This window comes from Eublepharis macularius, chromosome 10, assembly GCF_028583425.1.
Source record: "Eublepharis macularius isolate TG4126 chromosome 10, MPM_Emac_v1.0, whole genome shotgun sequence".
NCBI lineage: Eukaryota > Metazoa > Chordata > Lepidosauria > Squamata > Eublepharidae > Eublepharis > Eublepharis macularius.
Window position 1 is genome coordinate 45845534 of NC_072799.1, and position 144179 is coordinate 45989712.

General features: G+C 43.0%; 1 protein-coding gene across 2 annotated transcripts; it reads left to right on the forward strand.

The window, feature by feature from the left end:
* The first annotated feature begins 23678 nt into the window (after positions 1 to 23678).
* On the forward strand, positions 23679 to 72765 carry PCDH10 (protocadherin 10). 2 transcript variants are annotated; one of them, XM_054990182.1, is made up of 5 exons: positions 23679 to 26318; positions 28423 to 28481; positions 29090 to 29196; positions 39249 to 39554; positions 71731 to 72765. In XM_054990182.1, the coding sequence occupies exons 1-5, from the start codon at positions 23679 to 23681 to the stop codon at positions 71748 to 71750; spliced, it is 3132 nt and encodes a 1043-aa protein (XP_054846157.1). In that variant the 3' UTR covers positions 71751 to 72765. The 2 variants fall into 2 exon arrangements, with proteins under 2 accessions (XP_054846157.1, XP_054846156.1); XM_054990181.1 differs by lacking the exon at positions 71731 to 72765 and adding an exon at positions 46560 to 46642.
* The last annotated feature ends 71414 nt before the right edge of the window (positions 72766 to 144179 follow it).

A 144179-nucleotide genomic window follows, 5' to 3' on the forward strand; every position in this document is an offset into this window, starting at 1 on the left:
GTTCCATCTACTGAGTCAAAGGCAACAGTCAGATCCACAAACGCTGTGAACCTAGTCTTGGTGGGGCCCTTAACGTTATGTTGAGCCAGCTGGTAAAGAATCAAGCAGTGATCAATAGTGCCTTCCCTTTTCCTAAACCCTGCCTGCTCAGGAAAGACGATGTTATTATAGATCTCTCGTCTATTCTGTGAATTTCTGGGTTTTTTTGCTTTTTTTGTTGTTTCAAAACTAGAACTATCAGTAGTATTTTGTTTGTTTGTTTTTAAGGGGGGCAGGGTATAATACATGAGGATTCCTGAGTGTTTTTTTGTCCAGCAGTTTTCTCAGGTGTTTAAAATATGGCATTTTTAATATCCTAATAAACTATATATAGAGGCAAGAATGAAACGTAAAAACTCTTCAGAAGTGGAACAGGAAACAGTAAAAGATGCAATATTAAGAAAAAAGGAAGACTGAGAAGGCGCAGCTTTGTTTAGGTTCTATAGCACTTTTAACCCTTTAAAGTAATATTACTTTAAATTCATACATTGGACTCATGAAACAGAATGTGAATCAGCATTACAGGAAATAATAGTGATCACATCTGTGGACAACCAATGCCTTTTGACAATTCTCTTAAAGAAGAAATCTATTAAAATGGGAGGTATGTGGTCTTTTCATTTATCACTATTTTTTCCTTATCTATCACTACTATCACTAACAAAATTTGTGGTAGGGTATGAGCTTTTGTGAGTCAAAACTCACTTATTCTGTTCTTATCTGAAGAAGTGAGCTGTGACTCATGAAAGCTCATACCTTACCACAAATTTTGTTAGTCTTATAGGTGCTACTCTTGCTCTTTTCTACTGCTAAGACAGACTAATATGGCTACTCATCTTGAGCTAACATTTGTACTGTTATCAGAGGTATAACTGTGTATTTTGCCACCCAAAGTGTCCAGGGTTTGCTTATCTTCATTCTGAGAATGATCACTACCATTGTAAAGTTAGCTGATACCACTTCTGGTTCACACTGCATGAACCACAGGTCACCTCAGATCAGATAGATAGGTGAAACAGCAAGGGGGGGGTGTGATATGCCTCCTTCCACTCAGCACATGTAGCATTGCACTCAAGAGAATTCCATCACTGTTTTATGTCTTTGAGGGAGGAGGGAATAGGCACCTTATCAGCAAGTATAAACAGGCAACTACAGAGATGCCAGGGCTGTTCCATGCAGGCACTGGGCTGCGGACTGTTCATCAGTGTTTGGCATGAATGCAGTTCCTTATATTATTGGCCTGTATAGAGTATCACAATGCTGCAGGAGCAGCAACAGAATGTTGTCTCTGGAGCTTGATGCCTGTGTATTCAGGGGCTTCTTCTGTGTCCTCTTTCAGTAACTTGTAGTGGCAGATGGTCTAGCTGAGCAGAGAGAAGTATGAACTGCTACTGGCTGCGTTGACTGGAGCTCCACACTCCCATTCCTGCACAAAGCAGGAAACAGCCATCCTACTCAACTACCTCTAATTACATCGTCCACTGCAATTATCAGTCTTCACTGAGGCTCCATCCAATTGCTTCTCAGGAAAGTACCTCAGAAAACCTGATGCGCCCTGTCCAAACATCATCTTGTAGATCAGATTAGTTCACTGAGCTGAGAGTTAGAGACCTGTTCTTACTGCCTGCTGACTTTCCTTTCCTCGGCCACACCCTTGTGAACACAGGAGCCAGGTCTGGCATATCAATTTAATTAGGCACTAAGGAACAAGCTATAACATGTACTGAGATAGTCTACGTTCAAGTATGATGTGAAAGTGTTTGCAATTACCTGATTAAAATTTTTTTTAAAAAAATAGATTGCAATTATTGGGGCGAAGGTTGTCATTAATAGCCTACTTACTGAATTGGCAGGCAAGGCTCATTAGGGGAAGAAAACAAATTCATTAAACGGTCTTAGATGATGTCAGATTCCTTTATTTCTATTTTTCATTATTAAAACAGACATGTTATATCATCTTCTTAGAGAACAAACTTCCTCACTTTCCTACACGATAAAGGTATTTCCTCGTTCTATACTCTTCCTCCAAACATAAACTCACATATGATAAAAGCACAATCATCATTGTTTGGTGATCCTTCAATATGACAGTTTTGTACACATTTTACCTATCTACAGAGAAAGAGCCAAGACATTTTAATAGTAACATTTAACCACAGTTTCTTAAGTGCATTGTGGGTTTGGGATTTTGAAGAAACATTAACATTCTTACACATGCCAAACTCAAGTGAGGCACTCAAACAATGCAAAAGTTTCACTTTAGAAAACCTTTGTCACCTTGTCAACAGGCATTGTAAAACTGTCACTTGGCAAACCAAAGATATAACCCAGTTCTGTCATTTTTATTCACACTGATACACACATCCTAGAACATTCTTTCATGCCTCCTCCCAACAAATACGGGCAAGAACACATGTGCATGCGTGTATGCACGCACGCATGCACCCCCCCCCCCTACATTGTCCTTCAGATGAAGACAGGTGGAATTAACCCAGTTCTCACGCTTTAATAACTAGGTTGCCCTTTCCTTACTGTCATAGTTGTCTTGTTTCTGGGGGAGGGGGAGGAGGGTTGAAAGAATAGCAGAAGCCTAAATCATCCAATCTTCTTTTGGCCTAGGAGGTTTTTCTGACTGGGTCATGGATGGAAAGGAACATGTATCTCACGAGTTAAACATCGACAAATGTTGTACCTGGGAAAGGCTTGGGGTTTAGAACATTCAGAAGACAGAAGCTGCTTTTTTCTTGAATTAAACAAGCAGGGAACCTTCAAGGGAGGAGGGGATAATTTTCCCCTTCCCCCAAATTTCCTCTTTCCCTTCCCTGAAAAGCCCTTATAACCTCTCTACTTCCCCTTTCCTATCCCACCCACCAGCCAACCTCCCTTATCTGCTCCTAGGGTTGCCATCTATCCTCCCGGTGGGAGGATTGGGACCTGGCACTTACCTTCCTCAGTGCTGGTTTCAATCTTCATTCACACACTCCGGCAGTGCCGTGATGACATAACTTTTGAAAGTGATGTCACCATGCCTGGTGTGCGGCGACATCACTTCCATAAGTGATGTCGTCGTGCTGGCCATGGGAGCGCTCCCACACTCCACACTGCTCCAATTCGGCTGGTTTGGGGCCTAAATTGGCACCAAACGGAGCACGGGGATGCTCCCGTGGCTGGTGCGACGACGTCATTTACGGAAGTGATGCCGCCACGACAGGTGGGAATGCGCGCATGGCGCATGCTCCTGAGGTGCCTGCCAGTGGCGAACAAGCTCTGGGAGTTTGCCCCCTCCCACCAATCGCTGGGCAATCAGTGGATGAGGGGGCCAATCCTTGGGAATTTTCCCGCCACTGGCAGGCACTAGGGAACCCTATCTGCTCCCTAACCCTGTCCCACTTTCCTTCTACCTGGTAGCCTCTACTCAAGAAAACTAGAGCCCAGTTGTGTAGTGCTGGCTGCCAGGTCGGGTCCATTTGTGCAGCATAGAACAACATAGAGCTTGCAGAGGGCACCTCATTTCCTCACAGTATTTCTGCTTTCCCTTTTTCTGGCAATCTTCATATCCTCACCTTTCCCTGCTTCCTTCTCTCCTTCCCAATCACCCACCCACCAGCCTGCCTATCTACCTTTTATATGCCTCCTCCATCTTCAGTTATATATGTTTTCATTTATATTCTACTTTTCTCCATAATGGGGAACCCAAACAGCTTACATCATTCTTCTCACCTCCATTTTGTCCTCAAAGCAACCCTGTGAGCAGGAGCAGACTGGGAGTACAAAATCCTGGAAAAGGCCCCCTCTTCCTTGGCCCCACCTCACCAAAAGAAGGATGAGATAGGAAGAGACAGTATGCCTGACCAGGTGCCCTTTTCTTTGCTTCATACAGGGTTCAGGTGAACTAGGTGCCACTTCCCTCATCTAGGGCAGGCCAGACCCCATTTCTTTTGTCTCACATGAGGCTCAGGGCCAAGCTACAAGTGACGAATGACACTTGAACAGCAAGTGTGTTTCTCCCTGTTCACTTGCCCTCCACTCAATCCACTTGCCATTCAAGTGTCATTTGTCATGTGTAGCTTGGCCCTCAGGCAAACCAGGTGTTGCATTATGCTGCATGAATAGCCCAGCCATGGACAGACCAAGTCAGGTGCTTCTTCCTTCACTTTGTGTGAGACTCAGGTAGGCCATGCCAGGAGTTGCCATCTCCCTCACTTCCCATGTTGCTTGGAAGTGCTGAGCCAGGCACCACCTCTGCCTCCTTGCCCTGAATGGGGCTCAGGTGGGCTGAGCCAGGCATCTCTGCCTTCCTCACCTTGAATAGGGCTCTGATGGCCTAAGCCAGGTGCTGCAGCCTCCCTTGTCTCACCTCACATGGAGCTTGGATAGGCTGAGCCAGAAGTCGCCTTCCTCACCTCGCATGGGCCAAGCCAGGCACCATCTCCCTTGCCTCACATAGGGCACATGTGGGCTGGGCACCACCTCCCCAACCTCACCTTGCGCAGGGCTCATACCTTGCCTGGGTGATACCTCTCCTACCCTGTGCAGGGCTTAGGAAGCTGGAGCTCAGCCCTTCTGTCACAGGGATGATCTGACCCAGGTGAGTGGGGCAGGCACTGGCCACTGGGTGGCAGGCCTGCCTGGCCTCTTGCTATAGTGGAAGAGCTCCGGCTGGCAGCTCTACTTGCCCACCACCACTTGTAGAGGATGGTGGGGTATAATTGATGTAAATTATCATCATACCACACTAGCTTTCATGGGGAGGCTAGTTGTTGAATAGGAGGACGCAGCTGGATAGCTAGTTGCCAGTAGTTGTGGCCTCACTGAGTCCTGAAAAGGGCCCCACTCTGCCTTTTGCTGACAGAAACCAAGTTTGGAAAAATGGAAAAAACTGTTGTGGTTGCCTAATAACAGCCACTAAGGGCGTCCATTTCCTCGAGCTACAGGTGCTCCTTTTATCATGTTTCAGGTTTGTAGAAACATAATAATAATATAATAACATTCAATGTATATACTGCCCTTCAGGACAACTTAACACCCACTCAGAGTGATTTAAAATGTATGCTATTATTATCCCCACAACAAACACCCTGTGAGGTGGGTGGGGATGAGAGAGCTCCTAGAAGCTGTGAGTGACCCAAGGTCACTCACTTGGTTTCAAGTGGAGGAGTGGGGAATCAAACCCAGTTCTCCAGATTAGATCCCTGCGCTCTTAACCACTACACCAAGCTGGCTCTCTCTTGTCTGTTCTCAGCTTCTGTTCCAGATTTATATCCCCAGATGTTGAGAATTAGCAATATTGATTGATGGTGATGATAGTGATGCTGCAGGATCACAAGAAACTCTGCATAAGCCAAGTTGTGACTGGGAAGAACCTAAAGAATCTCAAAGTAGGACAAGCAATCACAAAACCACAAGCCAAGTGGCCATTTTATCAATGGCATAAAATGTCCCACATACACATCAAAAGAAGGCAGCAGCTAATATGGAAACCTTCAGGAATCACAGAAATGAAATCGGGCATACAGCTTCATAAGGTTATGCATGATGCAGTGAACACGAAAGACTGCAGCAACATCCACTTTGATATATCTTTGGAAGTAGGGAGAATGCCAGGTGCTGAAGAATAGTGATTGTGGTATAGCATATCCCTTAACAAAAATGTTGTCATGGCACTAGATACCCTCAAAGTTAGGGTGAGGACATTAAAAGAGATGTCAGCTTCCTCCCTGCTGTAAAACATCGCAAGACAATGCCATACTCTAGCAGCCCAAACCAACGGCTTTCTCAAAATGCAAAACATCTCTGGCAATAAGTAAAGTTGCCCATTGGGTGGGGGAAGTCCTGTCTAGAGATGGGCACGTACCTAAATACGACCCAAAAAAACCCACGAACCAGGCCAGTTCGCAGTTTGTGAACCAGGGTCCATGGAAGCTCCTTTTTATGGAACTTCCACGAACTGTATACTGGTTCGTAGGGTCGTATCAACAGGGGCAGATTAAATGGCCATTTCCCCAGGAAAATGGCCATTTAAACTGCCCCTTTAAGGGACTTGCAGTTCCCTTTAAACTCCCTTTAAACTGGGCAGTTTAAAGGGCCCTACCACTGGCAGGTCCCTTTAAACTATCAGCTGGCAGGTGGTGAGGGGGGATCCCCCCTGCCGCCTGCAAGGCAGGAAAGGGCCCTTTAAACTGTTAAATGCTCCTTTCCCTGTCACTGTTAAGGTCGGAAAGGGGCATTTAAACCCCATGAACCACGAACTGGTTCATAACTGGTCCAGTTCTGTGGTTCATGAAACCCACGAACCACGAAACTCCTGGTTGGTTTTTTTTTTGTTCCGTGCCCATCTCTAGTCCTGTCCTGTCCCACCCTTTTTTGGAAGTTCAAGCAATATATTAATAGATAGCCTTAATTTTCTCCAGACCGCTGGAAGCAAGGACCTCAAGGACAATGGTTGACAATGACCATCCAACTCTGCACCATGCCTCATCCCCACTGGAGACTGTCCTGTCCCTTTAATGGAGGTTTAATGAGCAGAAATGTACAGATGAAGGACTAAATTCCAAAGTGTGCACAGAATCATAATTATGGGCTTTTTCACATTTCTGTTTTAACCTGGTTGTTATCTGTTGCTGCCCCAACTTTGGGTAAAGTGATGTGGGGACAGCCCTTTCTGGTACCAGAAGGGGCTACTCCTCTTCCCCTGGGCCACCAGGGCATTTAAAAAAGAAAACCAGCATTAAAATATTGCTTTAGCACTACAGCATTGTAATGAGAGGTGTATCAGGTTCTCGGAATTCTCAGCTTTCATTTTTTAAAAAGTCTAGCTCCATATCTCCCTTGCAGATAGTAAGAAAAAGGCAAATCTTCACAAAGGAAGGGACAAGAGACTTTAAAAAAAATAAAAACTGAGAATTCAAAAAATCTGTTGCACCTATTGTTACAATCCCATAGCACCATAGTGCTAATCTATATACGATAAAAAAAGACGTGCTCAAATTGGACAGGAAAATAAAAAGATGACACTGTTGGAAGCACTACAGACATTTCAAACAGTACTCTGCAGGGAATGGGGAGCTCACTGAAAAACTGAGAATGGGAGAAGCAGTTTTAAAAAGCCGGCACTATCCCGCATTGAAAACAGGACCCCATTGGCTTTGTCTGAAAAGGTTAAAAGAAAAATTCTGTTAGCAATCGACAGCCAAACTGGCTGTGTCTCAAATGGCACAAAAATCCACTAGCAACCAGCAGCCAAAACGGATTACAAAGGCTGTGTGAAAAGGGCCTTCATTTTCTTTCTGGTCTCATCAGTTGCCATTTTTTGTACAACCTGAACCGAACATACACAGTACAGCTGAGGGGCAGCTTTTTAGCCCCTCTGCAGAAAAATTAAAGGTTCCTGTACATTTTCCCCAACAAGGATAATAAGTGATTTACAGCAGAAAAGTGGCATGGGTGGAAGGGGTTAAGAATGCCCCATTCATCAGTCTTTGGCAGATGTATTGCATGAAATTTTAAAGTCTCTCTAAAAAATAAGGCAGCTACACATAAAATGTAGGTTTAAGCCAGGGAGGAATCTTTAGGAGAAAAAGTGGCATTGGGGCAATTTACCTCCCTCATCCCACACAACTAACCTTAAAACAGGACTTTTAGAGTATATCCTGATTAATGTGCTATACCTGAAATAAAAGCTTTTGACTTAAGGCCTCATCAGTACACACAGATCTTACCTTTAGACATGAAGGCAACTTTAAAAAAATATGGCAACAGCTTGTTCTCCTTATTTACAATCCTAATCACATCATTGATTCTGGTAATCTTTCCTGCACTAAGAACAGTTATTAATCCTCTGCAAACAGGACTAGGGTGTGTGTGTGTGTGTTTGTTTTCTAAGCCCAGATAATTAAAATTAAGCTGAGGAATGACACCCTTGAGATTTCTCTTAGAACTGTTTAAAAGACCACATACAATTTTAATGGGGAAACTAAACCTATCACAGAATTTCCCAGTGTATCTGATATCATGTGTGCTACTGAAGACTCTTCAATAAGGATCTGTCTTGCTATCTTGCTGTTATGTAGCACCTTCAAAACTGAATTAAATAACTGAATTAAATTATTGAATTAAATGATAATTACTTCTTGACTAGAAAATGTTGTTACTAACCAGCCAGTGGAATACACAGAAAAAGAGATGGAATAAGGCAGAAATGTGGATATACTATCCTGTTATGTAATATCTGTTAGGTTTGGACCATTTCCACATGGGATTTGCCATGGCTCCAATGCTATTGTGGTTTTTCCATGGCTTATCCACAGCATCATAGTGCATTCATGAACCTCTTGGGGTTTTCCGAGTTTTTCTCCAATATTTCTGAAACCTGCTTTGCTTTGATATTTTGGGAAAGATCACAGTGGCCATTTCTGTACGTCCTTAAAGGGACAGCCCACTCACCGAACATGGGTGGTTTTTCCACCTCATTCCAGACGTCTACATTTTCAAAACAGCTGCAGGCTGTTTGGCTTCCATTTTTTGCCACCTTTTCTGACAATGCAGGAAAGTGCAATACCAGAAAAGGCGCCAAAAAAACAGAAGCCAAACAGCTTGCAATCGTTTTGAAAATATAGATGTCTGGAGTGAAGTGGAAAAACCACCCATGTTCAGTGAGTAAAGACTGGATTGCTACCATGTAGGTGGGAAAGTCTGGATTTTCCTTCCCATGTGACAGCCATTTTTTTTGTCAGTCCCCACAGTAGCCATATCCTTCGCCCCACCATCAGGGGTCTTTTTTTGTTTTAAATTTTCAATTGAACATTGTTATAAAGTTATAATAATGTGTGTATCCATTTCTCCGAATTCTAAGAGTTCATTTTTTAAAAAAGTAAGCCTCTAGACCCTTTAATCTCAGAAATATGACTTTCCCCTTATCTCCACAACAGTGAACACTAGGAATTCAGAGCACTTGGTACACACATTGCTATGTTATATCAATATAATGTAGGGTTGCCAGCCTCCAGGCGGTAGCTGGAGATCCCCTGGAATTATAACTGATTTCCAAACAACAGAGATTAGTTGCCCTGGAGATAATGGCTGCTTTGGAGAGTGGGATCTATGCAATTATACTCTGGCTGAGGTCTCTCCCCCTCCCAAGCCACACCCTCTCCAGGCTTCACCCCAAAATAGCCAGGAATTTCCCAACCCAGAGTTGGCAGCCTTAATAGAATGATATTCAATTGCTCTTTTTAAAAGAAAGAAAAAAGAAAAAAAATCTGAAATAGACCTGGTGGCCACTGCAGAGGGACTGGGGCAGTGAAAGTGTTGGAAATCCTGCCATATGGATGCCCTGTTGCTGCTGTAATCTGTAGCTGCAGCAACCATATGGAAATCATACAAGCCTTACACCATTAAGAAATCATCTAACAAAATTTTGGTAGTCTCTATGATGGCATGTGTTCTATCATAAGTCCAAAATGTTCTTTCTTCCAAAAAAATGAATAGGCTGCTTATTTACCAGAAATGTTTTGTTTGTTTGTTTGTTTGGCTTGGAAAGATTTCCAGGCCTTTTATAGCTACATAACAAGCAAAAAATTCTTCATGAGGAGTTTTTTTTTCACCATTGCATCTGCATACTAGGAAAAGTTTAACCTGCAAAATTTCTGCTTGCCAGACCCCTGCAAAAACGCCAAAATTCTGCCAGAAAAGGTGTATTTTTTTTTCATGGGCCTCAACTACGGGTTCAATTGGTAGTGAAAGTTGTTTCCAGAAACACTTAGTGGAATTAAGTAAGGCTCTCAACAGGCTTACACCAAACGATCCTCTTCAGGGAAAATGGCTGAAAGGGGGCTCAGGCCCTCAGGTTTCTCTGAGTTCACTGAATCTCAGGGAACCAGTAAATCACCTTAGATTGCGAAATGACCTCATACAGTAGTCATACAAATTTAACCTTTGAAAACATTACAAATATGTGCAAGTGATACTCATCCTAAAATCTGAAAATCTTCCACATTTTCTCTTGCATATTTCCTGTTGCTTTTACTAGAAGGTAGACTGAGGTCCAACAATGGGCCACTGGCCAAATTTCAATGAATTCTCAAGCAGCAATTGGTTGCTGGGAATCATACAAAGAATGCTTGACTAGCTAGACCCTGGTGATATCCAGAAAAACACTATATTCTTAGGCAGAAGGGTGGACTCAGGATCACCCAAATTAGTTATGCCTGAACTAGGGTTGCCAGTTCTGACTTGGGAAATTCCTGGAGATTTGGGGGGTGGAATCTGGAGAGGGTGGGGTTTGGGGAAAGGAGGGGCTTCAGCAGGGTATAATACCATAGAGTCCACCCTCCAAAGTTGCCATTTTCTCCAGGGAAACTGATCTCTGTTGGCTGGAGATCAGTTGTAATTCTGGGAGATCCCTAGTTGCCACCCAGAGGATGCTAACCCTAGCCTGAACTAAGAGACTCTTTTTTAATGTGGAACTCGCTGCTGTACCATGAGACTTAAAGAAAAATAATTGTATGTGCAAGTCTGAAGTGAACTGTACCCATACCTTTAACATCTGCCTGATGGATTCAACAGATAACACATTTTTTCTGGTTGAATTTGTCTATTCTACTAGAAGGACCAGAAAAAAATATAATCCTAAATAAAATAAGATAGACGCACCCATGTAGATTCTATACCATTTGAATACCATTTGCTTCAACTTGCCATAAATCCCATTTCTTCAGAAGAATTCTTCAAGAAAACTGCTATCTTGCAAATAATACACAGGTGTAAAATCCTATCTGTTTTTTCCCTCCCGTTTGAATAAAATCTATTTAAAGAGATTTGGTAAAGCTTCAGTCTGTTTGTCTCTTAGGAGTGCTGGGATTCTAGTCCTTTAACTAATAGTAGTAAAAATTACTATTGCCTTGTCTTAACTGGGATTACAATATAGATTATTGAATACAAATTAGATTTTCCCATGGCAGGGAGACAGTTTATTATAAGCCCTGCTTTTAACAGTTTTATTTGATTACAACAGTAACATTTTATAGTCAGTTCACACAATCATTTCCTTACCATAAAATTACTCCAATCCAGTTTGCATTGCATATGAGAATAGGTTACTGGCCTTATTTTGACTCAGTCACAAGAACAGGTTTCATACGAACATCCATTAGACGACTTCCAGAGAGTCTTTTTGTTGCTGGGGGGTGGGTGGGGGGAATGGATTAAATTAGTTCTCTCTAATAGCCTGAATTCATATTCTCTTAGTAATAGAAAAGATATACATGGCCCCATAAAAAAAGATTATAGAGCAGAGAATATATTATCCTTCACATATTCGCAAATTCACACAATATCAAGTAAGCAGGCAGCTCTACTCTGTGTAACAGGCAGCTATGAGTTGCAGATTCTCCTCAGTTCCCACATGCGTGGTGCTCAGTTTGGATCAGGGCCACGACATGCTTCAGTCTCTCTCCACACTGTTTTTTCCAGCCTGAAATGGTATGGGGGAGGTGCTCTTGGCCCATTGGGGAGATCCACGTGTTCTCTAGGATTTGGAAAATGCCACTGAGGGGCGGCAGATGTGGGTCTCAGCAGTAATCCAAACTAGGTATTTTGCACAGGGGAACTCAGAAGAACATACAACTCTGTAATGTGTCAATCAGCATGGAAGATTCATGATTTGTATATTCAAGGATATTACCCTGTATCAATGAGACAACTTTGGTTTTAAGCGAGCAAACGAATATAAGAATATTAAAAAATTGTTTGTTTCATTTTTTTAACTTAGAGACCTGTACATAAGACTATGCATGTGAAATCTTTTCCTTTTCCTTTTTTGATTGTTATTGTTTACATAAGCAAAACAGTAAACTAAATACAACTGTATACACAGATTATCACTATTATTTTCGTGTAGTGTGAAATCAGTATGGACATCACATGTGTGCATCATTAAGCATTGCACAAAAAGCATCTTGAAACAGCTGTCATATATGATCACATTAAAATTGCTTTTTTGAAGCATGTTATCAGTGAACACATGCACATTGTTTACACAGAAGGCAAGAAAATTCACTCATGTTAACTGAAGGAAATGGCAGGGCCATTCTAAGCACAGTAGCTCCTACCGATGTCAATGAAGGGTGTAATTCTGCTTATGATGGCCCAATTAATACTGTGGTAAACACCTGGCCCTCCCATTTCAAAACTACTTTTAGAAATATTCCTATATTAAAGAGAATTTTGGAGTAACGGAAGACAGGATGGAGCAAACCTACAGAATGGTAAGGAATGAAACTGGGGACATCTGTTCATCCTTGATTAAGCAGTATCATGTACAGTTTTGTACTTTGAAGAGTGAGAAGTGTGTGAAGGCTTTGGCTGATTATTTTTACTACACCCCCTCCACCTACTCATCCCATTTGAGATCTGGCTGGGTACCGGGGTGGGGTGTAGCTAACTTTATTGTATCGGAGAAGACAGGATTCCCTCAGATCTGCCACCGCTCTGTAAAAGACCTGATTCCCAGACTTGGTTTCACTCACAACCTTCAGCTGGGCCCACAGCTCTCACCCTTAAGAATAGCTTGCCATGGATCATTCTCACCTTTGCTATGTACCACTGTGCCCTTGTCAGTTAACAGGAAGGAGGGAACACTAGGTTTCAGATCAGTAGAAGTTTTGCTTTTTTCATAGCAAACACCTTAGGAAGTTGGATTCAGGTAGGCAGTCAAAATTGAGTGGGTTTCTTTGCTACACCATGAAGGAGGGTCTCCCTAAGTGATCTGGGGGCAAGAGCAGTTAGTCACGCTAGCTTGCAAAGGATGCATTAGCTGAATCACGAAGTTGCTGGTGGAAGCAAGTACCATCTCTTTCAGCCAGCCTTCTTCTCCAGCATCCCTAGCAAGAAGACCACAGGGTAGGATTGGGTTCATGTCAACTGCTGTCCCTACGCCAGTTAATGCAAAAATGTTGCTGGAAGCCGCTGGATGATATTTTGGCCTTGCTTTCATCTAAACCTATGTGTTGTGCCTCATCTTTTCCTGCCTTCTCATGTCTGGGTCCCCAGAGAATAATCACTATGAGTTTATGAAGGAGGGGCATGCAACAAAGAATGAAGATGGTTGTTGTGGATTTTCCAGGCTGTATCGCCGTGGTCTTGGCATTGTATGGCACGGTGATACAGCCCAGAAAATCCACAACAACCATCGTTCTCCATCCGTGAAAGCCTTCTACAAAGAACGTAGATGTTCCAAAAGAAGTTTTGGCAGACACGCAAACAAGAACATAATTAACTATTGCATGTTTCATATTGCATATGACTAAGGGGGCACATGATGGAGGTGTAGAAGGCTACATATGGGGTGAAGAAAGTAGATGGGGAGTTTTTTCCCCTCTCCCCCCCATAATACGCAACGGTACGCAATGAAGTTCATGGATGGTAGATTCAGGACAGAGAAAAGGAACAACTTCTTCATTCGATAATCGGAACAAATTGCAGAATTCACTGACAGTGGAAGCAGAGGGGACCACTCACATAAATGGCTTTGAAAGGGAATTAGAAAAATTCATGGAGGAGAGGTCCATCAGTGGCTACTAGCCAAAAGGGCTAAAGGGAACTTCCCTGTCCAGAAGCGGTATCAGGGAATGCCTGGCCTTTATGGCCTATTTGTGGCTCTCCAAGGCAACTAGTTGGCCACCATGTGAAAGAAGATGCTGGGTCACTAGTCTGCTCCACCAGGGCCCCTCTTAGGATCTTTCAGAAGAAATCCGTTGTTGATTAATACAACATTGAAAACATCTTTTCCTGACCTGAACCCAAATTTGTGTGTGATTCAGGTGTGAGAAAACATTTTCTGGGTGCCAAGAAACAAATGATGATCAAAAATAAAGGACTTTACGGAGGAGGGAGGAGGAATCTGTTGCAAATTTTCTCTTTCAATCTGAAAAGTGGATTTAGCAGCCTGGAACTATTTGTTTGCATTTTTAAGCGGCAGCATGGAGCACAATGTGGCTTCGGAAAAGATTAGTCTTCATTTGTCGAAGTAATTGCTGCCTAAAACGATGACATATGGAAGAGCTGACAGGAACTGTGGCAGTGGGGTCGATTTTTGTCACTTGCTTCAAAAATAAATAAATAAAATAAAATAAAACAGAAAACCTCATTTGGTGTTGGCATCTTTTTAAAAAGGAGGGAAGCATATCTGGTGTAAAACTTAGCCGGCCTTCTTATTAATCAATATGTCCTTTTGAAGAGAGCCATGTATGGCATCACGGCTGCAACAGTATTATTAGAAAATGATATAGTGTGCATTAGGATGTATAATTCATATTGCCTTCATTTGCTCAGACCATCGTGAAAATCCATAAATCATTTTCTTGTTCATGTATTGCCTAAGTGCAATTTGTCATTTTGCATTAGGGGGCTGCTTCAGATCATCAGTGCTTTTAATTCACTATTTAGAGTTTAACAAAATATAGCCCAGCCCTGTCTGACAACTGAGACTGTATGAGAATGAAGGGCGCTCGGAGGGAACGTCAACAAACAGAGACAACAGATAAGGAGGGTGCCCTTAGTGGTTAACAGCATTCTTGTACCGCAAGACCTTGTTTATGCATATTAGCAGCAAAGTTGTTAGGAGAGCCAATTTGGTGTAGTGGTTAAGAGCAGCAAGACTCTAATCTGGAGAGCCAGGTTTGATTCCCCACTCCTCCGCTTGAAGCCAAGCTGGGTGGTCTTGGGTCTGTCACAGCTTCTTGGAGCTTTCTCAGCCCCACCCATCTTACCAGGTGATTGTGATGAGGATAATAACAACACACTTTGTTGCTCTGAGTAGGCATTAAGTTGTTCTGAAGGACAGTATATAAATCAGATGCTGTTGTTATTTGTACTCTATGTTACCACAGGAGAATGGACACAATGACAGGGAATTGTGCAATAGCCATTCGCTGATCAAGAAAGCTTAGAAGAATGTAACTCTACTTAGGCTTGCAGATAAGAAATCTACATTTTGTATTATTTTTAACCCATGATTTTAAACCCAGTTTCCTTTCTGCAAAATTTGGGTACAATCAGTGACATCACATAAGAAACAACAAAATTATTTGCATGAAAGTGCGCATACAGTGGGAAGAAATAGGAGGATAAAATTCCTTAAATGTCCAAGGAAAACATGGAATTCCTGCTTTTTCTCCTTGGCAACATATTGACCAACAACTTTTTAGAATCATTACGACCCCCCCCCCCACACACACACAATAACATAGTAGCTGTTACCTATGCTTGGCTGTTAGGCACTAATAAACAAATGTATGTGTATGGGGGGGGGGGATACTGCAATAATGCTACCACTGCATTAATAATCTGTTGAGATGTTTGGAGACACAAGGTTGCTGTACTCCTCACAGGGCCAGCCAGCACAATACTGAAGTACAGTTTTGCTGATCCGGTAGAGCACAAGGCACAAGGCACCTAAGCTCAGCTTCAGCTGAAGGTCAAGCTGGATATGCAGGTTTTTAAAGAGTTGAGTCCAGATTCCCCAGACCCAACTTGAGTTCCCTGCAGCCACACAGCAGCTGTGATGAATGGCTTTTAAAAAACAAAGGAGAGCCCAAATGGCCTCAGAATGCCGCTGAAGGGGAAGGAAGAGCTCCTGCCTCCCCCAACAAGCTGTTTCCCCATATCAAAACGGCATGAGAGGAGGTTTTTCCAGTTTTACTGCTCCATGTGCACAGAATACTCTATGTGGAGCAGCAACAACTGAGCTAGACACGTTTGACGTTGAGTCTCCATCTCTTCACGTGGCAGTCCACCAGGTCAGAGCTGGGAATGAAAGTATATCCCTTTCTAGGAACGGTTTTCCGCACATCAATCTGTGTGATAAAACAGAGTCTGGAATACTCCCAGAAAGATGTAGAGTTTTCACAGCCAGGTTTTGTGCCTGAAACAGGTGACATCAAATGCTGAATCAAAGGTGGTGTCTGTGAGGGGGGAGAGGTAGCTTTGTGACCCTCAATATGGGGCATATCCCATCACTCACCTGATGAAGGATATACCACCTTTCCTCACATGTGAATGTGCGTAGCAGAGCACACAGTGAAGTCCAGTGAGAAGAAATATAATTTAAGATAAGTTTGTATTGTCGAATGCTTTCACGGCCGGAGAACGATGGTTGTTGTGGGTTTTCCGGGCTGTATTGCCGTGGTCTTGGCATTGTAGTTCCTGACGTTTCGCCAGCAGCTGTGGCTGGCATCTTCAGAGGTGGTGCTACACCTCTGAAGATGCCAGCCACAGCTGCTGGCGAAATGTCAGGAACTACAATGCCAAGACCACGGCAATACAGCCCGGAAAACCCACAACAACCATAAGATAAGTTTGTTTAGTGAAAGAAGAGTTTCATTTAAGATCTATTTACAATAATATATACAACAAAGTGAGAGAAACATTCATAACTCTTATACAGGAGAAAGAGTGAAAGTTTCACCAACAGACATTTTACAACTGACACAGACAGAACAGAATCTTCACTCACAGCAGGGAGGGGCTACTTCAGAAGCTACAGACAAACAAACTATACAAAGTATTAAGCCTTTTACTCTGCAAGCACCCTGCACATTCAAATAAGGCCACAGTACTTTATTCCTACATTGTCTTCCCCATCATTTCATCCCCACCTCATGCAATAACTCAAGAGAATGTGTGCAGCTAACCCATCCCCCTGTCTAGAGCTCCCATTAGTCAAGGGGGCCGGTTCACACACCGCTGCTGACTGCTTCATTATCCAATAAGATGATTTGCAACCGAATGCAGTTTATCTTGGTTGAAAGATGCTATATCTAAGGGCCAAGCTACAAGTGACAAATGACACTTGAACGGCAAGTGGATTGAGTGGAGCACAAGTGAACAGGGAGAAATACACTTGCCGTTCAAGTGCCATTCATCACTTGTAGCTTCGCCCTCAGTTAAGGTGAAGCCACATGGATGATAGTTTGAACTGTGGTGGCCTATCAAGGCAGATAATTCATCACTTAATGCTGCAATCATCAACATGCATATATGAGTCAACCTCGACTGCCCCAACAAAGGGGACACCTGCAATGGAACTCCAACTTCAATGTGCACAAAACTACAGACAGTAGGGAAAGTTCAAACGAACCCACCTGGCCTGAATCCCCCTTTCCGGACAGCAGTGAACTCTGTGTCATCCTCAACTCAAGCCGATTGGAATTGCTGGGAGCCACATTAATCCATAGGGGAAAGAAAGCAAACAACTCAATTAGGACCAACTAAAACCTTAAAACAACACTACTTACTCACACTGAATATTAATATATGTTTTAAAAAGACAGCTATGTCGTCGGGCTTGATTAACACAGTGCACTCCTAAACAAAATTACACGCTTCTGTTTATTGAAGTCAATTGGCTTGAAGGGTAAAATTCACATCCAATAGCACCTTATAGACTAATTATATTTCCAGGGTATGAGCTTTTGAGAGTCAGCTCCCTTTGTTGAAAGCTCATTCCTTGGAAATCTAGTTGGTCTTTAAGGTACTGCTGGACCCAAATCTTGTTCTTCTACTACAGGCCAACAGGGATACTCACCTAAATGGCTTTGAAAGGTGTAACTATATTTAGGATTTCACTGTTTGCCTGCAGATTGTAATAGCCTTGAAATGGAGAAGAGGAAGTGTTTTCCTTACTGATTAGGCCAGACTACACTGGGTCTAACCACACAAACATATAAACCAACAATAACTTGAGCTGTTTCCAGTGCTGGATGGAACATGCCAGTCCTTTTTAAGGCAGACAGAAGAACTATTTTTTAAAAGTAGTTTTCCTATTGGCAAACTGGGATGTTAATTACAGGTGGTGCATTATGTAAATAGTGAATAGAAGCCAAATGGATATTGTACTGCCCAAAGATTAGCACTTCTCTCTCTCTCACCAGCAAAGTCGCCTCATTTGCAGGGAAAATGTCCCATGCTTCCAGATCTAGGGCTCCTGATGGCTAACAGAGCAGTGGGCTTTGCAGGATGCAACACTGCTTAGGTTTTTTACACTGTACATTTGGAATCCTCCACAGCAGACATTTCAAGTCACTCTGTTGCCTCAGAGAAAATATCCAAAATCTGCAGTAGGCCAGTGTTATTTCTGGGATATACTAGAACACACAATGTATGAGCAAGACTTCAAGTTCCCCAGAACTCTTCTCCAGGTTGGATGTGCTTGCTTTTAGACCTCATCTGTAAGGATTGGAAATATGTAGGCCTGGTGCATGCAAACATTGGTGCAGCATCCTTCTCCCTACAAAAGTATCCAAGTTTGTTAATTTTAGGTGGGGAATCTTTTTGAATTATTTGTATATTGTTTGCCAATACCTCATTTTGATTAGGCTAGGTGGATTATCAGTAGAGCCATTTAGCTAGCCTAGTCGCTTTCCCTTCGATGCATTTAACATTCCTTATTTTCTCCATCCCCATAGATTTCCCTAAGAGATGCTTTTGTTTCTCTTGTCTCTTCCTCCCCATTGTTTATTGGTTAATTATCTTAGTTGGGCCATCCTTTTACTTCTGAGGATGGCTTTTTATTAGCCCATCTGGATTTCCCATTTTTCCTCAATTTACTTGAGAGGGAAAACGCCTCTCACCAAGCTCCAAGCATGCCACAATATTAAGAGGATTTAGAAACAGATTGCTTTCAAGTAACGTTAAATCACCACAAGCAGTCATTTATCCAGATGTTAACAAACACCCCCTCCCCTTTCTCCTTCCCGAAGGGTACAGAAGACAGAAAGCCCAGTTTCTCTCTCTCCCTGCCCAATCCAGTTTACTTTGTGGAAACTTAGAAACTAGGGGGGGGGGGGATGTTGGTAATACTTTCCCAAAGAAAAAGCAACACCAAATAGCCCTCTAATCAAACAGCAGCAAAAAGTGATCCGGAACTAATAACACCATTAGCTGCTCTCACCTTTCCCCCAGCCCAAATAAAACCACCACACCTTTGGTGCCTGAGGAGTGGAAGAGAGACTGAGATGGCTTTTGCTGGGTTACACTCCCTTGGCATAGTGACATGGTCGGGTTGCCAACTCATTCTTGGGAATTTCCTGGAGATCTGAGTGGAGCCTGGGAGGGGAGTATTTTGGGGAGAGGCCTTAGCAGGCGATGCCATCCTCCAAATCAGCCATTTTCTCCAGGGAAACTGATTTCTGTATTCTGGAGATCAGTTGTAATTCCGGGAGATCTCCAGGCCGCACCTGGAGGCTGGCAACCCTAGTTCACAGCTGCATTCCAGAGGCACTGCAAAGCTTATGCTGCGCCTTTCCATCATGGTCCTTACAACACCTCAGCCATTTGGTCCATGCAATTCCTTTCCCCGTCAAAACGGCCGAGACGGCGGCTTGAGAAAAACTGAAAAAATATCCAGGGAGCGGGAGACGACGCTGCGCTAGAAGCGCCGGGAGAGGAATGGGAGGAGGCGGGGATCCGGCGCCGGGGAGAGGGGCAAACTCTGATACGGGGAACAGGGCAGGCTTCTCGACACACCAGGCGGTTCTGCGAGGACACGAAGCCAGCTTGCCCAGCACAGCCAGAGCGCCGCCTTTGCTTCTTACAAGAGCTCGAGAAATGCGCGACGGAAGAACCGGACCCGCAAAGGGCTCCCGCGCAAGGGCGTTCGGAGAGGCTCATCTCTGCGCCGCCCGCATCCCCAGCCCAGCCTTTCCTCGGAGGAGGGAGGAAATCCCTCCGACAGCAGCCCGAGGAACTCCTAGCGCCGTGCGAGCGCGCACTCGCCTGTGGCGCCTCCTGCCAAGACCTGCTCTGGCCGCTAGGGGGCGCCTGCGGCTTACATTTGACGAAGCCGGCGCGATCAGCTCCCGCTCTCCGCCGGAGAAAACTGAGCGCTTGTGCTTGCGATGGGATCATTCACTACCGGCGGGGGCCTCGGGTCTATGAAAGCCATCGTGGAGAGTCTCGGTGGACGACGGCCTGGAAGGGTCGCCTCCTTCCCCCACTAGGGCCACCCCACGCCAGGAAAGATCACCCCAGCCCCAAGAGGGAAGCAAGGGATGGGCCACGGCCGTAGCGAGGCCAGAGTGGGCCTCCTGGGCTGCCCCTGCCCGACCATCTTGGCCGGGCAGACGCTCCCTCCCCTCCCTCATTTTTGAGGCGCTTTTCTGGGGCCGTTTCCCTCCCCACCTGCCCCGAGTGCTGGACCGTCCTTTTTTGCCAGCCCCCCCCCCTTTATCGAAGCGCCCCCGTGTTTACTGAAAACTTGACAGCATTTGGATTCCCTTTCAAAGGGGATTCTCGCCCAGGCAATCCGTTTTGCCCTCCCCATTGCATTTCGGAGACGCATCAATCAAACCGGCGGAAAGCTTTGAGCATCCTCCCCCGCCCCCCCCCCCGCCCCCGGTTGGCAAAGCTGTGGAAATGCAGGGTTGGGATATGTGCCTTGCGGGATTTTTAAAAAATAAAAACATAAGCAAGGGTTGTTCCGTGATGCGATGGACAGGTTCGGAACCATCAGCATTCAGCGAGCCACAGGTCCTTTCTCCGGCGCCGCTGCGCTCTTCCGCCCCTTTCCAACCAGCGTGTGACGCTGCGGCGGCAGCGGCTGCTCGGGCTCTGCCTGTCCGCCCGTCACTGCGCTGCAGCTGGGAAAGGACCGGCCATTTCCACCCCCTGTCCCCGTTTACTGGCAGCCCCCGGCTTTTCACTGCTCGGAGACGGGACCTAGTTGCGTGAAAAGAGGCGGCGAGCAGGCTGCAAAGAGCGCATAGAAGTCGGAGGCTACGGGTTTGCTCTGCAAAGGCATTCGGCGCTAAAGAGGAGCCCGGCTCTGGGGGGGGGGGGGGTTTAAACTGGTCCAGGGATCTGCTCCAAACCTTGGGGCTTGCAACAGCGGTAGAAATCTCCCTTCCGGAACCCGCGGTGACGCACCATGGGAGCACGAACAAACGACACGGCAGAATGTCTTTGGAGACCGAACGGGCTCCGTGCCAGGGCTTGATGGGATGCGGCTCGGAGCGCCACCTTCCAGGGCACGCCGTTCCACGGTGGCTTTTCATGCCAACCCCCAAACGACTGCCGCGTACAGGGAAGCGACGTGCAGGAGAGGTCTTTGGGAAGGGCGGGGACCCCAACCCGGCTCACCCGCCGGCCGAGGCAACCCGAGCGCCCATCCCTCTCGACCCCCTCCTCGCTGTGCATTTGCCGCCAAATGTCTGGCTGGCGCGACGAGACCGATCCCCAAGGCTGCCATTTAGGAGCCATTGACTGTAGAGTAACCCTGTAGCAGCCCACTTCATTTGTAGTAACAATTTTCAATACGCTCGGCGTGGATTTGAGAGAAAGGTCTGTGTGCGCGCGCCCACGTCCCCAGAGTAGCTACACTTCCGTGGCAACACATCACCGCTGGTCCCCCCCCCCCAACTCCCGAGTCGAGCCACTGAAATGACACCCTCAGCTCCATCCTGTACCGATGGCGGCTTTTCTCTCCGATGCCATCTTTACGAGAGCTTCCATCTGGCAGATTAGGAGAGAGTCGCCTGGAAGGGGGCGAGTGGGGCATGCGTGTGGGTGTGCTTGATGCGATGGCCCAGGAACGGCAGCCCCTTCGAGCATCAGGCAAGGAGGCCGCATCGCTGCTCTGATCTGCTACGCAGAAAGACAACGGCGGGATAAATATGCAAGGAGTCGCCAGGTAGCGTTTCACCAAGCGCTGCCTTCAGTTACTATAGCACAACTCCTCTGTGTAAAGGAGCCTGAAGTCAGCCCATTAGGGCGGGTGAGCCAACAGTAAACACTATACTGGTTGACTCCTAGTGGTCCAATGAATAATGTAACCAGTTTGCTTTTATACTTGCTGGCAGATCCCTTCCTGTATATGTCCAAAAGCAAGCTCCATTAGACTAAATGAACCTTACTTCTTCTGAGTAAATGTGAGTTGGGGGGGGACGGGAGAGGTCATCAACGAATCTGTGGTTATCCACAACCCAGTTAAGCCACTTCACCCCAGTCAGCTTTGGGTGATCTTCAAAACATAAGTATGTTGCTTTCGGTGGACATCAAATCGCACACCCCTTCCCCAAATATTTATTTGCCTGACTTCCGTTTGCCCTGATGCGCCTTTAGCGAAATTGATTACAGGGTAACTGAGAAGCGCAGACAAGTATTCATAACTAGCAAGCCCCCTAAAGCTCCAGATGCAGGGACTGTCTCCTTTGTGCATTTGTGTACGTTTTCCTTTTTTGGGACGACTGGTATCGGAGAAAGGAAAATCAAACCTCGAGGAAAATAAATAAGGAAAATATCTATCTCAAGTTTCCCTTGTTGTGATGAGGTTTTCTTTTTAAAAAAGAACAGGTCCAGAAATAGGCAAAAGACGAAAGGGAAAGCCACTCGCAGGTGGAAATTCCTCCTCCACGGAGCAGCTTGTTTATTAGCGTCATGGTTTGCATTGATGACGAGAAGGTGATCTCCTTGCTCAGTAACTGCAACAGGGGAATAGTAACTTTCCGAGGCAGAGATTCCCCGGCAAGCGCTTGGGGAGTGGCAGGGTTATTCTCTTTGCCATACGCGCGCACTGAGAATACAGCGCCGGGTTCTCCCCGCTCGCTCGCTCTCCCCCCTTCTTCCAGTACTCCGTGACGGAGCCTGCCGGACGTGCAGCATAGCCAATGAGCCACCGCCCTGAGGCTGGAACGAGGAGGCGATTGGTTGGCAGGAGCAGGTCGCTGCGCAAAAACAGACGAGCCGAGCGCTCGGAGCTCAGAAACTGCCAGCAGAGATCAGAGGAGCCTGAGCCAGGACGGAGGAGAGGAAGCAGCAGCAGCAGCGACTAGGGAGTGAATGTGCTTGGAAGCTAGAGAGAGGCGAGGGGGAAGAAGACTGATCCAGACCCTCGTTAGAGCTGGGAGAAGATGAGGGAGCTCAGGGCGAAGGAAGAAATGGCAAGAGAGATTTAAGAACATCTCAGCGCAAGCCCGGGAAATTCAGGGAATCAAAGTTTGGGGCTGCCCCCTGCCCTATTTTCCTATTGGCATCTTTTGGCCGGTTGTCATCTTTTGGACATTTTTGATTTCTTTTTGAAGATCGGCCTTCCCCTCTTTCCATGTTTTTTCTCCCTTCGTCTCAAGAGGGCATGCCCATCGCTTCCTCCTGCAGCCTTCCCCCCTTCTGCTATTACCGGGAAGCCAAACCGAGAACAATCTCGACAGAGAACAGTTCCTTGGGATTTGCCGTTGCTGCCTCCACCGCCTCTCCGGCTGCCGCGGTGCTGCGCCAGGACTCTGGGAATAAATTAAAGCGGGCTCCCGTGTCCATCTAGCCAGCTACCTATTGCCTCTAGCTGGCCATTTCGGGCAAAGATCACCGATGAGGCAAGCGCTCTGCCCGGTGTCTTCTCAGACCCGTCGCGGGTGATTTTTTTAAAGTGGTAATTTATTGATTTTGTTTTCCCAAAGGAAAGCGATGGGGAAGAGAGGAGAAAATGAAGGAAAAGGAGTGACCATAAATTCTTCTTAAAGCCCCCATCCATCTCTGCCCCTCCACCCCTCCCCCGGCTGGCAGCCGCCGTGTTTCTGGGAGGAGGAGGGGGCTTATTGGAGAAGGAGGAAGCGGTGCGTCGAGGAGGGGGGAATCTCTCCCCCCTTTTGGAGATGGTCGTGCCAGTCCTCTTTGCCTTAATCTGGATGGTGGAGGGAGCCCTGGCGCAGCTTCACTACACCGTGCAAGAGGAGCAAGAGCATGGCACTTTCGTGGGGAATATTGCCGAGGACCTGGGCTTGGACATTACAAAACTTTCGGCTCGCCGCTTCCAGACGGTGCCCAATTCGCGGAGCCCTTACCTGGACCTCAATCTGGAGACCGGGGTGCTGTACGTGAGCGAGAAGATCGACCGCGAGCAGATCTGCAAGCAGAACCCGTCATGCCAGCTGCACCTGGAAGTCTTCCTGGAGAACCCGCTGGAGCTCTTCCGCGTGGAGATCGAGGTGCTGGACATTAACGACAACCCTCCCGCCTTCCCAGAGCCCGACCTGACGGTGGAGATCTCGGAGAGCGCCACGCCGGGCACCCGCTTCCCCCTCGAGAGCGCCTTCGATCCGGACGTGGGCACCAACTCGCTGCGCACCTACGAGATCACCCCCAACAGTTACTTCTCGCTGGACGTGCAGACTCAGCCCGACGGCAACCGCTTTGCCGAGCTGGTGCTCTCCAAGCCGCTGGACCGCGAGCAGCAGGCGGTGCACCGCTACGTGCTGACAGCCGTGGACGGCGGGCAGCCGCAGCAGCGCACCGGCACGGCCCTGCTCACTATCCGCGTGCTGGACTCCAACGACAACGTCCCCGCCTTCGAGCAGCCCGTCTACACCGTCTCCCTGCCCGAGAACTCGCCGCCCGGCACGCTGGTGCTGCAGCTCAATGCCAGCGACCCGGATGAGGGCCAGAATGGCGAGATCATCTACTCGTTCAGCAGCCACATCTCGGCCCGCGCCCGGGAGCTCTTCGGCATCTCGCCGCGGACGGGCCGGCTGGAGGTGAGCGGCGAGCTGGACTACGAGGAGAGCAGCGTCTATCAGGTGTACGTGCAAGCCAAGGACCTGGGGCCCAACGCCGTGCCGGCCCACTGCAAGGTTCTGGTGAGGGTGCTGGACGCCAACGACAACGCGCCCGAGATTAGCTTCTCCACCGTCAAGGAGGCGGTGAGCGAGGCAGCGGCGCCCGGCACGGTGGTGGCCCTCTTCAGCGTCTCGGACCGCGACTCAGAGGAGAACGGGCAGGTGCACTGCGAGCTGCTGCAGGGCGAGGCGCCCTTCCGCCTCAAGAGCTCCTTCAAGAACTACTACACCATCGTCACCGAGGGGCCCCTGGACCGCGAGCAGCCCGGCGGCGACGCCTACACGCTGACGGTGGTGGCGCGGGACCTGGGCGAGCCGGCGCTGAGCACCAGCAAGTCCATCCAGGTGCGCGTCAGCGACGTGAACGACAACGCGCCCCGCTTCTCGCAGCCCGTCTACCAGGTGTACGTGAGCGAGAACAACGTGCCGGGCGCCTACATCTACGCCGTCAGCGCCAGTGACCGCGACCAGGGCGCCAACGCGCAGCTGGCCTACTCCATCCTGGAGAGCCAGATCCAGGGCATGTCGGTCTTCACCTACGTCTCCATCAACTCCGAGAACGGCTTCCTCTACGCGCTGCGCTCCTTCGACTACGAGCAGCTCAAGGAGTTCAGCTTCCAGGTGGAGGCCCGCGACGCCGCCGCCGGCGGCCCCGAGGAGGAGGAGGCGCTGGCCGGCAACGCCACTGTCAACATCGTGGTGGTGGACCAGAATGACAACGCGCCCGCCATCGTCAGCCCGCTGCCCGGCCGCAACGGCACGCCGGCCCGGGAGGTGCTGCCCCGCGGCGCCGAGCCGGGCTACCTGGTGACCCGCGTGGCTGCCGTGGACGCCGACGACGGCGAGAACGCGCGCCTGACCTACAGCATCGTGCGCGGCAACGAGGCCAGCCTCTTCCGCATGGACTGGCGCACCGGCGAGCTGCGCACCGCGCGCAAGGTGCCGGCCAAGCGCGACTCGCAGCGGCCCTTCGAGCTGGTCATCGAGGTGCGCGACCACGGGCAGCCGCCGCTCTCCTCCACCGCCGCGCTGCACGTGTTGCTGGTGGACAGCGCGGTGGAGCGGCAGGGGGCGGGCGCGGGCGGCGGCGGCACGGGCGGCGGCGGGGCGCTGGGCCCCGGCGGGGCAGGCGGGCCCGGCGGCGAGCACCGGCCCAGCCGCTCGGGGGCGGGCGGCGGCGGCGGCGAGAGCTCGCTGGACCTGACGCTGATCCTCATCATCGCGCTGGGCTCGGTCTCCTTCGTCTTCCTGCTGGCCATGATCGTGCTGGCCGTGCGCTGCCAGAAGGAGAAGAAGCTCAGCATCTACACGTGCCTGGCCAGCGACTGCTGCCTGAGCTGCTGCTGCTGCTGCCCCTGCTGCAGCCGCCAGGCGCGGGCCCGCAAGAAGAAGCTCAGCAAGTCCGACATCATGCTGGTGCAGAGCGCCAACGTGCCCAGCAACCCGGCCCAGGGGCCCGCCGAGGAGTCGGCCAGCTTCGGCTCCCACCACCACAACCAGAACTACTGCTACCAGGTCTGCCTCACGCCCGAGTCGGCCAAGACCGACCTGATGTTCCTCAAGCCCTGCAGCCCCTCCCGCAGCACCGACGCCGAGCACAACCCCTGCGGGGCCATCGTCACGGGCTACGCTGACCAGCAGCCCGACATTATCTCCAATGGCAGCATACTATCCAGCGAGGTAAGCCGCTCCTCCCGGCCCAAACCCAGTGGGCTTGCCAGCCTCCAGATCTTCCACAAGTGCAGCTGATTTCCCAGGTACAGAGATCAGTTCCCCTGGAGAAAAGAGTTGCTTTGGAGGGTGGACTCTGTATGGTTATCCTTGCTGAAGTCCCTCCCCCAAACCCTTCTGTCCTCAGGCTCTCCACCCAAATCTCCAGGATTTTCCCAAGACACAGTTGGCAACCCTAAAACGAACAGATGCTTTCTTAAGAGCAAGTCCTGATGGCTTCAGTGGGATTCACTTCTGAGCAAGAGCCTTTGTGGCATCACATGTGGTTCTGTAGCTGCTGTTACTCTGTGCTGTAGATCCAGAGGAGTTAGCCGTGTTAGTCTGTAGTAGCAAAATAGCAAAGAGTCCAGTAGCACCTTTAAGACTAACCAACTTTATTGTAGAATACGCTTTCAAGAGCCACATCAGATGCATCTGACGAAGAGAGCTGTGGCTCTCGAAAGCGTGTGCTACAGTAAAGTTGGTTAGTCTTAAAGGTGCTACTGGACTCTTTACTATTTTACTGTGTGGTAGTAACAGGTAGTAGTGGTTGTGGGTTGTAGGACAGTTTACCTGGGATCTTCCTCTACAAATGCTTCCATGTCTGTAACCTGATTGGGCTTCCATTCATTAAGATTATCCTTTGGCTGTGCCCTGTTCTCTCTTTGGTTTGGCTGGGTTTCAGGTGACTTCTGCTGTCACTTGTGCTGCTGCTTCTGCTGCTGCAAGCAGTAGATGAATAGTTAGTGGACTTCTGTCCTGACTCTTTTTAGCATGACTCTTCCCCCCTCCCAGTACCATTCCTCAGTCTGCAGTGCTTTACCTCCTTCCCCTCTGCCATCCTACCTGTCTTTTGCTTCCTCTTGTAGACAGGATCCTCCTGGGCTCAGTTTCAAAATTTTGGTACTGTCAAACAGGGTAGTTTGACAGCACTGCTATTTTCTGAGGCACTTCTGTTTTTTTCTAAACCCACTCCCCCCCCCCCACATACACACTCTTTTGAAGACAGAAGCATTTGTAGACCAGAGACCAGCTCTTGTATTGTTGCAACCAAACACCCACATCCTATGCATCTGAATGAAGCTAACCAAGCGTCTTGCATTTCTAAATCAAAACAACATAGCCCAAGGTTAGGTACTATTATTTGTTTTCTCTTGGGTGGAATCCGTTAACGTATCTGACTATTGTTCCTTCTCAATATTTAATACAGCAAGGCTTTTTAAAAAAATGTATTCACCCAGGAAGCCTGGTTTTATGATTAAGGATGTGAAAGAATTCCCTTGCGGGGTTTATGAATTACCAGGTTGAATTTTTAATTATTTCAAGAATTAAGACTTAATTTATTAACTTTTCACGATTCTGGAAGAGTCTTCTCTATACTGAAGCATGTTTTTTTGGTAAGGAAAGCATTTTAAAAATGTTTTGAAAGCCTGTTAGAGCTTTACACTCTGCCCCCTTTATGCATGTTTTGTATTATCCTGTTGCATAAAGAATTTCTGTGGATCATATAATCTAGACATAACATTCTTCTACTAAAATTTGGTCTGGTGGGTATTAAACTGAGTGTAAGCTCCATTGCTGGGAGGGGAAAAATGGCTTGAGACTTATAAAACCAATTAAGACCTTTTTAATATTAACATTTGTAAGATTTTAAAATATTAGTCTTTTTCTTGAAAGAACGGATGGGGGGACCAGTTGCTGGCATTGATTTTATTATATTCCATCTGTTCATACGTTAATTGAAACACACACGGGAGTCTGGACTGTGAGTCCAGATTTAATGGTAGCTCTTTTTATACTTTCCATCCATGGTGTACATTGTTGTTTAGCATTGGTAAGGAATTTAAATCCAGTCTTCATCTCTGTAGATTAACCTGAGATCCAATTCTATTGGGTCCTTGCTGTGTGAATAAAGAGGAAAAATGTACAAGATGTGCTAGTATTATTTATTCTTATAGATGTTGAATGGCCTAACTCTGAATATACATATTTCCAATATTACATCTGTAAAATACATAAATTGGTTGCCTGCAAACCACACTGGTAGTTCATTTTTTTCTAATTATTTTTCTAGACTAAACACCAGCGTGCAGAGCTCAGTTATCTAGTTGATAGACCACGGCGGGTAAACAGGTAGGACCTCCTCATTCCTGATTTCCTAAATTATGGCCTTGATTTTACACAACCCGAGAGATAGTTCAGCAAGTACGGATAGCAATGTGGTATATATTTACAGCAGATGTAAAATAATAGCTGAGGAATATAAAAATGAATTTGTCCAGACAGAACCATTAAGCAAAATAAATCGACACTGAACGAGCATCTTTGAATTATGGCTTTGGTGAGTCTCACTGAAATTACCTGAAAAAGAGAGCCAAATCTAATTTTGTGCTTGTCTGAAACGTGCTTCAAATACATATGAGTCCCTCTGTGAGAATTGGCAGATAATATTGACTTCTCTGTGGGCAAATTTAGCTTCCCAGCTTAAGCAAATTCAACCAAATTATTTATAACAACTGTGTATAACACAGGCGGTGTAATAATGGCCACTGTCTGTTCCAGTTGGTTTATTAATGTCTGAAACTGCAAGTTTTTTTGTGATGGACAGAAGAAGTGCTGTGAGTGGGAGGCCTGGCTGCATGCAGCACCACATGTGGCCATGGGATGGCAGAAGAATGTTTTATGAGTTCCCTGTTCCTGGGTGTTCAAATACTAAGACTCTTTTTTCAAAATGTTTCTAGTTCTGCATTCCAGGAAGCAGACATAGTAAGCTCTAAGGACAGTGGTCATGGAGACAGTGAGCAAGGAGACAGCGATCATGACGCCACTAATCGAGGTCAATCCTCTGGTAAGTCTGATAAGGGGAAATCTAAATATTTGATCTTTTTAATAAGAGAGGCAGCAAAGGCAATTACAGATAAATAAATAAATAATAAGCAAGAAGTAATGCGATCAAGAGCGTTTATCATCTTATGCACCTATATAACTGAATGGCCATAAAGTGATCCCTTTCATAATGCACAGAATATGCAAGGAAGGGTTGTTTTTTTAAAAACTCTGGCTCGCTGCGTTAATCCTGCATGGTCAGTCTCCTTGCATGTTGTCAGCTGGTGTAGTAAATTTGATGGGTAAAAGTTTGGTTGCTGGCAAAAAGCTCTTCTGCAAAGTTGTGGTAAAAATATCCAAGTTCTTTGCAAGGACTATGGAGTGATGCGTAGGGGTGTACCCATGGGGATGAATGAGTGTCAGATGAGACCGAGTGACAGTTGGCTGATGAATTTGGGGGCGGGGTGCTTATTTGGTTTGAGGCCAGTAGTATCTCTCACAGAACACTGAAAATATGTAACAGGTTTGCTGGATTCTGGTTCTTTTGGTGGCTTGTTATTTCCTCTTGGTGGCTTGTGTGATCTTTGGTTCAGTAACTGTGTAGTCTGTGATTTTGTCCTTTAAGTGCTGCTGAAGGAAAGTGAACAATTTTTGCCCTTGTATTGCTGCTGCTACACTGGATTGAAATAAGTTCTGGCTCTGATGTTTGCTCATTTGAAATGCACCTTGCAGCTCAGCAGGTGCCAGTTCATCATGATCACCAAAGGTCTTGGAATCCATGATCAGTTGTAAATCACCTTTCTCCCTTCTCAGATCCCTAAAAAGCTCCAGGTTTTAAAACAACATCCTAAAAGAATATGGAAAATGATATTCTAGGAAGGCAGACATTTTCCCTCTCTTTTGTATTGTTCTATAGAACACCAGTGACCCGCAAGTGCCTTGAAACATTAACTGGGTGGAGGCAGTTCCAGCCCTTTGCTCTTCTAATATGTTACTGGGGGAAGCCTGGGCACACAAGGGAAAAGTCCATTCAAGGGCTGCTTTATGTTACTGCAAGTCATTAATATGCAGACCTAATGAGACTTGAGGAGAGCCAAGAGCTTCTGAGCTCACTGCTCTTTGCAAGGTTTCATGCTCAGCGAACAGAGTGTCTCTTTTGTGTCTGGGAACCTGACAACAAACCAGCTCTTGCCAGAAGTTTACATTGGAACAACTGCTTCCTTGCTGGTTTTTGCCCTATATTTGGCATATGATTAATTGTGGCCTGCCCAAATCTGTTTTTTGCTTCTCCCTTCCTCCTTAGCCCCAGTTCCTTCGCTCCAAAGTGGAGGCCGCAGTTTGCCTCATCTCCTCCTTTGCCTTATCTCTCGGTCTGCTTTTCTTTTTAGTCGTCTCCCTTATTAAAACGCGTTTTATTGCAGTACTCATCTCCAAGAACATTTCAGTCAGTTTATTCTCTCAACATAATGAACCATAATATCTGAATAGGAGAAAAAAGAATAAACATCTGCACAAGGAGATGGCATAAGCAGAATGTGGGAATAAAATTGTGATGCACATCAAGCAAAAAGCCATTTTATTTTAGAAGCCTCTGGTAATGTTACTATCCTTAGTTTACTTGTTGTTTTTAAAGGCTTATCTAGCATTAGAGCATTTGCGATGTCTTGAAGCTTGGCACCAATTCTTATCTTGGACCAATTACTGGTACTGTTTTACTTCGCTAAATAGGTACCAAGGTCTGAAGGCATACTTTGTTTTCATCTATTGATGTATTGTTTGAAGACCAAATCAAAGGATCTGAATACTTCCATGTAAGCTGATTAAGATCCAGTGAGTTTAAATCTTTGGTCTTTGGTTTATAGGCCTGCCTGTTAATCTGAATTGCAGGTTTCTACGAGTAGAATTGAGAAGAACAGCTTTGCAGCTTGATTAGAATTACCATTTTGAAGTGAAACCATTACTTAAATCGATGACTACAGAACCAGCTTTAATAAATTATTGGTGAGCATTTATGGTGATCATCATGAGTAAGGATTTTGCAGAGGTGGTATTGAAAATATACATTTTTGTGTGCCCTAGCTCCTGTGATCTGTGGGAGACAAATTTGGTAAAAGTAGAACTCTCCCTGTTTTGATGTTGGCCAAGTTTTCCCTGGCGAGGTATATCCCATCAGTCTCACCATCAGACTTGCTCCTTTCTGTTTCTGGATTCTGTAAAAGAGTGTGGGAGCTAACCTTATCTAAACTTCAGAACCTTGGAACAATGTAAAAGATGTAATATGGTAATATGGAAGAATAGAAATAAGGTAATATGGAAGAAATAAGAAATAAAGTAATATGGAAGAGAGTAATATTTCCCCCATTTAAAAGATCATCTCAAAAGCCCTTAAACAGTGGAGTGTGCAAATAGGTTTGCATCCTGACAAGATGTAATCTCAAACATGCATTTATAAACAAAATATTAATAAAACAGATATGAGCTCAAATTATTTACTTAATTTTTCACCTCTCACGTTAATATAACTCTATGATATAGATGCAAATAATGTCAATTATGTCTTTGAAAAATTTTTTTGTAAGAACTATCTGTGTATATGTGTACTTTTTATCCATAGCAACTGAGTCTCGACAGCACTGTTTGATCTCCCTTCTGCTAGCCCTTCTTCCAAAGTTTGTGCCAACATTATTACTTCCTAGCCTTCCATATTTTCCTCTTTATTGTCCTTCAGCTTGCAAGCTCCCATAATAATGGCACGTCAGTATTCTAAAATGCCTAATAAATGAAATTATCTACAAACTGTTCAGCATCTCTAGTTTTCATCTGCATTTAGTCAAATGTGCAAGGGAATCTTGTAAATTTCATTTCAGAAAGTCCTGGTTGTTTTTAGGGGAAAAGGTTCTTAAAGGAATGGACTTCCAGTAGACTTCCATATGAATGACTATGCGTGGGCTTGTATGTGATCATCACCTGTTGTGATTCATGGAAGTATTATAGGCCAGCTGTTCTAGCTGAAATAAATCACAGCCATTTCAAAATAGGACAAGAATATGGGTCTTTAGGGTTTTTTCATAACGGCTTTTAGCATCAAAGCTCTTTCCACATGTAGGATAATTGTGTACTGGAGATATTTTGCAAGATGTAATATCTAAGCACGAGGGGTTTCCCTCTTCCCCATGGATGATTAAGCTCTAGTCTTCTCTTTGGAGATTTCCAGTATATGTGCTAAGAATCACTGTTTGTGCTTTATGCTGTGTGATATGAACACCTATATGCCAGGAGTTAGACTTAAGTCATCACCTTACTTCCTCTAGTTGCTCACAAAATCAACATATGAGGAAACTGATTTTGGAAGATTAGATTTTGAATTGTGGAAAGGGTCTTCTTAACTCTGTTTCTACATTTAGCAATGAAAAATGCTTACAGTTAGATCTTTGACAGACTCTATGGTTGTATCAGTAAACAAAAATTACTGTGGTCCACCACCATATTTATTGAGACATTATTCCCCTCCTCCCCGTACACACACATTCATAAGAAACTGGCTACCAAAAAACTTAACTACTAAGATTTTGGGGAGTATATGCATGCAATTTCACAGGATTTTATTGTCAAGCCATTTGGGAAATAGTTTTAGCAGCTGTTAAGAGCTAGTAGGCTTTGGTGATAGGAAGAGAATTACTCTTGAATTCCTGTGTGGAGAATGACCAGTGAAAAGACAAAAATCTCAACGGGGCACAGAAAGCTATTTTTCTCCTTTCAATTTTTGTAGTGTTATAGTTCAATCCTGCTTTGAAGATCATTTTGGCATTTAGCTGTTCTTGGAGGAAAATAGGATTGAACATAAGGAAAAAGGGTTTAAGGTAGTTCTTTGACAGTGGCTGCCAAGTATTTTATTCTGGTGTCTTTCACTATGGTGGCTATGATTAATACAGCATATAATTTACCAGTCCAGATTCAGTTATGATGTTAATGTTTTGTAAAACTCATGGGAAGTGGGGTGGGGAGCACAGATTATTGAAAGCGAATTTATAAAGACTGTCTTTACAACTGAAGGAATGGCAGGCAACTTTATTAATAAAAATGTAGCATTTTGATGAAAGTAGATTCAGTTGGGCAGGGTGGGGGGAATCTGGCAGATATTAGTGCCTTACTTTACAGTTGCAATTTTTAATTAGATAATTAAAGGATGATACTTTGAAGATTATTCAAAATCTCTGGAGGCTTTGTGTATGTAGTTTTTTTCTCTTAATTTAATCAAGAAGAAACAAATCTAAAAAATGCATAACATCACAGAGCGAAATTAGTGATTTCATGCTAACTCCCATGGCTGTAGTCCTGTGTATTTTTAAGCTTTTAACTCCCTTTCAACTCAGTGGGAATTAAGAAGCCTAACCATGCACAAGATTGCAGCTGACTTCCATGTTAAACTTTTGAAGAAAATGCATGCATTAACATATAATATTTTGCTATTGCACCAGTCTTTTCCCCAAGAAAGTGTCTTTGGTACTACAACCAATACTTTTTCTTCTTGTAGGGCTATTTTTTTAAAAAATTATTCTCCTAGTTTGCTTAATTATGGTAGATTAGAGGAAATTGAGGGATCTAGAAAAAGCTGAGAGACATGGTTTCCTGATAAGATTTTCTTAATGCATAATATTAGATATAGTGATGAATATTATTGAGCAGTCCTCTGTATTAGTTTTTTTTAATCCTTTCAGCAAAGCCATTGAGCATTCATAACTTGTTCTCACTTTTAAAGTACTAGTTTAACTCCCTAATAGAGACTTTTACCATTTTAGCAAATTCAATTATAGTTTAAAATGTTTTTTTCCACTATAGATTGGCAGTGATAATGGGTAGGTTAGCCCAGAAAGACTGCACATCAAGTGAGATTTATGACAGAATGGAGACGCGAGTGTTTGAGTGACTGAACATTTCTTTAAAGTATAAATCCAAAAATACGAGTCTCTGTTTATGGATGAGTAAGAAGTGAGCAGCTTCCTCCTCAATTCTTATTGGCAGGATTCAAATAGTACAGTCAGATGGTCTACTGAAGAGCGTACAAGCTCAGTGTCTCGTTTTAAATCAGGCGAACATGTGTTAGTGATGACATCAGCGACTGGCTTTAGAACACTGGGGCTCATTCAGCGGCTCACTGAAAGCGACGTTTGCTTTTGCCACATGACTGCTGTGTGCCCTGTGCACCACCCCACTAAACACACACACACAATAATAATATATAGCTATTGATGTTAAATATATAACCTTTAAAATTACCAGACAACCTCTGAATATGTAGGGTTGTCTCTTTCCGCCACTTTTGAGCCTTAGACAGCCAGAAGAGCTTCAATCTCTCCTTTCTCTTCCTTCAGCATAAGATGTAGTAGCTCAGGTGAGAGAGTGAGATTAGATTGCCAAGGCACTTGTAGGAGTGCTAGCTGATTGTGGAGAAGGAGGATTAAAATCACCACTACTCTTACTGTGGCCACCTTGGTCTTTTCCTGTGTGGCCACGGGTGTGGTGGTTTTACTCGGTCTTCTCTACTTGCTCTCTTCCCAACAGGTGCTGGCATAAGAGTGTGGAGGCTGCAGAGAAAGGGAGGGGGTATTGAAGAGAATGGCCCCACAGCTCAGGGAGACTTGCACCTTACCCATACTCCAGTCCCGCTACCATTTCAAGGTGAGAATCATCCACCAGCCACAAATTTACTGGGCAATGGTCTCGCCTACTTTGCTGGGACTTGGGGCAGATGTCACATTGGGCAACTGTGCTCAGAGACATAGATGGCATGTCAAAGAGCTATATGTGGCTCCTGAGAGACTGAGTGGGTTGGGTATCAATGCTTTAGAAAATATAAAGACAATGCAAGTGCTTTAATTCCCAGGATGCCGTATGCTATAAACTGGTGTGTTCTATTCTGGTTGTTTTTGTGGAGGTGGGAGCTTTAGTAGCCATCCTGCACCTTCATGATGGTACAGGATATGTATCTAAATAAGTAAATAGTGTTTGGAACCACTCTAGCTCATTGTTAAGTGTCCTCTACTTTAAATACACCTTTGGGAACCCTGTGCCACATGGGACTTGAGAAAGTTGATATTCTAGAGGGACTGAATCCTCTTGTCCTAGATGGAGTGAAGTTGGCTTTCTTAGAACAGATCAAATGCTTGGGGGTGCTCATTGACCCTGCCTTGCTCTTTGAAAAACAGTTTAGCATGGTGGTCCAGCATGCCTTTTATCAGTTCAATTTTATATGCCAGCTCTCTTGCTATCTAGACTCAGCTTATCTGGCTACACTGATCCATGCTTCTGAAACCTCGCAGTTGGGTTACTGCAATGCACTCTACATGGGGCTGCCCCTGAAAACATCCTGAAAATTACAACTGGTCCAGAATGTGGCTGGCTACTGGGAACATATGTTACCCATTTTGAAGAAGCTACATTGGCTGCCAGTTCATTTCCATGTTAAATTCTCAAAGTGCTGGTCATGACCTTTAAAGCCCTTAATGACCTGTACCTGCAAATTTGAAGGACTGATTCCTTCCATACATCCTTTTGCACTAACTATGGTTCTCAGGAAGCCATTCAGGAAGTGGCTGTCCTGCCACTTAGGGTTGCCCATCTGTCATCGACAAGAGGCTGAGCCTTTTTCATTGTGGCCCCTGCTCTGTGTAATGGGCTCCCCGAGGAGAGGAGCCCCCTTGGAGATGTTCAGGAGGCATTGCAAGGGTTGCTTGTTTGCCAGGGCTTTTAAGGAGGTGTGAGTGGCTGACAGCTTTTTGCTGCAGGGGTGGGGAGAGATTTTATCTTATATTTTATATTAAATATATTTTATATTAAAAATCTTATATTTTGAAATCTTAAAATCATTTTGTAAGCTACCTTGAACTTTGTGGGAAAGCAGGATATACATGCTTAAACAAATAAATAAAACTGAACTTATTTTTTAAACAGTTGGATTCAATCTTGTCCCTGCAGAAAGAAAATAGAATAATGGCAAAAAGGGGGAGAAAAGAACAGATTCTCTAAGTTTGGAAGCCTCTGTTACTTGACATTGGAAGAGTGAAGTGTATATTTAACTTGACTGTGCAAAAGTCCACAGCAAATGGTTACCAGACTCCTAGCCATTCACCATCCCTCTTTTTAGTGTGTCTGTATCACCAGCTGTGCTTTTGTCGTTTCAATTCTAGGCCATTATAATGCCATGAAAAAAACACCTGTTAGAAGCCATTTGGTAAAATGTCACCCTATTGGAGAATATTTTAAAAATGGAGAATTGGAGTTAAAGCCTGCATATTTGCTAGTATAATTTCAAAACCCATCCTGTTTTCATTTGGGCCTATCATATTGTAAGGTACGATTGCATGATGACCAGAATCTACAACAGTCGGCTAACAGTTGATTTTAACTTAATGAAAACTATTTTAAAAGAGTATATCATATGTTAGTTTCCCCTACTAGGCTTTCAGTGATTACTACCCTTTGTTGTGAAGGGAACTCTTGACATTATTCTTTTCTGCACAGAAAACAGCTGCTCACTCAATAGAAATATTTCATACCATCTCCTTACTTCCATCACCCTTCCTGAACATTTCCTTCCAATGCAAATGTGTACGTCAAATAATTTATACCAATAATCCCACCAATATTTTTGTAGTCTTAGGTTTTCAGAGCTTACATAAATCATATTATGTAAAATGCTCCCAGCTTAGCATTACCTTATTTAAAAAAAAAAAAAGCACACAGTCCAGGTCAAGTTTTATACTTGAAAATCCCATTGATTTCAGCCCATGAAATCAGTTGTATTTAAAATGCTATATATCATGACTCTGATTTCCAGTTATTGTAGTACTTATTCATGTTTTGTATCACAATGTTATATAACGTTACTTCCTTGGTTCACTGGAGTTGGTAGGCAGAAATCATAGGAAGCTACAGTGAGTTTGCAGTTCAGAACACAATTCAAAATTGTAAGTAGCAGACATTTTCTATCAGAAAGCTGAATTGGAGAGCGGAAAATAACCGAGGGCCTGGTTGTTGAATAAATTAAATAAAATCTTTCTTAACTCATTGCTTCAGTTTTGGAAAAGATTTAACAGATGTAATTATTGTGATTTGGATTTCTTCTAGGTAAGATTAGGGCTATTATATCTTTGCATTTGCCTGTTTTTATGAAGTCTAAATGTTAAAATGTAAGTCTTAAAACTGATAGCTGGTATAGTACCTGGAAATCAGTTAGTAAAATTACTTTGTACAAATGCATGGTGCTGGAGAAGTGTTGAAAATATGTTGGTATACCTGTCTTCCTTTCCACTCTTTTCTCTAGCAGCAAAGCAATCAAGCTAGCCATTTCCTTCACTGAAACACTTTGTATGTCTTATGTGCTGTTTCTTTCCTAAATCTTTAATCCCAGCCGCCGTTCACGTTTGCATTCCTCAACAGTAATTTACTTCCAGACTTCTGCATTCCAATTATCAGTAGGTTACAAACAAAGCCAGATTTTGTACCGCACATAGCTTAATTTAAAATAAAATTGTTGTTATAAAACAAGATTAATCTGAGACAAATCCCCTTGGATTCTCAAATGCTTGTTGATAAACTGATGGAATTTCTTACTTGCAGAAAATGTATTGACACATTGCTTCTACTTACATGTTCCAAATTAAAATTCTGAGGCGCCACAGAATTTTAAACTCTCTTCTGTGCTTGAGGGAGATAGCTGATGATTTTTTTTATGGCCATGGCTCCCAGCATTTTTGTCAAAAAGCAGACATTCCTCAACAGGAAAATGTGGTCTATGAAAACCAACTGCCATTCTCAAATCTTGATACAAAAGAACTCAACAGTTTATAGATCTCGCTGCAAACTATTCCTATCCTTTACAGTCAGTCGCCTGCCTGCCAGTCAACTTGTTAGTCCTCCTGGCTTATGATTTTGGAACTGATGATCTGTGGTTTACAATAACGAACAACCTATGGTCTCCTAGCTGTTGTTGGTATTGAAAAACATCTTGAAGGATGCATCAGTCAGCTGTTGCGCTTTGGGTACTGATGTAGTGTGTTCACGGAGTAATTTTTATGCAGTCATTGTAAGGCCAATTCAGCAAGTGGTTTTGTTCAGGTTATTTGAGCATTGAGCATATCTAAAATATTCAAGTTTTCTGTACAAGATCTTAAGGAGTAATTTTTGACCACCAGAGTTTTAATGCATGCTGCTGTATATCACTTCAGGTTAAGACTTCAGGCATCAGTGTTTTTCAAGAAACTTGGTCTGATCACTTCAGTAATCAGTCAGTCTATTGAAATGCCAGTCTTGAAGTTAGTCAGTAGAAACTCTGCTTATCATTCAGAATGACTTTACAGGATTTGAAGCAAACAGTTCCATGTTGGCAAGAAGCACTCTTTGCCACTATAGAGTGAGTATTAACTTGTTTGTCAGTAGTATCCTGATCTGTGTCACACTGGACAACACTTACCCTTAGTGCCACTAATTAGGGTAATTTCAATCAAAGCTTTTCTCCAGCTTTGATGTAGCATATGGGATTGTAAAGGAGTTGCCTACGAAAAGTATCTTGGAAGAAATGGTGAGAAGGCCAGTTCTCCTAGATCAAGTTCTTTCCTCTAATGTAGGATGCTGAATCTGTAGCCTGTTGATATTTTCAGAAACATTCTACATTTTTCCCCCAGTGCTGAAATCTTAGTGAACAACCAGTTAGATCCATTTTTTCCCCTCATTTTATCACCCATTTCCTGTCACATTCACCTTCCCTACTGATTCCAGGCAACAAATTGCTGTCCACACTTTCTAATGGAATGAGCCTTGCTCTCCCATAAGCTCAATGGAGCAGCTTCACCAGAAAATTTTAATATTGCTTTTTATGACTGTTTTGCCAACTGTGGGCATTCAAGCACTTCTTTCTTTTTGATTGGCATTAGCTTTTTAAGGCAAAATTTATCATATTCTTGATTACTAGGATGAAGGTGATGAGCAAAACCTCTTTTTTTGACTGCCTTGTCCTTATTCATCAGTCAGCAGCTGAAGATTATATCTGCAGTTTTTTCTCTTTCCTGCTTGTAGGCATGGATCTCTTCTCTAATTGCACAGAAGAATGTAAAGCATTGGGCCACTCGGATCGGTGCTGGATGCCCTCTTTTGTCCCTTCTGATGGACGCCAGGCTGCGGATTACCGCAGCAATCTTCATGTTCCTGGTATGGACTCTGTTCCAGACACTGAAGTGTTTGAAACACCAGAAGCCCAGCCAGGGCCAGAGAGGTCCTTCTCCACCTTTGGCAAAGAGAAGGCCCTTCACAGCACTCTGGAGCGGAAGGAACTGGATGGACTGCTGTCTAATACACGAGCGCCTTACAAACCACCATATTTGAGTAAGTACTGTTCAAAAGGCTGCTAGAGAGTGTTCCCTTTGTGGGAATGAATCTTCATTCCCCAATGTGCTTGCTAGGAATAGAACAGTGTACCAGAGGCAATAGGAAAAAAAATAACTTGAATCCCTTTGGATTGAGAATCACTGAAGAGAGAAATGTTGGTGGTTTTTTTTTTTTTTAATGCCCATGGCATTTTAAGTTTGTAACTTCTAGGATCATTTTGAAGATGGATTTGTAAATGCATATTCTGTTTTCTGGAACTGATGCCCTAGTGGATTTTTTGTGAAGTAAATAATTAGGAAGACAAACATTTCTTCATATTTTTAGCTATTTGTGGTACCTCTTTACTGAGATGTCTGATTGCACCAAACAGTTTTGTACCACAGCTGCTTTGTTCCCATTGAAAACTTGGAGCTTATCTTATGAGTCATGGTTCACTGCCATTTCTACTACCTTTTGTTCCCTTGACCATCTTTCAAGGGAAGAACTTTAATGTTCTGCTCTGATACTCTCTGAATTCTTCTGACAGTCATCTATGATATTTGTGTGACACAGAGGATAGTGTGCAAGCTTAGGGAAGTTATTTCATTATTAATTTCAGATTTTATGCCACCTGAAGTCACTCTTTGGCCCAAGATACCAAATATATCAATCTCCTTCCATCACATTATATTTTATTATGAGTCCATAAAGTCTTCCTTTGATTACAAGTGCTTGTGATAATTCTTGCAGTCTGTGTGACTGGAACTGAGCAAAGCAGTGTTGCATCAGCAAAAGCAAAGCTTTGATTCAATAAGTGAGGTGGCTGCAAATGCTGCAGGAGTCCTTCTCAGAGAAAAAGGAAACCTGACTGAACATAGTGGTGTAACAGTGATGTCACTACAGGAGTCCAGGAGAGTTCGGAAATGCATATTGAATATTGGAGTACTTCATTTTCCTTTCCCTCAGTTCTGTCTTGACAATTGCCCACCAGGAATTCAATCTTTATGTCAATTTTACCTCATAACTGACCAAACAAGCATAAGCTTCTAACATCAGGTTTGTAAGTTGTACATTTAGTTACTAATGTAGACTACATAATTTGTTTTGGAACAGTAATATTTCTTATATATGTTGCCTTTGAATTTAAGTGTGTAGGGGAGATTGGCTATTTTTTTGCCTCACTTTGTCATCTATCTAGTCTCTTGAATACATCCTTTATAGCTACTTTTTAGTAATATGTTTCTTTATGGTTTTAACCTAGATGTAATTAGGGTTGCCAACTTCCTGGTGATGGCTGGAGATCTCCTGGAATTAGAACTGATCTCCAGGTAACAGAGATCAGTTCCTCTAGTGAAAATGGCTGCCTTGGGAGGTGGATTCTACTGGTGTTGGAATTGGGTTGTTTGACTCTGCAAGGGCTTTTAGTTAAGAAACAAACTTTCCCCTTGGTAATTATACCCAGCTGAGGTTCTTCCCCTCCTCAAACCATATCCTACCCAGGCTCCACCCCCAAATCTCCAGGAATTTCCCAACCTGGACCTGGCAACCTTAGTGTTTCTGTTCAGCATCTGCTTAGAATAATACCTGGTTTCTGTATTGGTGGCTGAAGTCTGTCAGAATTTTTAAGATGGAAAACTGGTGTCTGAATTGGGTTGTTTGACTCTGCAAGTAATTTTTAGTTTTAAAAACCAAACCTTTTCTTTCTTAATTTGTCGTTTTGACTTGGATGTTTTGCTAGAGCTTCATTATATATTTTCTCATAAACTATGATGTTTTGTATTCAAATCTGATATTGGAAGTAAATTCTATATTGTAAAAGAGTGGTAAACAAATTTAGGAAAAAACACCCAGCTGACTTTTGCATTCTGTTTGATATTCAAGACTAAATCTATATTAAATATAAAATTACATGGCTGACTTTTACTTATCTGTAATGAATTTTTCTTTACTATAAACTTAGTTATAAAAAGTTTTTAAAAATTGGGGGTGGGGTGGGGGGAAAGAAGTTGTTTAGAAGCATGGTGCTCTGTAGAGCTGATAAATATTTCCTGGTGAATAATTTATTTTTTGAATGCTACAAGAGTCTTATTCTCAATTCAATTTGAAGAGAAGCAACAGAGTTTATTCAAGAGGTAACTATAGCAAAGCTGCTAAGTAATAGTGACCACAGCATAATTAAGTTTAACATCCCCCAGAGGCAGATTGTAGGGGAAAACCATTAAGAAAACATTGAGCTCTACAAAGAGAAGTAGACAAAAAAGCTAATTGAGAAAACCCTAAAGGGGTATAATATGCTGAGTAAGCATTCTAGTATGACACCTATAAGCTAGGACACTGGGGTAGAATGGGGCGGCACATTTGCCTCCAGAAATAAGAACACCTTTTTATTGAAATGTTGTCCCTAATTCAGAAAAAAAATGAAAAATACGTGTTTGGTATAACAAATAATAAATATCAAAATAGAAATGCTTTGGAACTTTTAAAAGAAACTCTCAAAGAGTGGAGCTGTTTGGAATTTACTTTGAGCCATCTCCAAAAAATAGAACTACTTGAAAAGATCTGCATTTGAACTAGAACTTTTTGACCCTCTTTGTTTTAACCTCCCTAAGCTGTATATTGGTAGGTGCTTCTGAAATCCAAACAGGCTAGGGTTAGAAGCAATTTCCAATGCAATTGAGGGAATTCCTGATGTTGGTGGGGATATAAAGTCATATTATATACAAGGTGTACTTAAAACATAATTCTTTCTTTGGGCCCTTTCAGTATCAAAAGTGAGCCTTTAAAAAACGGCGAGAGGGAGGCAGCTATAGCTAGATTTCATCAGAATTTGATAGATACAGTGCATATGCACAATAAAAAGAGAAGAGGCAGCATGTACACTCTGTATGCCAAAACTGCAAGCTTCAGACACTTGGATGGATATATGAACAGCTTTTAGCTTCACAAGGTAGAATGAGTAGGGGGAATTCTAAAGTACGCTAATAAGAGAGCCTAGGAGAAATAATTTCTTGCATCTGTAGTCAGCAACAGAAAAAGGAACCATGAAAACTCGAGGCACCATTTAGGAGTATTTCAAAGGGTCAAGAAAACTGCTTAAAATGAACTGGTTTACTAGGGATCAATTCATGGGATGAAGTAAATTTCTAAGTAGCCGATATGACAGATGCATACATATTATCAGTTCTTGTCAGGTAATAATTAAGAGGCCTTATCTCAGAATGAGAAGTCAAGTGACAAAGTGCTGGAACAAACTAACACGTTAAATAAAAATAAGTTGATTATACCAGATGGTATTCATCCAACAGATAGCAAAGGATGCTAAGGGAATAGTTGACTTATTTCTAACAAAAATAATTTCAATGTAAAGTTCCATGTTCTAAATAAATTAAATCTAGAAAATGTTATAATAATCATTTGAAGCTTATGATCATAGCAATTTAGAGAGGTGCTACTAATACGAAAGAAGCAATAACTGCTGGAATAGGGATCATAAAACATCTAAGAAACTGTAGCAATGTTATTTATTTTTTAACAATTTATATGGTGTTTCTTCTTTGCATGAAATAGCCTACAAACCAATAAAAATAAAAACAATAACACACATAATAAAATTATAAACAAAACCCTGTCAGGTATATCCATTAGATAATACATTACAGAACATTTAAATAATGTAGAAAATATGTTGCAGAACATTTACCCAGATTGAATTCTGGGTAATTTGGCTCCATTGAATATTAAAAACAAACTGCTGGCGTTTATTACAGAAGAAATATCACATTCTTTTTGTTGGACTTCTAGGACTGGGTCCTGGAAAAATTTGACCAAAACATAACAATTTCCTAAATTAGCAAATTCATGAACCTAGATAAATCATGAATCACCATGTAAACTGGATATGTTAATAGTTAGCCAAGAAAGGTTTAAAAAATAAGATTTATCATGTTGCTTGGTCAAATTCCTGAAGACTTACATGGGTGGTGGTGATGTTCTGTTGGATACAGATTCTGGTTAGCTCAAGTATAATCATATATTTAAAAGCCTTTTTTTTCAGGTGATGAAAAGCTAGACAAGGTAGGAAAAGTTAGAAAAGGTTTTATATTCAAAGGACTGTGCATAAGTTCCTGTGTATACACTGGGTCTTTTAAGCTTCCCTCTATTGCCTTCCAACAGCAGCCACTCACCCCTCTGAAAGGAAACTCCTTGAGGTAAAATGAGTAGGTGAGGTGCCACCACAGGCATAGACAGCTTCAAGAGGGAATTGGATAAACATATGGAGCAGAGGTCCATCAGTGGCTATTAGCCACAAAGTATAGATGGAACCCTCTGTCTATGGTAGTGATGCTCTGTATTCTTGGTGTTTGGGGGAGCAATCAGCGGGAGGGCTTCTAGTGTCCCTTCCCCACTGGCAGACCTCCTGATGACATCTGGTTTTTTAGCCACTGTGTGACACAGAGTGTTGAACTGGATGGGCCATTGGCCTGATCCAACATAGCTTCTATTATGTTCTTATGAGGTTAGTAGAGGTGGGCATGAACTGGGGAAAATAGCAGTTCATTGCAGTTCGTGGTTCGTAGCATTTCACAAACCATGAACCATCACAAACTTGCCCCGGTTAGCAAACCAGTTCATTTGGTTCATGAAAACATCACTTCCGGGGCAGCAGAAGGTCTGCAGAATAGGGGGATCTCTCCTCCGCTAAGAAAAAGCTGCTGGCATTTGAAAGCAGCAACACTTTCCTTGCATGGCAAGAAAAGTGTTGGTGCCCTCAAACACCCTGGCTTTTTTCAGCTGAGGGGAGGGGGAGGAGGTCCCTCCTCCCTCCCCCCTCAGCTGAAAAAAGCTGCTCTCAAAATTCCAGCAGCTTTTTTCAGCTGATGGGGGATCCCCATCCCATCAGGTGAGAAGTGGCTGGGTGCACACCTCTACTGCAGAAAGCCCATCTCCAGTTGCCTAGGAAACTGTTTGATTGGTGCCAGGCTGTCTGCAGTGATGAACCAAAAAATGAACCAAACATAAAGTTCATCATGGTTTGTCAGAAATGGGCTTTGATGAACCACCGGTTCATGAACTGGCCTGGTTCGTGACGAACTTTGGTTCATATTGCAGTTCATGCCCATCTCTAGTCAGGAGTCTCATGTCCTCTGCTCTGGCATCCAGTATAATATTGGAAGTAAAAATGTGAATGTCCTTCTGCATAGATGCTATTGCCATAGCTCTCTTTTGGGGGGGATGTTTTTTCAATGTATATTTGGAAATAACTGCCGATGAAATAGTATCCAATTCAAAGTGCTACACATTCCTCAGGTTTTTACAACCAAGGCCTGTAAGAGCAAATTTCGATGTGAAAACTCGCATACATAGAAAATCAAACATCTACTGAAAAGCTTTTGAAAGATAATGCTTAGGAAGGACTGCAAGAAGGTCTGTGAGAAAAGTTCCACTCTGCCAGTGTAAAAGAGACTAATTGCACTGTTGGCCACACGTGGACCCTGTGAATTTTGTACATCTAAAATGACAAATTGATACTATGCAAAACCATACTAGTTTTTGTATTTCGAATGGTAAGCAGAGGATTCTAGCAGAAATTGGTTGTTCTTTATTCAGCAGTAAAAAGGTGTTTTTCAATCTCTCATTCACCTCTTGTTTAGAAAGGTAGGGCTCTCTGGTGGTAGTTATTTGTTCTTAAGCAAGCGAGCCCGCATAGTGCTTCTTGAAATTATGGCTAGAAAAGAAATGAGTATATTGGGAGGTCAGAGTTTAGAAAATGAAATGTACTGAAACATTATTGAATTTCATTTTAGGATACCGTTTCCAACCTCCAGGTGGGGCCTGGAGTTCTCCTGGAATTACAGCTGATCTCCAGACTATAGAGATCAATTTTCCTGGAGAAAATGGTAGAGTTGGAGGGTGGGATGTATGGTATTGCACTCCCTCCCCCAAAAGCCACACTGCCCATAGTTTACCCCCATAACTCCAGGAATTTCCCAACTAGGACAAGGCAGCACTATTTTAGGAGTTTACTAATTTTCAACAACATCATCAGCTACTAAATCCCACAGTAGTGAGGAGTACTACTAGCAGAATAATAAATCAATAAATTGTTGACCATAGTAAAGTTAATAATATAACCATTGTTATTTTTTATTATAGATCACTCATATCTGGTCTGACATTCTCAACCTTGTTTAGTTTTATTCTGAACCAAGAACAACATGAAGGAAATAGTCCCACCTTTCTCATTTATGTCATGTGCTTTTCAAAACAGCAGTTGGGTAAAGTAATTGCCCAGATCTCTATAGTAAAAACATTAGAAACAACTTGATCAGTACCCTTCAGTAAAGGAGGTTAATGATATAGTGCCACTGAGTTATATTTACTTCTTTAAACTGTAAAAGTTAGAAACAAAATAAAGGTAATGAGGTGATCACTTGCTTCCTCAAAGAAATGTTGAAGATGCTAAGAGCATGGTAGTAACAGCTTGGCATAGCATAAAGAGTTTTATATAAACCTAGCTTGAATTTGACTTCAGTTTTAGCATACTGCAGAGTTTTCTAGCTTCACTGTAAGAATTTTAGTTTTATAGTTGATGGAAAAACAGCATTAACACATTGATAATATTTTGGAATATTACTACAGCGAGGTTATGAGAAAAATAGAATTTACTCAAGGTACTTCACCAAACAGAATAGGATATAGAGTAGTTAGCAATTTGGAAAGAACCTGATGTGTGTTAAGGCACACATTTATCAATGCATTTAAGTAGTAGCACTACTGATTAAATTTATGTCTGTATACCAAGTATCGGTTGTCTGTGGGGGTATCTTTTGGGAGGATGGAATTTACTCAGTCATTAGGTACGTATATACATTTAACCAGTGCGCTTCCAAATGGTTCATTTCTGGATCTGCAAATTGAAGAGGAAATGCTCTTTGATAATTTGTGTCTCAATAATATTTTTCTTAGTATTCAATTTTAACTAGATTATATTTTTTTCTTTTACTCCATCATTAATATCCTAAGTTCCCTGGTTCCAAAACATCAGTTTTGACTCAAGAAGACTTCATTTCAAGTGCCTTCTATACACAAAAGAAGAAACCAGATGAACAGCAGAAAGTTAAATTAGGTTTCTGAGAAGCCCCCAGTTTAAGCACATCAGCTACTGCGTATGCAAGTAACACAGACTGTATTGGGAGTGAGGGAAAGATCAAATATTCCTACAAATGGTTTCTGACCCTCTGAATGGATTCCTGGCAAGATGTATCTCTCATAATCAATTATTTGGTTGCCCTGTTTTCAAATACATGCTTCCCTTTTTGATTTTTACAGCTGGATTTCTTGGATGTAAATGGTTGAATAAACTCAATGGCTAAGCTTTAAACAAGTCATACGGATTTTGGTTAAAGCTAATACTGATTTTGGTGTGCTTAAATCATGCCCTTACATGCTGTTGTTCAGCAGAAAAACGGCACTAACAAAAAGTCATTCTTGCACTTTGAGGCAAAAATGTGAAAGGGGGATGTTCTCATAGGAGATGAATGCAAGATGGAAAATTGTGTCAATTTCCATTTTAACATAATCTTCATTTTACACCAAATGTAGGATTTGGAGTAAACAAAGTACATGCATCTAAGAAAAATGGGAAAATAAAGCCCTTAAGGCTGACCGAAAGAGTAGTCAAAGCTACTATAATGGATAGTTAGGGCACAGTGAGAGCTAAAACTTTCATGTAGAAGAACAAGCCTGCAAGGCATTTTAGATTTATTTGCATAATCTCTTGTCCTTTCTGCTTCCTCATGCACTGTGAGCTGCTTAATTTCTTCCAGGTTTTCAACAAACTATCTAAAAATAGAAATGGTAACTCTGGTTTGTTCTTGCTCTGTAAACCACAGCTTATTTCCAGTTTGCGATCTATATTTGCTGGCAAGCAAAAACCATAAGTTGCTAATTCAGGTTTCTTGCAAACCAAGAAGTAATTAATTTTTTTCATAGCATGTAAGAAGAGAATATAGGAAGCTGAAGAATTCTACGAGTAAGCCCCACAAGCTTCTTCCTGTGGCACCTAACCATGGTTTGATGTTTAAGCCAACTAGGACACATGTGCCTTAGACACATACCCTTCTGTTTTGATCCCACCTTCAACCAGGGTAGCCTCACTATAAAGTAGTAAACCTTCCTTCGGCTTTCTTTCCATCTAAAGAGTTGCTGGCTTAATATCTATACCTGCCTTGCAGAAATGTGCCTAATTGGGCCACTTCAATCACCAATCAATAATAATAATAATAAATGATAATAATGATAGATTTATATTCCATCCTTCAGGATGACTTAATACCCACTCAGAGCAGTTTACAAAGTATGTCATTATTATCCCCACAACAAAACACCCTGTGAAGTGAGTGGGGCTGAGAGAGCTCCTAGAAACTGTGACTGACCCAAGGTCACCCAACTGGCTTCAAGAGGAGGAGTGAGGAATCAAACCCGGTTCTCCAGATTAGAGTTCTGCACTCTAAACCACTAACTACCCCAAACTGATTCTCAAGGTTTTTTTTATTTTTTGACAAAGTGATGAAATACCTTACACACAGTTTAAAGAAGTATTGATAGTGAAACCTTGAATGTGGACATGTTAGAGATAATTTGAGATGAATCACTAGTACAGTCAAGCAGTACAGTCAAGCAGTCAAGCATATAGTTACAGTTGCCAACCTTCAAAAGGTACCTGGAAATCTCCCAGAATTACAACTGATCTCCAGACAACAAAGATCAGTTCCTGTGGAGAAAATGGCTGCTTTGGAGGGTGGCCTTCATGGCATTATATTCCACTAAGGTCTCTCCCCAAACCCTGCCCTCCCAAGTTGCCTACCACCTCAGTCTCCAGGAATTTTCCAGCCCAGAGTTGGCAGTCCTATAAGAATAACACCATATTCCACCATATTCCAGATGCTCACACACAAACTACAAAGTGTATCAATGAGGAAGCCAAAAAAGGTAGAGCAAGAGGGTGAAGCTGTGGATTTTAGTTTCCCCAATCCAGACATTTTGCATACTAGCTTGAAGCTTTGGCCCTCTATCTGGAACCTACTTGGATGGGTTGCCAATAATCCAAAAAGATGGAGAAGCACCAAAGGAAATTACAACTGGCCTGTATTGGGTCAATGTGAATGAACATACTTGTAGTTGAGAATACTAATGTTATAATAGGTCTTTATCTGCTGGAATGTTTATGCAGCCAAAATCTTTTTGCATCTAAATATGTTGATTAATGACTATGTGGTCCCATTTCTAGGCCTTTTTTTGCACAGTTAGAAAATTTTGGAGGAGAACCCTTGAAATGCTGCATTGAAATGTGAAAAAGGAGTTTAGCACCCGGAATTCAAAAGAAAACCCAAAGAGATATGGGGTCAAAAGCGGCCAAAATCACCTGTGCAAAAAAGGCCCTAGTCTGGGACTAGGCTAAGGAAGCAAGAATCCTTTGTCTTCCTTAGGGTATCTTTTTCAGTGTAATGAGATATTGTGGAATTATGCCTGATCCTGCCCCTTCTCCTCTAATGTTCTACCTCTATATTGTTGATGAGCCCAAATTCAGTTTATTGGTCTCACATGAGTGGCAGAGAAGTACTTATTCTGGTTGCCATGACTACAAGGGGGTTAGGGGGAAAAGACAACAAAATAGAAGCTTGATGGCACCACGCTCAAAGTCTTATCTTCACTATGACTTTATAAGAAAATAGTTACATTTAACATGACATACATTTAGAATATCTCTGCACTGCCTGATTTGTATCTTGCTTTTGATCCATAGCAAAGCAGTAATTGCACTAGTGACTTGCAGGTTATTGTAATATGTTGTAAAGTTTTGCCATGTGTTGAGATGTTGCTGAAAATTGTGTCTGATTAAACAATATTAAATTCCCTTGTCCTTTGCTGAACTTGCTACATTAAGGCACACATTCTTAACATCATTCCCACACTGCAAATATGTGGTTTCTCCTTCTCTCCCCCAACAATGTATTTTGTAAATTCAGTCTTAGTATATTCCTTGATTTTAGGTAAATTTCAGTTATCTTAAGGTAACTTGCTTCACCTTCCCCTATGGCACTTGCAGAGGCAGCCAGTCAGTTCTTTTGTTGTCTCCTTTCTGCCATAAACAAAAAAACTGCCAAACCTGGAAGAAATAGCATGTGTAGCAGTGGCACCTCCAGCAGAAAAATAGTGCTTCTGTTTTGGCTCACACAACATGAGAGAAGATAGGAAATACTTAGAGATCTGGCAGATAGTCTCGGAAGATACTGTCAACAAAATGTGTGTGATTACATTAGGCTTCGATAGTGCTTGGCCAGACTAAATGATCACATCCTATGGTATTTAAATACAGTTACTTGGACTTGAATTCTACTGACATAAAAGTAGATTGCTTCCAAATCATCTGTGCTCAATTTGAGAGAGTCCAATAAATTATATAGAAGTAAAGAACCAATTCAAATCTCACCCCTTAATGAGCAAGCCTCATAAAACTCCCCTCTACCTGCTCTTGTCTTTGGTGATGGCTCAAGACCAGCCTTTGCCCTTCTCCACTGCCCTCACCCCACATGTAGCTGTTCTGGATAGGAGCACTTGATTGTGCCGCCTGTGTTCTGTCTAGTGATAGCAGATCTTCCTTGGTTAATCGAAAGGAGGGTAGTTGCCCATTTCTTCAGGGTGCAGCACTTGCCAATAACCAGAATTGGTGCAGTGAAACACTGCTGCGGATTGATACGAGCTCCTTTTGTGCCAGGAGGGCAGGGCAAGACAAGGAAAAAATAAATGCTGCAAAACCTATTTTCAGTTGCATGTTATGGAAAGGCTCCTGCTGCATTTTTGGGATATTGGTGCGCATGTTCTGTCAGTGAAGTAGGTAGCATGAATGGAACAATTGAACATATTTGAACTGAGAAAACATAACCTAAATATACATTTCTTTTTCTAGTGCATACAGATGCATTTATGACAGAATAGTATAAGCCAGCGGTTCTGGTGTTCCCTTTGGAATCTATAGACTCTCAATTTCAGGACAGAGGCTTTTTAACTAACCCCCTTGTTACATTTGCCATTGTGTTTTCAAAATAGATAAATGCTGCAGACTTAATTTACTAATACGATACTACAATATGAACATGTACAGCTCTACAATGATAATTGGTTCCCTAGGAAATAATAGAAATAAACATAAAATAATTCTGAATAGTACAGAGATGAAAATGGTAATAAAAGTTTTCAAAATTAAAAGGGATCATTTAAGATTAGCCTTATATGGCCACATTACAATATTCTTCACCGAAGAGAGAAAACGCTTTGGGTGGCTGTAGCAAAAGTCAGCTTTTTACCAAGCTATTTGAATCCTTCTGTGCAAAGGGGAAAGCTTTACCCTTATTGATAAGTCCACTCCACAACATCTCTGTTAGTAGTGTGTCCATCTTTTATAACTGAATCAATAACATCTGTTGTGGAAACCTCAAGAGATCAGATAACAAAGTTGAGAACATTTTATCACAATTTTACTGCAATCAACCTGGCAGGTTTCCCAGATTAACTGGGGCTTGACCTGTCATTAACTTTTGAGCTTGCTTCAACCAACCAATCTCTCTGATGACAGATTCCTCGTCTCATGGATTTTCTGCAATCACCCATTTCATACAGTCATCCCTTTTTCATGGTTTGTGCAATTGCAAATGAGGCACAAGGAAATATCTAGCTATAGTTTGCATGTGACCCCTCAAGCAACTTTCACCTATCATTTCTTAATTCAGTACAGAATGTGCTACCTTAACAGAGTGACTGAAGGAAGTCAGTTATGTTTTAGGTCTGTCTTCCATACCCCTTTTCTTCATTTTTCATTGCAATAAAAGAAATTTGATTTTGCATAGGGTAGGGTTGCATAGGGTAGGGTTGCCAACTCTGGAATGGAAAACTCCTAGATATGGAGGTGAGGGGAGCCTGTAAAAGGTGAGATTGCAGAGGGAGCTCAGCCAGGATGTGACGACAGAGAAAGCCAGTTTGATATAGTGGTTAAGAGTGGTGGGACTCCAATCTGGAGAACCAGGTTTGATTCTCCACTCCACTTGAAGCCAGCTGGGTGACCTTGGGTCAGTCATAGCTCTTCCAGAGCTCTCTCAGCCCCACCCACCTCAGATAGTGATTGTTGTGGGGATAATAATAGAATACTTTGTAAACCATTCTAAGTGGGTATTAAGCTGTCCTGAAGGGCAGAATATAAATTGAATGTTGTTGTTATTATAGAGTCTGCCTTCCAAAGCAGCGTTTTCTCCAGGGGAATGATCTCTGTAGTCTGATGATCAGTTGTAATTCCAGAGGGTCTCCAGGCTCCACCTGGAGGCTGGCAACCTTAGCTTGACCCTCATCCCCTTTTTTTTTGTCCTTCAGTTCAATTGATAATATTCTGTTTAGTTGTACCTGTGTGGGATGTGCAAATATGCAATAACATCATGTTGGCGCAATCGAAATAAAAGTCATGGTACCAGTATCCCTCTCTCGTTAAATAAAACAACAGCTCAAAAATGCAGCTCACAGTCACAAAGCATGCTAATTGTTGTTATGATGGCCTAGTGTCAGTGATGAAGAGGATAACAAAGTGGCCTATTTCAGGCATAATATGACTCATCAGTGACTTCGCCATTGCAGTGAAGAGTATGCTAATCACATATTTAAACAATACAGGCTTGGAGAGGATTGCAAATCTTTCACAGAATGCAATTAAGTACTCTATAATCTTGATAAATTGGAAGGACGGGCTGAAATTTGATAGGATAGTACTTCAAAACAAAATATAATTGCTTTGCTTCTGAACACAAAATAAAAGACCAAAGCGGATAAAGAAATATGGGAGGAGGGATAAGGAAGTGTGGCTGAGGAAGCAGGATGATGAATACAAGGAGCCTCAATATCTGACCATCTTCACTATAATAAGAGTGAAATAGACTGATAACCGCAGGGTGATGTTAGATAAACTTGTGGACACAGTCTGGCATGGTGTAGCCTTTATACTTTAGAGCATTGGATTAATAGCTGGACTTCATGTCAGGGGAAAGTGTTAGGTGACCTTTTTAGCACTTTAGAATGCAGGTAGAGGATTATATGTTTCAGTGCTTTCTCACATAAGAAAGAGAGAAACTCCCAGCATCTAGAAAACTAACATGTCAGACCAAAGGGTATCTTTCTCCTTGACAGATTAACTTCCATAGGCAGAAAGTTTTAATATTGCATCCATTTATACAAGATATCTGTGTTCTAAAGTGTCATAGGTCTAGGAGTGCTGTCCATATTTGTTTCGTTTCTGAATGTAGACGTTCCCTCATTTTCCCCTATATCAATGCATGGAAACAAGATGAAAGAATAGACTGTGCTGCAGAGGACTGTTGGAGACAGATTCCATTTTTAATGCTTTTTCATGTTAAAAAAATCATGCAAATGGAAACCTAGCACAGCAGGGGAAAAGCTTTTACGCCTTATCTTTGCTTGCTCTACTGGTTTTCTATTGTAGGGAATTTTCAACAGTATTCCAAAATACAATCTTCCACCTGCAGCCTGACATGGTGCTATTTTTTATGCCACCCAGCATTCTACCATCTCATTCCCACCTCTTCCTCCTGCATCTATTTGCTAACAAAAGGGTGAGTGTTTGTTTCAGAAAGTGCTTTTGAATTTAACTTCAGTTACTATGGCTGAAATCAACCTTTTTAAATGCATGGGGTATTTGCATAGGTATTACACATTAATAGTATGTAAAATGAAAACTGATTGTACAAGATCTTGTAGGAGCAGAAACACAGGGGAACAATGGTTGACTTAACGCAAGTGGCTACCAGCATCTTTTTTCTTGTGTTTCTGCTTGTGCAAAAGCTGTAGAGGAAATGGAAATTTTGTGCTGGATCCAATCCTATGAGTTGGATCCAGGCTGAATGGATACTTTCCACTTATATACCCTTCCTGCCACAGACCCCCTCTCCCAGATTGTTCCTCGGTGTCCCATCGCCCCCAAGAACACTATTTCGTTATCAGTGGGGCTCAGTGGGAGGTAGGAGATAGAAAAGATCTGTTCTGGTGATGGAAAACTTAGCCTGGATCCAACCCACTACTAGTATTTCTGAAATTAAGAGGTCATTGGTAACCAGCAGGATAAGCAGCTTTGCACAGGTAATTGTAAACCGTGAGCCTGGGTATTAACCCAAAGTGAGAACTCTGAAAAGGAGGAGAGAGCTTGCAAGTGCCTACCTAATTAAGTCAGGCCCAGTTATCTCCACTGCAGATAAAGTGGCATGAGGATATGGAGGAACCAGGGAGAGCATTTGGAAGCTCTGAGGGGAGGTTAAGTTGCACAGTTGGGCTTGCAAGAGGCAACGAGATGTCGTGATAGAGGGAAATATGCCATGAGTAAACTGTGTGGGATAAAGATTGCAGAAGATCTAGCAAAGGCAAGGGTGTGCTTTTATCAAGTTATATAAACACTGCATTATGCATTTAGTAAACCACAATCACATAGATCTCACTTCTGGAAAGATCGTTTCTTAATAATTTTCTCTTCAACAGCTATTTCAGTCACATCAGTTACATTTCTATAAGAACTGTTAATACAACTTTAAGACAAGCACACTTCTAAACAGGTGCAAACCAACTAGAAAACTGAGTACTTACTAATCCCAACTATTGAAAATATATCATTGAATAAACAGTAAATTTTTGGAAAGTATAGATACAGGACAATCAGCATCATAGGAAACATTTCAGTGGTTACATGCAAAACTGTATCTCTATACTACTAATTACTTACAAACTGTAGGTTTAGGGCAGTATGGAATGTGGATATTAACAGAATATTTGCTTAACTACGTTTTTTAAAAATGTCCCATCCTGATCACTGAGGTTTAGGAACATTTCTTGTTCATGGCCACAGAAAATGTTTGACAGAATCCAAATATTTTCAGTTACTTTAGGAAGACAAATGGCATGTTATTTGTAATATTTTGATGAATATTAAAAATAGTTGCTTGATTGCCCTGAGGTCTGAACAGACAGTATGCCTGTTGTCTGGGAAGATTTATGACTAGATTTTCCTGGCATTAAAAAAATGGGAATAGATGTTGCATGGGGATTGTTTTTTGCATTGAGATTGGTGATTGAACAGTGAGAAAAGGAGTTTAAAAGAGGGCACTTGTCTTTCCCTCCCCCTTCTGAGGTTAGGTAGAGGAAGAGGCAGTCTCCCGTGCAAGCACCAAGTCATTACTGACCCATGGGGGGACGTTGCATAACGACATTTTCTTGGCAGACTTTTTACGGGGTGGTTTGCCATTGCCATCCCCAGTCATCTACACTTTACCCCCAGGAACCTGGGTACTCATTTTATCAACCTTGGAAGGATGGAAGACTGAGTCAACCTTGAACCAGCTACCTGAACCCAGCTTCTGCCGGGTTCGAAAGCAGGTCATGAGCAGAACTTGGGCTGAAGTACTGCAGCTTACCACTCTGTGGCACGGGGCTCCCCATTCTAAGGTTAATAACACTGAAATCCTGCAAAGGATAAAGAGCTCCTCCAATCAAGGCTGCAGCCCCCTTAAATTGTGCTGGGAAATCCACAATTTCATTCTCACCGGGTTTGATCCTTTATCTTCCTTTGGGGAAGTAAGCAGTAGGTATGCCTTAGAAGTCAAACATATTTGGAGCCTCCAAAACTGGTTAACATGAAAAAATAGTCTTATCGACTTCACTTTTCTTATATGGACCTTCTCCAAATGAACAGAATTACATTTCCTGACACATGCCATCACATTCAGTGTTGAAACAAATGAAGCGCTGTGTGTGTGTGTGTGTGTGTGTGTGTGTGTGTGTGTGTGTGTGTGTGTGTGTGTGTGTGTGTGTGTGTGTGTGTGTGTGTGAGAGGAATTTGGTTCATAAACCTTTTAAGCAAATTCACTTGATTGTAGATCCCGTACTCAGAAATATGCTCTGACAGAAAAAGTGACCTATTTGCATTTAGATGAGCCATCTGTCCCCTTTTGATGGTGGAGGTAACAGCATCAGCATCAAAGTCATTCCGAGTGGATTGAAAGCAGTGAGGGGTTAGTGCCATGTCCATCAGCACCATTTTCATCCCTGGTTGCCTCTGAGTTAGTGTCACTAGAATGGATTTGACTTGATTTGAACAGTGATATCATACATGCAGTTATGTGCAGCACCCCGAGATGCTGGTACCGTTGTTTATTTTATTCCTGCTGTGGGCAAGTTACCTCTTGGATGCTGCAGTTCCTCTTTTTTTTGACCCCATGTATGGGCAAAACGCTTAGTATTATGCAGGGGTTTTAATGATCTTTTGTATTTACTTAGATAAAAGCAAGAGTGCTTTTCTGCAAAGGGAGAATGCAGCAATTACTGCATTCAGTATTTTATTCGCAGCCTGTAGAGACCTGGTGCTCATGCTCTCTTTTGATTTTACACAGCTTCTGAATAAATTGTACATGCCAGGCTGAGCATTGTTGGCTTATTTTAGAAACTGTATGTGAAGCTTGGATATTGACGAATACAGAAAGAACAAATACAGCCCTATTAGAATTCAAACATGGGGTCAAATTTAGACTAGGTTTGATGTCTTTGTGGGAGGGAGCCTTCTGTCTCTCTCTACTTTAGAGCAACTTTTGCAAAAGTTAAGGAGGGGTGCTGCCCTTAGACATAAGCAAGCAGATACTTTTTGTTCTCAGCTACTTTGGAAGATGCAATCTCTAAAGTGGGGTAGCAAACAGAGCAGAACAAGTGCCGTGTTTGCTAACAAATGCATTATCCAGGAGGAGAGCAAACCCTCTATAAGGCAGAACAGTAAGTACATTCTTTTAAAACAAGACTAGATGATTCCTTTCAAAGCTAAGAGAGAGACAGCTTTTTTTCAGATGTTATTCATATATTATTTCAATGTATGGCAGTGAACAAGCCAAATCCTGCAGACTATTGGAGCTTCCAACCTATATGTATTGATATGCAAGTCTGAATACGGGATGTGCTAAAAGGAATGACAGGATTGCCCTATGGAAATAATGGGAGAGGCTTGAAGGCCCATTGGAAAAAATGGGAATCAGGAATGCTAATTTACTTGAATGGGCTCCATTGAAATACCTAACAGCCAAAAAAAAAAGTTGCAAGGAAAATGTGGAATGGATTTTCCAGGAAGGTCTCTAGACCCAAACAGACTATTCAGGAACTAGAATGTCAGGCCCCTGAGTGCAGTGACAGCCCCTGGGTGTAGCAGAAGCGCTCTGGGACTGGAATGACAGGACCCTGAGTAGAATGACAGGCCCTGGGTATAGCAGAAGGACTCTGGGTCTGGAATGATAGGCACTTGAGGGGAATGACAACCCCTCGGTGTAGCAGAAGTGCCCTGGGACTGGAATGACAGCACCGAGGTATAGCAGAAAGGCTCTGGGACTGGAATGACAGCCCCTGAGGGCAGTGTAAGCACTCCGGGACTGGAATGGCAGGCACTCGCGTGGAATGACAGCCCCTGAGAGTATCAGAAGGGAACTGGGACTGGAATGAGAGACACTTTAACTGGAATGACAGCCCCTGTGTATAGCAAAAGCACTCTGGGACTGGAATGACAGCCCCTGAGAGTAACAGAAGGGAACTGGGACTGGAATGACAGTCTCTATAACTTGAATGACAGCCCTTGGGTGTAGCAGAAGGGCTCTGGTTCTGGAATGACAGGCACCTGAGTGGAATGACAGCCCTTAGGTGTAGCAGAAGGGCTCTGGTTCTGGAATGACAGGCACCTGAATGGAATGACAGCCACAGGGTGTAGCAGAAATGCTCTGGGACTGGAATGGCAGGCCCCAAGTGAAATAACAGCCTCTGGGTGTAGCAGAAGTGTTCTGGGAATGACAGGACCCTGAGTGGAATGACGCCCTGGGATTAGAAGAAGAGCTCTTGGACGGGAATAACAGGCCCCTGACTGGAATGACAGGCCCTAGATGTAGCAGAAGGGCTCTGGGACTGGAATGACAGGCCTCTGCATTCAATGACAGCTCCTGGGTATAGCAGAAGGGCTCTGGGATTGGAATGACAGCCCCTGGGGTTAGTGGAAGCACTCTGGGACTGGAATGGCAGACCCCTGAGTGGAATGAAAGTCCCAGGGTGTAGCAGAAATGCTCTAGGACTGGAATGACAGGCACCTTAGTGGAATGACTGTGGCTAGGTGTAGCAGAAGTGTTCTGGGACTAGGATGACAGACCCCAAAATGGAATGACTGTCCCTGAGTGTTGCAGAAGTGCTCTGGGACTGGAATGGCAGGCCCCTAAGTGGAACGGCAGGCCCTGGGAGTAGAAGAAGCACTCTTGGATAGGATAATAGGCTCCTGAGTGGAATAGCAGCCCTTGAGTGTAGCAGAAGGGCTCTAGGACTGGAATGACAGGCCCCTGAGTGGAATGAGTATCAGAAGAGCTTTAGGACTGGAATGAAAGACCTCTAAGTGCAATGACAGCCCCTGGAATGACTATTCTATATCCAGAGTTGTTCTGCTCATCCTAGGGGCTGTCATTCCACTCAGGGCTGTCATTCTTGTTCCAGAACACTTAGGGTACACCCAGGGGCTGTCATTCCACTCAGGGGTCTGTCATTCCAGTCCTAGAGCCATTCTGATACTCCCTGCAGCTCTCATTCCACTCTGGGGCCTGTCTTTCAAATCCCAGAAGGCTTATGCTACTCCCAGGGGGTGTCATTGCACTCTGGGACCTGTCATTCCTGTCCCTGAATAGTCTATTTGAGCCCAGAGTCCTTCCTTCAAAATCCGTTCCACATTTCCTTTGCAACTTTTTTGTGCTGTAATGTATTTCAATGGAGCCCATGTAAGTACATTGGCATTCTTAGCTCACATTATCTCCAATGGGCCTGCAAGCCTCTCCCACTATTTCCAATGGGACATCATATCATTCCTTTTAGTACAGCCCTCAGAATAAAATTTGTGCTTGTACAGCTGTATATACATTGGGGGTAGGGGCTCTCTACACATTGGATATCTGGAATGATAAGGATCCCAAACGAATGAAGACCTTCCCCATGTACCAACTGCTGTTTGCATTCATATCTTCAGATCAACATGCAGAAAAGTCAAGAGGAGATAGAATAACACAATTCTCTCCCACATGTAGAAATAATGTCTGGAACAGTAGAAATGCATTGAGTTCTAGATGGTCAAAGAGAAAGCTGAATATAGCACTGATGCCAGTAGCCATAAAACAACATGCATGGTCTATTCCACATACTCATAAATGGTCATTATATGTAACAAAAAAAAATACTTCCTATATCTTCTGTAGCTGAAGTCAAGTGCAGTAATTGAGATCTTCTCAGATACTTTGTGCATCCAAAAAGGAAGCAAATGTATTTTAATTGCTGATTACCAGTCCCTAATCAACCGTTTGTACTCATAGACAGTAAAGTTGATAACGTGACATTTTCCTATGTGCAACCACTGGACACTGCAGCCTTATCTCCCTTGCCATATAATCAAGTCTCAATCAAATGTGCATTGTGTGCTTCAGTCAGGCCTTCCAACATTTTAAAACTCAAGCTCCAGAAATATATGTTTACCAAGAATGGTCACTTGCAGGACTTCTATTTTTAAGAGTGTCTCATTAAGTCACTTCATTTAACATAAATGGAAATGGGGATCTGAAAGGATATTTTCTACACTTAGTGTGTAGTGGTAGGAGAAAGGTGGACAGGAAAGAATTCCAAACTGCACTCATGACTGTGGTCCTGTGGTCCAAGGTGAGATATGTACTAATTTAACACAAAATAAAAGGGTGTGGTCTTGTCTATGCATTTTAAGCCGATAAATTGGTTCAATGTGGTCTTCAGCCAAGCGGTGAGGATTCTGTTTCCCTGCCATTGCACTCCACACAGGAGTCTTGTGCACACTTTCTTCCCTCAGCTGTTTTCCCTGTATTTTTCTTCCATGGTCTCACAGGAGGGCCTTCATTCAGGCTTTTAAAAAAGCAGTAATTGCATTTGCACTATAGAGTTGTAATGAGCTATCACCACAATCTACTCAGAGTTCTGAATCCTGATCTTTTGTTCTGCAACCCATTTGGCTACAGAAATATATCTTCATGCAGGAAAAGGTTCAAGGTTTACTTTTTTAAAATAAAAGGTGTGAATTCAGAGAAATTAGTAGATTTGGCAAATTGTCATCATCATTTTATTCTGCATAAATAACCCTAGGCTTTAAGCATAATTAAACATGATTAAAAATCAAATACAAATACACACTCAACAAATAGCAATACATTTAAAAAAATGAGATCTATAGAGTAAGAGGTGAATAATAAATAAGGCAATAAATTGTTAAACTGTTATAGCACTGTAGTAATTACTAATTTTTAAAAGTTCCTTCACTGGGGTGGGAAGCATATGGTGACTATTGGGGCGGGGGGGGGGGGCTGAGGCAAAGCAAGGCAAGGCAAGTGGTGCTGAACTGTGTTGGACTTTGAAATATGAATACCCTCCTATTGACACATTGTGCAAACATAGTTTGAGTGCAATCAAAAAGATCACATCAAGCCAAGTTTGAGTAAGATCTTAGCAAAACAGGGAAACCCTTGGTAGTAGAAAAGAGCAAGAGTACAGTAGCACCTATAAGGCCAATGGGAAACCTGTAAAGCGGATGATCTCATCCAAATGCTTCACACAACCCCCCCCCCCCAAAGTTCCAGTTAGAATGTCAAACTGGAGCAAAGCCTCTGTGATGAAGCAACACTGATTGGGCTCAGGATCTCTTTTCCCCTCCATCACCTCAGCATTTCACAGATAAAAATAAGAATGCTCCGGTGTGCTTGACACCTCTATTCTTACATCAAAGATCACAGCCTGAGAGCTTCCCCACTACTGCATATTGCTGAAGGCTCTTTGTCTGCTGCCTGTTGTATTTATTTACTCTGCAAAAGCCTTCCAAAGATGGTGCTTATTCTTTTGCTTAAGGGTACATTAGGAAAACATAATTCTCCAATAACAACAGTGGCTGCTATTCCCCAGCCAGCCTGTTCAGGGAATGAATGCTGCCATCATAATGATACCATCACCAGGCTCCAAGCCACTAATGACACTGGAAAGTGTGTTCCAAAAGAGCCCCCCTCAATGTCCCTCCTAATTTTTTTTAGAAAAAATGGGGGGGTCTTAAAAAAGGAGGGAGAAGATTGCTTTTCCTAATAGTTTCAGGTTCTTCTGTAAAAGAAACTGTGTCTTAAAAAGCATTCCACTCATTCCCAAACAGAAGTATTTCATAGGATTTTTTCAGTGCTCACTAGGAGTGCCATTCCCCCAGCCACTTACTTGGCCCTTGGGCGGGTGCACTCCCTGGGGCGTTCCCTGGGCAGTATGGCATGCTCTTGCACCCACAGTGGCCTGATTCAGATCAAAACATGCCCCACAGTGGGCCCATTTCAAGCCGAACTGAGCCCCACAGCAAACTGATCCAGCCTGTGGGATCATTCCCGGCCGCCCTTTAACCCTGCGCTATGATGTCACTTCCTGAAAGTGACATCATTGCACAAGCTGAGAGTGTGTGCACACTGTGCGAGACCAGGACCTGGGGGCACAGCAAGGTAGGTGCTGCCAATCTCCTGCTGAGGGAGTCAAGGGACCTGGCAACGCTTGTGCTCACCTTTTTTTTCCCAAATGTTTTACTGGGGGTATTCTTCATATGGAATTGGAGCTCATGTTTTTGAAGAATTCATCTTAACGTGAACAAATAATATCTCAAATAGTCAGCAGTCTTCCATAGTCCACAACATTGCCATCTTTATGCCCCCCCCCCCCCACCAAAAAGCAGGACTCTTGTGCCTTTAGGAACAGTGTATCCGGCAGAAAAATACAATAAGCAAATGGTGAATTGAAGGACAAATATAACTATAGTAATTGTGCATGCAATTATGTGCAAGAAGTAAAATAAGTTACTTGTAGAACTGGCTAACCTGCACATACAGATTGTGCAAGGGTGCTTATATCCAAATATGGAAGAAGATGATCGTTACGGCCCAATTTTTGTCACACTTTTTTTTTCTTCACAAGGAAGAGAGCTGTTCTGCCTGAGGAATCTGGTTCTTCCATGCAGGAACAGATATTTGGATCTTGGCCACAAAGTGTATAACTCTATGCGTCACTTTGCTGTATTTGTTCTGCCTGTCACAATGTTATTAGGAGACATAAGAAATTACATTTTTCTTTCCTTTGTCCCTTTATACTACTGAATAAAGATTTTAATGTCAAAAGTTCTACTCAGATTGACACTTCTTTTGTCTCTCTTTGCCCCCACCCCCATGCCTCATTTATACTAAATAAAGCAAAATATCATTGTTGTATCAGAGTCATTCACTTGTTGCCAAAGTGTGACTGTAACAGTGTGCAGAAGGATAAAGTGACCTTGTATGGTTGCACAAAAGTGGGGAGGGGTGGTGGTGGACTCAACCTCCCATCTCAGTGGTTGTCAGAGTGGGTCTCCAAAAGGAAAAATAATGTGGCTATTCCATGTCAGTACAGAAAGCTTTGCCTTACCATAGCCAGTCAACTTTGATGTGATAGACTCTGTGGCATTGTCAGGAAACCTGTTCAGAATGAGGACAATATTTATTGCCCTCACTCAGATTTGGCCTTGTTATTTTTTTTCCATATTACAGATAGAATTGGTTACATGACATCATCACTATGCACATAAAATAAAGCAGTTGGGGAAATCATGAAAATTACTCAGCCTTGTTTTTGTCTTCTCTCAATTTTCATGGATGAAAATTTGATCACCCCCTTTGATCACCCCCCCCTCTAAATTTCTGTTCTTTTCGCTACCCAAGGTCTAAGGAATATGCTTTCTTCTTCTACAAAAGCTCCTCCCAATGATGCTTTCCTCTAGATTCTTGAATGGAGATATAAAACAATCTTATTTTTCCCTAAATGTATTTCTGATGTTTATTTTTTGTGGGCATGTATACCCCCCCCCTTTTCAGTGCACACTTTCACATACCACTGAGAGACTGCCAGTTCTAGTTGGGATAAAACATAAAATTCCATAGGGCTGCAGTGGTGTCCTTCCCATTGCCTGTACCTAACGGCTGCAAAATACCTGTGATGTCCATACACTCAGGACTTCAGAAATTTTTGAACCTGTAATCATGTTTAAATAGCCTTCTTCCACACCTGAAAAAAAGAACCTACACAAGCTTCACTTTTCCTCATACCTTTTGCACATGCCCAACTTTTAAATCAACGTATCTAATTCTCAGCAGGGCCAGGTATGTGGATGTTTAAATCCAGAGATTAAGTTCATGGACAGACAAGCCAGTTCTTTCTACAAACCTTTACAAAAAAAAAAAAAAGCCCTGGATTTGCAGAAAAAAACTGAAATCTAACAAAATACATTGTGGGAATAAAAAGCTGCTCCTGTGGCTTGAAGAAAGGAATACCTTCAGTAGCTATTGCTAGGTAACCACAACAGGATTGTAGCCTATAAGCCTTGGTTTCTGTCAGAAAAATGTGGGGCAGATCCCTTTACAGAGCTGTTTTGGCCTTTAAAGGAGAACTGATCTGGGCCAGGCCCAGCAGCAACTACTGGGAAACTTGCTACCACCCAACTTCCATGACTCACCCAGGCTAGGCTGCTTGCTACTCTTCAACAGCAGCCATCCCACAAAAATCAGTGTGATCTACTGGTTAGAATTGCAAGCAAGCATCTGGGAGACCCAGGACCAAAACCCCACACTGCCATGGAAGCTCACTGGTGATCTTGGGCCACTCACATATTCTCAGTCTAACCTACCGAACAGGGATTTTGTGAGGATAAAATGGAGGAGAGGAGAATAATGTAAGCTGCTTTTGATCCCCATTGTGAAGAAAGGTGGAGTATAAATGAAGTAAGTAAATAATAATTATAGCTGGAGATGGGAGAAAGATAAAGGTGGGTTGGTTGGTGGATGGAAAGGAGAGAAGGAAGCGGGAAAGGTAAGAGATTATAGTGATTTTCAGCAAAGGGAAAGAGGAAAAAGTGGGGGAGGGAAAAAATGAGATGTCCCCAGTCCTTGTGGGTCTCCATCTTGTTTAATCTTAAATTCCATTTGAACAGTCTCTTTCTAGTGTTTGTTGGAAGCTGGCTCCAGTCCAGACAAGTCTCAGGCCAGGGCTTGATGTGATTGCAGACTTCAGTTCTGCTACAGGGGCCCTTGAACAATAACAGGATTAAACCTTTACAGGAGTGTCAGGACTATGTAAGACTAACTATATCATCCTATGCAGAAATATTCTATTCTAAGCTCATTTATTTCAATGGGCATACGAGTACAGTGTAAGTTCTTTATCTTTTAACCATAAGTAGGTCATTCTGATGTTAGCCCTTCTTGGGACGAGAATTATGTAAGCATGAAGGAATCCCTTGCATAGTTTACTCACTTGAGATCCACTATAATCAGGGAGAGTATCCTAATTATGGCTACAATTTTGAGGGCTATGAATTTTCATGAAATCTGTTCATTGCTTTAACTTTTATATTCTTCGTTATCTACAAAATATTTAAATTTTGGACAGCATGTTAAATACATATGCAAACTGTCAGATCTTCTTAAAGAGTTTTGCATAGTCTGTTTTCCTGAAGATGCATCTTCAAACAACATGCAAACCACTTATTCCTGGTGTGAGCCTATGCAGCTGTTTTATGTGACTAAAAATACATAGTCAGAATGAATCATGTCGTCCTTTTTCTTACCTCATGAGATTGGGAAGGCTGGCAACAATCATGAAGGAATAGCATAAACCATTGCTCACCCATGTTCTTCTAATACTGTGACATGTACAGTTCAGCAGCATAGGTTCACACCACATGCAGGTACTCCTGCTGCATGTGAGGGTGAAAGGAAGCCACCCCAAGAAAAGACAGATTAATTAAGGTTTCCTATATCTCTTCTTTGTCTTTTCTGTTTTCTGTGATCAACCTGGGAATGGTTTATGATAGTCGTACTACACTGTGAAACATGCACATATTTTGTCAAAAAAAGTCATTATTAGCACAGGAAAAACAAATGTCTGTAATATATACTAATATTGTATAATAATATTAGCGGTAAAGTGCAATAAGGGTTAAAATGTTAAGGTCTGTGATCAAAAGCTATAGAGGCTTTCCAGTGTACATAGAATGGACTTTGTACACATTCTTCCACTTAAATATTGTAGGAAGCATCAACCTACACTTTGGAGTGTACATTTAGAACTGTCATTGGCCTTGTGAATTGGGAAATGAAGTCTTAGAGTCGTAATTCTGAATAAGGGTAAATGGAAAAAGTTTGTAATAAATATACATTGATTCAATCCTTTCAGTTGTTGTCTGTTTCTATAAAATATCCAAAACATAACTATGTATAGTATAGAAATAGAAAATACATTTACGATGGTTTTCGTCATTTTGTTTGCTTGTTTCTAGTCTGCTAATTTGTTTCTAGTCTTCTAGTCTAGTTGCTGTGACTCAAGGCTGCTTACACAGTGCAGGTCATTACAGTGAACAGCTAGGACATTTAATGAATAATACAATTTTGAAAGCTCCATTTTAAGTACAGAACTACGTGTTCGTCACTGACATCCATGGGAGTTACACAGATTAAAAAATGAAATAGTTATCAGTTCTGTGATTTCTTTTATTGAAATCTGTTACATTCAGAGGCTTTATACATTACAGAGTACACAAGTGGGGGCCGGGGTCTCCCCACCCTGTGTCCTGTGTAACCATCACACATGACTTGGATTGCGACTCTTCCACCCCTCTCCTTTGCAGGAGGGAAGATGAGAGCCCCTTCTTCATGTGTGCTACACTCACAATCTGAATCAGGCATCGCATGTGGGAACTGAGGATAACCCACAACTCATGTCTGACACAGGGTGGGGGCCCTGAACTCAACCTATGTGTAAAGTGGTAATTCTTAAAAACCATGCCTCCTAAGAATATAGGGTTGCCATCTCCAGATTCAGAAATTTCTGTTGATCTGGCGGTGGAAGCTGAGGACGGAAGGGTTTGGGAAGGGGAGGGACTTCAGTGGGGTATAATACTGTAGAATCTACCTTCCAAAGAAGCCATTTTATCCAGGGGAACTGATCTCTGACATCAGGAGTTAAGCTGTAATTCTATAATAATAACATTTTATTTATATACCACCCTTCAGGACAACTTAATGCCCACTCAGAGAGGTTTACCAAGTATGCTATTTTGGAAGATTTCCAGGCCCCACCTGGAGTTTGGCAACCCAATGGAAATATCCCTTTGGCCAACGATTGCTTTTGACTCAGTAGTATAATTCATGTCTTTCATTCATTTGAAGGAATAGACTGAGTTGAAAAATCCCCAACATTTAAAAAAATAGTTTTCTGTTTTTTTACTGATTGCTGATCCCTCCCCTGCACTATTACTATTGGGCCAAATTTGTTTATTTTATTTTATTTTATTTTATTTGGATTTCTATTCCGCCCTCCCCACGAAGGGCTCAGGGTGGATTACAGCATATTAAAACGCATTAATTTATATGTGTAAATATTGTAGCATTTTTAAAAATGTTGCTAATAATTATTAAATAATGAAGTAAAAAAGCACCAGACACAAGATTTATCTATTTGATGTGGAGCCAACCCTCATAAGGAAACCAGAAAAGACCTTTAGTATAGATGGCTAAAATATGAGCTCAAATCCTATAGTTTTTTATTCTTACATGAACTCTTGTAATGACCATGATGCTTTTCACCACTCTAGGCCTTGCCATTTGTGGATCTCAGAATGGATTATAAAGAATAGTGATTTAAGACCTGCAGATCCTCTGTGAGATAGGTAAGCATTATTATTCTCATTTTACAGATAGGGGAATCATGGACAGAGAGGTTTAGTGATTATTTCCTTTTCCCCAATCCCTGACAAGCCAGAGCCAGAAACAGAGCTCAGATATATTGTCTTCATAGCTTCTACTTTAAGCACATTACCATCCTCCTGTCAATATAACCTCTCTGACTCTATTTCCCCAACTGTAAAGCAAGGATAATAATACAGATTTCTGCACAGGCATATTTGTGCAGTAAAGTGAGGAGAAGGTTCGTGTTAGCCCCACTTTAAAAACCCATCGTATTCTTTCTTAGGATTTTTAAAAAATGTTCTCATACACTTTGTGGAAATAAATTAATTCACCAGAAGAATGGCTACCTTTCTTAGTATGGTGGAAATAAGAGTTTTAAAATGGCATAATTGATTTTTTTTTGATAGGGTGATTTTAGAAATAGTTGGGAAGAGGACTCATCATGGTACAAAGTAGCTGTTGATTTCTATCACAGAAAGTTATCTAAAAACAGATTTTGTGGCTATCTATTTTACCATTCAGTATAATCCAATGAGCAGCTGAAATGATGGTGAAAAGGTTTACTTGATAGTTAACTATGCAAAATTCACGCATTCTATTTTAATATAGATTAATGTATGCAATTTAATCAAGATTCTTGAGCAGCATCTTCTGCCCTTAGCTAGAAAAAGGAAAGAGTAGGTACATGGTAAGATGAGCCCATTATGAACTGGGCTTGAACTTCAGAGTTATTTGAAGTTGGCCTGTAATAGGCTCAGGCATTCCAAACTGTTCTGAACCTTCACAGTTTGGTGGCATCACTAATTATAACAAGCCTTTGAATACTGGATAGGTACTACCACTATTTCTGGCCCTTTTCGCACTTACGGTTTAAACCGCCATTTATGAGCATTCGTCCCGATCGCAGTGGCTTCGGCATTGCACCTGTTCATTTCACACTGTCCACTGCAATTTCGATTTGGTGTCTGTGCTTCATTTCAAAACCTCGGTGCAATTTTGGGCTTTTGGGGCCTTGCAATTCACGTCACACTTTTTTTAAAAAAATTGAGCATGCGTAGTGACGTTGCAATGTTGGAACCCTTCCCCCCTTTTTGCTGATTGGGCTGTCCCCTGCCCACCGGAGAGGCAATTGGTGGCAGAGTTCTGGGGGAAAACATATACCACTCTCATTTTTTTAAATCAAGCCAGGAAAGGGTTAAAATGCTGCCTATTAATCTCCTCCCAGGAAGCAGAGGCTTGTTTCCAAAGGGCTGTGCAAAATGCTTGGGTTTTTTCCCCCTCTTTGGCAAAGTCTGAAACATGCCTGGGAGGGAGGGAAAAGCAGCCGGTTAATCCTTTCCTGGCTTTTAAAGCCAGGAAGAAAGTGCAGGAACATTACAACGTTGCAACCCATTCTTGTCTTTAAAAAAAAAAAAGAATGTGTGTGCATACCCTAAGGGAGGAAGGAGAAAGCAGCTATTTAACACTTTAGTTGATTTTAAAGCTAGCAGGGAATTAGCAGCAAGCTTAGGAATCATTCCTGGCTTTTGAAAAAAAATAAAACAGCATGCATACCGGGAGGAAGGAAACCAACAAGAAGCAGCCTTATGACCCTCAGCTCGCTTTACTAAAAAAAATGGTGGACAAGGAGTTCAGAGAGCTGAGGAGGGTGGGAGTGGTTAATTCTGCACAAACCAATCAGCTCCCAGGGAAAAGGAGAGGGGGGAGAAGAGAAGCAAAAAGGAGGCAAAAGTGTTCACATTAGCAAAATGCGGGCCAGCTGCTAGTCAGCAGCGAACTTAAAAAAACATCGGGGTATGTCCGCAGGGGGAAAAATCGGGGATACAGCGGACAAAAAGCGAGACTGCATCCCATGACTGCTTTTAAGTGTGAAAACCTTGCAAACATGGGATGTGGAACAGGTACAAATGCGCTCTAAAAAACGAGTGCGAAATGTACCTCTGTAGAAGCTATGAATGATTCTTGTTTAAATTAAATTCAGGCAGGCTACACAGCATTTGTGATTGTCAAGTGCTAATTTAGAACATACAATACAAAAAATATCTGTGCTTATAGACATTCCGTTTTTAAGGAGACAGGGAAAATGGTTTATTAATTGATGTAATAATCTGGCTTTATTTTACACAGTGTATATGCTTCTTTCTGTTTATGCCATCCTTTTTCTATTCAAACAGTCATGTAACAATTGCTTATGTACAACTTTTAAACACCACAGCCATGTGCATGGGGACCCAATCTCATGAGCTTTCCTCATAGAATCAATAAAATTTCCTACCTGACAAAGTGGCAATTCTACAAAAAGGGGCAATGCATCTAGTCTCCACCTACGGAGCTGGATCATTTAAACAACCTACCAACGGTGAAGTAGCTGTTTATAGTCTGCCTCTGTTTATATGAGCAAGGAACACTTTATACCGGATGTTTAGGCCATACCACCTTGCTGAATAATCTTGGTTGATTCATATCCACGTGTTTCACCACTAGCACCCTGTTGCTGACACTGTCACTTTCACCTAAATTTGTGGCAGTGTTACAAACCTCCAGATGGGGCCAAGGGATCTCCCAAAATTACAACTGATCTCCAGACTGCAGAGATCAGTTTTCCTGGAGAGAATGACTGCTACGAAGGGTAGAGTCTATGGCATTATACTCCGCTGAGGTCCCTCCCCTACACAAACCTCACCCACACTAAAGTCCACTCCCAAATCTCCAGGAATTTCCCAACTTGGAACTGGCAACCCTTGTAACTGTACCTACCAGAGTTACTGTTTTCTATAATTTACTTCAAACTTCACACATTAAACATTAAAAAACATAGACTGAACTGAGTTCAGGAACTTCTCTCCCTGGAAAACTAATTGTGTAAACAGGTCTCCAGTCTATTAATTTAATAATCATAAATCTAATGTATATTTTAATTGGTTTTTAATTGAAGGTGCCCCCTGCAAAGGGGTGTGAAGCTCTGTGATGATATTATTGTAACCATATTTCTCTAGATTTTTTCAATATGTTAGAGGTGGTTTTCCAGACAGTAAATAATATGTTTGCAGTTTTTGTTTAACTCACAGCAGAGAGTTAGAAAACCTCATGTTACTTTGATCATAATAAACGGCAACAAAATTATTTAAAGGAAACAAGTAATCTAGGGGGATCTATATTTTTCAAATGGCCATTTGCCTGTGATTATGGATAGAACTACTGAAGGAATCAGACCAGACCAGGTTCTCGGTTGTGTATGAAAAATATTGATTTATTATTGGGTTGCCCCTGAGAAAGCATACATGGCGAAACATTCCTTTGCTAGCTGAGTGGGGCCGAGTGATTAACCAGCCACTCCCAGGACCTCTTGGGATCCCCCAGACTGCTGTCTGGATCTTCCATCATCCTCGGTTCCGGGTACAGTCTTCAGCTGGTCACCATTTATTGCATCTATTTGGACCTACTTTACTACGGAGTTATCCTCACCGAGACACTTACTGCTCTGACTGTTTGAGCCTCTGTGAGGTTCTATTGATTCCGGTTTCTGGCGTTTAGCACTATGATGTGCAAGACTGACTGATCTATATATGATTGTGTTTACTACTTTTTGATGTGGTTGACTTTTGTTATTATCTAGAGTAAATGGTTCACTGTTTGATTCTTTTTGCTGAACATAGTGTTGGTTGTGTGGGGGAATTTGCTGTTTTACTCTTAACCACTACACCAAACTGGCTCTCAAACTGGCTCTTAAATTTCTACTTGAAATTCCCTGCTATGCCTACATCCATTCCAACAATCATTTTCTGGTTTTCCCACCAACAGAGGTAACCTTAGGCGGGTCACTTCTGCATGTATAAGATCCCAGAATCATCTCTGATGCAAGAATCTCAGGTAGCAGTTCTAGCACGATCCCTGTCAGCAGCCTTGGAGAGCTGCTTTTACTTATTTTAAATAGTACTGGACTGAACTTAAGGCAGATCTTTACATCAATATCCTATGTCACTTAATGGATCATAGCTGTCGGCGTGAAGTGCTTCCATTGTAAAGCAGCATCTTTTAAGGTGTAGAAATATGATACAAAGCACACTCGCTCTTCAGGTGTTTGAAGAAGGGAGCTCTGACTCTCAAATCTTACACTCTGAAAATCTTGTGGGTCTCTAAAGTGCTACTAGACTCAAATCCTACTGTTTTAATCACTCTATTGTAAAGCATAGGTTGGCTGTTTCACAAATACATGTTCATTACAAGAATTGACCAAAAATAATGATTTCATCCTCAGATAAATGATAGTTCCATGGTGGATGAAAAGGAAATTTCTGTGATATTTTGAGACTAATGCCCTATGATAAAAATAGCTATTAAATCGAATTTAATATATTATTGGATGTATTTCTTGTTCTATTAGTTTCCTGTTAGGGTGGGGAACAAATGAGATAAGATGTCAGAAGATTCGTGATCTTTATTTGGAGCATGTTTGTTTTCAAGTAGAAGCAGCTAGCAGAGGATTGAGATTGTAATTTGGTCAGGAAAGTGAAACTGGGAAATAATCTTTCCTTCATTTCTTCACATTTCACTTTAAGTATCTCTGTGAGCAATCCTAAGCAGTCTACTCATAAGTAAGTCCCATTTTATCCCTTGGGATATACTCGCAGTAATTCTTAGGATTGCAAGGTCAGTCTTCTGTCCTTGAAATCTGTCTGCCTCTTGTCTCATTCTCATAAACAAGATGACTCTGTAGTGATGGTTGCTGCATGGATTATACAGATTACAAGGGAGAGTTTCATCAGCAACAGTGGAGCCAACTGTATAGGATAAAGAAAACCACAGCAGAGCACTGAGTTGTTAGAGGAATCTTGATTTCTGAGGATAGTAGTTCTACCCTAGATTACCAGAGTGCACAGAGATAATATAAGTGGAGGGATTTTTAAGTCATTGCAAATCATAGCAATACTTAATTCTAGTGACAGTACGTTCAATTGGCACATTCCACTCAACTCCATTGAAATCAGAGGGACTTAGTTCTCAATAAACATTCACAAAATGACATGCAACTCCAATTGATTTCATTAAGCATGTCCTCAATTCTCTTCAGCTTAAGTAAATCGGATTTAAAAGTGCCTCCCTTTGAATGAATCACGCACAATTTTTTGTTACCATTGGATGGTTTTGCTATCAGGAACGGAGAATTGAACCACAATTATTACTGTTTCTGCTATTTAATGTCAAGTACTTACAGTATGTTGAGTGCCACGTTGAATGTAGAATTTTTCTGTTATCTCATATAATACCTGAAGTTTCCTTCTTTTTCCCCACAGCACGGAAAAGGATATGCTAGTCAATTCTACGGGATTTACCTGAAGCAGCATGATTTGCACAAAAGTCGACCAACAAAAGCATCAACTTTTCAACTTCATTATCTTGGCCATCCAATTCTGTGTTAACTGAAGAATTACTGTGCTGTTGGAGATATCATGGCCAACAATAGGACCTAACTGCTCTCAGCAGGCCTGAGAAATGAGTTGAAATGTATGGAACTGTAGAAACTTCAAGAGGCAGCTGATTTTTGCCTCTCTGATCAGTGTGTGCCTGTTTACAGCACTATATAGCTCTCTCTTTCTCTCTCTTTCTCTCTCTAAAATGTCACTGAGCCCTTTAGATGTTTATATTCGCCACAAGAAGCCAATCGTACAGATTTTAAAAAAAGGAAACGTGCATTATAAATGCAATATCACTGTTTTAAACTTGACTGTTTTATATTATTTTTGTGTGATCAAGTGTCCCCCAAACTATTCCAACTTTACAAAAGAAATTGTGAATCATGTTCTTTTCACCTGTGGGTCATGAAAATGTTGTTAATCTGCAGACCCACAAAATATCAAAGACATTCTGTAGTTTATACACCGTGTTGCAAAGTGTTTACTGTACTATTTCAAAGCTTCTAAATAAATATAAAATATATATATTATATTACATATAATTTTCCGGGAAACGTGGTACCATTTAGTTGATTTTTAAATGAATTCATACAGTCTGCACCATACACTAAAGTGAGAAGGTAATTCAGGGTCCTTAAATTATCCTTGCCTAAACAATAAAATAAATCTTTAATAATACTTCCCCATTTTTGTACTTTGGTCAATCCTGTTTTGTCCTTGTTAAAAAAAAAAAAGAGCTGTAAGAAACAACAGTTTTTTTTCTGAAAGTTGTACTGAATTTTCAATGCCAAAGATACAGCTGTCAATAATTATGAAAATGAGCACTGACTATGTACTATCAAAAGTATATATATCAACCTCCATTATTTTAATTCTATTTCTATGGCTTTTAATTTGGAATCAAAAAACTTTTTATAAAGGCTCTATAAACTCACATGTATATGTTGTTGAAAAGTACACTGGGTGTCTGTACATTTTGCAATGTAAGATATAATGTAAGCGAAGATAACTATTTTAAGGAAATCTCCCTGCCCTCAACTCATAGCTAACGTACATGGTCCTTTGACATAATTTTGTGCAAATATATCTTTTCATGCTGGCTTGCAGTGGTTTTTGAAGAAAGACCATTCTCAAAGACATATATGTTGCCAAGCCATTAATTTGAATTTGCAAAAAAGCAATTTGAAGTTAGGAATAGACTGTCCCAACTTTACTGGTAATCAGGTTGGTCCCTCCTGTGTTATTTTTGTAGTAATTTCGTGACTTGACAAATCTCAGAAAGGGTATTTTTTATTAGAAAAACAATAAATTGTTCTAAAACTCAAAATCTGGCAAAGTAAAGTTGAACCTTTACTTTCATGTTCTCTGATTATAAGTACCGTTGAAAAAAGTGAAATACAGTAAGGTGTATGGGTTTTTTTGTTACATGCTCTGCTGTCTTTTTTTCCTGACTACCTGTCAAGTGTTCAAAAGAAACCATAAAATTGTGTCTGTGATAACAGCAACAGTTTCAGCTGGAGGTGCTTAGATACAACAGCCCTTTGAACAAGGGGAAAACATACTCTTTCAGAGGGTTTTGGATTACATCCAAGGACGATAAATTTGCATCCTTGCTCACTCTGAATACTGTTCACAGGGTAAAAAAAAGATTCGATGTAAGTAAGGGCGGAAAAAGTGGCTATTTTTTAAAAGAAATAAAAAGACTGTTACACTGATCCAGAGCCCTGTATGTACAGACATGCACACATGGAACTTTAATGCACAGAAGAGTTCTGTGCATGCATCTCTTTGTACTTGTGGGTACATGTGCATCAAGCGACCCTATGCCTGCAAAATTTTCCTAAAGGATACTAACAGTTCCTCAGAAGATAGTTTCGGGTTGGTAGCCGGATTGGTCTGTTGTAGAAGAGCAAGAATCGGGTCCAGTAGCACCTTAGGGACCAACTACATTTCTGGGTTATGAACTTTCGAAGGTCAAAGCTCCCTTCCTCAGACAAAGAGAGCTTTAACTCTCAAAAACTCATACCCTGGAAATCTAGTTGGTCTTTTAAGGTGCTACAGGACTCCGATTTTTATTCCATCAATCATTCTCCACCGTATTCCCATTAACATGAATGGGAATTGTGGCTAGATAAGGTTTCATATGTTGAACTGTGAGGTTACATAAGATTCCAAAGTCTTAACAAAATATTCCTGCTAAATACTTTTAATGCCTATTTCTAAACTCTTTGTATAGCTACAGGGTTTTCTTCAGATCCTTTTAACAATGTATATTATATATGAATCACAGAAAAAGCACAGGAAATGACCATTAATTTGAGAAAACATAACCGTGAAATCTTCTTTAGCTTTAGGTAATCGGAGTTTGGTCACCTCTATGCCTTGTTAATTTTATGAAAAATGGGCTATTTTAGTAATGAATTGTGTGAAGAATATTTCATTTGAAGAAGTCTGTCAACTTGTTGCTGCTTTTAAGGCGAGAAATTGAATGCCCCTTCTGGAATTGGTTTTGCTTTATTTTTATAGCCTCTTTAAAGAGAGGTGTATACTGTAAATTGGGGTTGTTTCTAGTCCTGTGGAGAAAGAAAATCACCTTTTTTCTTTTTTTATAGACTATTAAAGTGTTTTTGTTTACTGAAATCTCCCTCACATTTTGCATGCAACTTTTTGGAAAAAAATAGTCATGTTGCTACAAGTTCATCTGCCTATCCTAGTGCATTTATTTAATCTCTCTGTGTATAACTGTGTAATGGGCATACACACACATGTATTTACTTCATGCTTTAGCTTTTCCTTATCCTCTCATCACTTAATATAAACAACACAATGGGAGCCAATGAGACACTTGCATACAGAAACATGGTTGACTTGGGCTTTCAGATGGTGAGATTGTCTATTCAATAAGAGAGCATGCCATTATATTACTAGAGGAGAACACATACTTCCTCATTCTTCTACTTAAGTAGGATGAAAAATGCTTTATTGAGATAAAGTCACTATGTGACTTTATGTGACTTTATGATGGCAGTATCCTTTGGTGAATATTTCATTTAAATGTGTCCTCAGAATGGTAGTTTCTGGTATTTGACATTAGAAACCCATTAAAATTTGAGCATATCCTGATACGGTGAATATCAGGGGCTCAAATCAAATAGTCTGCTACTTAAAACTGATGTGATAAAACAACTTCATGGACAACTTCACTAAATAAAAGAACAGCTTCAATCAGGCCTCCTTTTGCATGTCGAGTACATGAAGAATCATCCTGCCTTGCACTTGCTAGCGATTCTACAGCAAAAATTTGATCCAAGCTTCTAACAGATTTAAATGCTTAAGTTTTAACTTCGTTGGCTTGACAGACTTGTACTACTGTTGCTATAGGTAAGAAGTGGAACTGGAAATGGAGGGCAGGGGGGAGCAGGTCAAGACTCTCAGCCGCTATCCAGCCCATGCATAGCTGTGTTTGATGCAGGATGAATAGTTTGTGGTATGTTTTTCCAATGAAAGAATTGTGACCCTCCAGGTACAAGCCTAAAGGGGTTCTCTGATTCACAGCCAATGTAACCCACTGCTAGTAGAGACCTTCATAACTTTCTGAATGCTAAATGTTTGCACTGGTAGGAAGAATCATTCAAAGCGGTGTGATGCAGATCTGATGCTGAATCTAAGCAGAATTGTATTTGAAAGCCACCAATACGAAACACCACCAACTTCATGCAAGCCGTTCTGACTTCTTTGAAGAAGCAGTAGAGTGTAGAAGATATAATTAGATTTACAAAAAATGTTTCAAAGTGGAGAGGCGATGCAACACTGCAAGGTGGGAAAGGCTACATTTAGCGCATATATTTTTAAACAATTTTCATTACATCCCAAACAAGTAACATTGAAGAATATGTTGCTTTTGCATCTTTCTTTCATTAAAATTGTACATATGTGCCAAAATCTCATAATACAATAAAAATCTTCAGGGATGTTTTTAAAGCCAGTAGACTGGATTTCCCACTTGGAGTTGTTTGATTGTCTTTTCTTCCCTGAAGCCAAAAAAAACAAAGCATTTAAGACATTTCTTGCTTTCCTGAATCATATTTAGAAGGGTGAGATATTAAAAATAAGCTTCCGAGGGAAAATATTTTCTAATATCACAGAAATATGTAAAATGACATATAAATATAGCCAGAATCCACAAGGCTACACTGAATTGAGCAGAGACAACAGCAGGGCTTCTGGGTCCTCTCCCTCCAACAACAGTTCTCTGCTCTGAGTGGCTTTCCTTGGAAAGCGGAATCATGAATTGGTGTGAGGAACTGCTGTGTTTTCAGCAGGGACAGCAGAAGCTGCAGGTCTAAAGCTGTGATCCTGGCCAGCACAATCCAATTATAATTATTTCAGCTTATAACGTCCTTGGGAATTGTAAACAAAGCCCGATGTTTTAGTTGTTAAAATATATTTTGGATTTTAATGATTAATTTTTCAAATGTTGCTTTTTGTCTACAACAAATAAATGGACTCACCCAGCAGCATAAGAGGGAAAAGCAGGAAGGAGGTGTGACTAACAGCTTTTTAACAAAATGGGAATGTTCTTTACTTAAATCAAGAATTCATCCCTTCATTGTGTGTATTTCAACTTTCGGGTAGATACTGGGTTGGATCCAGACAATTTTTTTCACTGAATCTTGTCCAATTTTCCTTCATACTAGAGCTGCTGCCCATCATTATAGCCTTGGTCAACATTCATTCTCTTTCCACAAGCAGAAATGCTAGTTGGATTCAACCCATTGTGACCAGGGGCACCCTATTTGTTAACAGGACTTATAGACTGCATTGCTTCTGTTACTTAGAGATGGGAACTCCTCAAGAACTGTCTTGCTTCCGTGGCTCTGTAGATCACTTCAACTGTCCTTCATGTTCCATGTTGCTGCCCTCACTTGGATTTGTTAGTGGATATTTTGCATAGGTTTCCATAAGGTCAGAGCAGTGATTCAGCACTAGATAATGCATCTGATGAAGAGAGCTGTGATTCTCAAAAGCTTATACTACAATGAAGTTGGTTAGTCTTAGAGGTGCTACTGGACTCGTTACTATTTTGCAACTACAGACTAACATGGCTAACTCCTCTAGCACTAGATGAGGGACACATAGCCTTCTTCATCGGCAAGATCTTTCCCAAAAGCAAAGGGAGAGGCACACCATGCTGCCCTCATTGAAAAAAAACAGGAAGGTTTGCACATAAAGTAACTCAGCACTGTGAACTAGGTCTGTGCAAGTCTCATAGAAAGGGTTGGGCTTGCATTCCAGCACAGCTACACCAGCACAATTCCTCTTAATTTCAACTTGGCTTTTTCTAGCACAATTCCTGATGGATTGTGTCCACAATCCTAAAACTCATAATAAACTTTTTTTTTAAAAAAAATGTCACTGTAGTCTGACCAAACAACACTGGCAGCTGCTGATAGAATAAAGAAGAAAAGCATTTCATATGTTTGTAAAATACAAAGAATCCGAAAAGAATTCTTCATTATATTACCACTATGGAATTTTCAACCAAGGCCAGCAAAAGAGCTCTTACTTCTTAATGTTTTTACTAATCTGCTAATAAGTTTTACTATAAAATGGATAAATGTACATAAATATTGTCTCCCTCACTCACAGTCCAAATTCATTACTGAGAATGTGTGTCTTTGTAGATATATTTCTGTGTCACACTCAAAAATAATTTTGGGCAGCTTTCTTGAACTGGAATTGTCTTGGACTTTGAATTTGTTAATAAAGTTCACAATACTGTGTGTTGACTGAAATGTCAGAAAGAGTCAAAGTTCTGTGCATACAGTTCTCTTAGAAACAAATACCATGGCTATAAAGCAGCCTGAAGAAATACTATGTATTTCATGCTTTATTTCAAATAATTCAGTGACCAAACAGTCTTGGATAATTCTACATATTTAATGTTAACAAGGCTAAGGGGAAAAGGTAATAAAAAACATTTGAAATGGCTGCAGAAGTTTTATGCTAATTTCTGCCCTGCCTACATTTCAACTGTTAGCAATATATGCCAGTTAATCTGGCACAATGTTATCTACCGAGGAATTCTTCATTTAGGTTTTGTTTTTTGGATTCCAAGTTAACAATATAAAAGTAAGATCTTCAGAGAACATAGCTGCATGAGAAATCCTGTCTGGCAAAATGAGAACACATGAGGAAGAAATGGAATTGCAACCTAGGATAGATGTTGGGATGGTACGTAAACACCTAGCTTCTTTAAATGAAACCAAGTCCTCAGGGACAGATGAATTGCATCCTAGAGTACTAAAAGAACTTGCTGATGCAATTATGGAGCCTCTGTCTATCTTTGAGAATTCTTGGAGAGCAGATGAGATGCCAGAAGGTTGGAGGTGGGCATATGTTGTCCCCATTTTCAAGAAGGGGGAAAAGGAAGAGCCTGGTAATTATTGACACATCAGCTTGATGTCCATACCTGGACAGATCCTGGAACAAATAATCAAACAGTCTGTCCTTGAGCATTTAGAAAAGTCAGCTGTGATTATTAAGAGCCAGCATGGGTTCCTCAAGAATAAGTCATGTCAGACTAACCTTATCTCCTTTTTTGAGAGAGTTACTATTTTTGTGAATTGGGAATGCTATGGACATAGAGTTTATCTTTATTTCAGTATGGCTTTTGATAAGGTTCCACATGATATTCTGGTTGACAAGTTGGTAACATGTGATTTGGATTCTATTACTGTGAGATGGATTTGTAACTGGTTGAAAGAGTGTACCTAATGAGTGCTTGTAAATGGTTCCAAATCTTCTTGGAGAGGAGCAACAAATGGAGTGCCTCAGGGATCTGTTCTGGGCCCTGTGTTGTTTAACATCTTTGTAAATGACTTGGATGAAGGAATAGAGGGGATGCTCAGTAAATTTGCAGTTGATACTAAACTGGGAGGGGTAGCAAACACAGTAGAAGACAGAGTCAGGATACAGGATGATCTTGACAGGCTGGAAAACTGGGCTAAAACAAATAAAATGAATTTCAACAGAAAGAAATGCAAAATTCTGCATTTAGGTAGGAAAAATCAAAATTACACTTATTCTTGGCAATAGTACATGTGAAAATGATCTAGGGTTCTTAGTAGATCATACGCTGAACATGAGTCAGCTATAGCTAAAAAGGCAAATGTGATTTTAGGCTGTATCAACAGAAGTCTAGTGTTCAGATCACATGAGGTGATGATCTTGCTTTACTCTGTTTGGTTAGACTTCATCTGGAATACTGTGTACAGTTTTGGACACCACAGTCTAAGAAGGATGTTGATAAACTGGAAGGTGTCCAAAGGAGGGCAATGAAGAAGAGGGATCTGGAGACCAAGTCTTATGAGCAAAGGTTGAAGGAGCTGGGTATGTTTAGCCTGGAGAGGAGGTGACTGAAAGGTGCTATGATTGCCCTCTTCAAGTATTTGAAGGGCTGTGACATAGAGGATGGAGCAGAGTTGTTTTCTGTAGCCTCAGTATGTTGGACTAGAAACAATGGGTTAAAATTAAAGCAAAATTGATTTTGGCTAAACATTAGGAAGGGCTTTCTGACAGAGTGGTTCCTCAGTGGAACAGGTTTCTTCAGGAGATGGTGGGCTCTCCTACCTTGGAGGTTTTTCAGAAGAGGCTAGATGGTCATGTGACAGTTATGATGATTCTCTAACTTAATATAAATGTACACAGATCAAAAGAGGGAGTATTTGAAGGATGAGCGAGTGCTTGGCTTTCGTGATCCATTCTTATATGCCCAGGGTAATGCCAGTCCCCACTTTGGGGTCAGGAAGGAATTTTCCTCCAAGCCAGATTGGCCAGGGATCCTGGAAGTGTTTTGCTGTCTTCTGGGCATAGAGCAGAGTCAATGGGGGGCAGGTAGCTGTAAATTTCCTGAATTGTGCAGGCAGCTGGACTAGATGACCCTTGGGTACCATCCAGGTCTATGTTTCATGGTTCAGTGAAGTCAAGATTTTGTCCCATATGAACAGAGACCCAGTGAAAAAACTGAAAGAAATTTCAGATACTGCATCACAGTTGTGAAGTTTTCAGTCAACATTTTATGGCTGACAGTATGAACAAATGTGAAAGTTTCAGATTGGTGCTGAGGGCTGTGCTATGATTATAGTTGCTTTGGATCTTATTGGGGCACACCAGGGGTAGGGAAAGAAGTGTAAGTACATGCGTTTCTTTTCATTATAGATAATCAGAACTTCTGGCCCTAGGGAAGCACAAGGAACAGGAAGGGCAGCCACTGATTCTACCTATATTCCAGAATATCTAACCCACTGGAAAACAACATGGAAAATGGAAAGCTATGAATGGTCCATGTACTGTGTATCCACTATTCAGCACCAAGAATAAGTAATTGTTTTTCTAATTTTGAGTTTATTCTACTATTGGATTATTCTTATTTATTTGCATGGGACATTGCAGTTTATAGCATCTAGGATATGAGAGATTGTGGCTTGTATAGTTCATCTCAGTAGACATTCACACCATGATCTTCCAGGAACACATCTACTGCACTGCAGTCATCTTTATTGCTGAAGTGATAAACACCAGGAAGATTATATCTAAATTTGTCCCTTCAAATGCAAGGTCAGGATCTCAAGAAAGCCATGCATGTATTCAAAAGATTCTGGTGCACCAGTGGAAGTACACTTCTTATTGCGCTTACTCAAAAAAAAAAAAATCCGTGCTGTATTTCCTCCCTCTTGCCCCAAATTACTGTACATATTGGCCTAAGGGATTGCTTCAAACACAATGAGTTTCTTGAGCAGAGAGCATTTCTGTGTAAAAATATTTCTATGCAGAAAGAAGCAGGCAAATCATGTACACACTGTCATGTCTGATGATAATGGAACTCCAGAAAAGAAATCATGCAGCAAAATACACAAACATATGAACATCGTGCATATCCTTTGCACATTTTCCCCAACATGTAAAATACTTCTGTCTAGGAAATCTGTTATGTTTGAAGTCGAACTCTTGCTGTGACATTAAATAAATTCCTGAGTTGTGGAAGAGTGGTCACTGCACCAGAACAGTCCTGAAAATTGCTGACACTAAAGGACTGATATTTCAGTACGGCAGGTGCATAACAGCATGTAAAATGTTAGGTGTGTTAATTCTAACCAATCTAGGCATGTCTCCCTGAACATTCAGATTGTCTAGAACAATACCTCTAAAGGGGCAGGGGAGACAACGCTCTTCCTAGCCCTATTTTATTTTGCAAGTGCTGATTCCACTGCTAATGTTGGTGCTTGGTTATGTCAGCATTTTGAACTGTATTACTGTTTATCAGCATATGTAAAAACTGAAGGCTACACAATGCGTTCTGTACTTAGAATAACTGAAAAGTGCATAATCTACTCTGACAGGCTGTTTACATTAACTAGGAGTCTGTATTTATTTAGTGCAATTACAGCACAATTGGAGGTGGTAGTGAAATGTTTAGGCAGCCAACTAGCCACTACATTGATATTTCTCTGATATATGCAACTGTAAGTAGGAATTGTACCAGAGCAGCACCCTTATGCTGTCATGTTGATCCTGGCCACTGGCGCAGCTCCACCATCGCTGCCTGGCAGCAGGACACTGGTGTAAGACCCTGCACTGGCATGGGAAAGGTGGACCAAGTGGTGTGGTCAGCCCCTTCTGTTACCACAGCCCATGTCATGCAATGGGGCATACTCCTGGGGAAATATTCCTGGGAGAGCTGCCTAATAATGAGAGAGGGTGGGATGCTTGCAGCCTTGCACTGGCCTTTCAGCAACTCCTTTGCCAGGAAGCACCGTTCAGGTAAGGGACAGGGCATAGTTGTGGTTTGAGGTGCCTGGCAGTGGATCAGCTGGTCAAGCAATCCTGAACCCATTGCTTTGCAGGTTCCAAGCCCCATGCAGCAGCAGTATTGGATGGAGTGGCTGCAGTTGCAGAGCAGTTCCTCATGGGCTGGTAAATTTCATTAGGATAGCAACAGTATGCACCTCAGGGGAGGGGGTCCTGCCCAATGGGCCCCCATGGGGGTGGGACTGTGAACCCTGACAGGGTGCCATGGGCATTGCTGCGGCCCACATGGCATCTGTGCTGTTTGCCATTGCTGCACATTTCTCTGTTTTGCATCTGTGCAGGTGCTGATTCAACAGAGAGACTTGGGAGCATGACCACTGCAGTCCCTGATACTGTTAGTCACCAGTTGCAGCCCATTTCCTGGAGCACCCTGCTTCAGGTAGCTTTTCAGCTGGGGATTCTGCCTTGCTCAGATGTGTGCTCAGCCAGTCTCCTTATGCTCCCAGGGAGCAGTTTACAAAGGCACTGGACAGATGGAGTTGGCAAGCCATGATTTGCAATTCATTAAAATCTGATATGTTCTACAGCACTGTTCCTGTCTTTTGGTTTGTGATTGGATGAAGCTAGCCCCATAACTCTCCCTGCCCCACCTCCTCCCATCTATGACTTCCCTTAGGACTGCCTGGTCCCATGTCCAAGAGGGTGAGTGGGCATGGACTCAAGGTTTCCCATGCGGGGATGGCCATGGTCAGTCTTTCAAGTGCCCCTTGGCACATAGAAGGGGTCCAGTGGCACCTTGAAGGCTGATTCCCACACTTAGGTCCCCGACCCCTTTCCACACATGTGCAGCACAAATGGGGAATGGGTCTGTGGGTTGTCTGTGGGTGTGTGCAGTTGTACTGGGAAGGGAGGGGTCTTTGCATCTTGCATGCTCCTGAAGCATTGCTGGTGTCTGATAAGCCAGGTAGCTTGTTGGTACAGGGGTGGGGAACCCAAGAAAGTTACTTCCATGGGTGCTGTGAGGGGGGGAGTTGTGGAGTGACAGCCCGGCCAGAATGATGGATCCCCAGAGCAGCCCATTGTCTGGGCTGCCCCATTCCCCCCTTCTGCAGCTTGTGGGGTCAAAACATCAGCTCTGAGGCATTTGCCTGCTTCTCATTCCTCCCCACATGAGGACTGAACTAGAAGCCCAGGCTATGCTATCCCAGTGCCTTTCCACTAAACCATGCCTCTCTGTGCAGCATTCTCTGCCTGCCCCCATGTGGCTGCTGATGCTGTCAGGGCTGCAGTGGGGTTCTTAATATGGCTGGCATGCCACCTTTGAACCTACCCTCTTGGCCCAGCAGTCAGGATGCTGGTCTTGGGGAGGGGGCTGTGGAGATGAGTATGTGTGGCTCAGAGCATGGGCACTTTTGCTGACCATAAGGCACTTGTAAGGAAAGAAGGAGCTGCCCATCCTCTATGGGCTGGGGAGTAGGCCACTTGGGCCCCATGGCTCTGTTGAGGTTTTGCTGTTGCTGGCTCTCTGTGGCACTGGGGGTGGGAGTGCTGACAAGGGGCAGTGGCTGAACCTGTGGTGATTGGCTGCGCCTGTGTGTGTCATCCACAGGGCTGTCATCAACTGCCATCGCCTGACTGGAGAATATTTCCAGAGCTGCTATGCACTCTGGCATGCTTGCTATGCCTTCTGTGCCTTCCAGAGGGCCATGCATTGCTGTTTTCACCTGGAGAATATCCATAGGAAATGTCCATAAGCAATTGCACTGGCAGTCAGCCACCTCTGCCATAGCATCCCTCAGGATTGTGCTACTTGCATGCTTTTTTAAAGTAGGCTGTAGGTGTTTATTTTTGCAGTGCTAGAAAAATGCCCTGTTTCTGCTGCCGGCTTTCTGTTTTGTCAGCCGAGGACTGGTCAGTTTCATCAGCTGATCAGCTAAGGACTGGTCAATTTCATCAGTTGATCCTGGAGAACAGATTAGTTTCCTCAGTTGTTTGGCTGAAGAAACTTGCAAGGGTGTTTTTTGAAATGCACCAAGGTTGAAGGTTGCTTAAAAAAAAACTGAAAAAACTGAAAAAGCTGTTCGACCAATCAGGATGCAAATGGATAAAGTAACGGGAGGGTGAAAGGCAGGACCAGGGCAGGGCCTCACACTAAAAAAGCATTCTGCACTTCAAAAAACCCTTGTTTTGACTTCACTGGGGAAAAAAATATTGGGGCATGTGTGCAAGGAGAAAAGCCACAGAAATCTGCATCTGATGCAGCCTTTTACCACGTAGAAAGTAAAAAAGTCTGGGAAGCCATTTGCCCCCTCAGTTGGAAGAATGAGACAGACACAACTTGTTGGTATAAATGGCCGCTTTATTAAACATAACATCAACACTAAACTGCGGCAAGGGCAAACTATGCGGTACAGGTCAAGCCACGGGGTCACCTCTGACCTCCGCCTTGCCTGTATGGGCGAGCCCCGCTGCCCCGGGCGTAATCCATCCATGGAATGGCCTCAGCCCGGCCGGCCAGGCAAAGGGTTCCCCCTCAAGCTCCTAAAGCCTCAGCCATACAGCATGAGGGAAGGACTTGCACCTGGGGTTCCCTGGAGGCAGTCTACACAGGTGGTGGTAGCCATGAAGCATACCATCCTTCCTGAGAGACCCCATTTCCCCACCGATGGGGAATTGCCAAAGGGGGTGCTCACCAGCCCGCTCCCTATTTCCCAACTTTCTCCTGCCAGGGGAAGCCTACAGAGCACCACCCTTGAAACGCCATCAACCACTGCTTCAGTACAAGGTAGGCAAAAAACCTGCCCCCACCTAGGCCAATCAGGGGGAGCAGGAAAAAATTCCTACCTGGCTCTAAATAAGCAACCGGCTAATCCTGAACTGAAACAGGGAGAGGAGGGTGGGCCGATCACTCGGAGCAACTGCGCAGGGAGGGGGCGGAGATGCCTAACGGCCCGTCTCCGCCCGCCTCCTGCAATACCCGGATGGGCGGGAAAACGAGTCCCCTCCTCCATCCGAGGAGGCAAACTCGGCCCCACGGTCAAAGCCACATGTGGCTACCGTGATTGGCCGTATTGCCCCCTCAGTTGGAAGAATGAGACAGACACAACTTGTTGGTATAAATGGCCGCTTTATTAAACATAACATCAACACTAAACTGCGGCAAGGGCAAACTATGCGGTACAGGTCAAGCCACGGGGTCACCTCTGACCTCCGCCTTGCCTGTATGGGCGAGCCCCGCTGCCCCGGGCGTAATCCATCCATGGAATGGCCTCAGCCCGGCCGGCCAGGCAAAGGGTTCCCCCTCAAGCTCCTAAAGCCTCAGCCATACAGCATGAGGGAAGGACTTGCACCTGGGGTTCCCTGGAGGCAGTCTACACAGGTGGTGGTAGCCATGAAGCATACCATCCTTCCTGAGAGACCCCATTTCCCCACCGATGGGGAATTGCCAAAGGGGGTGCTCACCAGCCCGCTCCCTATTTCCCAACTTTCTCCTGCCAACGCGAAAGGCCAAGCCTCAGCTTAGGCCCTCGCGCCCCACAGGTGGCCTAATGCCAACCTGAGCCCGAGCCGCAGGTCATCTAAGAAGATGTCATTGCCAGATGGGGACAAATGAACCCCATCAGCCCTGTAAAGGGTGGCATTAGCGGCCTTGATGCGAGGGTGAGGGAGGTATATGCCTAGCCCCGTAGCCAAGGCTTTCTGAATGGCCCTATTGGCCCTACGCCTAGCACGAGCCATCCCCCTAGGGTCCAGAGATTCCCTCCATTTACGTCGGGGGAGCATCTCCGACCAGAATACATAAGTACCAGGCCATCGGCTCTTGATCACCTTCAAATCGGCAATCACTTGCAGGGACAGGGCTCTGCCTTTCAAAAGACCCAGGTCATTACCACCCACGTGTAAGACCAAAATATGGGGAGGAGGACCCATCCTTCCTCCAAACAGGAGAGGCAGCAACCCAGACCACCGAAGGCCACGCCGACCCAACCATTCAATGGAGGCATCTTCGCTCAACCCGAGCTGAGCTCCAATCGGTGTCCGTCTGGCTTGCACTGCAGCCCAGAACACCATACTGTGGCCGGCTATAAGGATCCGCTTCCTCTCAAAGCTGCTCACTGCACCTGGAAAAAATCAAACTGCGTGAGACTAAAACAATGGGAGAGGACGAATGTAAGACCGGAAAGCAGACGACTTCCATCTGCCCACCTTCTTAATGGTTTTATCAGCATACCCCATGGCTGCCGCAGTAGATGCGGCACCAATTCGAAAAGAATGAGTGCCGAATTTGACACCCACCAAGCCCAGCTGGCGTAACGCCCTATCCGTTACCGCCCAAAATTGATAGCGAGTTAAGGGAGAGCGATCAACGTGTCGGAACAACACTCCCTCATCCTCACCCCTAACCTCCAAATAAGAGCGAAGAGCCCGAACTGGACACAATGCCTCATCATCACAGGGCCCCAAAGTTAACACAGACCCGGCTCGCCTTTGGTCAGTCTTAGACTTCTTAATTCTAATCAAAACTTTATCGCCCGTAAACTGAATATCACAGGCTGATAAAGCCCGCCCTGAAACATCCCGTTGCGACTGAGCCACAAGTTCACTCACCCGCAGGGCACCAAAGAATGCTGTGAGAGAGGCAGCGTGAAACAGCCGGCACTCAAAACTGGAACTGCATATCTCTCCCCATAGAGCCCCTAGGCCTCTAAGAATAGCGGGGGAAATTGGCTGTCGTATGTCCTTAACGACCCCACACTCCCTGGACCAACCTTCAAACATCTTCCGGAGTCTAAAATCCCCTGTAAAGTCCGGCAGGCCGCGCGCCTTGCTGGCGAAAGCGAACGCAGCCATCTGCCCCCTAATAGTCTTAACTGCCAAACCGCGGGCCCGCTGAGCCACGCAGAACTGCAAAAGATGTTCAGTGGGGACGGGCCACACCTGACTCAGCCCTGCCCCCTCCCGAAAGACCTGAAGCAATCCTACCGCACGCTCATACGCTCGCCGGGTGCTGGGAGCAATGGCCATCTGAATCGCTCTGTTCACTTCCACTTGCCAAGCCGCCACAGCTCCGGTGGCATCCTGGAGGGAAAGCTGTCGGCTCCGGGAGCGAGACGCCGGAAGCGATCCATCTGTCGGCGAGACAAAGCGTCCGCCACCCCATTGTCGACTCCCGGCACATGCCGGGCCCTAAACAGTATATTAAGCTGGAGGCACTTCAAAGTGAATGCCCGAACCAATGACATAACTCTAGTAGATTTAGATGTGAGGGAATTAACCACCTGCACCACTGCCATGTTGTCGCACCAAAAGTGCACCACATGGTTAGCAAGCTCACGGCCCCAAAGAAAAACCGCCACCAAAATGGGAAAAAGCTCCAAGAAGGTTAAATCCCTAACCATCTCGCTCTCCGCCCACTCCACAGGCCATCGCTCAGCACACCAGTGCCCACGAAAAAATACCCCGAACCCTGTGGACCCCGATGCATCAGAAGCAACCTGCAACTGGGCACCAACTAGCAACTCCTCACGCCAGAAGGTGACCCCATTGAAGGAACCTAAAAACTCCTCCCACACCTCAATGTCAGCACGCATACCCTTATCAATCCGAATTTTATGATGAGGGGCACGAAGGGCTGACATAGCATCGCAAAGCCGGCGCAAGAACGGCCTGCCTGGGGCGACTGCCTTGCATGCAAAATTCAGAGAACCCACCAGCTGTTGCAATTCGAGGAGGGATACCTTCTGCTTACCTCTAAACGCCGCCAACAACTCCCTGAGCTTGCTCACTTTATCGACCGGGAGGCGTAAAGACTGGTGCACCGAGTCAAGCTCGATGCCCAAAAAGGTCATCACCTGAGATGGGCCTTCGGTCTTCTCATGCGCCAGGGGAACCCCCAGTTCACCCGCTAAAGACACAAAGCCAGCAAGCAGGCTGGCGCATTGCGCCGTGCCCGCAGGCCCAACGAACATAAAGTCATCGAGGTAATGACAGGTATCCCGGCATTTGACCCTGCGCCTCAGCTCCCACTCCAAAAAGGAGCTAAAACACTCAAAAGCAGCACATGATATCGAGCAACCCATTGGGAGGGCCCTGTCCATATAATATTGCCCCTCAAAAGAAAATCCCAGAAGATCGATATCGCCTGGGTGTACCGGGAGCAGGCGAAAGGCAGACTTAATGTCGCACTTAGCCATCAGGGCCCCGGTCCCACATCTGCGCACGACCTTGACCGCCTGGTCAAAGGAGGTATAACGCACAGAACAAAGTTCCTCAGGGATGGCATCGTTAACTGATGCCCCTTTCGGAAAGGAAAAATGGTGAATCAAACGATATTCACCAGGGGCCTTCTTAGGCACCACCCCTAAGGGAGAGACGCGGAGATACGGAACAGGAGGCGTAGGAAAGGGGCCCAATACCCTACCCTCTGCACATTCTTTCGAAATCTTATCCCGCACAACAGCTTCCATACCAACAACAGAACGCAAATTTTTGGACATGAAAGAAACCCGCGGGCCCTGAAATGGTATCCGAAAACCATACCTAAAACCGTTCAACAGGAACAATGCGTCACCCCGCCTGGGATAGTAAGGCAGTAAGCGCTCAAGCGCTCTCAGACTTATTGGGCTGGGGCCCTTTTGAAGCTGATTGCTGACCCCCGCTCCCTCCTGAACGCCTGCCACCCCCACCAGGCTTAGCTCTGGGGCAGGACGTATAAGCGTGCGGTCCAGAACACGCTGGACATTCATGTCTGTATTTACAGGACCTCCTGTTACAGACACCCTTTGAAGTGAAGTCCCAACAGAGCAGCCGGGGTTGAACCTGCTGCCCCGCCTGGGAGCGGGTAGAAACAGCTGACTGTGGGCGGTGGATCAGATGCCCACTATCTGCCCTATCACCAGAGTTAGGCTTTGAAGGGGACATCACCTGCAGCCAAAGCTGCTGGTGAATCTAGTCCCAGGGAATCTGAGGGTTCAATGCTGCCCTCATCCTGAACTCTTCGTCGTACTGCAACCATGCAGCACCCACGAAGTCAGTATAACCCCTATAGATTATATTGAGGTACTGAAACAGAGACACAGCCCGTAAAGGCTGCGCCCGCCCCAGTACACCTGCATATATTAAGAACCCGGGGAGCCAGTTATGCCACGTACGATCCACCTTGCGGCGTTTTATTTTTTCTTTATCACGCTCATCCAAATCCTCCTTGTCCTTCTTTTCAAGCTCACGGAAAAGAAGGGTGAACACATCCACATACTCCCCCTTAACTATTTTATCCCTTGTAGCCTGGGTAAGATGATCCCCAAGGGGAAGGGCTGTGTCCCCATACGGGAGCGCCCGATAAGGAACCTGGCCATACATACCAAAAGGCGCAAAGCCCCAAGGAGGGCAGCCGCCATACTGCCAACCCAAGAGAGGCAAACCAGCAGCTTGGCTATCAGTACCCACCCAAGGGCCTGTAGAAGACCCCGTAACCGAAGTAGTGTTCGTTACTCCAGGTGCCATGTTGGCTAAACCCAAGTGCCCTGGTAGCAGCCAAGACATGTTGTAAGATGTAGATGCAGATGGTGTGGTGAGGCCTGGAGACCCGGAGGCAGCGGCCTGACCCCAGGGTCCCCATGGCCAGGTGCACGCCTGCTGAGGCAAGGCAGACTTACCATCAGACCCACTAGGTTCCACAGCCACCGCCACCTGGCCAGAGTCTGCCTGCCCTTCTGGTTCAGCGTCGCCAGCTACGACGTCATCCTCCTCAGGGGGGTTCCCTCCAGCCGAAGGTCCCGATTCTGGCAAACCTGTAGCAGACTCCAAAGCGGAAAGACGCGTCAAGATCTGTTTCCGGAAGGACGCCTTTGAAGCCACCCTAACCGGCCTCCCGCGCTCACTGGCTGCACCTGACAGCGCAGGTTGTCCCCTGCCTCTCTCCAAAGCCTCCAAACGCTTCAAAATTGCCATATTGAAGCTGCTATCACCCTCATCCTCGGAGGAGGAAATTGTAGGTGGAGGCCGTTTAGAGGGCTGCTTCCTTGCAGGCTGTTTGCCTTTGGGCTTACCCCTGCCCTTCCTAGAAGACATCCTGCCCTGCACAGGAGACTATAGGAAGAATTAAAAGTCCCACAAACTATGGGAAGGAATAGAGGGCGAAGAATAAGTATAACAAAACCTTCCCAAATGATGGGAAGGCTAGCTCAGCGAATCCCAGGCCCAGGGACAGTTCAAGCTGCAACAGGCAGCCAGCAAATGGCGGCCGCACAGGTCCGCAGAAAATGGCGCCAAGAGAAGAGGGGGGGGCAAGGCCCGAGAGCAGCTGGGCCGTATACTTAGCCTCACAATCACGGCCTCTCCACAGAGCACCCCTCCCCAATAAGGGTAAAACAGGGATGCGGGAGGAGAGTTACCACGCCACCCGCCGGAGCAACTCGATCACAAAAGCCCCAGAGGGGGGGGGGAGAAGGCTACACCACCCCCGCAACCCAACAGCCCCGTAAAACTCCTGGCGCAAAAGCGCCCAAACCGCTCAAAAAGCGCTCGCCGCCGCCGCCGATCGCCTCCGAACGCTGCTGCGGCCGCCGCTGCAATCCGAGCGCACACGCCTCGCGCAACTGCTGCAGAGGCAACAGAGGCCCGCCCGGCTCAGCGTGCAAAGCACCAGCTGCTTCCAGGCACCTCTGCTCCGTTCCCTCCGAGCGTCGGCGGAGCGGAGACGAGACACGTCCTGCTCCGACCGATCACTCGGAGCAACTGCGCAGGGAGGGGGCGGAGATGCCTAACGGCCCGTCTCCGCCCGCCTCCTGCAATACCCGGATGGGCGGGAAAACGAGTCCCCTCCTCCATCCGAGGAGGCAAACTCGGCCCCACGGTCAAAGCCACATGTGGCTACCGTGATTGGCCGTATTGTAGACTGAATTGGCGTATTTTGAGCATGCATGCAGACCTCTGGAAAGAAATCAATGCAGTATGGAGCCAGAACCGATTTAAAAACCCAGTGTGGAAGGGCCTGTGGTCTTCTAAAGAAGAGTGTAGCTGAATATACTGTGGTCATTTTATCTTTAACTTTATTGCTTGACATGATTGATTATAAGTTTTTAACTTGTTTAGATTGGTTTGCTCTAACAACTGATGGTAACGGGTGAGATCTCTTAAGATGCCTAGGAGTAGAATAACATTTATGTTTCTCAGCAGGTGCTCAAGCTTCTGCAGGGGAGCTTTTAAGTTATTTGAAGAAAAAGGGACTTGCTAATGAATTCTTCATGGAATTTGGGACATATATAACATTTATAAACTTGAATCTAGTATGCAATTCCCACTACCATATTTTATTAATATTCAATCCCTTTCCACTGAAAAGGGAATAAAATAGAACAATTTTTCTTATTCAGTTATTCAAAATATAAGAATATCCTTTTCTGGATATTGCTAATTTGTGATCACATGCTCTTCAGACTGGGGGCCAAGCTACAAGTGGCAAATGACACTTGAACGGCAAGTGGATTGAGTGGAGAGCAAGTGGGGGGCAAGTGAACAGGGAGGAATACACTTGCCGATCAAGTGTCATTCGTCACTAGTAGTTTGGCACCGAGAACAGCCATAGCTGTGAATAACATTGTGTGGCCACATTGTTGTTCTATTAAGGCTGATGGATAATGGCGAGTTATACAATGATATTGTCAGGATGTCAAACTGGAGGGCCAATTCAAAATATTGGTTCAGGTTGCAGTTTGAGTTTCAACAAATTTATCTGAAAATATTTGTACCTTGCCTTCACAGTCATTTGAAACAACTTCCAACAGAAACAAACAAAACCTCCATCATATATATACCCTACATTTACATTTGTTAAAAATAAGAATCATCATTACAAATACTGAAACAGAAAGATAATAGTTAAGAGAATAATCTCATAACAGCAAGGAACAGTATAGCAGTATAAATACAATTAAATAGAACCATTATTAGAACACCATAGCAGCAAAGGGCACAAAAATCTGACTTCAAACCCACTACCTGCTGCTGTTCCCCAGAACATTAGCATCCTGCATATAAGTACACAGTTACTCATACATTGTTGTCATTTTACTTAGAGAGAGAGATTGAATAGCCAGGTAGGAAGGGGAAGGATCTAGTCTCAGCTAATGGGATAACCATATGTTCTAAACTGGGCTAGGGTTAGAAAAAGCATTTGGAGAAAAGACCAGGCATACCCATCTGGTAGGAATCAGATGGTTTTTAACCTTCTCCCCACAGCCTGGTATATTTCCAGATTAACTCTTACAGGATCTTACTCCTGCAACAGTACAGTTACTAACAGTGCAATCCTAAGAAGAGTTACTCCAGTTTAAGTCTGCTGTTAGGACCGTTGCACTGTTAATGGCTTCTGTGAGGGGCGGAAGGCCCCTTGTCTAGCTTGTGAAGAAAGATCAGGTGAAGATGATAATGAAAACAGTGCAGTCGATTCTAAATAACTGCTGTGAGAGGTTCATTTGACTCAGGTGTACATGTACAAAAATAATATGGTTGCTTGAAAGACTGTTTGGTAAGGTTGACTCAGGTGGCATATATGGCAATTGTATTTGCCTCCCGTTTTGTTATCAAATGGCCCAGTAACTTTAAAAAAAACCCTGGGATTTGGTTCCCGTAGATCTCTATTTCTGACAAATGTCCATTTTATTCAATAGCTGGCTATTTTATTCAATAGCAAGGAATCTAATTTCCTAAACAAAGACATTTCTCCTCTCCTATTAGTGCTGTTAAGGCATAATAAAAAATGGCTTGTGACAGATGAATTTGATGGACAAAATTCTGCTTAACATTATATATACACATTTATAAAACTGAGTTGTATTTATCATCTTGCTGCACAGACTAAGGAACATTTCCTTACTAGCCTCCCCCCCTGCAACATGTTAGAAGCTGGGGTAAAAACAGAAGAGTTTGAAATGGAAGGAGGGGGGGGAGCTCCTACAACTCTTGTTTTACCTTTTGTGTTTAAAGAAAAATAGTAACTTATGAAAATAGTGTCATTTGTTGGTTATATTATTCTCAACACTTATTAGACTATATCACTACACAAGGTTTATATATCTTTTTACTATTTTTAATCTTAAATATCAATAAATTTCAACTAACTGAATATAAATTTATAGTTTCCCTTCCCTCTTTGAATGTTATAAAAAGTTAGTATAATCAACAGCAACACATTCCAATCTCTCCTTTACCAAACCTCAACAGATCATTTTTCTGAAGAGCAAGATCGGAGTCCAATAGAACCTTAAAGACTAACTTGATTTTCAAGGTATGAGCTTTCAAGAGTCAAAGCTCCCTTTGTCAGATAAGAGCAGCCCAAGCTCATACCTTGGAAATCAAGTTGGTCTTTAAGGTGCTATTGAACCTAGATCTTGCCCTTTGACTGGCGACTAACACTGCTACCTACCGGAAACAGATCATGTCTCAAATTTCCTTTTAAATCCCATCTTAATCCTTGCTGCAATTAATAACAACTCACATTTATCTATTTCATTTGTTAAACTTTCTGTTTCTCCTACTAACCCCACCAAGTAGTTTTGTAGTTCTTATCCTATTGTTTTCATTATTCCTTAGGTAGTACTTTTGGGGCTAAGGCAATTCCTTGTAATCACCATTTCTCTTGCTGGTTAAATATTAAATTCACATGTTTTAAAATCTGGGTGGTGCCCTGACCTGGATAGCCCAGGTGAGCCTGATCTGGTCAGATCTCAGAAGCTAAGCAGGGTTGGCCTTGGTTAGTAATTGGATGGAAGACTATCAATGAAGACCAGGGTTGCAGAGGCAGGCAATGGCAAACATCTCTGATAGTCTGTTGCCAAGAAAACCCCACCAGGGGTCACCATAAGTCTTCAGGGCACTACAGACACACACAAAATCTGGGTGGTAGTATTTTGAATTTTGTGGTCATGGTTGTCAAAACTGCTATACATACACACACACAAAAGATGAAACAATTTGCTTTTTAAATGAAGACTTTTTCAAAGATGAAAAGCAAAACAGTAGTGTATGTGCATCTGTAAGTATATATTTATGAAGTTGCTACATAGTTTCCTCCAATCCTCATATCAGTATGAGGTGAAGTCATGACTAGAGATGGGCACGAACAGCAATACGAACAAAAAAACCCCACGAACATCCCAATCTGCTGTTCGCAAACAATCTGTTCGTGAGGCCCCATTCTAAACGAACAGGTGGTTGTTGCAAGCCTTGTTCATTGCCGTTCGTCAAGCCAGACAGTCTGGCACCTGCAATCAATTCCCTTTGCAATTTAGGCAGGGATTGTCTGAACTCTGTCTGAACTCCTGCTGTTGCCCTGGAAACCCAAATCTAAGCCCAATTTATCTTGATAGGCAGGTCTTCCTTTCAAGTGTGGAGCTCCAAATTTGTTACAAGAGAGCAAAGACCATGGGAGAGGGGGGGCTTCCAGCTCTGGCTAGTCTTTGCAGACAGTGGAGAGGTGGACAGCTGCTGTTGGCATTTTGATAGGGAGAGTGCATTGGAGCTTGAATTTTCTTTGTGTGTGGTGGGATAGAGATCTACCCCTTCAGGTTCCAGGGCTGCTGCCAGGCTCTGGGCCAAGCTATTATTTATTATTGGTACCTTTTCTGCTGCCTGCTCAGGTAAGGTCTCTGGGAGTGGTGCAATAGGGATCTTGACTTGGATGATGGCTGGAGGAGAGCCTGCTGGCCCTCACGAACAGCCAACCACAAACATGTTTGTGAACAGGGCCATGTTCATGGTTTTTCGTGAGTCCCTGTTCATGGATGGCAACAAACAATGAGCATCATGTTTGTTTGTTTTTTCTGTTCGTGCCCATCTCTAGTCATGACTCAGGGGTTGAGCAGGTGATTTACTTTCAGAAGATCCCAGATTGTGTCTCTGGTATTCATGAACATATAGTGAGACTGCTTATGATGATGGTGCATCAGAAAATAATATATATTATGCTGCATTGTGACTTAAGGTGAAAACAAAAATAGGATGTCTAGTAATTTGGAGAAGATACCTGCTGAACTGGCTAACACTAATGAGATACAAGGTTCCTCATGATTTTTCTGATGGATAAGCTAGTGGGCTGTGGACTGGACTCTAGATTGTTAGATGGATAGGGAACTGGCTGGATAACTGTATTCAAAGAGTAGTAGTCAACGGAATCGCATCTGATTGGAGGGAGGTGTCCAAGTGAGTGCCATAGGGCTCAGTTCTGGGCCCAGTGCTTTTCCATATTCTTATCAATGATCTGGATGAGAGTGTAAACGGATTACTCATTAAATTTGCAGATGATACCAAACTGGGAGAAGTAGCAAACATCCTTGAAGATAGGGATAGAATTCAAAGAGATCTGAACACAATGGGGAAGTGGGCAGATTTGAATAAGTTGCAATTTAACATGGATAAGTGCTGGGTTCTGCACCAGGGTAACAAAAATGCAAAGTATACGTACTGGATGAGGGATACACTTCTGTGTAGCAGTGTATATGAACAAGATTTTGGGAAACCAGAGGACGGGAAGCTAAATATGAGCAGTCAGTGTGATGCAGCCGCAAAAAAAGCAAACAGAATCGTGGGGTATATTAAAAAACGCATAACATCCAAATCAAAGGGTGTCATTGTCCCACTATATACCACATTGGTTAGCCCCCACCTGGAGTATTGTGTGCAGTTCTGGAGGTGTCCGTTCAAAAAGGATGTGGACAAATTGGAACTGGTGCAGAGGAGAGCAGCCAGGATGATTAGGGGGCTGGAGACCAAGCTCTACAAGGAAAGACTGGGAATTTTCAGTTTGAATAAGAGGAGGTTGATGGGAGATGTGATTGCTCTCTTAAAAGGCTGTCACTTAAAGGAGAGAAGGGAGCTGTTTCTGTTGGTAGTGGTGGGTAGGACTCAAAACAATGGGTTTAAACTACAGGAGGGACGGTACCATCTGGACATCAGGAAAAACTTCTTCACATGAAGAATAATTCAGCAGTGGAATCAACTGCCTAGGGATGTGGTGGGTTTCTCCTCATTGGAAGTCTTCAAGGAGCAGCTGGACAAATACTTGTTAGGGATGCTGTAGGCTGTTACTGCATCAGACTAGATGGTCTGTAAGGCCACTTCCAACTCTATGATTCTATAAATCTATACAATTCTTCTTATATTCAGGACAGGGCATAGATCCAACATGTAGGAATGAGAATAGGGAAGGAACTGTAAGATGCTCCCCCTGGCTTCTGGTTTAATTTAGGAAATCCATTCATCTCCACCTGATTGGTCTGCTGGGCAGGGCTGATCCCTGCTCTCAGGAGCAAAACAAAAATACAAATAAATTGACATGGTTCAATATGGTGGTTGGGCAGGCTGTGATTAGCACTGCATATTGCAAACTTGGAAGCACAAGGACACTGCCATACTTTATTGATGCAATATACATCAACATCTCCATTTAAGGAATCGGAATTGGAAGTTTATAGAAAAGACTGCCTAAGACCCTGCAAAGCTGGTTATAGACTATGGTTGTTGGGGGTTTTCCGGGCTGTATTGCCGTGGTCTTGGCCAAGACCACGGCAATACAGCCTGGAAAACCCCCAACAACCATCGTTCTCCGGCCGTGAAAGCCTTCGACAATACATTGGTTATAGACTGTAGAGCTAAATGGACTGATAAGGCAGTTTTTATGTGAAAACAGAAGTATGTCCCTTGCATTTTATATTTTAAACTAACTCATGCATAAGTGTGTGTGAATAAAAGAAAGAGAACAGATAACCAACAACTTGAATAATAGACATCTTTAGAAAACACAAGCCAGATACCATTATAAATATGTTTGTGTCTTCTTACCCCCCTCTCTACTCTTCTTGTCTCCTTTCCTATACTCTCATAACACTGTTTATTCAGGTTAACCTTCACAGCTTTTCTCCAGGAAGAAACCAAAAGGTGTTGATTTCCTCCTGTTTTCAGGCTTGATTCCCTTTCAGCTTGCTCATTCCCACCTGCAGGAGCTGTTAGCACTTCACTGGAAACCATCTTTCCTTGATTGCTTGTCACTCTTCAAGGGAGCACATTTCCTTTTGTTCGCCGATTTCCCTCTTTTAGATTGTTTCCCTTGGAATTCTCAATCTTTAATAAATATGTAATCAACAAAATGCTTTCATCTATTCATTAGATTTTTGTATTGCCTCAAGAAATGACTTTTTCCTGTTGCCTAAGCTTGTCAGCAAATCTGTTTACATCATTCACAAGAAGGTGGGAAAGATTATCTTTGTTTCTTTCCCTGCTCTGTGACTATGTAAGTGTAGTTTGCACTTTGCCATAAGTAACAGATACCTTATTCACCATTCCGCTACAGCTCATGGAGTTGCTGGTTCAAAACTTATCTCAGCTTCGACCTTCCAAAGTAGCTTTATTAAAGCCACATTCTTTCAATCCTCCATCTGCAATATAGAACAAATAATACTGGTTTACCATACAGTATTATTATTATAGCTTTGAGTACTATATAAGTGCTTAGTAATAATGTTACTAATAGTAAGAAATTCTATTTTAAAACAACTAAAATAACAGCATGAAGAACTAGATAGTCATTTACTATATGATTTTGGAATAATTCAAAGCCAGGATCCTTTGCACTATTACAGACAAGCAGAATCCACTCAGATAAATAGCCTGCATATTCACCTGTGTGATTTGAGGCCAAATCTGCCAATTGAGAGTCCTATATGAGCTTCAAAGTGTTCACAGAGTCTCTGCTTCAGCAGACAAAGTGTCCTCAAACAAGGCCTATCCAAACTTTTCTGCTACTCAGAGCCAAGCTACAAGTGACACCTGACACAGGTTAGATACTTGTCAGCTTCCCTCAAGTTTTGATGGGAAATGTAGGCATCCTGGTCTTGCTGCTGTAATGGAGAGCCAAGCTGTAAAACCAGGATGCCTACATTTCCCATCAAAACTTGAGGGAAGCTGACAAGTGTCCAACCTGTGTAAGATGTCACTAGTAGCTTGGCTCTTAGTAATAGCAGTGTGTAGAGTCCAAGCAATGCCCCACCAAGCCTGCAACAGCTCAAAGGATTGACTGGAATGGATCAGGGTGCTATATGCAACTACCTCTGCCTAGGGAGAATCACTTCATTTCCAAACCATCTGAACTGCTGCTTTCAATCAAAACAAGTGGAAAGAGAAGGAACCTAGTGGATTTTCTGACAGAAATTTAGTGCCTGTATCCTACTAGTCAAGTGGAAACTCCACAAGAACTCAGGCATATCCAGAAGCATTTCTAGCTAGCGCTGAGATAAAATGGGGAGTGAGCGTATCATGAAAGCTTTCCACCCATGAAAAGGGGTATTTTTCCAGCATTTTGTTTGCCTGCTTTTTAGAGACAAAAAAATGGAAACATTCCTCCATATTCTTGAGGCAATGGGCTGCTATCTTGCTCTTTCCAAATTGTACTACCAGATTAATTTTATTACACCACAACAGCACAGCATGGTAGAATAGAGCAGCATCTCTTAGCTTGTAGATCCCAGCTCAAAGGCCTGTGTGAAAGTGTTTTTGCAGCTGTATTGATTTGTGTAGTAGATCACTACATGCCAAGTAAATTAATAATAATGATAACTGTGCTTATATACCACTCTTCTAGATAGATTAGTGCCTCACCCAGAGCGGTGAACGTTAGTATTATTATTGTCACCACAATACGGCTGGGGAGCTGGGGTTGAGAGGGTGGCTTACCAAAGGTCACCTGCTGCGCTCATGGCAGTAGTGGGATTTGAACCTATAGAGTGCTAATTTGCAGCCAAACCACTTAACCACTGTGCTATAGCAGCTCTCTAAATTTGGACTTATGGGTCACACCATATCAAAAACATTGGGAACCACTGGCACAGAATTTTTTTCATGTTGCTGAGGCAACTGACAATACTTTCTGTTTTACCACTCTGTGCTATGATGGCAGACAATGAACCACTCTCACAGCACAACAATCTGCCTAATTGATTCATGAAAGCAAAGAAAAATTAACTAAGTGAAGAAGATGTAGTATGTCCTTTATGTTCCGTCCTAAGAGCTGAGGACCATATCTTTCTAGGTCATTAGTTGGAGCCCGTTCTTCTTCTTGGCCATCTTTATAACTAGCCTTAATAAATGATCATGCCACCAGGTGATTAATTCTGGAAGAGTAGCCATGTTAGTCTGCTGCAGTAAAAATAGAAAGGTGTCTTGTGACACCTTAAGAAAAAAAAACATTTTTATTCTAATAAGTATTACGGACTAGAGCCCACTTCATCAGATGTGTGCAAGGGGTCTGACTAGGCAGACACATAGAGAGGGGAGAAATAAATGTAAAAAAGCAGGATCAAAGGGTCACGAAATGTAGGAAATATAAGGTGAGATGTAATTATGTAAAATTCAGACATAATCAAGAACATTAATGAGATCATGCACAATAGCAGTAATTGGTTTGCTAAGCTAGTTAACACCTGTAATGGCTGAGAAATCCCAAGTCTTTGCTAAGAGTTCCAGAGATGGTATCAGCTTCTTTATGGATTTCATGCTGGCGTTTCTCTTTGAAGTTCTTTTGCTACAGCAAAGTATGTCCTGGGAAACTGAAATATTTCTCCGCTGGTTTCAGAACATTACTATTTTAATGTCAATTTGCAACCATTTCCCTGTTTGCATAGCAACTGACCCATGTAAAGAGCAGAAGGGCATTACTAGCACATGTAGAAAGCTCTCCTTTTCTAGGTCTTAGCTTCTTCCTGCTGTCAGCTGCAAGTGGACTGAATTTGACACCCAGCCAAATGGCCTGTTACTGGTTATACCACATGATATAAACAATAATCATCTCACCTTGGCCAACTGGCTAGCTTGATATCTGACAAATTAATTAGAGAACAATTCTCCATGCTCCCAGCTGTAATGTGGTCTGAGTTAACTCACAATCTACACAAAACTCAGAACAAACTGGCCCTGAGTCTTCCCATTAACATTCTCAAGTTTTCAAATGATCAGTGATAAGTGCAGCAAACAAACTTGCAGGAAAACACACACATACCACAATTTGGAGGTGAAATCCTGAGGCTTTACCATGTCTTTAAAATGCCCTTTTCAATGAGAAGCGAGAGTTTTAAATCAACAGTGCAAAAGCAACACGCTCCTGCCATTATTAACTAGGAATAAAACAGAGCAGTGATTATATTCCTTTAATTGTCCTTAAAGTCATTATTACATATGCAAGTACAATTTTCTACTCTCCCGAGTTGTTCCCTCATTACACTTTGTGATTCACCAAATTACACTATTGTGATTAGTGCCTGAAACCAGTGTCCAAGTGGTATTAGGCAACTGCTGGGCTCCTCTTGCTGAGGTCAATTTAATTACATTGTGCATGACAGCAACCACGCCATTTGGGTATTGCCTTTGCCACCAGCAATTGACACCTGAGTGTTAATGAGCTAGTAATTAAGAGCTGGCACAGACAGGCACATTTTCATGTTGGAAACTGGGATTACCATGTGTTGCTTCACTTTTGTGCTAACAGCCTTCAGTTATGTACTTCTCAGAATATACATAATTTGTGAAATATAAACACATCACATTTGCAAAAGCCTGCCTTTAGAACAGTCAGACTAAACAATTCTGAGCATCCCATGAGAAATGAAAGTCTCATAAACATTTCCTGAGTAGTAGATTATTTTGCTTGGATTTGATTTTGTCCATTTTAGCATTTTAAAGCTTGTTTAAAGGTTAATAGCTTCAAACGATAATGTACCCCAAAGGCTTAATTAATATTGGAGGACTAATGTGCCAAGTTCTGTTCAGTGCCAGAAATAGATCCAGATCTTGGTCATAAAATCACTCCCCAATTAGACAGAACCAACAGACATCAATAGAGCCATTGTCATAAAGCCCTCCCCTTCCTTTTCTTCCTTCCTTCCTAATTTGTTATGGTCCCTGCCAAATATCCTTATTAGGGTGAGGCCCTGAACAATTTGCAAAGCAGGTCAGAGTCCATTGTTCCTGATCATTTGCTATTACAAGCCTGATGCCCAGTTCCTCAGGCCATGTCCCCACTATTTCCATTGTCTCTATCATGGTCCTGCTACTATATAAAGGGGTAGTCCAGGTCTACCCCTTTAGCAGAATAAGGAATCCTGAGATACAAGACCGGATTGCATAACTTCAGATTATGACTGGAAGGAGGAATTGTATATACTTCCATATGTAAGAAACCTTCCTGAAACTGTAACAACAACAACAACAATAATAACTGCACATATATACCGCTCTTCTTGACAGATTAGTGCCTCACCAGGAGCAATGAACAGTGTTATTATTATCACCCCAGTACAGCTGGGGAGCTGGGGCTGAGAGGAGTAGTTTACCCAAGACCACTTAATGAACTCATGGCAGTAGTGGGATTTGAACCAGAAGAGTACTGATTCACATCCGAACCACTTAACCACTGTGTAGGAAGGTTCTCATCCCATTCTATGTTCTATTAATTTGCCTCATACAAGGAAATTTTAAGTGTGTGTAAGGAAGAATAGGAGTTCTTTACCCACAGCCTTCTTTCTACTTAACCTTCAAAGGTGAGGCAGATGGTGATTAGAGACAGGGCATTTTCTGTGGTGGCACCTCACCTTTGGAATGCCCTTCCCCTTAAGGCTTGCCTAGCACCTATTTTACTTTCTTTCAGGTACTAGGCTAAAACACATTTTTTTAAACCCAGGCTTTTAATTGGGGGTTGATCTTACTAGCTTTGAAATTGTCTGCTCTTGTTTATGGAAAGTTCCTTATTTTGCTTATGTCCAATGGTTTTTTTTTAATGGCTTGTTTTTATACTGTGGTTTTTAAGGTAAGTGGACTCTGAAGAAAGTCTATTCAGACTTTCAAACAAAAACATGGAGATGGTTGTTGTGGGTTTTCCGGGCTGTATTGCCGTGGTCTTGGCATTGTAGTTCCTGACGTTTCGCCAGCAGCTGTGGCTGGCATCTTCAGAGGTGTAGCACCAAAAGACAGAGATCTCTCAGTGTCACAGTGTGGAAAAGATGTTGGCAGGTCATTTTTATCTACTCAGGAGGGGTGGGGTTGAGCTGACATCTCAACCCAATGCCAACATCTTTTCCACACTGTGACACTGAGAGATCTCTGTCTTTTGGTGCTACACCTCTGAAGATGCCAGGCACAGCTGCTGGAGAAACGTCAGGAACTACAATGCCAAGACCACGGCAATACAGCCCGGAAAACCCACAACAACCATCGGTCTCCAGCCGTGAAAGCCTTCGACAATACAAAAACATGGAGATCTGAGAGTGGGGACACAATCCTGTTTCACTTATCATACATTCACACGTACTCCCTTTAATTAAAAGAAGAAAAAGTCAGGACTGCAGTTTGCAACTGCTACTACGACAGATGGAACATATCAGTATTTCTGATAGTGTCAGACATAAAAGCAATTCTAGACTATTAATTAAAACATGTTCTTTATTAAAATGTTTATAAGCGGGTCTTAATTATAAATGCATCTCTCTCAATATGAGTGATTTTGGCAATTGTTAACTAAGCTGAGCTGACTGACATCATTCCTTTAGATTCTCTTCACAACACCCAACAATAATTCAGCAGCAAAAGAATCCACTTAGGAACTCCTAACAGAGCCTTCCATTCTCCTTCTGTGCTCAGGCAAACAAATAAGCCTTGCAGCATATCCTGCAGGTCAATAAACTAGCACTTTTCAAAGCCGAGGGAGAGGCTCAGTTCCAAAGCTGATGGGGGCCTTGAAACAGCCTCTTTTTATGCAAAAAAAAAAAAAAAAGCAAAACAGTGGCTTCGGAAATCTTTCAGTCACTTTACAAACCCGCACTCACTCCATTAGATGAAAAAAAATGCATTAACTTTATTGAATCTTTAGTTTTGGGATTTACTTCTCGTTTCTCATTTTCATCTTCGAGAAGAGTTTGCTTTTCAGCTGAACCCTCTGTAGGACATCCAGTCTTTTATATGCAGATTGATATAATTATCCTTTGAAATACTCTCAATTCCCAGTGGCTTAAACAGAGAACATGAAAGGGCAAGTGTTATCCTGAGCTGAAGGATAGAAAAAGTGGCACATACATCAATCCAAAAATGAGATATAGAAATGAACAGCTCTTTACACGTTGATGGCAGCTTTTGACAGATTATCGAAAGATTGATGGGGGAAAAAACCCCAAACCTTTTCTTTGGACCTTATCAGTTCATTTTCCCCTCCCATTTTTAATACCAAAAGGTGAATCAATGTTAAGTGAAACAAGAGAAATACACCGTAACTACCCACAAAAAGAACCTTGAGCTCTCTTCCCTTAAGAATGGTGCTTGTCTCCAAGTGGTCAGACAGGATGTCTGGCTCCCTAGCCCAGGAGAAGAAATAGTTGTCCTGCTGTCAGATATATCAGGCATCTTTTTAATGTATCCAGACTCACAACATGAAAGGGGAATATAAGAAAACAGAGCTGAATCTTGTCTCTTTAAACCATAAATAGCTCTGACAATTTAAGTTAGTTGAGGCTAATGTCACGTTCCTCTCAACTGAAGTGTTGAGAGATAAATGACAGAACTAAGTTAAAAGCATTTAGGGTAATAAAGTGATGGTTGAGTGCCACTCTGAACTTCTCCAAAAATGTGCATGTGGCACCTTATTTTGTACATCTATCAACATCTAAACCTCAAAAACATTGCAAATTAAGAAGCATAAAAATAAAAAAGAGGTCCCTTTTGACGAATTTTCCTAAATCAGCGTAACTCATTTAGGAAGCCAGTGTGACCAAATGGTTCATGCTGAGAGCAAAGAACAGAATATCTTAAAATACAGGTTGCTGAAGAATAAGAAAATCCATTTGGGGGATAATGTGGAATTTATGGTTTAAATTTATATGCAGAAAACAAGAAATACATTTAAAGATGTTAAAGAATACATTGACAATGCACATGTCATGGTGACTGGCTGCAGGTTGAACTCTGAAGGCAGCTATCTTTAAAATACTGTCAGATTCATGGATTTAAGGATCCTCCACCTGCTGACTAGCTATTTGAAAAGAGGAAGATACAGGCAACCCCACAAAACCACTTCAGTGCTTCTCTCATAATGGTGGAGAACAAGGGCCAAGGAGGATATGCTGACTCTCATTGTAGGCTGTGTAAGGTTAAAAATGGGGAAGATTTGAGATTGGTGAACTGGGTATACCCAAATGACAGAGTACAAATTACACAAGAAGTATACTTGAAGAACTCATTGTCACAAGAAATAGTGAGGGCCACTGGAACTGATCAATTTAAAAAGGAATTGGACTGATTTATCGAGAGCAGGTCTAGCACTGGATATTTTTTAAAGGCATGGTAGGTAAATAAGAACTCTGAGTTCAGAGGTAGAATGCCTCTGATTGTCAAATAATATGGAACTGTTGACGGGAGAGGGCTAGTTGCCGCTTTCCCCTGTTCATGGACTTCCCTATAGCATCTGACTGGACACTATTGGAAACAAGGTGCTGAATTATACAGACCATTGGACTAATCCAGCATAATTAGTCTTACACAGAAGTTGCAGGAGAGAGGAGACCCTGACAAAAGATCTCTTTGTGAAAACTGTTTGATTGGGTTTTTTACATGGTCATCATGGGAAATCATCAAAGGATTAATGTCCAAGCAGCAGGAGTCATTACAGCATGCAAACTGAGGCTTCCATGCACATATCCTTTGACACATTCACCACGATGAATGGATGGATAGATAGCAGAGGTGCATGCTCACAAATGTACCCAAATATAGACTATGGTTCACATGTGGTGATGGATTATTACACCAATCAGCTATTTCCTCCCACACACCCTTCTACAAATGCTGCATTCCAAAGGTCTATGTAAACTTGGTCTATTCTACACAACATTCAAAAATTCATAGGATTCACTAACATAATCTGAATAAATACATGTGTGCATAACATATTTTGCTGGGTTTGTACATTACGTCTTCAGGTATCATAGGAATTCAAATGGGGATGGTCTGCTCATTTGAAAATTTCATCTTTGGTGAAGAATAAAGCTATTATACTGCTTATATTAATCCCTGTGATATCCAGGCCACAGTCCTGACTAGAGATGGGCACGAACAGCAATACGAACAACAACAACAAAAGCCATGAACAGCCAATCTGCTGTTTGTGAACAAGCTGTTCGTGAGGCCCCAATTCTAAACAAACAGGTGGTCATTGCAAGCCTCATTTGTTGCTGTTCGTCAAGCCAGACAGTCTGGCACCTGCAATCAATTCCCTTGGCAACTTAGGCAGGGATTGTCTGAACTCTGTCTGAACTCCTGCTGTTGCCCTGGAAACCCCAATCTAAGCCCAATTTAGCTTGATAGGCAGGTCTTCCTTTCAAGTGTGGAGCTCCAACTTTGTTAAAAGGGAGCAAAGAGTGTGTGGGTTGGGGGGGGGGGCTCCCAGCTCTGGCTTTGCAGACAGTGTGGTGGGATAGGGATCTACCCCTTCAGGTTCCAGGGCTGCTGCCAGGCTCTGAGCCAAGCTATTATTTATTATCGGTACCTTTCCTGCTGCCTGCTCCTGTCAGGTTTCTGGAAGTGATGCGGTAGGGATTTATCCCTTCAAGTTCCAGGGCTGCTGCCAGGCTCTAGGGCCAAGCTATTGTTTATTATTGGTACCTTTCCCTCAGGTCAGGTTTCTGGGAGTGGTGCAGTAGGTATCTTGACCAAACTTGGATGATGGCTGGAGGAGAGCCTGCTGGCCCCCATGAACAGCCAACCACGAACATGTTCTTGAACAGGTTCTTAAGTGTTCGTGAGATGGCAACAAACAACCAACATCATGTTAAGCTTTTTTTTTTCTGTTCGTGCCCATCTCTAGTCCTGACTGTGTGGAGAGCAATCTGATTAATTTGGAGTGCCTCAGCCTGAGAGCAAAGTCAAGTGTTTTGAACACAAGGAATAAAATTAGTAAGACAGTCTTATAAACTGGAAGTGTTAAAGAGAGAAAGAGGAATAAATGTCAATTAAAAATAGCTATTCATGTTGAAGCATACTGTACACCTATACAGTTTCCACAACTAAAAACAGTAAGCAATCCAAAGAAAAGAAGAGGCAGAAATATACTATGAAGTGCTCTGTATCATACAACAGTGGAGAAGGAATCAGATTTATATGGATGCTACTGAATAAATAGAAAGCATCATCTTTTGTCTCTTCATTGATTGTTCTCTTCTAACAATAATGCTCTAAGGGTAATTAAATTGAATGAATTAAAAATAATCATGACGATTCCTCATTCTCATCTTTTTGTAATGCAGGTAAGTGTAGGGTAGAATGTAGATTACCTTAATTGTATGAACATTCAATGCAGTTCAACCCAGTGGATTTGGAACTGATGCACACTAAGACTTCATTCTCTGTTGGGAAGGGATCACTTGTGTTTACTGTGTAAATGTAATTAAGGATGTTTGCCATGACTTATATCCAGGGGCGGCGCAAGGGTTTACCATGCTCACTGCCGGCCGGCTGGCCGGGCGCCCCAGCCTGCGTGATGACGTCACGTGTGACGTCATCACGGGAGCGCACGCGCCGCCGCCGGCCCGATTGCTGCGGCGGGCGGCCTCCGAGCTCTCCTGCTCGGTTGCCTGCGCCGCCGCAGATGCCTGCCCGCGGTGGCTGCGCCTGGCCGGGGGCTTGTGCTGGCGGCGGCAGCAGCGCGGGGTGGGAGGGATAGGATGCTGGTGCTTTGTGGCGCGCGCTCCCGCACGCCGCACCTCCTCCAGCGCTCCCTCCGGCACCCCGCGCCTGCAGCCACCGCCTACCTGGCCCCAATAGGCCCGCCGCCCCTGCTTATATCATAGCAGTTTTATGTTCGTTCCATAGGGTCTTCTTTTGGGACAGAATAAGAAATCAAGACGTTTAAATATGCTGTCAACTGATTAAAGAAAGCTTGTTTGATTAATCACCCAAGCATTAGTCAACTCATAGATTTATTAATTAAGTCTGTATACATTTGCATATGATAAAAACAATAGATCTAAAGGAAAAAGGAAGAATTTTAGATGTTCCATGCATGGGTTGCCTTTTAAAGAGGCATTCCTTCTTCTTAGGAAGGGATGCCTCTTCTAAGGAGATTGAAAAAAATATTTCATTTATATCCTACCTTTCTTCGCAATGGAGACCCAAAGATCCCCATAATTCTCTTCTCCTCCATTTTTTCCCTCACAACAACCCTGTGAGGTGGGTTAGGCTGAGAGTGTGTGACTGACCCAAGGTCATACCATGTGCATTTTTTAAAAAATGCATTAAAATAATTAAAATGACTATTAGAGAGTTTTCATTCAATTACTCCAGCTGTAACTTTATGGAGTTATACCAGTCTAAGACAATTAAATCTGGAATAACTCTTTTTAACATTACACTGTAAATAGAGCCATAACCCTTACAGTGGAATGTTGCCAGAGTTATAACTTCTAAGACCTGGACAGTGCTTTCTTATTTTTAAAAAGGGTAATGGTACTAATATATATGGTTGTACAGATTTCCACCAATTTCCCTCAGGACTTGGGAGAGACTCCCCAGAATTTTTCCTATTGGATTTTTGGCCCAACTCTGTGTTAGATAGGAATACCAGATCTCTTGTCTCGATATTAGTTGCCTCTGCTTGTCTGGTCATTGCTGGGAACTGGAAATCCCTCAAAGGCCTATTGCTAAAAAAAAGGTATCAGAAAATCTGGGAGCAATATTTGATGGCTAGGATTATGCATAATCCATTTTTTGGGAACTTGCATATGGCAGTCCCTTTATTTGAATACGATGAAATATGGAAACCAATTTTAGATGTTTTAAATGCCAAAGAAGTAATTCCCCCAATGCAACAAAGTTTAAATGCTTGCTTATTGTAATTCTTGGGTTTTTAACAATTTGACAAGAGTGGTTTTGATAATGTCTTTTATGACTTAGTTTTAATCCCTTTCTTGTTTGTACTGTATGGTTTTATCATTTCTTGTATTAAATTTGATTGTTGTTGTTGTTGTTTTTTTAAAGGACTTGGGAGAATTCCCCAAAAGGTGCCAGTACTCAGTAACAGTAAGTACAATCATAAAAAAGCCCTGGACTTAGCCTGTTTAGTACTGCATTGTATCCCAGTCTTGCCACGAATCTTACCAATGTGGTACATTCTCTGGTAGCATCTAGATTAGATTAATGCAATGTGATCTATGTGGAGCTGTCCTCGAAGACTGTCTGGAAGCTACAATAGGTACAGAATGCTGTGACCAGAGTGTTGACTGGAGCAAGTCATAGGGACCATATCACTGCAGTTTTGTCCCATCTATACTGGCTTTCAACTTGTTTCTGGGCTTAATTCAAGGTATTGGTATTGATCTTTAAAGCCCTATACATCTTAGGGGGCATCATTCCTTAAGCACTGCCTTCTTCCATATGAACCTAACTGTCCAGTCATCATTGGAGGCCCTGTTTCAAGTTCCCCCACCATCTGATGCTAGACAGGTGGCAACCTTAGAAAGTGCCTTTTCAGTCATGGTACCAACACTTTGAAACTCTCTGCCCAGGGAGATCCATCTCTCTCTCTCTTTCTATTGTTTTCTTCTACCAGTGGTCGAAGACCTCTGTTTTAATTTGGCATATGCCCAATAACTGTTATTAGCCCTCTTCACTGTTTTGGTAATATGCATTTATATACTTATCTGATTTATTGAATTATCCTACTATATAAAAGGCTAAGCATATTCAAGACAACTCACTTCCTACCCTGATGCACCACCAGAGGGCACTGATGTGGAGGGAAGCCCAGATGAAGCAGCCAAACCTCCAGAGAGTGTGCTGTGGTGGGAAGCTCAGGCCGGGATCAGGTGCAGAGCAGGTGGCAATGCCTGCCCCCTACCTTCATCCATCTCAAATCAGGAATGGAGCAGGTGGCAATGCCCTCCTCTCGCCTTCACTCAGCTGGGATCAGGAGCAGAGGAGGTGGCAATGCCCAGCCTCTGCCTTCACCCAGCTGGGATCAGGAGTGGAGCAGGTGGCAATGCCTGCCCACTGCCCTCACCCAGCTGGGATTATGCACAGAGCAGGTGGCAATGCCTGCCCACCTGCCCATCCTTTACCCAGCTGGGATCAGGCATAGAGCAGGAGGCAATACCTGCTCTCCACCATCACCCAGCTGGGATTAGGAGTAGAGCAGGTGGCAATGCTGGGATCAGAAGGAGATCAGGTGGCAATGCCTTCTCCCCATCTTCATTCAGCTGGGATCAGGAGGGGAGCAGGTGACAATGCCTGCCTGCCCTTTACCCAGCTGGGATCAGAAGGGGAGCAGGTGGCAATGCCTGCTCCCTGATTTCACCCAGCTGGGATCAAGAGGGGAGCAGGTAGCAATGCCCATCCCTTGCCTTTATCAAGCCGAGATCAGGAGCGGAGCAGGTGGCAATGCCTGCACTCCACCATCACCCAGATGGGATTAGGAGCAGAGAAGGTGGCAATATCCACCCCCGCTTTCACCCAGCTGGTATCAGGAGTGGAGCAAGTGGCAATTCCCACCCACCCCCTTCACCCAGCCAGGATCAGGCATGGAGCAGGCAGCAAGTTCACTCAGCTGGGATTGGGAGTGGAGCAGGAGGCAATGCCTGCCCCCCATTCACCCAGCTGGGATCAGGCACAGAGTAGGTGGCAATGCCTTTCCTCCTTCCCTTGACAGGGATCAGGTGCACAGGAGGTGGCCATGCCTGCCCCTTCGCCTTCATCCGGCTGCGATCAGTAACGGAGAAGGAGAGAATGCCTGCCTGCCTGTCCTCCTCTTTCTAGAGCCTGTTGTATTTTTTCCCACAACGGGCTTTGTTGCTAGTTTTATATATTATTTGAAATACTGATTTAATGTTCAAATGTTCTATGGTTTTTTTATGGTCATTGCCTTGGGGATCCTATGTGGGTGGAAAGGGGGCAAAAATGGTTTAAATAAATAAACATTTGTAGATCCTGTTAGTTTTTACAGCAGCCAGTATTTCTGGCAATGCGCCCCCATCCTGGCTCGCAGCAAAGCTGCTTAAGCCAGGGGCTGTTTATTGCCACACTGGAGGAAGGAGGCAGCACCATCCCCCCAACTCCTGATATGGATTGGCTGGGAGGGTGGCTGGGAGGGTGGAGCAAGGGCCTTAGGAGGCTGCTCTGCCCTTCCCAGCCACATTGCAGAAAGTTGCTTGGTCCACCCTCCTCTCCCAGTATTGGTGTAGTATTAGCTGGCTGCTGTTACCAGAGCCAGGTAGGAATTTTCCCCCTCTTTCCTAATTGGCACTGGAAAGGGGTTTTTTTCACCTACCTTGCACCTAATTCAGGGTCTGAGGTGATTGGCTATACGGTGGTGCCTGTTAGCAGTGGCAGGTTTGAGTTGGAGTAGGGTGTTGGCTGGTGAGCACCCTTGGCGCTTCCCTATTGATGGGAAGAGGGGCCTGCCTAGAGGGCTGGTACTGCTTTGACGGCTGCCAGATGCAGAGGCAGGCTGCCTTCGGGAACCCCCACCTGCAAGTCCTTCCCTCACTGCTATATGGCTGAGGTGTTCAGGAGCTTAAAGGGGGGGTGACCAAATTGCCTGGCCGGCCGGGTCTGCCCCATCCATTGGATGGGTCCCACCTGGGGCTTCGGGGCTCACCCGGACAGGTCAAGGCACTGGTCTATGGGGGACCCCATGGCTTGACCTGTACCACTTTAGGTCCTTGCTGCTGTTTGGCTTGTTTTGGTTGTATAAAGTTAATAAAGTGCCCCTTAAATCCAATTTGGTGTCTGCCTCTTAATTCTGACTAGGGCAGCAATGTGGATTTGTGCTGATGCAAAAAAAAAGAAGAAAAAAGTCTATTCTTGGGTTTGGGTGAAGCAATCACAATCCTGCCATTTAATTAGTGGAACACCCTTAATATGCAGCTTTTCTTCTACTTGAAAATCTTATGGGATGTAGAGGTTATTTCAGGGTTAGGCAAAATACCTCAGGGGAGCCAAGCTATCGAGTAGGAATAGCAAGTAGTCCTATAAAATTTCCCAGACAATTTGCTCTCAGAATTATTTCATCATCAACTTTAATGGAGCAATTTGTCAGAAATGGAGTGTGAATGTATTCCAACCAAGGGGGAAAAAATCATTGTATAACCCAATATTTAGGCGTTGTTATACTCATAACATAGTGTGTGGAATTATGAACAAGAGTTGCTTACATCATAGGCTGTGGATTCATGTACAATGTTACACAAGTGGATTGATGTATGATGTTACTGTGCTGAAACTAACAGTAGATATGTGGTCTTGGCAAGCGAAGGCTTCTTCATTAACTATACAGACAAAATCACTCTCTGTCTTGTTGCAACTATGTTCCTCCTTCAACTTAGGTTGTTAGACTTATAGCAGAAGCAAGTATTGCATAGTATACCAAAAGTGTTCATAATCTATCTAAGCAAAAACAGGTCTCGTGCAATTTTTCTGAGCTAATGTGCTGTACTCCCTTGATGTAGTTATTGACCCCACTGGTGAAACTAAATAATGTCTACATGTTTAACACTCAAAGTGGTGACTTTCAAGTTAAAATTAAAGGCATTTGGCATATCATGCCCTGTTTTAGTCTCAAAAGAGATACTGCAGAAGAGGGTGAGCAAAGTGGTTAAGGGGCTTGAGTACTTTTCCTGTGAAGAAAGGAAAAGTGGGATTTTTCAGTTTAGAAAAAAAGGTGACTAAAGGTTTATAAAATTATGCATGAGGTAGAGAAAGTAGACAGAAAGAGATCTTTTCTCCATTTTCTACGATACTAGGACTTGGGAACAACATATGAAGTTGATGGGTAATAGAGTCAGGAGAGACAAAAGGAAATAATCCTTTACTCAAGAAGCAATTAAATTGCAGAATTTACTGTCAGTGGATGGAGTGATGGCCCTGAGCATGGATGATTTTAAAGAGGGATTAGACAGATTAATGAAGGATGGGTCAATCAATGGTTACTGTCCATAGTAACTAAAGGGAATTTAATAACCACAGCCAGCAAACCTCTGAATGCCAGTGCTAGGAGGCAACAGCAGGGGAAGGTCTTGGTCTCAGGGCCCTGTTTGGCCATCCAGACCAACTGTGTGAAATTAAATGTTGGCCTAGATGGCTCACTGGTCTGATCCAGAAAGGGGCTTCTCTTGTTCTTAAATCGAGCCATTCACAGAGGATCCCTGTCTCTTCCATTTGCACCATTAGCCCTCACTCTCTTCTCCAAATTCAAACAACCAACTCTTTGTTTCTCCATACCTATCTACAGAGCATGGAGCCCTTAGTTGCAGGCTAGTGTTGTTGTGGGAAGGGAGGGCAAGGGGCACAGCAACAAAACACACCTGACAACAGTACTGGAGTTAAAGAAGGCCACGACTTTATTGATTTTAAAGCTCACGGAGCATTGGCACTACATGGGGGCATGGATCACAGCATCAGCTGACCTACCTGACAGCTGATGACCTCCATGCCCCCTCAAACCCCTGCTGAGGGGGGGGGGAACCATGGGTTGACAGGCAGCAGGATACCACATGGCAGACGCCTCTGTGTGGATCCTCTGTCATCTGGGAGGGAAGCAGACCTGACAGCCCCTGAGCTGGGCATGAACCTGCCAGTCCTCACTCTCCAAATCCCTTAAGTGGATTCCATAATAGGGAAACTGAGCTTCAAGGCCCTGTTTCCCACAAAATAGATTGGTGCTCCATGCCCAAACCACCCTACATGAAAGTTGTGACAAAGAGAAAGCAATTACAAAACATCTCTGCATGCTCTTGTGATAATATGCACCCCCCAAACCTATGCCGCCCACCACACAACAAGCCCCAGCACCAGATCTGGGTCTGCCAGTGTGCCTCCGGCTGCCCAGTCCAGCCAGCCCTGATTGGCTGGCCTGGAATTTCAAACCGTGGCAGTGTGGGCTCCCCACTAAAGATCAAGCTGTGCACCTGTGGATAATTTGGCTCTCCGGGCAGCAGCGTAGCTGAGCTGGGAGCCAGCATTTGCAGCCCCACCCGGAAGAAGAAGACAGGCGCCCTTCCCGGGCATCCAGGACTTTGGCCGGGGGCAGAGCCAAGAGCCTTTTGCAGGTGGCTCCACTTCTCACTGGCCTCAGTTGCTTCACTTGCTCGGCCCACCCACCTCACCCTGTTAGTGCAGGATTAGCCAGCTGCTGTTTCCAGAGCCAGGCAGGAATTTTTTACCCTTTTCCCGGATTGGCTGTTGGGAAGGGTTTTTTTCTGCCTACCTTGCACTGCTGGAAGAGGTTTGAGGTATTGGCCTGGGTGGTGCTGTTTTGGTTAGGTTTTTGGCAGGAGAGTTTTGGGAATAGGGCACGGGCTAGCGAATACCCAGTGCCGCTTCCCCATGGGTGGGGAACAGGGTCTGCCAACAGTGCAGTATGCTTGTGATGGCTACCATAGCACTGGCAGATGCCTGCAGAGATCCCCAGGGACAAGGCCTTCCCTCATGCTGTATGGCTGGGGCGTTAGGTGCTTGATGGGGGGGATCCATTTGCCTGGATGGCCAGGTTGCAGCCATTCCAGTGATGTCCTACACCCAGGGCTTTGGGGCTCACCCAGACAGGTCAAGGCAGAGGTCCAGGGGCGATCCCATGGCTTGACCTGTACCGCTTAGTTGGCCCTTGCCATGGATAATGTTTATGGTTATTTTAATAAAAGGCTCTTTAGTTCCAAGCCTGTTTCTGTCACTTCATTCCGGCTGAGGTTACAACATGTGTCTCTCCCTCCATCCCCTCTGTAACTTGCAACCAGCTCCCCCCAGGAAAGTCTGGGCACTGGTGTTTCTTGAAGGGTTTATCCTCCACAGAGAGATTACCAGCCATCACTTGAACATCTCTAGCCACTGAAGGATCATTAAAAATTTTCCATTAAAATCTAAATCATTTATCAGCTGCTTGTTCACAGAGATAAAGAAGGGTGAATTCACAACAGTATTCACCTTTCTATTGTGTTCTTGGCTAGGATTCTACTAATCATAGTCTGGCATGGATTTGCAACATGTCCTGTGTGTATTATAAAGTTGTTGACAAGGTGAGCATGAAAGTAATATTGCCTCTTTATTTCATGGCCAAGTTTCTCTTCAAATGTTCTCCTGCTTCTTCCTCACTTCCAGATGTAGATTAAGGACCAGCATACCATATCTCAGAATGAAAGCAAGCAACTGTTCTATTATTTACAGTCACTTTATTTTTATATCTGTCTGCAGCTATACTTTGAGTGTCATCTTCACAAACCTAGTTTGAAGCTGTTATTTTATGTAGTCCAATGATGCCATCTGTTTTAACTTCTTGTCTCCTTTCTGCTCTGGACACTCTCATACATTTTGTCCTCTTTCCCCCTGAAAATAGAGAAAAAGAATCTTTAGTGTTTATTATTTTCCAGACAAAATATATTTTAAAAAAAATCAGATATCAGAAAATGCGTAATATAACTTTGCAACAAAGCAAAGAGAATTATGGCATGAATTGCTGTATATATTCTCTCAGTTTTTTGGGATGCTAGCAGCCGGTATCAGAAAGGAATGTTCTGATATATGATCTGTTCTGACCTGACATATAAAATCAGCACATTCCATTTTAGTTTATGAGGCCTAAAAAACTTGGGGCCCTCAACGATAAATGTAGACAACAAGCCACAAACAATGGACCTGTGGTTCAATAAACTTCCTAGTTTTGCTGTTTTTTGCCAAAATGGGAGGTTGAGTTGAAAAGCACCTGATAGGTCACAGCATGTGGCTGGCAGGTTGCATGTTTACCTTGGCAATCCAGATGATATGCATTTCTGATTGATCATATATATATACATGAATAGGATGAATGAATTTTATAATATTTTATGACATTTGCACTGTAAGAGGATTAAATATAAAAGCAACTTCACATTATATGCCTGTAGCATGTGCACAGGTTATAGATAATGAATGTATAACGTTCAGTAAGATGTTAAACCTTTCATTAGCATGTGAACACTGCAAGGAACTGACCTCTATGAGACTTCTGTGTACAGAGACAATGAAACTCTGAATACCTGTTGCAGCTACAGAAAGAGGCTTTGGTCTCTATGCCAAGAACCTTCTGGGATATCTGTCCAGTCACTGTAGAAAAGAGGATGGACTAGACAGACTTTAGTCTGACACATCTGGGCTTGTCTTGTGTGAGTGACCCTGTGTATATGTACTTGTCTATAAAAACACATTCTGAAGATGAGTGTGGGATCTAGAGTCCAAAGTTATGGATGTAAGTGGTTATTTAATACAGTTTTTGTATACATGTCAGTGTCTTTTCACTCTATCATACTGTTTTAAAAAGGTAACTTCACATTCACAGTGATGATGGCACAAATGTATCCTATAAAACAATTGAGCAGGAAGCTATTCAAATAGTCCTGGGCAGAAGTGCTGCTCTCCACTATGCTGGGGGAAGAATTTCCTCAATTATTTATCAGGCTCACAATGATTCCTGTAGGTATGGGAGATGTTTAATTCTATTTTTTTTAAAGAATGTTATTGAAAAGTTTTTCCAGGTTACTAAAAGACATCAAGGAGAAAAAAGAAAAAAAATCAAACAATCCTTCATACTGAATTAGCTACCCCAGCTGTACTTTCTTTTTAGGACTTTGCCCCTGTACAGTAGTCAACAATCAGTGTGCTCTTATGCAGTTACTTCAGTCTAAGGTCATTGAAGTCAATGGGCTTAGACTGGAGTTACTCTGCATAGGATTACACTGAATATCCTCAAAGTACAGCCACATTTACATTTTCCTTCCTGTATACAAAAAAACCATCTAGGGGTAGAAAAACAACCCCCAAATTAATTTTCCATTGGTGTAGCTTTTAACCTCATCTCATGTAATGTAATGAGTTTTTCCCTTGTAAAACACTGTTCCAGGAAAGCCGTTTAAGATACTCTGGAGAAATATAGCCCTTCATGACGAACTGATGACCCTTTTTGATATTCTCACCACAGAGAGGTATTTTCATCCTGTAGAGAATATACCCCAATGTACAAAAAAGAGTAAAATTTACTGATTTTTGATATTTTTAGATGTATTTTTTTTAAATTCATGAGAATTTAAGTTAGTTTTCTAATATCTTAGGTCCAATGCATTGTTTTGTTTTTCAAACAAATTTGTTTAGAGGGAATAATAGAACCCCAAATACAATCTATGTAATTCTTGTGCAGGTTGTTTGAGAGTTAAAAATATTGGGGGGAAATGACAAAATTAAGAAGTACCACAAGAACCAAACCTTTGGTTTTTCCCTTGTCACAAACTGCCTGGTCCTGGTCCTCTCCTTTTCTCTTCCTTTTATTTTATCTATTTTGTATTCATCTTATTGGTTTTTTTGTGCTTGATGTACATATCTGTTTTTTAAAAGTCCCTAAAAATAGCAAAAGAATTGAGATTCTTCTGATGCTTGGTTTTATGAAACTTTGTAAACGGCTCTTCTTAAGAGACAAATGGATAGTAAAATGGTAGTTCATGGATTTCACATTCTTCACCTCAGCAGGGGGAAGGGCTTAGAAAGATTTCCACCACTCTTTCATCCAAGTCATTGATAAAATGGACCCAGGTCTGTAAGAAGGAATAGATTGCATCGTGCCTGATTGGAGGGAGGAGTCCAGTGTAGTGCCACTCGACTCCATTATCATCCCAGTGCTTTTCAATATTTTTCTAAATGATCTGGATGAGGCTGTGAAGGGATTATTTATTTTATTTATTTACTTTAGATTTTTATTCCGTCCTCCCCGCAGATGATACCAAACTGGGAGAAATAGCAAACACCCTTGAAGACAGGGATAGAATTCAAGGAGATCTGAACACACTGGAAAAAAGTGGAAAGATTTGAATAAGATTTAATTTAACATAGATAAGTGCCAGGTTCTCCACTTGAGTAAAAAATGGAAAGCATGCATACTGGATGAGGGATATACTTCTGGGTAGCAGTTTGTGTGATCAAGATCTTGGGATATAATTGGATAGGAAGCTAAATATGAGCAGTCAGTGTGATGTAGCAGCAAAAAAGGCAAAAAAAATTATCTTGGCCTGTATTAACAAAGGCATAACATCCAAATCACAGGGTGTCATTGTCCCTCTAAATACCACATTGGTTAGGCCCCACCTGCAGTATTGTGTGCAGTTCTGGAGGTCTTACTGCAAAAAGAATGTGGACAAATTGGACAGAGAAAAACTAGGATGATCAGAGGCCTGGAGATGAAGCCCTATGAGGAAAGACTGAGGGACCTGGGAATGTTCAGTTTGGAGAAGAGGAGGTGAAGGGAGACATGATCACTCTCTTTAAGTATTTAAAAGGCTGTCACTTAAGAGGAGGGAAGGGAGCTGTTTCTGTTGGCAACAATGGATAGGACTTGAAACAATGGGTTTAAACTACAGGAGGAAAGGTATGGGCTGGACGTTAGGAAAAACTTCATGTTAAGAGTAATTCAACAATGGAATTGGCTGCCTAGGAATGTAGTGGCTTCCCCCTTATTGGCAGTCTTTAAGGAATGGCTGGATGAATTCTTCTCAGGGATGCTTTAGGTTGTTCCTGCATTGCACAGGGGACTGGACTAGATGGGCCATTCCCCTTCCAACTCTATGATTCGATGATGATGATGATGATGATTGGGGTGATGCATGGCTTTATCTTGGCACTGCAGATTAGGAAATTAAAATGACCTGTGGTCAAGTTAGCTCTAGGACACCACCACCAGCTGGGTTCAAGTTGAGAAGCTTTGGCTGCTTGGCTTAGATTCTGAAAGTGGCAGTGTTGGAAGAAGCAATGGACAGTGTTGGAAGAAGCAATGGCTGTGGTTGGAAGAAGCAATGGCCCAAGCCAAGCAGTCTCTCTTTCAGCACTGCTGGGGTTCAGCTTAGTGTGCTCCTGGCCTCTAGTGTCCCTCTACAGTAGCAGTCCACCAGAAGCTTTCCTGGAAATAAAAGTCCCAGCAGCCTCTTCAACATTTTCATTATCAATGACTTGGAAGCAGGGCTGGGGAGGATGCTTATCAAATTTGCAGAGGATACTGAAACTAGATAAGTGTGCCAAGCTTCTTTCAGTTCCCTTAATAATCTTGGACTATGCCAGTGCTATTCCAGGTGACTAGCTGTGTTTTTCTGCAGTAGACTGAAAAACATGGGGACACAAGGTCCTATGAAACCCAAAGCAAAATAAAAATATTTGAAAATATTTGGAATTATTTAATAATGACTAGAAATGTTAAAGTGCAAGTGCAAAATGCTACAATTCCAAATCTATACTATAAACATCCTATGTCCAATGTTTTTACAGTTCCAGTATTTTTACAGTCTAAGGCAATAAAGCCACCAAATATGCCTACAAATTTGTGCAAAACTTCTCAAATACAGTACAATATCACACAAAAGTCAGGTCCAATCCGAAACCAATGCAGTCCACTCAAAGTATATAATAACAATCAATCTATATCAGTTCATTTGTAGTGTTATCTCTTTCATAGGCAGAAGCCCATTGGAAGAACCAGCTAGGGGGGAAAGATGCTCCAGGAAAGTTGGCAACGGGAGTGCCAGCCCTTGTATCATCCCGTTTCGCTATTGCTTCTTCATAAGCCAAACTTATTCAATTATTGCTCATTTTACCAATGAAAAATCATAACAAGCATTGGTCTTCTCACTTCTTAGTTGGAAGGGATTCCCATCACATAGATGAGCACATAGGTATAGTGCTAATGGTGCCCAGCAGTGCCCTTGCATTACCACATTTACAATCTGCACCACAGACCATATCAAGACAACCATAGCCAGTCATACCATTCGCCATATCAAAATCTCTCTCTCTGGTGGTGGGCTCTGTAATAGATATCAAATTTAAACATCTCATTTCTTGTTTTGCTTTTAAGACACGATATAGCAGAAAATTTCTTGTGCACCATCAACTTAAGCAGTCGCTCTATTCCCATGGTAGAGCGTAGGGCTGGCCACCTAAACTGATTTAAAAGGTTAGTGAGAACAACCGCTTGTACTTGGACAGGACAATTGTTTCAGAATTTATTTTTTAAAAAACTCACAGATGTAAGGAAACAATATTTTTATTGTCTTTGAAGTTATAGCATGGGGACCAAATTACATAAAAGAAGCCCTCTTTTTTATGTATCTGGAGATAACAATGTAAGAGCTGATCACTATATTGTTATGGACAGCATAACACTGTGTATATTAATAATAATAACATAATAACATTTTATTTATATACTACCCTTCAGGACAACTTAACACTCACTCAGAGTGGTTTACAAAGTATGTTATTATTATCCTCATGACAATCATCCTGTGAGGTGGGTGGGCCTGAAAGACCTCTGAGAAGTTGTGACTGACCCAAGGTCACCCAGCTGGCTTCAAGTGAAGCAGAGGGGAATCAAACCCAGTTCTCCAGATCAGAGCCCTGCTGCTCTTATCCACTACACCAAACTTCTTGAAGCCACTTTCCAGTTCTGGGTCTTGCATGACCTAGTTACAGAAGATGTTTCTTTACATTTCATGTTTAAGTCTAACCTTCCAATTGGTGGCTATTAAAGCCTGAAACAGAATTGGTTCAGTGATGACTCATAACATGAAAGAAGAAATGAACTGAATTGTTAAAGGTTTAGTACAAAGTATTATTGAAAACTGAGAAGCAGACAAAATTCAAAACAAAAGGTTTGAATCTATTGGTGGCACCACTGCAGTAGGTAAAAACCAGGCATCTCGTGGCGTCTTACAGACTGATGACAGGGTAGTTTTTGAAGTCACATCATCAGATACAGGTACACAAACACACAATGAGACTTATTGTTTGTAGTATTCCAACAATCAACCAATTAAAAAAAAACCTTCTAAACCCACTAAAAGTAATGCTCTTAATTAATTAGCAGGTTCCAATGATGGTGACCCTTCATGCTGGTCCTATAAGAAAAAAATATTCTTCTGTGTGAGAGAACAGGGGGAAGCCCACTTTATGAATGATTTTGCATTGATATATTTTCAAAACATTCTACTACCTGGTTAATGAGGACCATCTTTTTTAGTTGATCTAAAGAGACCACCCACTACTAACCCCTGACTTATTGTAGTATGATGGCAGCTACAGCCACCTGCATGCTTTACATGTGGAAATAGTAATACAGCTGTGCTTCCTCCAGGCTCTCTCCATCCATGGAATTATGCACTACTGTGCCTCGACATTGACCATTGATGATTGCTTTCTTATTCATCCACCTCAAAAGATGGACAGATCAGTGGTGGTTGGTTACAACAAGAAATAAAACCAGCAGCAAGCCTTTGTGCTCATGTGCTCCCCCATTTGCAGACCTACTGATGCTGCTTCTACCTGCCATAGGTTTGCTAAGAAAACCATCAATAAAGGGGGTAGCCACCAGGAGCAGTTGCTTGGGACAGGCTATGGCTCAGTGACAGAGCATCTGCTTTGCATGCAGAAGGTCCAAAGTTCAACTCCTAGCATCTCCAATTAAAAGGAACAGAGAGTAGGAAATATGAAGTACCTCCACCTGAGATCCTGGAGAACCACTCTCAGTCAGAGTAGACAGAGTGGGCACACTGTCCCACATTTACCATGATAGACCAATGGTCTGACTCAGTATGAGGTATCTTCATATGTGCCCCTACCACTTTCTATTTTTTGCCTGCTTTGGTCTGAATGAAGAGGGATCAGAGTAAGAGAAGGAGCCACCAAGGTTGTGGCATTTACGAGGCAGACTAGAGGACATTTTTCCCAAAGAGGTTCTCTAAAATTTGAATCTGTTCTCTTGAAAGATGATGCCCACTATGTCATATTTGTGCATCATTTAACAAAACAGAAAGGATGAGTCTACTGCTTCATAGCTATGGATTTTATTCAGATTCAGTTGGTTAATTCTTTAATCCATTGAAACACAAATGATTATCAGCTAATATGTCTCTATTTGACTATCAGTCCTAATTATTAAATGTTTTCATGACAGCATCTGTTTGGCTGCTTGATTGCTGGAATCCAAGCGTTGTTTTTAAACTGATTTATCTCCACACACACCCTTCCTGGTATTATTTTTCTTTGGCTGCAGACAGAAGAGAAAGTTCTGGAATGCACAAAGTCAAAATGGAATGTGTGCATCAGTTTGTAGAAAGAAACAGGGCTCCCCTTTTGCTGCATTGTCTCGTGGAATGTTCTGAAATTGTTTGATCAAAGTAGCTTCACTTAATAACTTGAAAGAGGTGGCTCTGCAGGCTTCTATTTTTACAGAAAATGGTTATGTTGTTGCACACAATAAGGCAGCTGCCTGTAAAGTGGCTTCTATTGGGACTAAAAGTCCCTTAATCACACGGAGAAAAAAATCCCTTTCACTAAAGTCCCTCTGTGCCGGGAATGTGTGCCTTCTTTCCAACAATGTTTGTGAATCTAAGATGCCTCAAGCACAATGGCAGCTAGAGAACTGCTCAGAAATGACCCAGTGTTTACAGCATATTTGTGATCCCTGGCTGTTAGGGAATTCTTTGTTTATGACCTGTCTGAGGGCTGCTCTCTATAAGGCAGAGGTGAGCAGTCCAACAAGAAAAAGAATCCCGTTGTCCACAATGGAGTTCTGTGAATGCTGCAGTTGGGTCACGTCAACCTATGCAGGTATTGTTAGTGTACCCATTTGTAGCCACTTTAAATGGCACTCTTGATGAAAATCTGTGCCGTTCTGCTGATTATCTCAAAGTGGAGGCTGTGGTCATGTCCAGATCACACCTTCCCATATTCTTTATTTAAGTACTGTAGTGAACAGCATGGAGTGTGGGGACTACAGTGGGAAAGTAGGTGCTTTTCCTTCAGAGATACCTTCATTCTCGCCTTTTAGAAAACAGCTATGAAGCCTGCGCATTTGAGGTTGATGTCTTGCTGGTCCTGTAAGCTACATTGATTGACAGGTGGCAGTGCAAAGGGAAACAGGCTGGGCATCCCGAATTGCAGAAAAAGAAAGTGTTGATTCAGGAAATTTCACTTCCTAAGATCAGAGCCATCTGAACATGTGGTAGGAATGTTGTTTGTCAGTGCTGATGAAAATAGGGAAGCATCTCTTTTTGATGATCCCCTGCCACTTTTCAATAGGTATAACACTGCAGTAGGGTTGCCAGTCCCCCCCCTGGGGGTGGTGGATCCCCCGCTCCCACCCTCCAACCCACCCCTGCTTACCTGGCCTGCAGGGGGAAAGGTGGAATGTGCCTCCTGGGGAGTGTTTTGGAGTAGATGTTGGCTAATAAAATGAAGCTTAATTCTAACAAGGATGAAGTGCTACTGGTGAGTGGGAAGGCTGCATCAGAATTTAAGGTTTTCCCTTCAGATTTTCCCTATTCTAGACAAGGTTGCACGAAACAGGTCCACATAGTAGCCTGGCATGCTCTTTAACCCAGGCCCATTGCTAGATAAGCAGGTGACAGCTGTGACCAGGAATGCTTTTACCAACTTTGACTGGTTAGCCAGCTGTGACCTTTCCTGTGTAGAAAAGATCTGGCCATTACATTTAGATTCAATTTCTACTATGATCTCTGTGAGGGGCTGCCTTTTAAAACTTCAATTTGTCCAGCCATGATGTTGACTGGAGTGGGTTTTAAAGACCATATAATTCCAGCCTTGGCCCATCTTGGTGGGGGGAAATGAAGAGCTATTTGTCTTACTGCTATCTGTACTGGCTCTCAGTCTGTTTCTGGGCACAATTCAACATGCTGGTGTTGACCTTTAAATCCCTATATGGTTTGGTACCAACATACCTGAAGGTCTGCCTACTCCCTACTACCTGACCACAGCGGTCATCTTCTAAGGTCCTGCTTTGAGTGCACCAGCCTTCTGAGGTTAGGCAGGTGGCAACTCAGGAGAGGTCCTTCTCCCTCGTGGAACCAAAACTTTGGGACACTTTCCACAGAGAGACTTTTATGTCCTCTTCTGTTGCCACCTTCAGCCGGTGGGTGATGATTTTTTTGTTTTGTTTGGCATTACTTCAGGAGCAGAAAAGTGGGGCATAAATTTTGTAAAGTGAATGAATAAATCTGGCTCTTTAGTCATCTTTGTAGTTGCTAGACAATGTACCATAATGTATACCAAACTTTAGGAAAAACATATGGCTTGAAATGTTTTCTAAACAGGAACATATACATGTATTTAGAGGGATTTAAAAAATAAAATGGGTCTTGTGCTTTGTAAACAATTCATTTTCTTTCTATGATTTGGTCCTCTCCTTCTGCTTTCTGAACATAATTCTGTTACATAGATTAGATGGGTTTCTCAACCTGCCTTTTTTATTTAAGATATTATCAACATTCTGGAGAGAAGGAAGATTAAAATGCATACTATAAAGGTGAATGAATGAAGCTTTATAAATACTTTTAGGGCTGACCAGGCAGTATTTCCAAACAGCCACCAACACATTTCATTATGCCAGATGTATTAGCGAAGCCATTTAAAATTGCTTCCGAGATTTTAAAATGTAACAAGACCCACTTTGGCTGCCAGTCCCCCATCACTTTGGCAGGCAGAAGGGCTGTGGCTCAGTGCTAGAGCAGCTCTTAGTATGCAGAAGGTTCCAGGTTCAATCCCTGGCGTCTCAAGCTAAAAGGATTTGGTAGGTAAGAACCAGGAGAACTGTTGTCTGTCTGGTTAAACAAAATTGACCTTGATAGACCAAAGGTCCGAGTCACTAGAAGGCAGCGTGAGTTTATATGTGGTCACACTGTCTTATTAATTTGTTTAATATGTCTGCTGCCTAAAGACTAGGAGTCCACCTGCATCAGCATTCCATTTTCAAAAGCAGCCAGAAGGATGTTCCTGGGCACTGACAAGCAGGGCAAGGAGTTATGATTATCTTCCATTATTTGTACTCAACATTTGGTAATCAGCTAGACTATTCCTCAATATTCTGGAGAGAAGGAAGTTTAAAATGCATTAAGCTATGATATCTAAGAATGTAGAAGGCAGAACAGTTCACTCACCCTTTTGAAATCAACTTCTGTTGCGTGTTACCACCAACAGAACAATTCATACAATTGTTTTTCTTCCTTGGGAAAGGGACAACTGGATATTAAGACAGATACATCTGTAACAGAAGTCCAGTGCTGGGGATTAGAAGGATAGAAAAGCAGCAAGGAAGGAGTTTGTACACTCCAAACCAACTTTTATAAGTGGGTCCTTTTCAAAGTCTTCAGGGCTGTTTTTTTGTATTTGCATATAATATGGAGTTAAGTCCTAGGATTATAGCCACAGTGAAGCATGTTGTTGAAGATGTGCATATGTAGCTATTTTTCCCGTGTTTTTACTCCGGTACCACTCCAGCCCAATCCTCAAATGAATAGTGAGCTGCACGTCATTAGGAGTAATGTTGCATATATCTAGCAATGCGGTCCTCATTTCCATTCCCCCCCCCCAACCCTGCAGCAGCATGATCCCCAGGCCCTGCAGCACCTCCTCCACTGGCACTTTTGCAGCAGATGCCTCCAGTTCACAGAGATCCAGGCTGCCTCTCCCATTGGAATGGCAACTGCTGACACCCACTCCCAACCCTGGGAAGCAATCCCCAGCCTCACAGTTGACTCACCTTCTTCCTGCAGTAGTACAGGAAGCTCAACCTCAGCCTGGACCACAGAGGTTGTTGGCAGTCTGGGTGGGGCAAGCACAGGCACAAGGCCACCAAGGGAGCTACTGGAGATGCTTCAGAGGTAGCAGGGGCAAGCCAAGAAGAACACAGAGCTCATGCCTGCACTGGGCTGAGATGGAATGGTAGGAGCTGCGAGACTGCAGAGTCTACCCATCCCTCCCATCGGATAGGCTGGGAGAAGGATTGGGAGGAAACCTAGTGAGGTGGGGAAAGGGGAATCCTTTAAAAGCAGGTTTCTGTAAGGACTGAGAAAGAAGTACAGGAAGTGGTAGCTTGGTTGTGCTGGCCTTTCCATGGCAGGAGAAGGAATAAAGTAGTGCAAGCCCTGAGGTCACCTGTCTTGGGAAGCCGGCGGGATGGCAGATAGTCTGATGGGGTGCTGGTGAGGGAGGAACCTCACAGTATATTTGGCAAGACTTGGAAAAGGAGGGATTGCTAGTGTGAAAAAATAACCCATCTTCATGTCTTCAATGCCTAAGAATAATTTGAAATGTAGCTAAATGTATTATTGAGCTATTATATATATAAAAATCAGGGCTGTTTTCACACATCTTACAGGCTCCGGTATGTTGCACAAAGCTCCCGCAAGGACAGCATCTTCCTGGAGCGATTTCGCGCGAGAACTGGGAAATCGTGCCAGGAAGATGCTGTCCTTGCAGGAGCTTTGTGCTACGTACCGGAGCTGGTAAGACATGTGAAAACGGCCCAGGTAATAGATTCAGCAATGGAGTATATTTGCATACTTAAATTTGTGACTTCAGTTTTATCATTGTAAAGTTATAAATATGCTTTCAGCTGACTTGAATTCCTGGTGCTGAGTAAACTATAATGATGGGTCACTGAATTGCAAACTTGCAAATGTTTGAGTATAGCTATAATTTTCTGAGAAAAAATAACTGATTCCAAATTTGTGGCTCTCTGTTAATTGTAACATATATCAGAGGTTTTGGAGCATTATGTAAACATGGCTGATAGGCTCTAGGCTTCAGCTTCCATTTAAATATACCATAAACCTCTCATCTGGTGTTAATCATAGCTGCAAAAATCAAGTTTGTCTTTGTACCATGTTTCCTTGATTATTTCACGATATACAGTACTAATTGGTTCCTACTTTGAGTTTCAGTAGCTCTATATGACCTAGTGCTATTGTGAGAATAAGTGGAGCTCTCCTGTTAGCGAGCATTTGTCTCACTTCATGGATCTCTTTGGCCATCTGGCAACATTCAGCCCATTAAACCAGACAACTTAGACCATCTGTAGTGATCCATCAGTTCTTAACCCAGGCATCAGGAAATTATTTCAGTATTCAGTTCTGCACTGGAATGTTGTCATTATATATCTAGCTCTGATTTATCCTGGAGGAGTTTTCCCACTCCTTTTCATAACCTGCATTTAGAGCATCACCCACTCCTTTTCAGCCAAGTTCCCTGGAACCTGCTTTGTTTGGTTTCTCTCTTCTAAATGATGCCTTTGGCTCCATATCCTTTTACAGGGCTTTTTATAATGCCACTGTGGGGGAGGGGGGCACCTTTTCTTTTTTATGCACCGCCAACTTAATTATCTCATTTAGCAGAAAAATACAATTCAGACCCTAGATGTATGATACCAGACACAATGGTTAAACTGTTTATTATTAATAATAGTAACTGTGTTTATATACCACTCTTCTAGACAGATTAGTGCCCCGGTCAGAGTTGTGAACAAAGTCAGTGTTATTGAGGAGCTGGGGCTGAGAGGAGCGGCTTGCCCAAGGCCACCTGCTGAGCTCATGGCAGCAGAGGGATTCAAACCAGCAGAGTGCAGATTTGCAGTCCAACCACTTAACCACTATGTGCAACTTCATATACCCCCCTTCACTGCGCATCTCAGTTTCATAAAATGCTGATCCACTGGGTAAGTTAGCATTTCGGCAATCCCATATAGGTTCAAAGTTCAACATGACCCCAGCCCATGCCTTGCTTCTCCATCCCATCATAAAACTTGTGCAGAGAGATGCTGTCCATCGACACCATCACTCTGCATTGTTCATTATAAGGGATGATGCCCTGATTGGTAAGGATACCCTTCTAGCTCTCCAGGACCACTTAGTTTTGAGCAGTTGCTTTGCGTGCCCCTCCCCTCCGATTCTCAAGTGCCTCATGGTTCTTACCAATTGAAGTTAATAACCTGCAGCAATTCTGCTAAACAACCCTTTAGGAGCAAGCCTAAATTAAGCACACACTATAAAACAATGTGAAACAGTAAGAAGTTATAACCGATTTGAGAAGAAAACCTAAAAAATCCTGCTTGGGCCTGAAAAGAAAAGCCAATCCACATCATTGAAGAAAGGAGGGAATAGTGGGGACTCCACAGCAAAAGCACAGTCTGAGAGGTAGGACAGCTCTAAATAACTTCCCATTCTTACCACCCTATTGGCAGAGTTGCCTGAGGCAGCCATTATTTGACATCTTCCTTTCTTTGAGTAGGATGAAAGGAAATTAAAACACATCTCCTGCACCAAGTTTAAGCATGAAACTGTCTTGTGTGAAGTACCTGGAGATTGACGGTTGAAGGTAGAGGTGTACCTTTTCCCCATTTTGTTTTCATGTCAAGAATGTTATTTATTTTCATTTGCTTCTCTCCCCTTCTCCATTCCCCTCCACTGATAAGCTTACTATGCAGCTATGGATCCTGCTGTCCAGTCTGATGGGGGCAGCAGAAGCAACCAGGTAGTCACATGGCTAGCAGGCAAAGGAACCTTCATTTCTCCCACCTCTGGTACTTCAGATGCTATTTCTGATGCCTCCAAGTGCTATGCCTCAGTGCATCCTGGGAATCTAGTCATCTACCAGCAACACTGCCTGCTTTTCTGGTCTGATTGAAGAAAAGCATTGCTTGCTTTTCTGCCATGACAAGTATGGCCATGAGAAGCAGGTATAGCTGCTGGAACAGTATGTTGTCATATATGGTTGGGAGATGGAAGGAGAGGAATAAGAAGGAAGGGGTAATGAATGACAAAATAGCATTTGTTCACTATGTGTGTTGCTTGTTTTCATTCCCATAATGAATTAAAAGAACATGGGGTATTTTTGATTACTTTTAAAAAATCTATTTGGTAAAGATTGCATATTTCTAGTCAGCAGGTCTAAAGCAGGACTTCTCACCATAATGTATAATTATTATTTCAGCTCTAAGGATAATTCTAAATACAATCCATTGCATGTCTTACAAAAAACATTCTGTTCTTTCAAAGGACAATTTTCTTTGAAAAAACTCATGGAAACTAATCAAAATGGTGAAATGGTATTTAATGAATAGTAACTGAAGACGAGGAAAGGGAATCTATAGAGCTAGACTAAAGACAGATGACCTTTTCAGTTTTTAGCTAACCTTTTGGTCATTTTCTGAAAGTTATCACTTATGAAGATAAAGGTCAGTAGGCAACTCACCCTTCATATACCATCTTATTGCTTTTGTAAAGTTATGCTTGTTTGGTCAATCCTTCCTCCCTTGGTGTAACTGTGTTGGGGAGGAAGGGGATCTTCGCTCTTCACTTCAAAATTAGATGATGTATTTTAGAAAACATTTTCACTTAATTTATTTCTGCCATATCTGACAAGTGGCAAGTTCCTGTATTCGGAGAGGTCCATTTTGGTCAAGAAAGTAAGTTCAGGATTTTCAGGAGACAGCAAAGCATAGTGAAGAGGCAGAATGTGAATTAAAATGAGCTATGCAGTGTGTAGGAACAATTCAAGATGTGATTAGGAAGATAGGCAGGCAGAGGACTTGAAGGGGAAAGGAGTATCAGGGACATGGTCCAATCTTATCAGATAAATAAAACCTAACAACATGAGCATGCTAAGCATGGCTAATAATTCTGTTTACTCAAATGCTAGACTGAACATGCACTGGATACTGCGCATGCAGCCCGAAAGTGCTGAAAATGCCTCCAGGAGCATTTTGCATTGGGGAAATAAGATCCCTGAAGTTGCTGTGTTGTGTGGCTGAAGGGAGTGGAAGTCAAAGAGGGAAAACCCAGATCTGACTCACAGAGAAACCTCACGTGTAGTTTGGGCCTGAGACATACTTTCTAAAGTATGGCTGAAGTGGTTTGAAGAACACACATCAGCTGCATTCTTCTGAAGCATTTATTTTCAGTAATCAGTACATGAAACTTTGTATTGCTCCTAGACCAACACAACTGCTTTGCATCATGATAATGTAGCTGAAGTTGGCTTTATACTGTCAGCAGATAACTTCCTTCCAAATCACACACTCACCTTTTCCTGTTACTCCGGATGCTCCTGGAATTCTGTACCCTTTGGTCTTCCTCAGATCTGTTCATTTCTGTGAATGCTACCTAGACACCCAGTTTCTGATGGCTCATAGTAAACAATCAATATTAAACAAACATCTTACAAAACAAATTGTTTTCCACGCTTCAAGAGCAGGCCTTCAACCTTGCTGTGATCCTGTCTCCTCTACTGAAATCTCTTTGCTTCATCTCTTCCTTCTGCTCTTTGCAAGCATGTCCATGCATATGCTGATACAATTTGAGGCAGATAATACCTCTAATACCTGCTTCCTTAGTTGACATTAGCACTTTTCAGACGTCAGCTGGGGAGAATAAAGGTGTGGAAACAGTGGGGATGGAATCCTGGATGCTGCCCTGTCTTCACTCTCTTCATTCTTGTGCCTGCACAACTATAACGATATAGGCTCTATTCATGTTCAGAATGAATATGTAGAGGTTGGAGGTGAGAATTACCCCCATGATTTTGTTTGCTTTCCAGATGTTCATCCCCCCAGTTGTTACCACAATGAAGCCCACCTTTATCATACTGCTACCCCCTCACCAATCAAGAGAAGTTGTCACACTTCAATTGATATAGAAGGTCACCATGCAAAAGAAGAAAGCACCTTAATCATTCTACCCCAGTAATATGACACTACACCACCAGAGTTCTTGGCGAGTGAAAAAGAAGAAACAGAAACTGCTTCAGAAATAACATAAAGTAATTCCCACTCCACCACACAAAAAAGTTGAATCTGATGCTCAGAGAATTATCATTAGGCCATGAATAACCATTTATCATTTGAAAAACGGCTGAACCATCAAGGCAAACAGTAGGATGTTTGCTCATCTCTAGCTTTCATTTGTTTCTAGATATTTGACTTAAACTTTATTTGAACATTGCAAAAATTTCTGGCAAATGTTAACACAATGAGAATAGTATAGAAAATTAAGGGTTTGCATTAAAAAAGAAAGAAAGAAATGTAACTGCAGTTCTTCTGTATGCCCTCTGTATGCAGGCCACTTAGTACTTGTACATATTAAATGATAATTAATAATATGTTACAGACAAAAGCAATATAAAGGGTTGTGATCAGAGATGGCTTAGGAATTGATTCCACGAAGAGGAAGCCTCCAGGAGCCAATAAGATTCTTCTTAACTCCATGTTGGGCACAGTGACAGTTCATTTCTTCATCAGCAAATAGAGTACTTCTTAGAGAAAGAATGTACTGGGAAAGAATCCATGGGACCAATCCACTAAATACTGCCTTTGAACTACACCTGTATAGCTGAAGCTCTTGCTGGACAGAGTCCTAGAGGAAGAGCTGTGTTGTCCTTGAGCCAAGTCCCCGATCCTTGCCATTTGTGATAAATAACACTCGTAGTGATTTTTGGCAAGATCTGTATCCGGAGACATAAGAAGTAGGTGGCTGACTTGCAGCATGCATACATTTCTGTGTAATTACTATTAATTTAAACCTCAGTTCCCAACCTTCTTGGGATTGTACTAACATAGAGGCCATTTGAGTAGAGAGTAGAGATGGGCACAAACAGGAAAAAAAACCCCAAACACGATGTTCGTTGTTCGTTGCCATCCACAAACAGAGATTCATGAACATCGATGACCATGACCTGTTCATGGACTTGTTCGTAGTTGGAGGTTCATGGGAGCCAGAACAGCCTTGGGACTTAGCTGAACTTGAGCCAGGAAAGGCATGATCCATGGATCTCCCCCTTTCCTGTCATTTTCTCTTCACAGTGGCTAAAACTGGGCTGTCTGCTGGAAGCTACTTTGAGGGGGTACAAACTGACCTTCTCAATGTCCAATACCCACCAAATTTGCAGGGGACATAGTCTTCACTGTCCTCTAGACCCCCCAGGTTTCAGAGAGATTGCACCCTGGGAATGGCATGATCCATGGGTCCCCCCTTTCCCATCATTTTCTCTTCACCGTGGCAAAAAGTGGACTGTCTACTGGAATCTACTTTGAGGAGTTACAAGCCAGAAGGAAAGCCAGAAGGAGTTCAGACAGAGTTCAGACAGTCCATGCCTACGTTGCCAAGGGAATTGATTGAAAAGCGCCAGACTGTCTGGCTTTACAAATGGCTGATGAACGCCATGAACAGGGCTTGGAACGAACATATGTTCACCGGGATCGGGACCTCACGAACAGCTTGCTCGTGAACAGCGGATTGGGCTGTTCATGGCTTTTTTTCGTATTGCTGATCATGCCCATCTCTAGTAGAGAGATCCTCCATTTGTAGTAAGTGCCTTAGGTCCCATTCTTATAAGACACAGAGTGCTTTGTGTAGTAACATGATAGTTAGTCACCACTCTGTTTTGCAATTAATTAGGAACTCCCTGCAGAGCTATCAACAAGTACAAATTACAAAACATCAGAGATTTAGGAGCCCTTGTCTATATTTGTGAGATTAGGTTTATCTGCCAGTATTTGGTTCTTTCAAGGCATAGGTGATATAGATCTATGGTAAACATATCAAATTAAGAGACCATACAGTTACAGACCATGCAGTTATATGTATGTGCAGTGATGTTACATGGTGATGTCAGTTTACAGGAGATCAGATTGGTAGCCTCTAGAGAGATCCACACTGCTGTCGAAAGACATTCCTGGTGGGCCCTTGGGAGAAAAGTCCCAAGGCTGGAATGATTTTGTATTCCCATTAATTATGGCAATGTAGGTATTCATTTCTCCAAAAGTTTACAGTCCAGGAAATGCAGCTGCACTATATATGTAAGCACTGAAAGGGCACCATGTATTCATATTAGCTATTACATTATTGGCTTGATTGTGTTTTCCGTTTCAGGTAACCTACTAGTGGTTACATAACACTGGAACATTTCAGAGCTTATGAATTTTTTCAGAGGAGATGCATCATTTATAGTGGGCCATCAACCTATAGACCAACTACTCTAGTTATAGAGCTGTGAATTCTGGTTATGTTTGTTGATGATTTATCACTCAAAATAGTGAAGCTCTTTATAGATATACCTGATATATCAGAGGTTGCAGGGCCACATTCACCAAGACAAGGCTATTAGAAAATCAAAATAAAAAGCAGAGACGTACCTGAGTGATGGGGCTGGAAACAATGACTGCTTTCGGAAAAGGCTACCTAGAAAAGCATCATCACCTGGAATAGTTTATAAACCTGCTTTATGTAACCAGACAAATGATCTCTGTAAGGGGTGAAATGTGAACAGCTGCTTATCAAGGTTGTTCAACTGAGACCTGGTAAAAATATGTAATTGTGCATTTTAAAAAAGGGCAATGAAATGGAGGCAACATCAATCCCCATTGTAGAAAAAAAGCCATGTATAGATGGGAAGAAAGAAAAAAATATGGCAAACAATAACAACCAATGCAGTTACACAATTATAAAAAAATCTTATGTTGAACTGATCCCCTGAATCAGGTCTGAATCTGAAATAGAGTTCGGAAGAATCTCAGCCCTCACATTGCCAACTAAATCATACATCCAAAGGGAAGTAGAATCAGAACTATGAGACAAAAATGGGTTGTTGTTCTAGACCACGCAACAGTGAGAGATTCACAGTGCAATCCTAAATAGAGCTCTAGCTTTCTAACGGGATTATAGTCTGTTTAGAACTGCACCTCTAGCTGTTGAAAATCAGAAAAGATGAAAATCAGAAGATTAAACGAGAACTTGTACAGAGGAATATAAAATCTACTTAAGTCAGCAACATCATTGGCCAGATAAATTTATATATCTGATCTGTAATACTGAAAGACAAGAAACCAATGCCATCGCCTTACTATCCCTTTGACATTCAGAGTCTGCAATAATCTGGAAACATTTTGTGGCTTACTTTGCGGAGATTCAAGCATGTCCTGTCTTCATAAGCTTGTAAAATCAGGGTTTAATGGCTTGGAAACCAGAAGACACACACACACAGAGACCTAACTGAATGAAGAATTGCTTAAAACAACTTTTGATATGAATATTGAACAGCAATGTACAGCAGACCCTAAGCTGTGCTTTAGGACAAACTAAGGTCTCAAAATACCAATTCCTTAACATTACTATTGAGAATAGTAGAATGGCTCTTATATTCTATCTCTATACTTTTTGCATAGCATATCAGCCCAAAAGCTGCTCTTGAGGGTTAGGGGGCCCTTAGAATAGCATAGGATGCAAGAGACAGTAGTGAAGGTGAAATTGGCAGAAATTTCACCACTCTTTTGTGCACATGGAAGTATTCACTATCTGCAATTATGTTGATTTGCTTATAGTGCTGTTTTACTAGTGTTTCATTGGCTGTTTTACACCTGGGTCTGTGTGTTTTCTTTTTCTTTGTTAATGTACACATTTTGAGTATTTTTTTAAAAACCTTTTGATTTAACAGCTTAATAGTTTCTAATTGCTGTTTACCTTGTCACTTGATTTACTTTTTGTGTTACTCTATGAATTTTGTAAGCTGCCCTGACAGCCATATGGGTTAGAAATATTTTAAATAAATCAATAATAATGTTAGTTAAGCCTTTGTAAACACTGTTTCTCAGTGATAAAAAAAACATTGACTTTAGAAATAATATCTGGATCCCACACAACTGAATGGTAACTACACTACCATTATGTGTCAAACATCATTTGAAAAGTCTAACCTATTTTGCAGAGGTGTTATAGGGGAAAGGAAAATAATAAAGATATACTTTATATATATATCAGCCTGCCCTCCAATAGTGTAGAGTAAGGCTGGAAAAAAACAGATGTGAAAGCAAGAGTACTATTCCTTATGGTTTTGGGCAGCACTTAAAACAGAAGGCACACTAGGGAGATAAATCCGAAATATATATCTGTTGATTGAGATTTTATGGTTGGATTTGAATGAATTTTGAATGTTTTTCCTCTGTCATTGTTTCATTGATTTTATTTGTTTTGTTTTTATTGCTATATTGCAAATTGTGTATTCTATGACTCACCTTGCGTCCTTAAGTAGAATGGTTGGGTACCAATCCCTTAACTTCTAGCATTAGTACCAAATCAACAATCAATACATCTGATTCTCAACATGGTCCCATATTTGGATACTTAAATCCAGAAACTGGAGGCATGAACAGACAAAGCATATATTTCTACACTCCTGAGAAAAGCCCCAGATATGCAAAACAAACAAACAAACAAACCCACCTAAACAACCCTGAAATTAAAAAAAAAGTCAACCTCTTCCAAAATAATAGAAGCAGTGGCTGCGCCTTTAAGAAATGAGATCTGAGGGCCAAGCTACAAGTGACGAATGACACTTGAATGGCAAGTGTATTTCTCCCTGTTCACTTGCCCTCCACTCAATCCACTTGCCGTTCAAGTGTCATTCGTCACTTGTAGCTTGGCCCTCAGTGGCCATTGTGTGGGTTACTAGGAATCACAACAATATTGTTGGCCTTCCAACCTTGGTTTCTGTTGGTCAAAGGCAGGAGAAGGGCCCTTTTAATTGCTATTTCGGCCTCCCAGTCTATCCCTGTCCTGGAGGAAGGACTCCTTGGGGCCAGGTCAAGCAACTTGCTACCTCAACTCACTCAGATGTGGGTGGCTACTAGATAACTTTATGCCACACAACTTGCCTGGGCCCAGCAGTAGCTTCCACACAACATGCGTGACTTGGCCAGGCCTGGCTGTGGCTAGTATATGACTCACCTGACCAACTTGTTACTGCATAACTTTTGCAGCTTGGCCAAACTTTTCCCAGGGAGAAGCTGGCAGGCTGGGAGGCAAAGGGAAAGTTGAGAGCCAGTGTGGTATTGTGGTCATTGTGCCAGATCAATATCTGGGAGACCCAGGTTCAAATTCCCACTCTGCCATGGAAACTTGCTTGGTGACTTTAACCCAGTCATTTGCAGTCTAATGTATCCTATAGGGTTGTTGTGAGGATAAAATGGAAGAAAGGATGTAAACTGCTTTGGGTCTCCATTAGGGGGAAATGGAGGGGTATAAATGAAGTACATAAATAATAAATAAAGCTGAAAATTGGGGGGAGGGTGAGATAAAAAATGTTGGTTGTTGACTGGGAAAAAAAAGAAGGAATCAGGGAAATGGGAGATGAAATAGGAACTACCAGGAGGACAGAAGGAAAAAATGGGGAATGGGATACAGGAGACAATGAAGTGACCCCTAAAAATTCCCGTAGGTTCCACTCTTGTTATACTATATGTTTTTAACTCATCAGTCAGTATCTTTAGGTTATCTGATCAAGAACCTGAGGCACCAGTCAGGTTTAATATTGGTATTATACATTCTGAATTTACAATACCAATAGGGGAGTCCTAAGAAGAGGTGGGCACGATCCAAAAAAAAATACCAATCAAGCCGTTAGTGGATCCGGGTCGCCACCGAACCCAGGTTACCAATTCTAACCGATCAAGTCCCATTTCCGATCCGGAATCGGGAATCGGGGAGGCCAAAGTGGGAGGCGCCCCGCTGTTTCCAGCGATATAGGAATGGTGGTTGGTGGCAGCGGCCACCAGGCCTGGCGGGCACGGGGAGGCGGCGATGAGCATGCACGCTCCTGGGTCGCCCCCCCCGCCCATGCAGCAAGCTGGCTGTCCCAGTGCGCTGCGGAGCTGGCGGCAGCGCGAGTGGCTCGGAAGCTGCCTGCGCCATTCACCTGCCCCGCAAGACAAGGGGCAGCCGGCTTGCCCGCGCGCCCCTTGTCCTGGGGAAAGGCAAATGCCGCAGGCAGCATCCCAGCCTCCTGCGCTGCCTTTTGCCTTTCCCCAGGACAAGGGACAGCTGGCTTGCCCGCATGCCCTTTGTCCTGGGGAAAGATAAACGGCGCGGACGGCCTCCCAGCCACCTGCACTGCCTTTTGCTTTTCCCGCAAGCTGGCCACCCCTTGTCCTGGGGAAAGGCAAATGGCACAGGCGGCCTCCCAGCCTCCTGTGCTGCCTTTTGCCTTTCCCCAGGACAAGGGGCGGCCGGCTTGCCCGCATGCCCCTTGTCCTGGGGAAAGTCAAATGGTGCGGGTAGCCTCCCAGCCACCCATGCTGCCTTTTGCTTTTCCTGTAAGCTGGCCACCCCTTGTCCTGTGGGAAAGGCAAAAGGCAGCGCAGGTGGCTGGGAGGCCGCCCGCACCATTCAACTTTCCCCAGGCGTGCTCCTGGGGCTGGCAACTGCGGCCGGCACCCCCTCTTTGGCGGCACTGGGGGCAGACTACCCCCTGCCCCCCCGTCAATCTGGCCCTGATTCACACACACACACGCACGCACACACCCACCCACACACACACACTTAGAGCAGAGGGGGGATCTATCCCTGCCACTCCAAATAGAGAGAGACACCCCGTCAACAGGTTTCAGCCAGCTTTTTAAAAAAAGCAGGGACAGAATCCTCCATTCCTCCCCACCCAATTTTAAAAGCAAGCAGCCAGTCTTCAAAAAGCATATTTTAAACACACACACAGAACTGTGAATGAGGTTTTCCCACAAAATACAGTGTTTTAAAAGCAGGTTAAAAATGGAGAGTGACAGACAGAAAAACACCCATTCCTCCTACAAAGCCCCGTTTTTTAAAAAGCAAAAAACCTTTGTGCCCATGGCTTCAGAACACCCCCTTCCCCCTCCCTCCCCTGGGTTGCTGCTCCGTGGTTGGAAGGAAGCCTGCTAATCAAGGAAAGCTGGGCTTCCATTCGGTTTTCTAGGGTGACAGAAGGAGGGCAAACACAGCTCAGGCATTCCCCTGGCTCCGTTGCTAGGGGAATAGATTATTGGCGCCTGAGTGTCTGGCTCTCCGATTAGATCACAATGGCACCCCCAATCAACCCCCCCCCCCCGAACGCTGGATCGGTCACCATGGACGGAACCTATTAGCTGAGTCCCGATGGCGCAAACGCCATTATCGGGGTTTTTTTCACATCGTGATTCTGATTGTGCCCATCTCTAGTCCTAAGCAAAATCTCACCCTCTAAATCCACTGACATAACTCTGTTTAGGATTCTGCTGTCAGTGCATCTACACTAGAATTTGTACAAATGCAAATTTGTGCAAATCTACAGTATTATTTACCCATTTATAGCCTGGCTTCCCCATGGCTCAAGGTAATTTACAACCCATACTCCAAAACATCAAATAATAAAACTCAATCCCCTCACCTAATAAAAGGAATTTCAATATACTCTTTCAATTTGTCCTTTTCTGAACAGTTTATTATAATAGAAATCTATCAATGATTTTCGACTATATTTGATCTTACTCCTAAACAAACTGCTGGAGACACTCACAATAGTGCAAGTTTCTAGTTAAGTAGCACCTTAAAAAATATCTTTAGGAACACTAGCACATATCTTCTCCTATATAGTGTCTTTGACTGTATTAACGCCCCTGCATTATTCTTTCTTTTTTTAAAAAAAGTCTCTAACTATGTTTCAAGGTATGATGTGCTTGCCAAAACAAGACAGTGCTTCTATGATTGTTACGGACATCAACTGTAAGTTAATACTGAAGAAACATATTAGAAGATGGTTGTGAACAATAAGTGTCAATAATATTCATGTTACTCATTGTCCATTGTTGCCACTGAAAACTCTTCCTTTATAACACAATATAACATCTACCCTAGACATGACAGGGAAATGGATGAGTTGGGTGTGTGCGGAGGATGTACATTAGGTTTGTGATGCAACAGAGCCCTATTCCATCAGGGGTTAAGATAACAATTAATATATCAGTCTTGCTAGCAAGGCACATCTGAGCTGCTTCATTCTTGTTCCCTGTTATCTTGTTAGGGCTGTTCAGCCAGGAGAACAGCACTAATTTTAGAGTTGGGAGGGGGAATAAATGAGCAATGACATGGTAAATCTGGAAGATTCCCAGAAGTTGTGCATTCTATTGGGTAACACTGATCAGATGGTAGAGGAACCTGAAAACTATAATTTGCATCGAATCCCATCCTAATTATCTTTGGGCTTCTCTTGATTCTGGTTGGTGAGGTCTTAAGTTATGGCCTATGGGATTATGTACCAAGCACAACAGGCTGCTGGGTGGCAACAACTTTCTATTGCATTGTCTCATCATAAGGTTTTAGATTAACAGAAGTGGTTTACCATTGCCTTCTTCTGCACAGTAACCAGGGTTGGCTGAAGTGATACTGTCGTTGTCTGTGAAAAATCCTCTGCCAGTTTCACTTCACTACTGCTGCTGCCCAGTAGCTAGCCTTCAAGAATTCCTTCACTCCTATCACCATTCGACCAGTCAATTCTCTTCTGCTGATGTACCGTTGATTCCTGAAGGGGTGGATGTATCTTCATCTGGTGTCTGAGTTTGAGTGACTCTTCCAGGAGTTTATACTCTTGGACAAGCCTGTGCTGCTGATGGTGCTGCTCTCAGCTTCACTGACACACTCAACCCCCCTCACCACATTAATGTGTGTATCCAAGAGAGTTTATAAAGGAAGAAAGGTATTCATAGAATCATAGAACCATAGAATCATAGAGTTGGAAGGGGCCATACAGACCATCTAGTCCAACCCCCTTCCCAGTGCAGGACCAGCCTAAAGCATCTCTGATGACAAGTATTCATCCAGCCTCTTCTTGAAAACTGCCAGTGAGGGGGAGCTCACCACCTCCCTAGGCAGCTGATTCCACGTTTGAACTACTCTGACCATGAAAACGTTTTTCCTAATATCCAGCTGGTACCTTTGTGAATGTAATTTAAGCCCATTGCTTCGGGTCCTACCCTCTGCTGCCAACTGGAACAGCTCCTTGCCCTCCTCCAAATGACAGCCTTTCAAATATTTAAAGAGAGCAATCATGTCCCCCCTCAACCTCCTCTTCTCCAAACTAAACATTCCAAAGTCCCTCAGCCTTACCTCATAGGGCTCAGAGGGCCCATTCCTTTGGCTTCCATTCTTGGAGAGTCAGAGGAGTGACAACAACCCCCTTGCCGTTATTAGAGCCTAGGCCATGCAAGGGGGGGGGGCAAAGAAACATCACAGGTTTGTATGTTGATTTTATAGCTTGAAATCCAGAAAGTAGGTTTGGGGAAGACAGCTGTGTAGTGTGTCCCCTACTGATTTGCAAAATCCGGGACCGATGCTTAAGGCTGGATCCAAACTACCACTGGTGGAACAGTCCTCTTTTCTGAGATTTCTTCTAACCCTCTCAGCTATATTTCTGTCTTTCCTAGGTAGGTGAGCTCGCAACAATTCCCTCATATTTCTTCTTGCTCTAATGCTGGAGTTTTGCTCAGCAGCAGGTACGTATTGTGGATGGGATATCTGCCCGGATTCAAAAGCTGCCATACTCTCAGTGGTTGAGTGAATAGCCTTGAAGTGGCCAATTTAAATAGCATTCTTTCATAGCTATAGCATTTCCAATGTTTAAGCATGACCTGAAAGATATTGTGCAGCTGCATGGCTGAAGGTTAGGAGCGTTAACCATGCATAAGTTATCGGCTCACTTTATATGACTTTGTCTAATTGGGGGCACAATTCATAAATGTAATATATCTCAAGGGCTACCAATATAATAAACAATGCATGCTGTCACTTGCAGATAAATAATCAGAGAAAGCTCTAGATACTGATCTGATTTGTAGCTCTCGGTGCACAGAGCAGTCAGTTTAGATTTTCTTATCTCTATAAATCTATCTTAACCCTGCTTTAGAATTACCATTGAACAAATAGAAAATGTAGGTGGAGTTGCTCTGCAGAAGCAGTGCCTTTGCCACACCATATATCCAGTATGCAGCTCAACCCACATTTAGCACACAACCAAGCTGGTTGTGTAATGTGTTAGTAAGAGAGTTGAATGGTGAAACAGTCACTACACATAGTTATCAACATTCAGTTGGGGTGCAATTTATACAGTCCTTAAGCATGTGACTGGCCACCTTTTCCAATCTGTCTCATGGGGCCATTTTTTTGTTGTTGTTCATGGTCGATATGTCCTATGATAATTTTAGGCACCAAACACAGATCTCTGAGAGCTCAATACTTTTTCCTTATTGAGTGTATTACCAGACCAAAAAAGGAAACTAGAAACTGGGCAAACTTGTGCAATGCAAAAACATAGGCAAACAAACCACTTAATGTCTAGAATTGCAATACAATGTTCAGAGCTTGTGCCTGCATTTCAATCTGAGGAACCTGTTACCAAGTCAGCTACTCACTATTAGAGATGGCACGATCCAAAAAAAATTGCCGGTCCAGCTGATCGTGGATCAGCGCCAGTGACGATCCCAGCGCCAGTGACGATCCCAACTAAACGATCTACACCGATCATCTCCTATTCCTGATCCGTGGATCGTGGATCATGGAGGCCAAAGCGGAGCGCGCTGCTATTCCCAGCTATGTGGGATGGTGGGTGTTGGCAGTGGCCACTGGGCCCGGCGGGCACGGGGAGATGGCGACAAGCCGCCTCCCCTCAGGGGGCAGGGGGTCTGGCCACTCGCCGGTGGCACCCCCCATGTGCCTGCCCACCAGGCCAAAAAGGAGCGCGCTGGCAAGAAAGGAACAGTGGGTCATGTCGGAGGCATCTGTGTTTGTGTTTGGCCGTCTGTGTTTGGCCATCAGAGCTGCCTATCAGGGTTTGCAGGGATGAGATTGGAGTGACCATGGCTACTGAACACCCCCTTCCCCCTCCATCCCCTGGGTGTCTTCTCCCAACTGGTGACTGCTTTGCTGCTCCGTGGTTGGAAGGAAGCCCTGCTGATCAAGGAAAGCTGGGCTTCCATTCAGGGCCGATTCCAGATGACTAACCTTAAGGCGCTTCATGCCGCCCTCTTCCGGATCGCGACGGGGAAAATGTGAAACATCGCGTTTCCTCGCGTGAGTTTTGCACGTCGTTGCGCAAAACTCGCGCGAGGAAACACGATATTTCGCATTTTCCCTGTCGCGATCCGGAAGAGGGCGGCTTGAAGCGCCTTAAGGTTAGTCATCTGAATCGGCCCAGGTTTCCAGGGCGACAGAAGGAGGGGAAACACAGCTCAGGCATTCCCCTGGCTCCATTGCCCCGGGAATAAATTACTGGCGCCTGAGTGTCTGGCTTCCCGATCCAAGCACGATCCAGCCCCGATCCAGCCCCCTCCTGATCGCTGGATCGTTGGCCATGGCCGATCATGATCCGCTGAGTCACGATCGCACGATCGCCATTATCGTGAGTTTTTTTGGATCGTAATGCGGATCGTGCCCATCTCTACTCACTATACCTCCTTGATACCTGCTAGCTAACCCCTGGACCTGCTTGTTCCCTTTGCTTTCCCATCAGTCTCCTCTGGAGCTCCACTGCCTTACTAGATCACACCTTTCAATATCTTGTTCCCATCCCTCTCTTAACATTATACTGCTGCCCTTCCTAAGAGTTCTGCTACACCCACATATATATCAAGGAAGTCTACACAGACCCCCAAAGCGAACCAGAGATACCTTAAAATGACCTGTGGAAGAGTCATAAAGTACTTCCCCATCAAAATCTCCCTGTGCATCTAACACTTCTGTACAACATTCCTGGGGTGGTGAAGAAAACCACGCATGACTCCTACTGTCCGCTTCCTCTGTAGTTTTGGCTCCTTTACACTGACTTGCTGCGGGAAGATGTTCTGCTCATTGGGTGAGGGAAATGAGCCAACAACAGGATGAGGAAGCATAGGATGGGACAAGCCACAGATGTGTCAGGACTTCCTTTTCTCCCATTTCAGTTCTAGAGTGTGATGACAGCATTCAGACCTGCAATAAGAAGTAATAAACCTACAGTTGCTTGCCATGGCCTGGCTTCTTGCAAAAAAGATGCTGCAATTTATTTCAGTGTTTATTGTAGCTTTTAGAGATCATGGCAGAGCCATCTGCTTTGCATGCAGACAGTTCTCAACATTTTGAGTTAAAAGGGAATCAGTACTAGGTAATTGCTGAACTTGAGTTCATTTATAGGTTCAGGATAATGGAACCCCTGGGGCTGAATAGAGATGTAGGATTCTTATCTCACTACAGATGCTAATTTCTGCCCCAATCAAGCTGCACTGTCCCTTTACATCCTGGCTTTTTTGCTTCCCCCCACCCATCTCCTTACTGGAATATAAAGGCTCAGGTATCTTCACTCCTCCCTGAATCTGAAGAAAGGAGTCTTGACTCTAGAACCCTGAAAATCTTGTTTGTTTCTAATGTGCCACTGGACTCAAATCCTGCTGTTCTGCTGCAGACCAACATGGCTACCTACCTGGTACTAGGTAATATGAAACATCTCTGCCTGAGGCTCTGGAGAATGGCTGCCAGTCAGTGTAGTCAATATTGGCCTAGATAGGCCAATGCTCTCATTAAAGGCAGCTTTATATGTGCACTTAAACATAACACCTATCCTTGCAACCACAAGCCAAAAGATACTGAAGGGTGTGTGGAATGGCTACTACTTCTTAGGCAAGTGAGCAAAAAATGCTAACTGCATTTTTTCTCCCCTGCTTCAGTGATAAATAACAAGCAGCATACAGGCCACTTCCTATCCTCGCAAGGCTGATCTGGGAACTGTCCCTTCAGTGGATGCTTATTCAAAAACCTGTTGATTCCGTACCGTTTTTCCGCCTTCTGTTTTCTTTCTTCAGTGTACATTTGAAGTTAAAAATATGGATGGCATGAAATATGGAAGTACCAGTAGGCTGTCTGTAATGAGACAAACAGTTTAGGTTGATCACTGGTTGACTGTGGCTCATACAAATGCTTACACTAAAAGAAATCTATTTCAGTAACAAGTTCACGTTAAAGACATCATCTTAGTCACAGATGTTCTCTATCAGCACTGCCGTTTCCTATAATAATCATTTACCTACCTAATTAAATGTTAGTAGCATTTTCAGGGCTATCATGGTATAAAAGTGCAACGTAGAACAAAAAACTTGCATGTATTGCAAAAAAGTCAGCAGCATTTTATGATGTATGGCAACGCTTCTGAAAGGCACATCATGCTATTTTGTGACCCTGCCACCCAGGCAAAGGCATATTACAGCCAAAAATCTAATCTTGGGATATGTCTTTCCAATCTCTAGGATGCCTTGAAATGCTGCAGGCTCAAATGGAAAAATGTGACAATGTCCAACATTCTCTGTGTAGAAATAAATAGCTAAAGTAGCTTCAAATCATAATTGCACAGAACAATTGATTTAGCAAAATGAAAGGCACAAAGGCATAAGCTTATTTAGCTGTCACGTTCTCAGAGCTAGAAACCCTTACCAGGTGTCTGATGTGGTTAGTCAGTGACAAGGTTTTCAGCTTTGAATGTTATTCAAATGTTTCACCAAGCTCAGAGACAGAGCTTGCATGTTTAAAGGTCCCAGGTTCAATACTCAGCATCTCCAGTTAGAGCGGAGCTGCTACCAGTCATAGCAGATGAAATTGTGCTCAATGGGCCAAAAGTCTGTTTCATAATAGTTCCACACATTCTAGGGCTGAGTCCCAATAATTAAAACAGCTTCATCTGTAAGCAGAGAAAACAAATCCAAGCTCCTTTACTACATGGAAAATCTAAGGAGATAGTTAAGTGGAAAATGTTTATAAAATTACAAATGGGGAGGAGAAAATAGAGAGAAGTCTCTTTCACCCCCACCCCCCAATACTAGAACTCAAGGGCATCCAATGAAGTTGATTGGCTAAATTCAGGATGGACAAAAGAGAATGCGTCTTTATTCAATAAGTAATTAAATTGTGGGATTCACTGTTGGTGGATGCAGCCATGATGACCATCAACACAGATGGCTTTAAAATAGGGTTAGACAGATTAATGAATGATAGGTTCATAAATAGTTACTAGCCACAGTGACTAAAGGAAACCTCCAACAGAGGCAATGAACCTCTACATACCAGTTCTAGGTGGCAACATTAGGGGATTATGCTTTGTTTGTTGACACTCCAGAACAAATGGATAGGCGTTGTGTGAAACAGAATGCTGGACTTGAAGGGCCATTAGTCTCATCAAGCCATGCTCTTATGTCCATTTTGCACCCTCAGATTACTTTTGCTTCTGTGTAGTCTCAATGGGGTGTAGTCTCAATTTCCCCACCCCAGCTCTCGATTTCCTTATTTACCATGCAGACAGATGGATGATTGTACATGCTGTAAAATCAAGTATGTTGAATGACAGTCCCTGAGTTCTCATCTTGATAAATTCATAGGCAGTTCTCTGTGTCCAGTTTGACTTATACTTCATAGAATCCTTCAGGAATACTATTCGGTAGTTCCCATTTTTATTATGTCACTTTAACTTTTGAATAATTAGGGATCCAAATTTGGGTAGGCCAACAGACTTACTTATGGATTATATATGAATTAGATCCTGACCATCTTTAAGCATAGTTCTAAGAAAATGATAATATCAAGGCTGGAGAAGCTCTTTAAATTTTTTTTCTGCTCCTGTTCACATGCTGCTGGTTGACATTTTGAACCTTGGGTGGTATGCAAAGGGGAGCTGATTTTTTTTTTTTAATTTTAAAGCATTTGCTTGCCCAAAGAACATATTGTGTTCACTTTTTTTAAAAAAGGGATGACTTAATTCATGGTAATTTCTGCTGCTAAAAGTAATATTTTTATGACCTGAAACAGAAA

Bases quoted from the DNA above. Each gene is read 5' to 3' on its own strand.
- PCDH10 (XM_054990181.1), top strand. From the start codon at position 23,679: ATGGTCGTGCCAGTCCTCTTTGCCTTAATCTGGATGGTGGAGGGAGCC. The intron at 26,319-28,422 runs GTAAGCCGCTCC...TTATTTTTCTAG, and splicing joins GCAGCATACTATCCAGCGAG to ACTAAACACCAGCGTGCAGA. The intron at 29,197-39,248 runs GTAAGTCTGATA...TCCTGCTTGTAG, and splicing joins TAATCGAGGTCAATCCTCTG to GCATGGATCTCTTCTCTAAT.